The following is a 139,793-nucleotide window of genomic DNA, read 5'->3' on the forward strand; positions in this document are numbered from 1 at the left end:
CTGCTTGACATAAGTACGTTAGCAATGTAATTCTAGATGTGATATAAACATTTAGATATCCACCTTTACAGTCGATAACTCAACGTGCATAGTCACTGGGTCAATAGACTATAGATGTTTATCATTAAAGTGAAAGCTAAAGCCAGCTTTCTTGTGTTTTCATTAGAGGATGAGCCAAACACAACATATATCATATATATCAGGACGTGCTTCTATGGAGCAAGGTTTGGCTTGTAATATAGAGCTATGGGATATTGAAATAATACCATGAGGTAAGCATGAAAAATTGAGTCATTGGAACATTCTGAAAAGATAAAATAATTCCTGATTACTACTGAATAATCACAGAAAAGTTTGCAATAAGTTTGAGTATCGTCATGCGTGTGCGCACATGTGTGTTTGTATGTGTGTGTGCACGTGCACATTTGTAAGGTAAGGATTCCTGGGATATCAATGATGGTCTGTTTAGAGCAAAGCTGTGAGGAGCCTTGCTAAAAGACCTTTCAGTTGTCAAAATAAAGCCAGTGGAAGTGAACTGTAGCCTACTGCAGCCATCTGAGTAGATTTATTAAAGAGGTCTGTGCAATGATGACAGCCTTTAATATCTTTGATATTTACAACTAGAGGCACTTAGGTTTTCTAAGTTAAAGTCTAAATCAGAATTGCCCCCTTTTATAAAAATGCGTTAAAACAAAAAGGTGGCAAAGGGTGAGCTCTACTATTTCCCCCAGTTTACTATGTCTCCAATAATTACGTATCGACCGCAGCAGAGCGCAAAGGGAGCACTTCCCATGAGGGTGTGACAACGGGCACAAAAGACCCTCTATCCTCTGTACACAGGCCCGACCTCTCTAAAAATACGTCTCACTGCTTTTCACAAAACCAAAGACTACAAGCAGAGGCTTGACTCCTTGATAGCTTTGAATTTGAATTGAGAAAATGTCAAAATGTCTTAGACTTACAGAAAATCTTGTAAGGAAGCTGCCTCTCTCTAAATTTATCTAAGGCTGTTGTAGTAAAGAAATTGCAATCTTTATCTTTACAACGAGGTATAGGATTGAAGGAATTTTGTTGTCATACTAACATACCTTTCCACATGATATGGCACGGAATACGATACCGGAGGTCCCAGGTTGACCCAGAAAACTGTGAGAAAGAAAGTAGAACAACAAAATGAGATTAAATAAATAAGATGCAGCGATAGGGGGGTGTTTGTTGACACTCATAAGCAAGTTTTAAATTATCAGGATCATTGTTCTGTAGAATTTGCTTCACAACCAAACCATATTATCTATTGTGTCTATTGTGGGCCATGTCTTGTCACCGTGGGATAGGGGGGAACGAAATTTCGGTTTCTTTGTGTGTCTTTGGCATGTGGAGAAATTGACAATGAAGCTGACTTTGACTTTGACTTTGATATTACTACTAACAATGGAATGGATGCGGTTGCCAGACTGAAATGCAACAGTGTTGAACAATGTCTTTCAAAATTTCCCAGAAAACGTGTGGTAGTTCTCATCAAACAAAAAAAAAAACCTGAGAACCATTATGAGCATTTATTTAATATCCTACTAGTGACCAAATTTTTTCATGGACCAACGCTCTTTGTCCTCATTGCTAAGGCAATTCAGGTCAGCTTGCCCACTTCCACACCGAAGGACAACATAGGGTCTTCAGTGAACCTAAGATGCATGTTTTTGGAATGTGGGAGGAAACTGGAGTATCCTGAGAAAACTCATGCGAGCACGGGGAGAACATGCAAATTCCACACCCATGCCTGGAGTTGAACCCTCAGCCTCTGAACTGTCAGGCAGACGTGCAAACCAGTTGGCCTCCATGCCGTCAATTATTAACTATTAAATTAAAATCACACAAACACACAGAGCCCAACTTTTCAACTATGGATCCCACTGCCAGCTCGCTCACAACTACATTTGAAACCTACTGTGTCCTGGTGGTCTGCTTTATCACACGTCCTCCCTTTCTCCTGATGATCTCCAGCAGTTTGAGAAAATGCTTGTCCAATTGCGCCAGGAGCTTTGTCTCCAAGGGAACTGTTGCAACTTGTATGGACTTAGCATTGATCTTCCCATTGATTTTCTATTAGGCCCCTGCTAGATAGAAGAAGACAATTCTCCACTGCAACTATAAATAGTAGATTGTGCCCTATAGTTTATTCATAATGTGCACACCTACATGTGGTCATCATGCTCATATAATGATGATCTGCATCAGGAGTTTTATAACAAGCTACAGCAGGTGTGCATGGCCACCAGGGTCTTCCTGACCACTTCCTTCCTCTCCCAAGCATTTGCAAACACACAGAAGCACTCGCACCATCATCAGTGGTGGAATATTATAAACAGATGGCTTAGAAGGACACAGCCAAGTAAGGGATTCTATATAAGTATTTTTACTCTTTTTCCCTCCCCCTTGAAACAGTTAATAATACATAAACCAAATCAAAGCTGTGTTGGTGCATATGAAGTTCGCTGAGACCAAAAGCGATGAGAGAAAAACAGATGTGCAGCATAATTTGCCAGTCTTACATGTGTACTTCATTTGGTAGAATCCCACAAAATGCCAGCTGAACTAATATGTCGAATTTGGGATGGATCCACAAAATGTAGGTGCACCTGCTCTCCTTCCCTATAATCAGATACTAGAAGGTTATATAAATAAATTGTGGGTACGTACATTTTTTTTAAAGTGGCCACAGTTGCATGCATTCAACAGGAACAAACATCTCCAACAAATAGACAACTTCTCTCTCGTGAGAAAGAAAGCAGGTGACTGTAATTCCCCATTTTAGGACTGTTATCTCCATAAAATTACATTCCACAATTCTTAATCACAAAATCAATCTGTACTCGCTCTGCAGGTTACATTTAAGTTGTAATTCAATGCTCAATTTAGAAATATTGCAATACATACTTTTGCTTCATTAGTGTTGTTTATCAATAGAAAAATAACATGCTTGATGATAATATAATCTGCATCATCGTTCTGAAGTTTGGGGTTTGAATCTTTCCTCCGGCCATTCTGTGTGGAGTCAGCACGTATTCGCTGTGCTTGTGTGGGCTTCCTTCCAGATTACAAAAACACATCTGGTTATCTGAACACTCTAAATTGTCCATATGTGGGAATCTGAACGTGAACAATCGTCTCTCTACACTCCTATGATTGAGGCTTAGGACCAGTCCAAGGTGTTTCCCACCTCTTACCCAAAGTAACTAATCCCCCTACACTTTAGTCCCCCCCACTGATTTTCAAGCAATCAAGTGTAATTACATGGCGGGCAGCACTAAGGAATTTTTGTTATAGTATCTTAGCATTACGCTAGCTGACTTTTGTTTTCTTAAAATTATACAGTGTGGCTGAATATTTTTGTGTTACAATATATAATGTTTTAATCTTTTTTGTGTTTTACATGCAAGCATAATCAAATTTCAACTGTGACCGTCAAATAAGCAACTTGTAGCAAGCACACTCAGCCTCTTATTTGGAGCACTGTGGCACAAGAGAGTGACAACAGGCACCAAGAAATAATTTGAAAAGTGTTTTCTTCATATGTTACTCTGTACTCTTAAATCAGCAGTTTGTGCAGACTTAGTTAATAACATGGATGGATGTGTCATTGTCTGTAAGTGTTTTTGTCCTCACAATTGTATCACTTCATTTTGGAGGGAACGTGTTGCAGATGTTGACAGGAATTCAAATCCGTAGCGCTCCCACACTATTGTTGTGAGACCAGTGGAAGTAATTCCTGCAAAGTCCCACGGACAAAATGAGGCTTGATTGTGCTCCTGTTTTGTGCCTCGATGAGCAGGTCTCACACCATCGCATCTCTTGTGCGGTGCGGCCTCTACTGAATACAACGCTGTGACTTGCTTGGGCCGCTTTCTCTAGCACCACCCACAAGGCTTTGTCACCAGAGAGAGATGAGGGGGGAAAAAAACGTCTTTTTCAGATTGTGCTTGCCTCCCCCTCCCTCCTCAGCATCAAGTGCTTTCAACTTTCTGTGCAGCCACTTAGAGGGAGCAATGAGGAGAGAGGAGCTGTCGCCCTGCTGATGCCAGGACGTCTAGGATGAATTAATAGCCGTTTGTTCTTCTTTTTATTTAAAAAAAAAAAAAAAAAAAGGACAATCTTTGTGCATGTTTTAGGACAAAGAAACAAGATATTGCGGATTTCTCATCTCCATCAATCGGATGCAAGCAGGTAGGGCTAGTATTTGATTTTGCTTCTTGTGAAGGAACCACTCTATCATGCATGGTTTGCTATTTGGTATTAATTTGTTTCAAATCATTGTATTCTTTTATTTGAACTACTTTTATGTAATTTGAGTTGTTTTAAATGCTTTTGAATGGATAGTTGCCACAGAGATATAATACTTTTACAGCCCAAAAAAGTGTAATGCCGTTAATTTTAATACAGACTACTTTTTATGGTTTACATTACAATATAACGACTATTAGACTTTTAATCGCAGTCAAAGTATTTCCAGACATCTGGCAAAAAAAAAAACTGGCATCTCTTGCAGGTTTTCATTTGACTACGTTTTATTTTACTCATGTAAAAGTTCAACATCAACTTAATTATTTCAAGTTGAGATAAGTGGACACGTCCGTTTAAATAATCTATTGCAATAACCTTTTGACATTTTAAAATACTAGGTTGACGTGCTCTGAGGAAATTTGGGGACCATTTTGCCCTCTGTCGGTCATTAAGTGTACACAGGCTTAAGACACGGATGGAGAGGGCACACAAAGCTGCTCAGCTTACTTGGGTGGAAAATGGTTGAACTCAAATGTGAGGGCTTCGTGTGACTAAGAGCCATGGTGGCAGTATATCAGTCACTTTCCACCCTGGTGAGTTATTGCAGACTTTCCAGTGTTTTTTGTGAAGTCTGAATCTGGCTGAAGGAGTGTGAAGTTGAACAGACACCAAAGGTCATTTTAGTCTCAATTAAGGCTTTTGTGCTTTTGGGGGCTTGTTTTATTATCCTTTGTTTTTGGCAGGTTTTCTTGGCCCCTGCTTTAAAGGGATGCGTGCTTCACGTCAGCCAAGTCTTCAAGTTGAAGTCATTTTATTTTTACGTTTTTTTCAAAGTGCTTTTTTGCATTTTTTTGGACCTGGTATATGCCTCCACTGGAGTCTCAGTGATGTAAAGCAAAAATGGTGAAAGTAGTAAAGATGACTTCAGGGGGGGTTGGCATAAGCATCACAAAAAAAAACTTTAACGCTACATAGTTTGCTACGTAGTTTATTACTTTATCGTTAAGCTGTCTGTTATCTTTGCATAAATGTCAAAGGTTAGTGCAATCGTTATCAGTAAAGTCTTTATCAATGTTATGATGGTGAAGTTTAAAACCCTGGAACAGATTGATTCTATTCCCAGTATTTGTTATGGGAAAAAGAAATCCAAACAAATTGGAGGTTCTGTACTTCTGCACAATTGCCAACTCCGGAAAGAAACTGGAACTGTTTCTGGTAGCTGAGTTCATTGCATCTCATCAATGAATGATGCTGAGTTGCAGCTCATTGTAATACTGCACTTCCATATAACTGAAAAGGAATGTGTCTTTGAAAGCTGCCTGGTCCACCCCCCTCCTCAGCCCACCCTAACCCCCACCACAGCGCACACCACCGGAGGTAAATCCTCCAGCTGGAAAATGCAGATATCAGACTGTCTGCAGCAGCATCCAAACGACTTTCTCCTCATGCGTTTGGAAGTTGTTTGCGTGACTTCATGACCACAGTGAAGTTGACGACATGACATTTTCCAACTTTGTGATCAAACAGCCTTTTCTTTTCTGGGTTATCAGGAATATGGTTGTATCAGTGCCATACCAAATGCGCATGCTGCACGTGTCCTGTCATTTAATGACACGGGAGACGAGTGGCGTTGAGGAAACCAGACGTGGTCATAACTAAAAGAGAGGGTTAACCAGTGTGGCAAACATCCAAGCCACTGTCTTGAGCTCATTTTGAGAATGATGGTTCATTCTTACCTCAGTGCTAACCACAGCAGTGACTCAAACTCCATATAAATCTCTTAACCATAGAGCTGATGCAACAATTTAGCAAGTGGCCAGTCTATCCCCAGGCTATGAATACAACTGATCAATTTGTGCAGATTTGCAGAAAAGATCTGGAGAAATAAATGGTCTGTAGAACTACAGTACCGGAACTACTATGCATAAACTGGAGGGTGTGCGGAACTCTGGTACATACTGCCTCCCTATGGCCAGAGATGGAGCTGTGTTTTAGACTTCCAAATTTTAAAGAAAGCCTAGTAAAATACACCTGAGAAAATGAAGCTGAAATGCATTTTACTTTTTTAAATTAAAGAATTCCCCGTGTCCCTACTTTTTTCCTCAAAGTGCACTTAACAATATAATGAACTGGATGTTTTTATTTTTTTAATGGTTGTGTTTAGCTTTATAGGTAACAAATGCATGTCCTTAATTGGAGGTCATTTTGGGACTAACATTATCGTGAAGTCAAGGATGCTTGTCCTCCACTCGGCTGCAAACACATAGAAACTATACTCAAAACAATCAGTGTTCGACCTTCAGTTTGTTTGGGAAATCATGGTCAACAGGAGAAATACTGGAATCTAAGTAGTAGCTTGACTTATGAGTTTAGTTTATTCTGTTACCATGCCGGTAATGGGTCACTCCTTATGTGAGGTACCATTGAGGGCCTTGTATAGGGTTAGGTACAATATAGACATGCTTGGAGTTGAGGAAAAGCAGTTTCAGGGGCAATCCTAGGATCATTATTTTAGGGGCGCTGACAGAGCATATCCGATAAGCGGCCATTTGGTCTGAAGGGCGGGTGTTGGGGAGGGATGGTGCTACACTGGGACAAGGGAGAGCTTTATCTAAGAAACACTATGTAGCCCAGGAAAGCGACACAAGCATTATATTTGATTCTACACAATATAGTTCTAAACAATTTTTATAAAATATACGAAAAAGTGGTTCAGAAAATGGATGGATGGATGAATTTCGAAACTATTTTTCTCAGCCTGTCAATTGCAGTTCAAAAAAGTCAGTGGTACTGTTTGACCACCTGTAACATTTACTAGCTAGAAGAAATGTCTGCTAACTCTGACCTAGCGACATAAAAGAGAACTATGGTTCCATAATGCAGCAGATATTCTGGGTATTGATAATGGATTGATATTAATTGGTAGAAATAAAGACATTTACCATATACGTATTCATGTTTAGTTAATATTCACTCATACTGTACATTTTTGAGGGAAAAGGGGGTACTACTGTTTTTTTTTTTACTGTTTGATTTTCACTTGTTTGACCGCAAATTGTTTGAGTTCTGAGTGTTGAAGTGTACATCATATACTACTTACAGTCTAGTGGTAACAAGAAATACAAGTATAATTTCTTCCATAGTAAGGTCATAACTCAATTTACTCATATTACATCAACATTGCCCATCAATCTGTTCCACCCCCTTATGTCTTTTTATTTAAAAACATAAATGATTATCAGAGAGTAACAAACTGCTCTATTCAAACCAGGCAAACCAGCATAGAAACTCAGTCACCAAGTCGAGGTATCACTGTTTAGACATGCATGAATGCTTCAAGATTGTAACCCTCCTCCCCTTTGTTTTAATTTCAGTGCCAGGCCCAATTCATAATGGGCCCTCTACACTTGTGTGTGCTGCTCCCAATGACGGCGTTAGTCGTGGCGGCTGTCGCCACCGAGCTGTCTGCAACGGTTGACGACGAGTACACTTGGCCTCAGTGGAATTTGCCTCTGGTAAGGAAGAGGCGCACGCTGCCTCTGACTAGTCCCAACTTCTCAGCTCATCCTAAAGGAGAGGTGAGCGGAACATGTGGGATTGAGTGTCAGCGTGGCCTCCCCTCACCCTCCCTGGATGACCTGGAGCAGCTCCTATCCTACGAGACGGTTTATGAGAATGGCACACGCACGTATACCTCGGTGTCTGTACAAGGTCTCAACGAGGTGACCGAATGGTCCAGAAACGACTCCTCGAGCTCCCGTCACAAAAGAGAGGTGTATGGCACGGATACCCGCTTCACTATTTCTGATAAGCAGTACTCCACTAAGTATCCCTTCTCCACTACTGTCAAGATCTCCACGGGTTGTTCTGGAGTTCTGGTGTCACCTAAACACGTGTTGACGGCTGCCCACTGTATCCATGATGGAAAGGATTATTTGGATGGCGTTCAGAAGCTTCGCGTCGGTATTCTTAAGGAGAAATCTCGAAAAGGGAAAGGAGGCAAAGGGAAAGGAGGGCGAGGGAAAGGCAAAAAGAGAAAGGGAGATGGTGCCAAAGAAGAAATAAAGCAAGTGGAAGACAAGGGAGGGAGCCGTAAAGGAAAGGATGGAAAGGGTAGAAAGAGCCGGAGTCGCCGCAGCGCAGAGGTGGAGAAACCTTCATTTCGGTGGACCAGGGTTAAGAAAACCCAAGTGCCTAAGGGTTGGTTCAAAGGTGTGTCTGATGGACTGACTGCAGATTATGACTATGCAGTTTTGGAGCTAAAGCGAGCCCCCAAAGTGAAGCACATGGATCTGGGTGTTATCCCCTCAGTCAAGAAGCTCCCTGCAGGAAGAATCCACTTCTCTGGTTTTGATGATGACCGGCCGGGAAATCTGGTATACAGGTTTTGCTCTGTGTCCGAGGAATCTACTGATTTATTGTACCAGTACTGCGACGCCAAGCCCGGTTCCAGCGGCTCTGGGGTTTACATCCGTCTCAAAGAGCCAGGCAAGAAGAAGTGGAAGAGAAAGATCATCGGGGTCTTCTCTGGTCATCAGTGGGTGGATGTTAATGGAAATGGGCTGCAGCAGGATTACAACGTGGCAGTGAGGATAACTCCTCTCAAATATGCCCAAATCTGCTACTGGGTCCACGGGGACTCAAGTGAATGCCAGGTATCCTAACAACACAGAGTCCCTGAGGACACCACCCAGATCCACTTCCTTTAAACCAAAGGACACCCAATCTCCTTGACTCCCCACCTCCTGTCACCAACACGGTGCCTGTCTCGCTTCCCGCCTGTGCCTCCCACCACACTCATCCAAAAACACATGACACAGCCAGACAGATTCAGTGTTGACAACAGGAACTCCGAAACGCATAAAGAGAACTGTTGCTTTTCTAATTTATTTGAAAAAACATGGAGAAAAACATGTATTTTAATTATTTGGTTTTATTTTTTGTTTAGATTTGTGGCAATTTTTCACTACGTTGGATACATTTTTAAAATATGCATCAACTTCTCGTCACTGAGATGATGGCTTGAGAGCAATGACAGAAATTTATGTAAACTATATTCCACAAACAGACTACATTATAGCTATAATGAATAAATGAATGAACTTTTAACAAGCTGGTGTTTTGCAATATGTATGTCTAAATTGTTTTGTATGTCTATAGCCTTCTTTCTGTTCCCGTTGAGCTGGTTCCAATGGACCTGAAATTGAAATTAACATGCCAGCTTTCCTTTGTAGCAGTGAAATGTTTTTTTTCCTCATCGATGTGCACATAATTGGTGCTTATCCAGAACACATGGTGCTAATTTATCAAACTAAGTTTTTTTTTTTTTCCAGGGAAAGGGGAGCCTACTACTGTAACTATGATTTTGAGGCTGCTAAAATTGGACTGAGCCTTTAAATAATTTACATGACAATTTAATTGATTTATTATGCAAAGGGTTTGATTTGACCAAAGACATTATTAAATCATTGTTTGATAACAACACATTGTAATATGAAATGCAATGTTTTTTTTTAATGTTGCTTATTTTCCCATTTTTTGTAAATTCTAATAAATACCAAATTCCTGATACTATGATGATTAATCTTGATTAATATGTGTATTTCTGTTCATAACTATAACAACATATTTTTATTAAGAACATTTATGGGTAAATGCACATTGACGGAACTACTAACATGATTGGTATAAATTTGTGTTTGGCCCTCGGATTACCCGGATTTCTTTCGGAGGGCCAAATACAAATAAATGTATGAGCACCTCATATTATATACAGTATAAGATACAAAACAAACTGACAAATAACTCGTTTTCAAATCAGACTAGTAAAAACTTGTCAAATATTAAAAAAAAAGATATTTTTAAAAGTGAAGACAATTTGCAATTCTAGTAATGACACATGAATCTGATGCACAATTTGTCTTCGCAGGCTATATAAAATGATGTGCCGTGCCGTATCTGCCCCCCGGGCCTTGAGTTTGACATCAGTGTCATAAAACATGACAGCGTTTAATGAGACTGAAAACTGGCCTGTTTTAATTTAACAATTAAACAAGATAACAGAAAAATTACATTAAATATTCGACACATGCAACCAATTATGTGTAGAATCATGTTCACCCGTCCCGTACCTGGAAAATTGGATGAGTAGTTCGCCGTGATAACGATCTTTGCAGATTCGTAGTGTTGCTCTTCTATTTTAGCTTGGCAAAACACTTCTTGCATATTGCATATTCTTTATCCAGTGGGTCCACACTTTTGAGTGGAAATTTGCGGGTGGGTTTTTGATTTGCTTTTTGCTGTTGCATTTTTGCAGCTTCGTGAACCGACTTCTTCATTGGCCGCTGTTTACGCCTACTTAAATCTCATTCATTGGATTAGCGCTCCCACAAACAGGACAGGAGAGATCAAGTACCGAAGGTGACAATGTTGTATTAAAAAAAAAAAAAGTCGATATTTGCCCTCAGGGTATCAATTATTTATTGCAATAGGGAGAACAAACATTTATTGCAATATCGATTTTGACCAGTGACATGTACTTATTGGAGATTTAATTAATATTCAAAATAAAAATGTTGTGGTCATTTTGAAAGAAAACAAGAAGAACAGGAATTTGTATCCATCTAGTCCCTATATGGATTGTCTTCATAAGAGTTGGAGTGATCAGAAACCAATCCCATCTGATTTTGGATCAAAACTGGTTGGATTCACCCTGGATTAGTCCCCAGGAATTTGCAGGGCACAGAAACAAAGAAAGAGTAACAAAATGTGAGTGAGTGAAAAGTGTGTTATTGTTGCCGCAACAATCTTTGCATCAATTGAAAGACTCATAGTTGCATTTGCACTACTGTAAGGGTCGTGGAATCACATTTAGATTGCGTATCATTGTACAAGCACTGTACTGAAACTTATAGCTTCTGACAGTAAAACTCAAACGCCCCCAAATCAACCTCCATAAAGCAACTCTCTTTTCAAAATCAATTGAGATAAATAAGACTATATGTTTGTGTGTCAGAAATGAGAAGGAAAATGAGTTCAATCAGTCATTTATTGCATCTCAAAGGGCTTACATGCAATGGGTAGGGACATCATACACAAAATAAATTAGACAAAAAAAAAAATGCTTATAACCCATCCATGAAAATGTTGTATCTGAATCAGCACTCTTTTGTACAACCTTGCGTTTTAAACAGTCAACTCAAATGAGGAGGTACATCATTGTATTTCTAACGCAACGCAGCACGTAGTCCAAATCCACACATAAAAATAACAAGAAAGATAACGTTGGGCAAAACGTTAACGACTGGGTTCCTGTGCTGCATACATGATCAATTAGATGTCTTACATTGGAACTACAAATTCTTGATGCCCAAGAAAAGCATTCAACAAATTGCAGTGCACTGTTAAAAATACCTCACAGATTTGGTAATTAGGCTGTAAAACACAAAGGCAGATCACTTGTTTAAATAGAAAATGTTCCATGGTACTTACCGAAACAAAACAAACAGTTGTGGAAGATTTTATTTGACTCCAATTGAATGTATTGGTCTCTACAAATAAGGATTTTTTAATAAAAAAACAAAACAAACTAAACATTACTGTGCACACATAAAAAGTGGAATTGTTTCAATGAGGGGCACTTTAAAACATTTTTTCCATGATGTATAACTTTTTCACTAAACATTGGATTTGAAAGTAAGACTTGCCTTACTCAGGCCAGGCATTAAAAGACAATTGACAAAATAGTAACAAAAAATAAGCCACAAATAAAAAGACACACAAAGCGTCAGTTGATGTTCCAAAGTCTCAAAAGCCCATACAATTTGTTTCATAATATACAATATATTTATCACATTTTTTTTCTCCAAATGATGACTGAATGACACTCACATGACTCCTCACAATTTCATGTCAGATTCACATTGATATTTCTCTTCAGCACACGTACAGTACATAATAGAGATGTAATTGTCAAATTCACCAGTGGAGTCTATGTTTATAAATTAGGACCTTTCTGTACACAGGACACAACATAGTTCTCCATTAACCACAAGGACTTAATTAAACTCTCATCCAATCAGAGCAGAAGAAGAAGGGCTCCGCCCCTTTAAGGAGACAAGACTGGGTGGAGCTTAGGACACCAAAGTACGACCATCATTCAACACAAGCAATAAATCTAATCACATACTCCTTCACTTTCACTCAAGAACATTTTCAGGATTTTTTTGTGAGATTTTGCTTGAGACAAAAAAATTGAGAACATCTAAATGAGCACGCACTTGGAATTCTTTTCTCATATATATTCGTATACTGGTTATACTCCGCTAGGTTTCACTTTCACAGTTGGTGCTACAACATCACACAGGAGGAGGAAACAGAAAGAAGATGGAGAAGAGGAGAGAGGCTCTTATTATGTCGAGAAGCAGACAAAAGAGACAGACTGGCAGGGCCACTGGCTTCCTGGGATCTTGACAGACGCCGGGTAAACGAGGGGAGCATCCGACTCTGTAGAGGAAAATATTTGCCTGCAGGACACGACAGTCTGCCCTCATTATCTCATTTTACGAAATATTATAGTACAGTTAATATATTGTAAAACTTATTATGTATTATTCTATAAAATGTAGTATATGCAGTGCTTCTACAAACCTTTCAAGACATGAATGCATGTTGTATTGGCACCAAATTGTGTTGAACTTGTTTAACATCTTCCAAAGTCTGAGAGGCAAGAATCTTAAGGATTCTTTAAGTCCACTTTATAATGTATGAAGTAATATGTAGCTATCAAAACAAAATGAAGACTGCAACATACCCGTCTTTCATTTGTGTTATAAGAAGTCCTTAAGGTCGAGCTCTGCCAGAGGATCTTTAGGCTTTTTGGGACTCTGGCTTGCAGGTCCAGGAGAAAGCTGTGAAAAGACAAGACATGTCGAGTGTTTTTGATATTATTCTGTATACTTGGCACTGATTTAAAGAATTTTACCGGGGCTCCTGATGCTGCAAGTCCTCCAGGTGCAGCTCCAACCACGCCAGCAAAAGGAGGTCTCATCATGGACTGACCCATCATTGGCTGACCCATCATGGGCTGCATCATGGGAGCTCCTGGCCCTCCAGCGGCAGGCTGAAAACAGTTGATGAGCTTTGTACAAAAGGCTAACACAAAGAAAATCAGCCTGATTTTTCAAGGAGTCCATGAAACCTTATTACAGACCTTAGATCTTGCTGAATGCAGACCATATTTATTTACTTGAAATACAGTATGGCTTCTAAACATGTCACTTAGATATAAAAATACTAGTGGCAGGACGGAACAAAGTAAAAATACTTAGCTGGTACATTTAAGTATAGATTATACTACATTCGCGTATTCAGAGAAGCTAAATGTTTGCCATCCATGGCCTTATTTCAGAAAATGGTTTGTTTTCAACTACATTTGTGGGGCACTATAGGCACAAGTTGGAAAAAAAAGTGTATTTTTATCATTAGTTAAGCTTTTTTTTTTTTTTTTTAGCAAAGCTATTGGAACACATTGGTTTGGCTGCATAAAACTGCTTAAGTGGAGGATTTGAATTAGTACTTCTACCCCCTGTCATTTATACAGAAGTACCTACTATACTTATATTTAGGTATAGAGTGTATTGAGGACTTTTACTCACCATACCAAATCCAGGCTGTGCACTCATTGGTGGTACCATTGCTCCACTAGGAGCCGCTGCTCCAGGTCCGCCAGGAGTCACTCCAGCCTGGTTGTAAATTCACAGTTTGTCAAAGCATACATGTTGTTTACTACCTAACCCCTACTTGTGCAGGTGGCATGAGGTTTGACCGCAGATTAAAGTTGAAGTTGTTCTCACCATGGGGACACCCGGCGTGGTCCAGCTTGTGGGGGCCACATGAGGGGTCCAGTTGGCTCCTCCAGTCAACTTCCTCTCACTCTGTGGATCTCTACGGGAAGGATATTAGTTAGCACTATGAATTATTTATACTGTCAACCACCGAACATGCCTTAACATCTAGGGGGAGGATGCATCACTACAATAAACTACAATTCAAAATATATTTGTATACATTTTAAAGTGGAACAATTGGGTTTGGTTCGATTAGATGCAGTCACATCATTTGAATCAAAACTATCAATTTTCAACATCCATTATCCTGTTCCAGGGCCGATTTTCCAATTGAAATAACCCCAAATAACATCAACAACACTGAAGAATTATTATGAAACATAAAATCATAGCTGTTGCATGCATATTTGGGGTTTTGGAATAAAAATTGAGAAAACAAGTATAATTGTCTTGATGTTTTTGTTTTGTGAATTTGTTTTTGTTTCATTTTAAAAAAGGAATGAACAGATGATTCACCATGGACGTATCATGGACAGTGTCTAATGTAAGAAAGCAGAAACAAAGAGTATACTTACTTTTTCTTCATTCCCAGGTCTAAAGGGAGGATAAAAAAAAGAAATGGATTTGAGTTTTTAGGGAAATCAATGATGTGTCCCATCATACAATACATGTACCTCCAACCAGGTTGGCCAGTGAAGAGTCAAGATCCCCTGCAATGGCTTTTGTTGGGGGTGGGGTGGCAGGTGGAGCAGCTGCAATGTTTTCAACTGTGACGGGAGGTCCCATGCTCCCTGCTGCACTTCCTGTTGTGCTTCCCCCGGTGCTCTGTGGCGTAACGGCGGGCATCAGCAAGTCACCTAATGCATCAAACACTTGAAAGGAAGGTGGGAAAGGTGCAACGTTAAAAAGTCACTCCAGATTACATGGTTGTTCATTTCCAATTCTAGCTAGAATGCAGGCACTGGGCAGACGTGAACGTGAAGGGGAGGGAAACAATCCAGCTGCAATAGCAACAGGACGTAGTTAAATGTGTAGGCACAAATAGTTGCCCTTAGCTTGTCACTTATAATAATAATAATATTAATATAATATAATAATATTATTATTATTATTAATTATTATTATTATTATTATTATACCGCAGATTATGAACCGCAAGACGAACTATTCGGAATGGCTAATTGTAATGACTGCAATACATGGCTCCCAATTCATTGCAATGCTATGATGCAACATTACTGGCATTTGGACAAAAATCAACACAAGAAAGGACTGGGGGAAAATAATTCCACAAACCAGTGTATTTTGTCTCATGCAGGAGACACTTACATTTTAAGCATGCACCTTAAACAAAAGCCAGACTTTAAAAAGTGCACATGCTGCAATGCACTGTGGAGTTCAACTCACCAATTACACATTAGAAGAAGCAAGCAAGAGGTAGTAGCCAGCAGAGAGGAAGGGGTGAAGATGAAGGAGGTGGGGAAGAGTGAGTGAAGCAAAAGAGAGCATGTGTGAAACTGAAGAAAGCGCAGCATGTGTGAATGGTCCACATTGAAACAAGATAAGAAAGAAATCTGATCAATCATTGAAACAGAGTCAAGGTGAGAAGTTAAGCAGTCGACAACAGTGGTAGAAGCGTGTCATCCATGCAACAGACAGCAATAATTACAGCAGCCTGGGGCTGATGCCCAAATCACTATGTTTCAGTGGACCATACACTTTTGCACATCTACTCGCAGCTAAGCAAGAATGTTTAAGAGATATGTTGAAACAGTTTGACTTTTTTTCAAGTTTCCCTGACATAAAACTTTACATGACATTAAATGCCATTTACCTGAAGCATCAAAACCACCAGAGGGCGCTGGTGTGGCTTTTGCAGGTTCTGCAGTGGCAGGTACCATTGGTACAGCTGGCACAGGTGGTGTCGGAGAGGGAAGTGAACCCAGAGTTTCGAATCCCGATTCAAGAAGATAATTCTGTGCTGGAGCTGGAGCCATGGCTGGGGCTAAGGCCGGGGCGACGGTGGGTGCCAAGGTGGGGGACATGAGGTCTGATGAAGAGACAGATCGGGTTGTGACTACCATTTGCAATATTATCCATCCATCCAGTTTTTGGAATGCTGGTCCTCATTAGGTTTGCAGGTGAGCTGCAGCCCATCCTTGCTGACTTTTGGCGAGGTACAGATCGTGTATATAAGCAATCAGTTTGTCTGCTAATGCAATTGGGAAACTCAGATTTGGAAACTGCATATTTGTAAGACTTTTTAAGGTTAAAAATAAAATCAATATATTTTTTGAGTACAATTATGATAGTAATTCACACATTTTCACGATTCGTGGACTGGCCCGGTCCTTTTCCTGCTCAAATACCAGGAGTCCACTGTTTGTATAAATATGGTGTAACCCTAAACAACTGTACCTCCTAGCAGGTCTCCTCCAGGTCCCCCAGGAGCAGAGCTCTGCGTCTCCTTCACAGACCCACCAAAGGAGTCTGGGGGGGCAATTATCCATCGTGATAGTCAACACAAATACACAATAGCACAACAGAATTTGAGTAATTTTCAACATATTGTTCAAGTAAATATTTAATTTTTTTCACTGTAACTAATGTGCTAAATACTGAAGAAAATATCAGCAGGTGATCACTATCTAATAATACAGGCCATTCCTGGCCATTGATGCCTTTTCTGTGCCATGAAAGGTTTTAAAAACAATATTTTATCATAGAATATGGTGTTGCGTCAAACATGAATAATAATAATAAAAGAAAAAAAATCCATATGAATCCATGTTCTGGATGTGACACACTTTTTGGGAGGGAGCTTATACGTATGTAGAAGCAAGTTGAGGTGGATGTTAAATTTTGGATGACAAGATAATGAACTAAATTGTGCTGATTCACAGAGCAAATACTAGTTTGAATGGGAAAAAAGAAGAAATCTACAATATCTATCAAAAAGGTATTTTTTCTTTATTTGGTGACATAATAGTGTTTTTTAATTGGTTGAATGGTTACAGTTTGCAATATCTCTATGTCCCTAACAGGACCGATTGCTCTTATTGCTCTCATGAACCAAATCCGAACAATCCAGCTCGGATTTATAATTTTATGTGTTTGAGCTTGGCACGTTGCTGAAAGTTATACATGTCATCTATCTGATAGAGTACTATACAATATCCAAGAAGGACTAGAGAACAATAGACAAAAAAAAAAAAAAAAAGAATTATTAAAAAGTGTGATAGTACATACCCAGCAGGTCAATAACTGGGGTTGGCTCTGCTTTGGTTGGAGAGGAGGCCTCAGTGGCAGGAGCAACAACAGGAGCTGGAGTTGGAGTCTGAGCTGAAGCAGGCGCAGGAGCAGGGGCAGGATGAGGGGCAGTCTCAGGACTAGGGTCTGAAGATGAGAATGATTTCAAACAGGAAAACAGACAACAAGAAAGCAGACAGATTAAGGCTCAATAATATACCTAATATTTTTCTGCAACTTTATCAGCACGGCAAGGCTAACATTCTCTAGCAAAGGAAGCAAAGCAGGAAAGCGGGCCTTCATGCATCTTTACCACCGCTTTTGAACAGGGTTGATCATGATGAGTGGAGGCTTGCTGCACCCTTCATAATTCACATAAGGAAAACAGAAGGGATGCCATTAAAGTAAAGCACCTTAACTCACCAGTGACAATGTCTCCAGTCGGAGCCGGCTCAGGCAAAGGAGAAGGCCCGCGTGAAACAGCAGGGAGGTCTAATTGACCAATGCAAGCAAGAGGCAGAGTGCGAGAAAGAAGAAAATGGTGGTGGTCGAGGAGCAAAGAAAAGTATTAGCAGAGCAGGTAGAAACAGCTCTGGTAAAAAAAAGCAGCCTTGGGGAGAACACGATGCTTGTGGATGTCATGCACAGCTCTCAGATCACTATGAGGGGAAAACAAAATTGTGTAGTAGGGAAGGACTATGTATTCGACAGGAGTGGAGGTGTGCTAAGTAGAAGAGATGAAGAGGTTTCACACACAGACATGTGAATCAGCTCCTGTACCTGCACCAAAAAGGTCTACGCTAGGTGTGGTAGCAGCTTTGGATTCTGTGGTAGAACCTTGCTCAGGCATAGAATCAAGCATATCTAGGACACACAATCATAAAATGGACATTCAGATTTGAAATCCAGCACAAACACAATGAATAGACGTGTGGGAAAGCAGAAAGATGTCAGAGGACATTGAATGCAATGTAAACACAATATCAGATTAGAAATCTAGGGAAATATTGCGAGCTTCACATTTATTAATATATATTCTGATTATATTTGTGAATTCATAAAAATTCCCAGATTAATTATACTAGTTAACGACGGAATCTAAAGCAACGTTAGAGAATTTTAAAACTACGCAATATTTCACTTAAACTTAAGAGTACAAATTATACATTTCTCAGCAGACATTATTGGAAACTTTTCACATGCAGGAGATGACTCGTTTAAATGTTGGCGGTGAATATTAGTATTTGGTGAGGAATAACAGCAAGTAGAGCCATTTTTGCTGATAAAGAGATAGGACAACAAAAAATCTGAGGTAAACTATGACTTTACCTCACCAAAAACAAATTTCAGTTTTTTTGTGCTCTAGCTTGCCATGGGCGGTCAAGATGCTTGCTTGAATGGCCAAAGCAAACAAATGAAGTGTTCACCACCATCTATGGGCAGCGCACAGCAAAAATCTGTGAGCAAGAGATATTGCAATAGGGCAGCATATCACTATTTTTGTCTAAAATAAGCTCCTCAATTCACTTCAGCATAGTTCTTTGGAGTCAAAATGCCCCAAGATGGTGGCAGAACATTACTTTTATCTAAATGAAGCTCCCCATCTCCCTTCAACATAGCTCATTGGCACCAAGAGATGTCATAAAATGTCACAGTAGGAGTATTTTAATTTCTATGCCCTGAGCACATAAACTGGAACATTTCAAACCGGGAAAATGCAGCGGTGTAGAAATTTGAGATACAGTGACTGATGTTCCAATTTCATTATTAAGGACCTCTAGCGCAAGGGCAATCAAGATCAAAATATCATCATCATATAATGCAGAGTGACTGGGAGAGCAGAATGAAAGCAAAAGGACATTACCACCAAAGAAATCTAGAGTCGGAGCGGCTGCAGACTCTGTGGTGGTGGTGTCTGTGGTGCTAGTGGTGGTGGTGACAGAAGGAGTGGGGGCTGCGGCGGGTGTGGCGACAGGGACAGCGATGGCCGGCGCCTCACTAGAGGTGGGAGGTGTGATGGCAGTGGCTCCCGTGTCAGTGGGTCGCATAGCAAACAGGTCCAGCCCTGGAGTAATGTCCGCACTCCCCTCGGTCGTAGCAAAAGGGTCTTCAGCAGGAGAAGCAGCAGGGGTTGGAATGGAAGGGTTAGACGTGATTTGATGAGAAAAGAAGGGAAGGGGGTGGAGGATTAAAACGTGACTATATCTGTGAGCCAAGGTGGATGTCTTAACAAGACTTGGAAACCATGAAAGAAAGGCAATTGAGCACACATCACTGGAGGACTGAAAAAAAGAAGCCCTTTTAAAGGCTGTATTATTATTATAAGTATGTATTAATGTTTTTGTATAAAATTCACCCACCAGATTCACCAAATGCATCAGTAGCAGGACCCGCAGCCACAGCGACAGGACCATCTCCTGGGGAAGGTGCAAATGCATCTAGTGTATCACAGCAACACAACCAAACAACACATGGAGAAACAGATGGAATGAACAAAAACAAACAAACAAACAAACAAACAAAAACATGAGAGGTCAGTATCAGGGAAAGGCAAAGAATACAAGAAGTACGCAGCCCAAGTCATTTCTTTGACTGTACCATCAGTTCTTGGAAGAAAATTTTAAGGGGCTGCATAAAGTTGTATTCAGTGAGATGAGGTCAATTGTCACAAGTTGTTTGTACTCTGTGACAAGTGGGGGTATGTTAAGTTCAGGGATGTACTAGGATAATTCTTTCTTTGATAGAGATGCTACATTTGGTCTTCAGATTTGGCAGCAGTGAATGTGAAATAAACACAACATAGCCAATATCAACTCAGAAAAATAGATGATAAATAGAGTTGACAGAGAGAAGAGAGAGAAGAGATTACTGTATTTTGTCTCAGTTTTGTGTCTTAATACAATTTTAGATTTTTGACTCAACCCTTATGTATTGCGACCAATTCATCTTCTTTACGCATTATCAGAACTTTAAAAAAATAGAAAATTAATCATGATGATCATGTTGATTTAGGGATTTAAAAACAGGCTGCATGTATTGAGAAAATCTTTGAGTGTGCTTGCAAATGGAACAAAAGCAGCATATATATCTTGACATTGGGAGAGATTTATGAAAATAAAATGTTGCAGATGTTTCCTAATTATTGTAAGACATTAAATAACCAATGTCTTCAAAAAAATAATACAATAAATTATTAAGAATTTATTGAAGGTAATTTGAGCAAATATGTCATATATATATATATATATATATATATATATATATATATATATATATATATATATATATATATATATATATATATATATATGAATACATATATATACACACATATTTCACTCGCTATGTATATATATATAGACATATACATAGCGACTGAAAAATTGTAGCGACAGAGTGTACACACTGTCTCTGCAATTTTTCACTCGCAATCAACAGCTTTTACAATGGATTACTCCAATATTAAAACCTTGTGCAGATGAGCCACCCAGCTGTCTACATTTTCAACTGACCAACCTCCAAAAAAGTCGATATCTCTAACTGAAGCAGCAGTGGGAGCAGTGACAGGCAGGGAGATGGGCACTGGCATGGCTGCAGCAGTGGAAGCGGCAGCTGTAGATGCAGCCACTGCAGTGGCAGCTGCAGCATCAGGGGCAAGCTCTTTTTTTGCTTGTTTAGCTTCAGAAGCATTGTTAGTTGCAGCAGGAGTGGCTATAAGACACCATCCACAGAGTATAAAAAAAATTTGAAGAGGGCAGCAGAGAACTTTTTTCTTGTAATGACTATATCAAAGACAACTCATGGTAAATCTAAAATGTAATTATTAAGATCCATAATACGATTGTAGAAAGAGATGATTAGATTACTCACCGTCAGCCAAAAGATCTGCACAACAAAAGGCAAAACGTTGACCATTAATGAATGGCATTGTTAAAAGATAACAAGGACACGCTTAAGCAAGTATTAATGAATGTAAAACCAAAATGTTGCTAATTTGTTTTTGCAATGTGAAAAGATGGGATTGAACAATTGGGCAGCATGCCTTGCATGTGAAGTGCAAGCTCTTTGATTTGTTCCGAGTGATGCGCATGATAGACCGCGATATAGCGAGGGTCACACTCTATATGATTTTCAAATAATGCTCAGGAATTTTTCTCACCTCCCCATGCGGTTGTTGTGGAAGGCGGTGCAGTCCCACCAGCTGAGGACGAAGACATGGGATCTAGATCCAACAAGAAGCCATCATCAAGGGCACTACACAGAAAAAAAGAGAAGCAAGCAAATATTATTTCATCTTATAAATATCACATATAATAAATAAATACAAAAAATGAAAATGGAATAACGTAGACAAATTAAATATCCTTTTACTATTTTTCAACCACTGCCTATTTTGTGATGTTACACCGCACAAACATCCAAACCATAATGACAATTTTAACGTTAAATAAATGTAACTTAAGTTGTTTCACTGGCACTTACCTGCTGGCGGTAGTGGTGGGAGTGACAGCTGTGGGTGTGATAGAGGGAGGTGGAGGTTTAGCAGGGGGCCCCGGTCGAGCAGGGGGGCCCCCAGTGCCAGCAGGCGGTGCAGGCTTGGGTGGTGCAGAAGATGGGGTGGTAGTTGCTGAGCTGTTATTGGCCACTGTGTCCTATTAACAGACAACATGGTTAAATAAAGTGGCATATTTGAATGCTAACGAAGATGATGTGGATTTCCAATCCATCCCTCTGTTGAGGTCTTATTTAGTGTATGTAAGTACTTAATGTTATTGGTTGTGTCTTACCTTGGTGGGTGACCTACAAAAACAAGAATGGCAAACAGGTTAGGAAAGAGTAAGACTGACATCATACGTTCAGTATAAAGTGTCTTAAATATTCGGTGAATTTATACAGGCAGAATTTAAAACATGATACTAAATCATTGCATCTTAGACTCATTTCCACTTCAACGCAGGGAACTTGAAGAATGTGACAATTGTCCAGCCTGTACTCCTTTGTAAAAGTGGAGCCTGAGAGTAAGTAACAATGATTTAATGACAAATATACACTGACCGTAAACCTGCACAATCATTACTATAGACATATTATAATTCAACCACTGCAAGAATAATAATAGCTCAAGTATAAAAAACAAACACCTTGTTGTCATTGTAAATTCAGTATTGTCTTTGATTTCATTGGATTGTACAAATTTACCAGCAGCTTTGTATTAGTGTATGATTAACAATATTTACAAATGTGGGTTCTATTAAAATAAATAAATAAATAAATAAATGAACGAATACATAAATAAATACATGAATGAATACATTTAAAAAAATGTACTATTGAAGAACAAGGTGAACGCAGCTTTGGTTTAATATTGTTATATTGATGGTATGATTTTAAATGGATATGGTCACTTCTATTCAGTAAAAAAATCTCTGTAAAGGAAAGAAAAACTGGTGGGAAATAAAATGTAAATATAAAAAAAGCAGGTAATGGTATAAATTCAGCATTTCGAGTGACAGAGAATACTTACTTATCCTCTCTGTATTGTATTGGACAAAGATCAGAAGAACATTAGGTTAAATGTTTGACCGTCATAACATGAACAAAGTGGATAAATACAAAGTTTAATTAAAGCAGCCTCAAAAAACTATTTTGTTATCAATTCAACATGTCGTTGAGTTCATGCAAACCAACCTTAAGCCTACAAGTGATCACCATCGCGCTAATGTTAAATGATTTCTTTTTTTACCATTAAAACAAACAACACACAAACTTACGGCTTCTTTCCTTCCAAAGTGTTGAGGTGAGTTTCAAGTGATTCTAAAAGACTTTCTGGGGCCTGTGGGGAAAATAGTATGGCAAAAAATTAAGCTCTATCTCCGTTCTTTGGAAATTATGTCATATGTATATGCAGAATGTATTAAGTATACAAAATTCCATCATTGTGCATTGTTCACCATTGGTTAAATGCTTAAAAAACATGTTCATGCAACCCATAATTTCAAGAAGCAACAGATTGAACAGAGAGGAAAATTAGGTTGAAATGCCACATTGAACTTGCCAACGCTGCTATTCATTTTGTGCTTTGTATTTTGTTTCAGATTTTTAGTTCATATAATGCATCATACTATTTGGGGCCTATGTTGTCGCTTAATATAATATGTTATAAGTATAATAATTATGATTAGATTCTACGGTCTTGTTTATTTTCACAATCAGTTCCTTGTCTTACTCTGAATCTAACCCCATCTGTCTCATTTTGGTGATTATGGTAGTCTAGCACAATTTGGTTTTAGTTGTTTTTCTTGCCGGGCATGTTATCCTAGATGTCATGTTTGGTCATTCCTTATATATTTTTGGTGGTGCCATGTTCAGATATAAAAAAAAATTCAAGACTGAATAATGGTCATGTTACACTGTCTTGTTTGTACTGATGTGGCTCTCCTTCAAAAAGATGACGATAATCAATGGGGCAAGGATCTGGGAGACTGACACGTATTAATACCGACATTTAATCCATTAGTCATGTAGCACGTCTGATCGTGTTAGATGGTACTTAACAATGTTTGCAAGGCTGTTAGGATTAATTATTCTGCTCATTTACAGAACATTGCGGTTTATGCACCACTTATGCTATAATGCGCCTTTGAGGGTCAAAACGGAATCTATTGGCAATGCAAGCCGGATCCAAAAAAATGGGAGAACTGACAAATATTCACACTACTATCATTAAATGTGTGTAATTCTTTAAAATCTTACTGCTTAAGTCATCTCCTTGATAAAACCTACCAAAGCTATACAAGTCTCTCAAAAGGTTTGTACTGACTGTTTCTTTGAGTGAGAACAAAATATAATAAGAGAAAATATAGTGTATACAACTTTCAATATCTACTTTGTCTTTTGAAAAATACACTTTAGATGTAGAGCTGAAGAAAGTGTGACTAATAAGTTTTGCATGTCAGTGTACACCTATGCAAAACATCTGAGTAGACAAAGCTGTAACAAACTTACTTGAGTCAGTTCAGGTATGTCATTCTTGTCTATTCCCACTTGCTGGAAACACAAAACAAAGACATTTCAGCCAGTATGGAATGAGTGCTAGAGCAATGGGCACATCCGCATATTACCTCTGCAAGTTTGAAGAATTCAGATACCCGAGTCATGCGAGTCAGAAATCTCTTGTAGATCTCGAGTCCATCTTTACACTGGCTTCTCTTCATCTGGAAAAATTTCTCTAAAAGACATAGTCGCGACGATGTTAAAATGGACTTACTGTGTATATTAGGTAGTAGTAGCTTTCCTTTTTTTGCCAGTAATGAATTTATGTTTCTAAAACACAAAGTTAGTAACCTTCCGTAATGTGTTGACCCAGAAACATGTAGGAACAAATTGTCTACATAAATATAAGGAAGATGTCAAACTCAATCGGTGGTCTTCACCACTAGATGATATTTAATTAACATGCATTTGCCAGGAAAGAAAATGAAGGTGAACGGAAAAACTGTACCTAGTAGATTGATGATGCCATCATTGTAGCAAGCATATAACTTTATCAGGTCTTTGAACAGTAGAAGAAAGCAGGCATTTATTACTCCATTGTTTAATTCCGGTTGGTGTACCTTTGGACATAATTATAACTGATGAGATGAAAGAAATATGCATTAAAGTGATGTAACCGGTGAAGATTGCTTCAAGTAACTCACATCAAAATCCAGCAGAGCATCAATCTGACCCTGCAGGATAGGCATTCCTTTCAGCAACTTCTCAACTGTCATGGTCCTCATTGCTCCATCAGCGCTGTGATGGAAAGAGATAATAAGACATTCTGTTTCAATATATTGAGACATTTTAAGCTGAAGATCTGAAAAACGTCAGGGCGGCTTAGTCCAAGCATGCAGCAGCTTGCAATTAGTAGATTTACAAAAACAATCTGTGATGATGATAAGCATTGAGTAAAACTGTTCTGAATCCAAAATACAGATCATATGTCATCCTACATGTGTGATTTAATGTGCTTTTTTCATCAAAAGTAATATTTGATGGGTAAAGGAACAGAAATGAGAAACTGTACCCTTTCTTGACTCTGACAAAATCGAAAGACATCTGTCTGTAGGCAAAGGACTTCTCATTGAGATAACGGCTGTAGCGTCTGATAAAGGTGGACATGTCATAGCCTGAGAAAGACATACACGCACACACATTGATGTATGCCCAAAAATACTGGAGGAGCGCGATGTCAGCATTGTAATTTACAATATTAAAAATAATTAAATACTGTAAATCACAACATTTTGTTTATTGATTGCACCCGTCAGTAAAAAAAATACGCAAACATATAACTTGTACCACTTGCTACCCACCATGGGAGCCTGTTTTGTCCAGAAAATTGGCAAGGTTGAACAAAGAATTCCTCGATGAAAGGAATTGCAGGAATTTCTGAAAGAGCACGCATACAGCAATGTATAAATCCACAATACAGAGTTATACAGTTGATTTGGACATGATTGGAGGAGTATTATGTATTACCAAACCTAAGGTGAGTTACACTGATTTGGCATATTGAAATTTTTGCGTGTTCTGGGAGGAGTTTATGCAAATAGATCAATTGCACGTGCAATGTATTTATCAAATTAAAGGTTGATTTGGTATGTTGAAGTACCGCCTCGGAAAGAATTAAACAAAACAAGGCTTTTATGTAATTGTTGGCTCTTTGTTGGCTTTTTTCTCAAAGTCTGTAAAATGTTTGTCTGCCTTGTCCACTCACACTTCCAATCGCATTACTTCAAACTTCAATTTGCTTTTACAGTGTTCTCACAACTGTTTTATGTTAATACCTACGGAAAGCACACATATCTCTTTTAAAAATGTTGGTCTCCAAAACTTTTACAACTGTACTTAGAGTGAGTGGCAAAGCAATTTAGTCTCTCCTATAAAGAGTCTTACTAAATCAGGTCCTTTGTTTCTCAGCCTGGACGGTCTATGTGTGTATTGTTACCTCATTGCCGTGCACCATGAGATGGTGTGTAGTAATCAGGGCCTTGAAAACCACCACCCAACTGGCATTGCCCGCCCTCTCTATCAGTGTATCGGCCATCTGAGGGACGCTCACACTGGAATCCTGAGAGGCCTGGATCAGGTCTGGGAATTAAAGAAGAGAGAACTTTAGGAGACAGATGCAGGAGCAACCCCTTTGTTGAAATCAAGACAACAGGAAAAAAATGCAGTGATTCAGATGAGATGACATTCAAGAAGGTGGAGGTATAAATTAACAGCTGCTTAAATGGGATATTCAATTTCATACGCACCATTAAACATGTAATTGAAGACCTTTACTCCACTGCCCACATTTCATTTGCCAAATAACACAGCTATTGGAGGAATATCTTGGTTAGCATGTTTTCGCCGAGCATGATTGGGTTTTGTCTGGGTACTCTGGTTTCCTTCTTATGTTATATTGCAAAAGTGTTTGTCATAATCCTACTTAAATTTTATTTTTTTAAATTGCTGAAGTTTTTTGTTGTGTGTAACTCTATAGTTACCTTTGACCCCAATGAGGACAGAAAGATTGAATTGATAGGTGAGTGTCATTTTTAATACTTTTTTTTTAAATCTATAATAACTTGTGTGTTGCTTATACCTTGTATTGCTGTAACGCTTGATTCTAATCTAGATTGATTATAATGATCCTATTTTTTCTTAATAGCACCCATGCCAGTACATTGTTATTGCGATTGCGGCGACACATTATTAGTAGGGTAAAACTAACCTGTCTCGCGACGGCCCAGTGAAAAGCCCTGTTAATGTGAATTCATCCCTCTTACTTCATCACAAACTATCTCTGACACTATCTATGTTAGTGACTCAAGCCAGAGTGCTGCACTATTAACAAAATTATTATGTATCTGGACGAGTGCTGCGCAACCACTGCCTGATTGGAATTTATCTGGCTGTTACTCCGTTCATTTGTGAAACTTGTCATTACTACCCACAGAGGAACAATGGGACATTCCACTGCAGAAAGCATCAGAATCTGCATTACCACAGTCTCGACTATTAAAAGAAGCATTTTCACTGAATACTCAGGAGAAATAGACATCTACCACAGAGCCTCATGCCGCAGTATGAGGCTGTAAATCACTGGTTTGACCATCTGCAGTATTTTGTCAAGAAAAACAATCATTTGATGTACTGCACACAGGGAATCATTCAGTACCATGCATGCAATAGTTGGTTTGTTTTTTTGTTCACAAGCACCAAATAATCCCTGGTGTGTGAATACAAATTGTTATTAGTTAATCCGCTGATTATCAATGCACACGTAATTTAATTTCTTGCAAGCATCCTGGATAGGGTAAGCAGGGAAGGCAGCACTCTGGAATGTGGTTGTTGCAAATGAAATATCTTCAAGGTCACTTGTATTCAAGCCTACAACCATCGACGATGTAACATTCAGGATGCAGCAATGATGGCTGTACACGCTGTCGTCTGTAGTGAAGCTGCAAATACACACCCATACTACACACAAAATAAGCCTGCCAGGCCTGATGAGTCATCATCCCACACTTCTCCTGTGTGTGTCTCGTTCTTTACGTCCCACTGAGGCTGGCAGACTGTGGCACTGATTATTCCAACTGCTGCATAAACCTGTGCCATACCATACTGAAAATCATGCAACTGCACATAAGACGTGGCTCTAACCTGGCATTGTGATTGGTTAGCTCTGTTAAACTTAAGAAGGCATTAACAACTTGCCTATGTATTATTAATGGCAGGGCTTTTGTTTAGGCTCCAAAGACCGCATCAGATGTCTTGACTGACCCAAAAGGATATCATGCAGTGTTTTGTAAAAAAAAAAAAATACACGGGGGAAAAAAGGCAGTTATCAATTAGGAAACATGAACAATCAATACAACAAAAAAGACACATGAATCAGAATATACAGAACTATTTATATAATGATCAAGAAATTAATTCTGATGATATAGTGAGGTATCTGTGAAATGTTTCAAATATATTTTTTCTTGACAAGATTTATGAACTGGACATCATCAAAAGAATGGCAGACTAAAGGGCTTAGCTTGATGGAGGACATGTTTCACAGACTTCAGCAAAGTGCTTTGGCAGACATCACTGACTGTATTGATTTACCAAACAAAAAGTCTGCGCAACCACTTTGGCTCTTTCGCTAATAAACGTGAAGCAATATAACCCATCCGTCAGCCCCCTGATATTTTGAGGTGCACACCACTGGGTAAGATTTTTCAGTCTTTTTTGTTAGGACTTCTTCCTTCAGAAAGTCACCTTTCTTGTCTATTATTTTAGTTTATGGTTCTGGCAAAGCTGATTTACAGTGTTACAAACAAAAACAGAATGTAGATATGATTTTTAAGAGGTGAGGGGGTCGTGGCTAGGAATCGGAATTTCGCTGTCTACGTCACTGTTATTCAATTAGCGGCCCGTGGGCTACATGCCGCCCAGATCTAACACCCGTGTGGCTGAGCCTGTAGCCAGCTTATTTGAATTGATTTGCGCCAAATGTTTATGGCCCCTCTACATTTCTTGATTTGAAAATTTGACCCGACTGAATTGGTCACTGGACAACCCGTTCTACTCACTTCAAAGATGCCCTACTAGAATTTATTTAGGACTGATACGGTTAACAACTTGACATAATCATAAGATGTCAACGTCAGTTAACAACTGACGTTGACATCTTATGATTATTTCTGAAGTGCTGACTGGAATCATTATTTCTACTAATACTTGCTCAAACTTTGAGTTGTCCAACATGTTCGCCCCTTGGGGTGGAAACTGTTACACTCTTTTCTTATGTCGTGCAAACTTTTTCAGCTTGTTGTCCAAACATGCTCCATCAGTATCTGCTTGCAAAATGTTGTAAGGATGAAGAAATAAGACCCAATGCAGCTGGGCGGAACCTGGGTGGAACCAGTTTGCAGAAGCCACCCCAAACCTGTTTACACTCAACCCCACCCTGAAAAGGCTGCTGCAGAGAGAAGTAGCAGTTGCTTTCAAGCATTTATGTGTTACACAACGTGATGCTGGCTCTTCCCGTTAGCAAACCTTAAATAGCCAAAGTGTTTCTTGTGGTTCTTGGGAAAGATAGAATGACTGCGGAAATCCCCATTAAATACTCTACAGAATTTAGGGGGTATTCGAGGGGAATTTTGTCTATTAATTCAGAAGAATACCTGCGAGGTCATAGGCTAATGATGTTGGACAATGCCTCACAATATCTGGGGTACTATAGTTCAACTCAAAGATTTTCAAAGTCCTTTCACACTTACACTCATCCAATTGTACTTTGTTGGGAGCATTAAATTACAGAAAATGTCGGTCTGACTCTGTGATGAATGTCCGTCTACTATTTGCTGAATGCCAGCTTCATCACTTAACAAGACCACTTTCCTTTGTTAGTAACAGCAGCAACATTACTCTCTATGGTAGCAGATGTGTTCTGAATGGACCAATGATTGTGCAGTAGGTTGGGAAATGAGATCATTTGAGAAATGCAACATAGTTGTGTATTCCGTCACAGATGCAAGATCCTGGTGCTATTTGCATTTTCATTAACCAGAACTTAACAACAAAGACAGACTGTAAAGCGCATCACAGCTGAATTACAGTGACCACATGACCATAGAGTAACAGTATTTCAACAAGTGCAATGTATAAGCAATGTTGTACTCACATGTTGACATTAAGTTAGTAATTGCGGTGGCAACAAATACTGTATGCAACAAACCGACAAGGATAATATGGATAAAGCAACTACGAGTCATATAGAAACATACAGAGATTAAGATGCAAACATTAGCGGTGCTTACTGTATTTGGGTACTGTATAATGTTTTAGGTGTATACAAATCAGAACACAACATTGATGTAGAAAGGGTTCTGGATGTGCGAGAGCATGGAGGGTGATACAAGTCATGCTGCATAAGTGATGCTTTGGTGAGTTACACATGAATGGACCATGAAAGTACGCTGTTTATTTATAGCTCCTCTCACCCGCAAGCATCACAGAGGGAGAAAAAAGAAAACACCCAGAATGCACTGTGCCCCATTGCCAATGTGGTGTGCCAGCTAAACAACAGTGGAGGTTGAAAATTGCATCTTAGGAAAAGCTCGAATCTCGTGGATGTAGATATCTACAGTCATAGTCATCAAAGACCTAAAAAAATGGAGATCCTACGCGACCTCTTTTTGGGCAGTGGACCCATGATTCCACCATGAGCTAGTTCCGTTGCTGGGTGTTATTTCAGCTTTTTGTGAACGTTTGCCCAGCAGAGTTGATGGTGGGTCGCTCATTGTTGCTCTTCCTGTCTTGTCCATGTATTTGAGGATTATGCAAATTAAGCAACTTTAATGATGAAATCATGTGCATCATTGGATTCTAAAAGGAAATCCATACACAACACAAACTAGAGATTTAAAATGGAAAATAATTCTCAAGTAAAGTCAACAATGCCACCTGTTTTGCAACAACAGAAGTTACTGTGTGTACTTTCTGGGTGAGAGTCACGTCAACAAATTGCTAGGGCAAACTTTTAGTAAGTCAAACTTGCTATGCTTTACTCAATTCTATTCATCATTCTGATGCATTTTCTTAGTTTGACACATTGATTAAGAGAGATTTTTCTCTATTGATTCAAGTTTCACAGCTTCAGTTTCCTGACATTTCCCAGACTAATTGTCTCAAAATGTGAAGAGAGAATTCACTTCGATGCGCTCTTGATAGCCTTGTGTGGCTAGATTCAGTGCTTCTGCCTCACAGTCAAGCAATTCTAGCTGTTCTCTAACTCCAATTTCCTTCCAAATGGCCAAAACAATAACGGAATACCGTGCACCGATAGAAGTTTATGTGGGTGTAAACGGTTGTTAGGAGTGTGTGCAGTAGATCAATAGCTGTAGCATGTCTCAAAACCTGCACGTCTCAATTTTCAACAGAATCCAACAAATTTAGTTCCAAGAATAGGATGTGCGCCATTGAACAAGGCAAGCAGTGACAGCAATTTAAGGCGACGCCTCTGTCCGTGGTAGTAAAATCGCTTAGTTATAACCTTTTCAATTATGTATTCACCTGCAACAAAGCAGCATGGGGCATCACGCCTTCAGCATGATTGACAATGCGTTGTATGGCGTTATCAAGACCTCAGTTTATTGGGATACTTATTTCCAATTATGGTGTAAGACGGTGCTAGCGTCCATTGCTGTAGAATAAATCCATGTGATGACACACAGCTGACTGCATGGGGGAGGCAACCACCATGACTTTGGTGCATGGCCTACATGCACAAGATACATACATGGATAGATGGATAGATGAGTAGACAGACAGACAGACAAACATGGGCACACACAGAGAGTAGCCTACTCACATTCCAGGTGTTTTTTCTTTGGGGCTGTTTGCTCATGTGTGGTGGATTTACACACAGCTCGAGACACCTCCGACCCAGTCAAGCTGTATTGGGCCGCGGCGATGCGGTCCGTTAGTGTCTGACCCGACATCTTCTTCTCTCGGTGGAGTCCACCCTCAACGATCGAGTGGTCCTACCCCCCCACCTCCACTTAAATATGAAGAGGAGACTCAGTACTCCCAGCTGCTGAACTCCAAGTCAAACAATTCTATTACATAACATTGGTAGAAGTGATTGATCAGTCCAAGCATGCGTCTTGGGGGAAAATAAAGTATATATATATTTATTTTTACAGGACGCTGACACCTCGATAGTGTAGTCTGAATATTCAAATGAAAAGATCACCGTCAATCTTTGGACCCTTGTTATTTTTCCGCCTGTGAGACAAAATGCTCGTTTTTGGATGATGCTCGTTTTTGGATGATGCTCTTGAAGCTTCCCCCTCCTCTCAGTCTTACAGCATCCGGCCTCCTGCTTAATCCTCGCAGCCTCTCCGACAGTCCTTGTTTGAGCAGAGGAGCATCAGGCCCGGGTTGGGAGCATCCCCATCCAGAGCAACGCTTTTCCTCTTCTTTCTTTGGCACCTCCTCCCCTGGACGCTTCCTCTGTGCTGCAGCCCCCTCCCCACCAACGAAACCGGGTGAAGCACGCTTAAAACCCCGAATATTCTTGCGTCTTTTTTGGGGGGGTTGTATTCGTGTCCTCTTCGGTCTTGTTATTTATTTATTTTTGCATTTGTCGCCGCGCCCCGCCCTTTCGCCATGTCACGTGACAGTGCCGTGCCAATGCCAAAACTGCCGCTGCCTCTTTCTACCATCGCGAGAACTGCGGCGGACGAAAACAGAAAGGACGCGAAGGGTTAATGAATGAAGCTCGTTGACATTCAGGGCTTGAAGGTGATTAGGGACATCCCGCGACCCTTGACACACCCCTTGCAGTCACCATCATGTTTTATCGCTGTCCGTGGTGCTGATCTTGTGCATGCAACCCTGCTTGTCCACTGTGGCTGGTGGTTTTGCAGCCACTGGATATTTAGATTCAGGCTGCGTATGTATCTTATTTGATCAGAAATAGAAATTTACCTTAAGCTGTTGGCTTCACTCACGCTCTTCAACAATGACTGCCACGAAATCTTAAAATGCTTTTTGTTGATGTTATTTAATCGATTTAGTTTTTCTGACTTTCATCTTGTCCCATCAGGGGTTGCCACAGTGGGTTACTTGCATGACCTGTTTTTTTTTTTTTTCTTACACAGAAAGATATTTATCTCGGCATCACCCTAGCTGGGAAAACCATGTCTGCATTAATGGCAATAGTTTGTATCACAACACTACCAGTGCTCTTATCCTGTATTATTTATTCGTCTTGAGTGCAAAGAGTGATTATTTTTACTGCATTGCTACTACTACTACTATTATTATTATTCCGTGCTATACTCGATACTGTGGTTGTACAAACTGTGTAATGGGTAAGTATTCAGGAGGGTTAATAAACCACACCTGCATTTTACATTGTTTTAAGGGCCGTTTCACTCTATACATATAATTGATCGCATCATCTGTAAAACTAAAGCATCTGGTAAATAATAAAATCAGTGTGTTTTCATTTACAGCAAAGAATAATGAGCGAGTGATACGCTTCCACGGTGAAGCATAGATACTAATGTGCAGTTTTACAGTAAAGTCAGTAGTGTTGTCACTGGTGTAGAACTAATATGTTTATAGATGTTTCTAAACTTTGCACTTTTCTTGTATACAGTCATTGAAATCAAGCTAATTTACTTAGTATTTTTGTGATTGCATCCATTCCTGTATTAGATTTAATGTGGTGGGCGTGGCTAAAACAGGAGAGCTCTGACCGAGTCATGTGTCTTTTGGCTAATTCTGGTGCATCTACAGAAATCTTGACTGACGTACACTGTCCCTGTCAAATAAACAATAAAATAAGATTTAAAAAAATGTGAGTGGCTTTGCCATAATTGTTACGTATCGTGTATTTGGGTTTAAAACTGCTTACTGCTGATTTTAGTAGCATTTCATTGCTAGTAAAAGGCTAGCGCTCGGCCAAGGATCAGAAAACGTCAATTCAAAGGACAGCAACATCGGAAGTGTGCCGCTCTTGTTAGAAACTTTTATTAAGTCACATTGATATGGAATGGCACGGCATCTTTTCTTGGTCCCACAGGACTAACTTGAATTATTAAAAGTCAGCCATCAAGGCCTTTCTCTCTGTACAAATAATTAAAATCAATGAGCTTTTGAAATGTAAAATAATTATAAATACCAAAAAATTTACAAAGTATTTTCCCACAATTGTATCAGCTTGTTGCAGTAATACAAGTTGAGGTTTTTCACTAGTGCTGATCAGAATGTACAAATCTCCTGTGTTTTCACGTTTTAATTAGACCTTCCAGAAAGTCCTTTTCGACCATTTCCTCAATGTTTTGTCTGGCTCGACTCCAGAACACTTTCTGGCTCTCCAGTTTGTGGCCCTCCTTTGGAGTAGGGAAGGAGCCAGCTGCACGGTTCTGAGCGTAAGCGGGACCTGAGCGGCTGCTGGCTTTGCTGTTAAACACCTGGCTAAGCAGGTTGAAGAAAGGAAGCAGCTGCTCCATGCTACGGATTACATAGAGAGTTAGCATCAAGTGGCCTGGCTCCCAGGAAAGCGTTCGCGTGAAGCAGTCATCATCTGGATTTTTCTGTGGAGAAGACATCAACAAGGGCATGGAGTTCAGTGTGGAACTCTGGCAAGGTCAATCTGTTTACAGAGAGTGGCGGAATGTTCACGCTTGTCAACAAATGTTTTTTTCCTCTAATCAATACACTTGTCATTTTATTTAAAAAAATCCAAATGAAATGTGCCTGTCATATTGCTCCACAAAAAATGTCAAAATCGTTTTTGAGTTATGCTGGGAAACAAATAATTGTAATTAACAATATGAAAATGTGTTACTGTGGTGGTGGACTGTGGACAATTGCTTAAAAAAAAAAAAAAAAAAAAAGTTTTGCATCACACTAATTAAATAAATTTGTGAGGATGCTGTACCTTAGCTCGTTTCCTGAGCAGCTTGGCGAGTCGGACTACGTAGGGTTTAAACTCCCGCTGGTGAGTCCCTTGCCGTCTCACCTCCATTCCAGAATCGTCTGAGGCTTCAGGAATGAAGGCCCATCGGTACCTGGGATCAATAAAGATGGCAGCACACAAAAACCTAATTCTCAAAGCTGACTGGTGCCTTAAGTGACCAGTAATACTGTTGCTGTTATGTGGTTTCAATAAATTCTTCCATTTCAAACAGTCATATGTATTTACCCCCAAGAACCAGCTCATAATTGAATTATTATTCACTTCTTCCATTTGCTATTTTAAAGGACATCTGACCAATCCCAATAGTGAATGCCAGTTGGGATTTTCCCCACTTAAAGTCTGTAAAACTTATTATAGAATAGGCTTGCAAAGTACTGACATTTGGAACTGAGGCAGGCTTTCGGGCGGCAGGGCCAAGGCCAAGTCCAGCAGCTTGCAAGCTGACAGATAGAGGTTGAGCCAGCGTTGGCTGTTGTAGGACGTTGAGAAGCCATTGCCTCCGGAATAGGTGGTTTCCAAGCCGGCCACAGATGGCCCAGATGTCCTTGGGACACAGGATTCGTCATCGGGGTTAACAGAGATACGTATGTCATTACAGTGGAACCTTACTTCACAAACAAATCAGTTCACAAACAAGATTTCAGTACCCATATTCATTTGATTAGGTCTACTGCCCAATGGCAAAAGCAACTTGGTTCTAGGGATGAACAAATTAACTCTATTACTGTCAATTTCAAAAAGATGGCTTTGGTTCATGAACAGAGCCTCAAAACAAATTAAGTTCATAGCTGAGGTAGCATTATATTCATTCTTGACAACGATAAATGCCAAAAAATATACCTTGATATATCCTCATCTGATATCAGCTCTTGTTCCATCAACAAAAACACCTGAACCTAAAAAGAACAGACGTGGAGATTATGAAATGGACAATAGACAAAGGTGAACATCAATGTACCGGTGAATGAAAAATGTAATCCCACGAGACAGCATTGACAGCTCACCAGTTCCGTGATCATAGTAGGCCATAATGAGGTGAGGTGTTGAGGTGACATGCGCAGCAACAGCACCCTGAAGAAGAGAAACACCTGAGCATGCAGGATGGGTACCTGAGGAAGACGCAGGCTCTCCACTAGGCGCTCTGAGAGAACACAGAGTGAAATATGCAGATTAGAATTGTACAAAAGTGAAAATCGGAAACAAGCAATAGTTGCTTTACTAGAGATCGTCATTACCTTGTATATCAGGGAGGTACTTTTGGTACTGGTCCACTTCACTACTGTAGATTGTGAAGGCCAGGCGCTTGAGCAACATGGCCCTCTGTTCCAGCTCTGCATCTCTGTTTGTGAACAGACTCAGGGAACTGCTCTGTGCTACAGCCACGCGAGCTGAGGGACAACGCAGAGACAGACATATGTGAAATTATTCAGTTCTAAATCAGAGCCTCAATTCTATAACAAAGCGCTTTCCAGAACATAAAATAGTTTTAGACTGATGCAGGATTTGTTTGTGATTTTAAATGCCAGTTGGGCAAAAACAGTCTCAAATTATCAGTAAAAGATGCAGGTCTCAAAAAAAATATCACCAACAGATGAAGGTTCTATAAAGATCATTACAATTTAGAAAATAAAGCATAAAGCATACTCATAAGATCTCTGAATGTGGTCTTGTCATGAGTCATTAGATGGTCAATGATCGCCCTCCAGCTGAAAAAAAATATATACATGTTAGACAGTGACTAACAAAAATGCGTCTCCCTTTATCATGGATTAATTTCTGTCATATTTTACTTTCCTTAAATCTATCCTCTGTTCTTCTTGATATTTAAATATCGAACGTGTGCGGGTAAAACAACACCATAGAGCCATTAACATAAAGTCAAAATTATCTCCTGTAATAAGTGAGAAAAAATAAATTAAGTGAATGAGAATTACAACAGTATACTGTATAAACACTGTAAATTCTCTTCAAACACATTCCTTCATTTTTTTGTTTGTTTGTGATGCACACCAGTCTCAATCTGAAGCAGAAACCCGAATTTAAAAGAAATCCTGGTCCACATTGACCGACTCTTTTACTCACTGGCTGACACAGGATGAGTCCATCTGGAAGAAGGTGTGGTCCATAAAGAGGTCAAAGGCCTCCTTCTTCCAGGCCCGACGTGTGTACTGGTACCCACTTAGACTGCTCAGCAGCTGAATACAGGCCCGGTAGCTGGGAGCATTGTGAGCGCTGACGAAGAGATGAAGACAATGCATGACATCGGTTCAAAGTTGAAGGCACTCAACAGACAATTCTGAGTCATATCTTAGCATCACCCGCAAACCGTCACTTACCTGTGGTTGCGTAAGTAGGGAACGACATAGTGCATGATATTGACCAGCAGCGGTATAACCCGCTCCTTCTCATCACTGTAGAACACCATGTCCAACAAGTGAGCCAGCACCTGCCAATGAATTCCAGTCAGTCTGTGTAAATGCTGAGAACGCCACAGCTCTGAGGGATAATCTTTCTAAATATGATTTGATCTACCTACATTCAGCTGATTTAAATCTGCACCTAGACTATCAACATTACTGTGGCAGCTAACAGAATTACAAATGGCACTGCAGCATTATGGTGACACATTGACATGCAGAGAATAAATTATCTCGTATAAACACAAGTGGAAAACACTGCGACAAGAAAGCCGAACCTGCTCCATTGACTCTCCTGTATAGTTTGAATGATGAGGTTAGTGATTTGTCAGGCTCACTTCAGAGCACCAAAGAAATTTGATTTATAGACCTTTAATAATTATTTATGTGTCCCACCTCGCCAGTGTCAGCTGGCTTCTTTACTGTTTATAAATAGTCCTAAATGAAAATGGGGTGGGAGGCTTTTTATCAGCTTTGAGGATATCAGTTGTATAGGCCAACTAAATTGAACTCTTGTTTGTCTACCCGTAAGTGCAAACCTGGTAATAGAAGCTTGGTGCTTAACCAACAAAGAGCTCTGTCTTCTTATGTAAGGATATCGATGGACTTACTATTAACGTTGTAAATAACCTCTACTGAGCAGTATACACCCGGGACTAAAAAGGCTCCTGTAGACAGGTACGATGGTGTTCTAGAATGCAGTCAAGGACACTAATTCTTAAGGGTTTTTTTCCCCATGTTTCACTTTTGTCTTGTTCATTCATTGGATATTCTCTCAGGAGCTTTGTGTCTTGTCACCATGCAGTTTGGCAAACTCCAGTGTGGCTTTTTTCAATTATTTATTTTAGGGATGTCCGAGTACTGATACCAGCCTTATTTCAAGGTAAGTATCAGGTCTCACAACGGTGGCAAATACTGGTAATCCAATCTCCTGAGACATCTCTCTCCTTTGGTTCCTCTGGTCTGTGATTCACACCATGACCCCAAAAAGCATAGTGACTACTTGTTCCTCTTTAAATAGGCCAGAGGACTGAAAGTCTTAGGACACCTAAGCTGCTAATATTTTTTTAATTTAACCTTTATATGAAATACATTTAAATTGAATCACAGTTTAAATATACAATGGAACTTCAGGTTCCAAATATAATTTGTATTGTGAAATTGCTCTGAGACGGAAAAATTAAAAAAAACAAAAAAAAGTTAAACGGTTCCACTGAATTGAGCACAATTGCATTTAATCCATTCCAGTTAAAGAACAACATTAAATTTGCCTTATTTTGATTGTTGATTGGTTACAAATTTAATTCTGAGCAATAAAGAAATATATGAAAACACAATTTAATACGCTAAAATAACGTGATGTCACATAACTTTGCTGTGTCTTACACTTTTTTGGTGCAGTAGTGTTTATGTGCAGTGTGGAATACTGCCCAATGTAATTATTAGTTTTAAATAACAGTTTATAAACCAAAATGTTAGTAAACCTGGGCATTCGAAAAACCAAGGTTCCTGTGTATTTTTTTATTTCTAATTTTTCTATGTGTAAGCACCGTGTTATCATGGATAATGTTAAGAGGGGCTTACAACAATCTTAAATATACTTTTAAGGATGCTCTGTTGCATTTGATGAAAACTTTGTTCTAGTCAAAGATTGATGATGAAATCCTGCCCAAGAGGAGGAGTTCAAGTATCTTGTGGTCTTGTTCACAAAGTGAGTGCAGGATGGAGGGTCAGATCGACCGGTGGATTGGTGCAGTGCAGTGTTTTTTACCTCAGCCAGCAGCGTGAGGGCATGAACGCTGTAAACGGATGGGGTGAAGCTAGAGGCCTCCATAACTGTAAGCATTAAATCTAAAAAAAAAAAAAAAAAAAAAAAAAAAAAAAAAAAAAAAAAAAAACACACACACACGCAAAACATTATCAGGGGCAAAGGAGCACATGTTCATGAAAAAATTATAATACATTCTAAGCTTCACGTGAGTAAATCAGTATTTTTGGATAAACTTCTGGGTCATTTGTTCAGATGATCTTAAACTTATTTTAGCTGGATTGCACATTATAGGACTGAATGATTGTGCAGTGTCCTTCATAAGTATAAGAAAACTAACCTTCAACATCTGCTTCAAGGTTAGTTCCATCCACAACTATCTGAGGAGAGGCCTTCACTTCCAGGTTTCTCCTCAGCCATGTGGTCTGCTCCAGAGAGGAGCCTGCAATTGTCCCAATGGCCTCCACCACTTTATGTGTCACATCCTGAACACCATCAAAATCATAAACAAGCAAACAAATATAGCACATGAAAATCTGTTAGCGATGTTAGAATTAAATTAAAAGACAATGGAAAATGTAGGCAACCAAAGTTATAACCTGAAGCTCTCGCTGGTCCTTCTTACTTTCCAGATTAGGGTTCTTCAAAATGAATTCATTCAGAACACTGGAGAACAGAAACAAATATAAAGACCATGTAAAAATGTCAGAGTGAAACAAGGTTTAATCTCAATAGCTTAATTTGTTCCAAAAAACACTGAAATACATACCCAAGTATTAAAAACTGTCCTGGGGCAGGCAAACCTAACTGCACGGAGTCCTTCAACAGAGCCAGCAGAGAAGGCCAGCTATCAACTAACGTGGATACAGGGATTCTATGACAATAAGAAAACATGCTATTAGGGTGTGCAAATCATCAGCTTTGCAACTGATGTACAGTATTTTAGAAATACACTGTACGGTATACTGATGTTCATATGCAACTCACCTCTGGACATATGCATAGAAGAACTGCAGCATGCAGACCTCCAAAGAAATGTGTTTCTAAAATGTTCCAAGCAATGAAATGAGTGACCATGTACATATAAAAAGGGGAAAATCATTGTTGAGAAAAATAACACCATATATTTAATTAAAATTTGCTCTGAATTAACTGACTACCTGAAAGTACATTATATTACATACTAGGTGGTGTGGAAAAAATATATAGCTACTGGAACTTTGTGTAAGTCCAAATGTCTATTTGGTAATGGCAGCAAAGACTAAAAGGACCAACCTTATCCTTTGCAATAGCTGGTGGCTGCTTCAGAACCTCCTTGACTGTGTGCATGACAGTTTCAGTGCGCATGGCACTCACTGAGCGAACCAGCTCAACCAGCAGCAGCTGTTCATCACTAGCTACGGGAATCACCTGAAAGCCATACAGAACCAAAGCAGAGTTCTTATAACTATGACAAAGTACAGAGACATTTTGAGCATTTTATAGTTATCTTTTAGTGGAGTATATGCATGCTGCATACAGCAACTGAATCATAAAACCTCGAAAAATGCTTTAGACTACAACCCAATGTAAGGGTTTTGTTATAGCAGTATTCCGCAGTACTGGACAATTAATATTGCTTAACAAGTCTGTACTTTTTTAATTTATGTCTTGAATGCATATTTTTTATGGTGGCCTTTTTGTTGCACTGTATAAAGTGGCTTCAACTACAATACCACAGCACCACCCCCAGCTATGCCGGGGTCAAAGTGGGAGATTTAAATTGAATAACAAAGATGTTAATTATAACAATGAATTGTTCAATGAATTGATTGTTAATTAATTGAGATGGTTTGGTGCACGCTGTTGTCATATTTATAACAACAACCACACATCTGCAGAAATCAGAATCTGCCTGCATCTCAATCAAATTCACCAAAATCACATTAAATTCAGTTCTTGTACCTAGTTTGGAGAACAGAAAAGGATTGACAGGATTTTCTGACTGGAAATTCTGACTTTTCTGCAAAAAAAAAAAAAGCGAGCTGCCTCAAACTGGGGAAATTAGTAAAACATATGAAATACGTAAATTGGTCTCTGCATGATGTGGCCTAATAAATGTATTAAGGTATTATAAGGAGACCCACTTTATTTCTGACGGGTGTCTTGAGCTGTTTCCTTTCATTCCAAACATAGGCAATGGCTGCCATAAAGTGAGCACCATGGTTCATGGAAATGGGGCCGAGCAGCTCAAGGACTTGCTGACGAATTTTCTGTAGATGAGAAACAAGAAATGTATGCTGTTATGTCCTATCTGGGAACCCATTAGCGTTTGAGATCATACACACCTTCAACTACTTCACTTAAAATCTATGATTGCTGTATTGCACAACTAAAATGTAAAATCCTTCGAATTGTAGTGACTACAATTTGAAGACACCCGAGTGACACCTCTAAACTTACTAAACTGCTGGAATCCTGTAAACATTGTCCTAAGTTATCTGCCATTAGGTTAAAATACCTTAGTGGAGCCCAAATTGATGTTGGAAGTGGAAGCAGCAGATGCAGCAGCTGGTTTCTCAGAGCTGTCAGCATGATGGAGGACACTCCAGAGTAGCGTGACAGACGACATGATGGTGTGGAGAATGGACAGGATGCCTGAGCGAGCCTCAGCCAGGTACTTCTGGTCAACACTCACGTGTAACTGACAGGTCATCAATACGAGAGTCAGCAATGTAAATACAATGCAAATACTAAGCAAAAATGCTAATTGTCAACCATATACTGATATTAATCATACTGCGTGACAAGTAAGACAATAATATTGTATTCAGCAATGATTTGGCACAAAAAAAAAGGTCATTGTGTTTATAGTACATGAATTATGTGATCACCTGGTGGTACTGGGTAGTGGGATCAAGCAGGCAGTAGTGGATGATTGCAGTGATCCCCTCCAGTACTGTCAGTAACAGGTCAGGAGGAATGCAGAGTGCCATCCATTGGGGTCTACAAAAAGAAAGTTTATATAGTATATAAGAAACCCGAAATAGTTCCTGAACATGGATTTACCAAGTCTACTTTACATGCCTATTAATACAACTGCATATTAAATTGTTTTAATTTACTCTTTTCACTGTCTGCGTGGTTGTATCATTATTTTATCTTATATGTAAAGCACATTTCATATTCTCCAAAATTAAAGTTGTACTGTAGTGCATTTTCGTTTTTGGGCCTACAGTGCCATCTGGTGTTAAAAAATCGACTTGCATGTCAAAATGCAGCTTGTAGTCTGGGATAGCAAAATTAAATATTTTTCTTCAATTCGCAGTGTATCATGTAATAATTGTAATGTGTCTTAAATTTGATATAATATGGATCATTTTCACGTTTTATGTTTTTTTCTTTGCAGCAAAGTGCTTTGCAATTTAAATAATGCATACGTTAGCAATATCCATGCTATAATTCTCAATACCTGGAGTCAGTAATCCCAGTCTCATATCGGTACTGGTGAAGAAGATTGTCCAAGTTCCTGCAAAGCTGTAGAGTGACTGATGCAACCACCCTTCTTAGAATCCTCCGCATGTATGGGAGTGTGGCGGTGATGAGTCCAATCCACTGAGGGTGCATTTTACATGCATGGTGTTGATGCAGTGCCCTTATCACGGCGCACAAAAACATGCCCTGTGCTGTGATCGGCTGTCCGTGAAGATATTGTAGTGATGTCATTGGCTGCTGAGGGTTCACATGCTCCACATCTCCACCCAACATCTCAAATCCAGTTCCTGTGCTGCTGCCTGCTGCTACAGCTCCTGCAGCTCCCGCCGCAGGTTCTCCACCTTCTTCGACTGGTACAAGAACCTTGTGCTCAAGTACAACTAGGCTCTGGAGTAGTCTCAGTAATTGAGACTGGACTGCACTACAACTGTCCATCTGGTCTTCTGACAAGTTGATAATACTATCCTCTGACAGACCTTCCTCCACTGTGGACATGTTTACACCAGCCGCCCGTTGATCATGCCATTTCTGAGCACTGAATATGGAGGAGAGCAGGCAATGAAGAACCACCTTCTGAACTTTACATTTGGACAAGACATCATAGATGAAACTAGCAAATCCTTTTGCTGAGCCACCTGTGACTTTGGCCAGCTCACTGAAAAGAAGAGTTAAGACCTCTATACTGGTCAGCTGCATGGCCCGGTTCCCCGCCAAGTCCTGAGGGCCCGCTGTCACATGGGCTGAATAGAAGCTTCTTAGGAAGTATAGACAAAGTGATATGATGATTTCCAGATACATGGCACTGCGGAATGAGTGGGAGTGGGAGTCTTGTGGGATGGGGCAGTAGAAGTCTTTCCCCATGACAGAGACCCTGTGACGAGCCAGCAGGTTTTGGAGCAAAGATAGCTGGGGGGTGTAGGTGTTGTTGATGCTGGTAGTGGAAATAGCGCTTACAAATCCTGAGGGAGCAGACCTTAGCATTGCTGCAACTGCAGAAAGTGCATGTAGGGCTCTGGAAGAGTCATATAACTGGAGATATAGAAGAACATGCTGGTAGAGAGGATGGATATTGAAGTGAGAAGGGTCGGAAGACAATCTACGTCCTGCGACACTAACACCTCCAACGTTCCCACCTGAACAGCCACTGGGTGAGCCTGTGTCACTTTCAATTTCTGATACCTCCCCCTCCCCACAGCTATACCAGTTCTCCAGATCTAGGCTATCCCCAAAGAATATACTGGGTGTTTGTGTTTTATCAGCTTGGGTTGCTGCTTTTCTCTGCCTCTCCTCCTCTTTCCTTTTGGACTTTTTTGTCTTGGGCTTAGCCCCTGTGGATTTGTCAGCCAGTTTCTCCATTATTTTGCCTTTAAGGCTGAGCTGCGTGCTGCTATGGCTACGTTTGCGTGCTTGAGAGTTGTCCACTTGCAGATTGTGGTCTGAAACGGCTGGGTCTGCGTTGTCAGGTAATGTGACAATGGAAGGTGAGGAACTGTGACGAATGATGCCCTCTCTGTGCTGCTGCTCTTCTGCAGCTACATCAGTTGAAGGGACGCCAAGGAACTCCAGTGTTCCTTCAGCCAGCATCTCTGGCAGCGTCTGGTGGTTGCAGCTTTGAGTAGGTCCAGAGTCAAGATGGGCACCAGTGGATATATCTGAGGAAGTACTCTCCGAGTCTGACTGAGGCCAGTCTTCAGACTGAATCGGCATATCATGAGACTCCTCAGCTACTAAACTCAGAACATTATCTATCAGATCGTTTACAACAGAGAAAACAGTCTCCTCTAATGAGTCTTCAGACAAAGAATCTGAGGAAGCAGGCTGTTGATCTGAACTATTGGATATGCTGTTTGCAACCTCCGGCTCGTCAAAACTTTGATTTTCCACTGGAGAGGAATGAGAACCAGTCGATTCAGAGGAATGGGGCTCCTCCTGCTGATGAGCAGGCTGATATCCAGCAGTTAGTTGTAAATTCTCACTGCTCAGACTCAGTATGGATAGGCTGTCACTCAGAGGGTTAACAGTAAGACAAAATGGCTCCATGTCACCGACTTCAAGACCTGGGAAATCTCTCTGTGCCATCCTGTCCACTTGCATACGGCTGAAGTCTAATGACAGAAATAAAAAAACAGGGTAAAATGTTATTGTAACGAGGCAATGGAGAGGCAAGAAATGACTTAGAATGAGTCACACCTACTGATGTTTCATTTCCGATATATAACATCTACAAAATTAAAAGAAGGCAACTCACTTTCAGAGAAGCCCGAGTCTCTGGTGTCTACAGGTTCCGATGGTTCATGTTCGGGCAGGCCAGGAAAGACATGGGCCCAGTGGCGCTGGGCTTGTACTTTTTGAATGGAAACTCTATGGGTCTTTGGGTGCAGTAGAAGAAGAAGGAGTGGTTCCAGTACCCGAGCAATGTCATGTCGCTGAAGGACCTGATTAAGCCAGGCCCGGCCAACTGAACTTGTACAAGGATCCCAATAACTCAGGCTGTCTAGCATGATAAAAAGAGATCTGTCGGGTCAAATAAAAGATGAAAAAATAACAGATTTAGAGGAATACCAAGCACGCTGCAAAGACAAATGCATGTGAACCAACCTGTCAAATGTGCGATTAAAAGGAGAAGATTTGGTCATGTTTAAATCTCGTGTCAAATGCCACAGCACAGAAAACTTTACATGGGCTTGTAGGCGAATTCTCTGTAAGAAAATATTAAAGAGCAAGGATTTGTTTGCGACCCGGTGCTTTACTCACACTGACTGGATTTTCCCGGGACTGACCTTGTCACGGTGCATGAGCTGCTGGCTGATCACATCCTCACAGATGCTGGAAGAAGGTACAAGGTTGTGGAGCTGATAGAAGAGCTCCACACTTCGTTGATGGTGCTGAGGTGTTCCTTCACTCAACTGATCCCACAGGATAAGAGCCACATTCTATGCACAAGCAGATAAAATGGTTAGGGGAAAAATAGGAGGAAAAACAAATGGTTGTTCCATATGATTACTACCTTAAAGAAGTCGGTCTTGTTCGCGATGTACATAAGAATTCCCTGAGTGAGTGGGGGCCTGATGACAACAGCCACTCGCCCTTGGCTGGGACTCATTGGCTGGGCAGACTCAGAGTTGCCACTCGATGCCACACTCTCAGCTGTTACCATGGCCACAGACTGTGTGAGTCCCACAAGGTCCATTAGCAGAGAAATGGCCACACCCTGCAGACTGAAGTTGCTAGCCAAGCAGGTGGCATCCATCAGTGCCTGCAGCCACACTGGCAGACATCCCTGTTCACTGTCTGTATATATAGGGGCAGAAAAACACTTGAATAGACTACATATATCGACTGCGTTGCTTTCACAAGTTTTAATATCTTTCATAAACAGATGTTCATTTAGCTAAAGCCACTAATCACTCCACATGAACTGTGAATTATAGATATTCTGTTTAACCAATAGCTTTAGTGTGTTCAAAGTAATCATTTCCACATTTGTTCTAAAGGTGATAATGACGTTAAATAAACAAAAGTGGTTTCCTAGTCTCACGTGATGCTACATTACTGATAATGACTATACTATCTCTGAAGTGGTATGACATTTAAAACCCTTAGGCAAAGACGAATATCAAGTGTGAACGTTCATGTACTTGTACAAAGCAAGCCTGAGAACACTAGTGATGTTTTAATGAAGCCCCGCTTACGTCTTTTGATTACATGGGTGCAAAGACTCTTTAGGACACTTACCACATTCTTGTTCTTGTGTGGGTGAGGCCTTCAGGTTTCCCTCTGCAATGTACACTGGAAAACTGGAACACTCCAAGAATAGCTGGCAGGCTGCAGTAAAAGCAGCAATGCACTCTTTCTGCACCATCACAGTGTCCAAGCTTGACTTAGTAAGATCTACATGCCCACAATGTGAGGTACTCTCCAATACAAGGCTTGTTGACTGTACCGCCAGGCCTCTGTCCTTCTCATCTTTGTTCGCTTCTTCAGAAGATATATACAAGGTAATAAGCCGGGATATAAATTGCTGGAAGTGTTCCAAGCAGCACTGCATGACTGGTTTGTCCACAGGTTTAGGTTGTGATGGGCCCGAGGAACGAATGCCCGTTTTATGTGTTGGGTGCATGTGAGGATGTGTATCAGGGCCACCCTCATGGTACTGGATAAAGTCTGTGAAGGAAGTTTCAGATGAGATGGGATGATTTTCTACACCTTTGAACACCTCCCCACTTCCATGTGGATCGACAGTCACAGGAAGGGTCTGCGGGAAGATGAAAAAGAGAGAAAATAACACTTTAATAATTCCTTCAATCCCTCACAATTTTACATCGTACATAGCACAGACACAAATGAATGAGTGAAACAAATGAACAAAGAACAAGTGCTACAACTTTTGACATCTGCCCACAGCTGTTGTTCTGAAAAAAGGATGTTGACATGTAAACAGCAAACAGTGCAACAAGTTGATTTTTTTTTTTTTTTTCAGTCACTGGGCGCAGCTAAGTATCCTGGGATTCACCTTGATTAAGGCAGCAGGCACATTTTGGGGCCTGGACTCAGGTGGCATGTAGGGTAGCACATATCATCCATATGCTCCTCAGGGTGGGGGCAGAGGTCTGTTAAAAGTGTTTGTTGGATATATGTGGCATGTTTTCCACTCTGTTGGAGATAGCTACAGGCTATTTCATTCTTCTGTACTTCCAAAGAGAGTACAGGCGAGCTGGGCTCAGCTGTTGGTTAACTATCATCTTTTTCTTTGCTCCTTACGGGCACAGCTCAGTCCGTGTAGGCTGCTCCATCTCTGAACATGGGACAGATTGACTGAATGCCACAGTGAGCTTGCACTCACTTAACGAAGCAGAATTCAGTTATTGAGACCAGGAGGACCGGGACAGCGAACGAGTAGTCTCAAGGGACCACGAGATGGCTAGGCCATAGCTGGGACTACCTAGTCAAAAGCAGATCATCAAAGCTGGAAATGAGCTGCTTGACCTAATCTGAACTGACTACATTTGTCTCTTTCTTTGTTTAGGATGCAGGGAAAGAGGGAGGGGGGTAATTTAGGCAAAATGGGTCAAGACACTTGAACTACAATTAGCAGGAACAAAACATGGTCATGGGACATTGCATATATGTAACAGCACAAACTTGTGTGTTAAGACAAGGACAATATTAAACATCGATAAAATTTAAAAATCTTAAGACACATCAAATAATTGAGGAGTTGGACTAAACCCCTTAATTTCCCCATGAGGTTTTACGGCTGTTTTCTGTTGCAGCATTACCTTGCCCAAAAATACAAAACAAAAGGTTTTCTACAAAATTTAAGACAGCTGTAAATCGTGTGGAATATGTCACTACTTTTACTATACTCACTGTAGTATCATTTTTTTTATCCTTTGCGGAGTCGGAAGAATTTCCACAGGAGCTGGAAAGGCCCTGCACCTGGGCGCTTGGGGGCAGAGCCAAAGGGGACACTAATGGTGGTTGCACTTTGCTCAGGATCTTGGAGCAGAGACGCAGGCAGTGAGTGAGCTCTCCAAGCCCCAAGGTCTGCAGGTGACAGGTTAGTGCAGCCACCATGCGCAGTAATAGCTGAGGAAGATGCTCTGTCTGGATCTCGATGTACGTCTCCTACAATAGGTGACAATAGATGTAACAAAGTTGTCTATATTACATTCACACCATGTCTCTGTTCAAAATGTACAACAGCAGCCTTGTCCCTTCTCATTATATAATCAGAGACTATAATATTAATAAAAATATCAATGAAAATAATAATAAATTAGATTATGTAGTGCTTTTCTGGACACTCCAAGATGCATTGGATGCATTATTTATGCACTCACACATTCACATTCTGGTGGTGATAAACTATGTAAGAGCTACGGCTCCCTTTAACCACCACAAAACCTTTGCACCGAGATCAGGAGTGTCGTTAGTCATGATGGTGAGTTAAAACAATTGAAGGACATATACAGTACATATAATTTTTCCAGTTATGCATTGTCATGACCACTGGCCACTTGCGTTTATAATTTTTAGTTAAAGTGAAGTAATTTTGTTGTAACTTCTATAAAGTTTTTTTTTTCAAGATGCTAACTTGCAATATGCATTTGCTTTTTTATTACTTGCCATTTGTGTAGAGATTAAAATTTACAGTACAGTAACTACAGTCTACAGTGCTGCATATTAATATATATATGACGTTTAACAAGGAAAATTTTACTAAATTTGCAAAAAGGGACAAATGAACCATGAAATAAATATTGGAATATACATAAACAGAGTTGGCATTCATATTTCATTAAAAATATGTGAGCAAGACAAAGTCATAAAATTGCATGCAATTAAGAAAGCCCAGACACACTGGGCGAAGATTTCATTGTCACAACATCCTCACCAAACATTAGGAATGAGATTTTATTACACGAGATTATTTTCAGAGCTTCTTTCCCATATGAATTTCGAAGTTAAGAGCACAATTCATAATTAAGAAATGATCACGCAAAGCTGGGTAGAACTAGAGGCCAAATGAAAGTTGGTGGGATGTTGCAGGAATGCTATCATAGCCTCAGTGAAGCAGGATGAGGTGAAAAAGCAGGAAAGAGCAGTACTTTACCTGGCAGATTACCCTCATGCTTCTAGTAGGCTTCAGGGAGAAAGAGCAAATAGTTTGAACAGACAGGAGCAAGCGGAGCACAGGCCACAGCACACTAATCACATTCCTCTCTTGCCAGTGTCCAAAACACACACAGACACACACCCACGCACTCTTGAAACAGGGAAATAAACAAGAATTTCCAAACTGAATTGGAAATACAGTACAGACAAGCAGATTTCTAAACCGTACTTCAGTTTACAAATCTGCTATGTATTTTTGGGCAGGGAAATAGACACACAAGTATGTTTGTGCTTGTGTGGGGCGTTGCACACCTAAGAAACAAGAGTGGAGGCATAGACGTTATAAATAGCAGAAAAATCCCAGGACCAAGAAATGTCTGTTCAGGGTAGGGAACTGAGCAAAAAACAGTAAAGGATTTGAATGATCTAAATCGGGGGCGGGAGAGGATGGCGAGAAATATATTAAGAGCCCAAGCAGAGACAGGAAAGAAGGGAATCTCAATGCATGGAAAGAAGCAGGACCAGAAAGACCCAGAATAATATGAAAACAAAGAAAGAAACAAAATCTGTACAATAAATGAAACTTGAGTTAACAATACAGAAACAATAATTACAAACAATGTGGAAAATTGAACTAAAATCATGATTCAAATAAGACAAATTAAATTCAGGACTTAAAAAAAATGAAAGATGATTTTTTTTAACGTACCATAACTGTACATAAAGGCAAATACCTACATCAAAACTAAAGTGAAGACAAGAGAATGATGGCTGATGGTTTAGGAAAGACAACAACAACATAAAAGAAAAAAAAAACACAAGTAAACTTACCAAAGAAACGATGTCCAGCAGGAAATCAACTAGCTGACAAAACTCCATTAAGGAGAGCTCTGAGGTATCTAAACTCCCGGCATGCTTTGGAATACTCGTTTGCACATTCAGTGTCGTCCTACAAAAGAAGCCATATGATGAATCTGTTGATTGGTGAGGAAACAAACTGGATGTGCAGTGAAAAATCTTGATGTTCTTTATACGGATTAGCAAATTTGCAATTTTGATGCAAATTCATCCAATGCGTAAAAAATAAGAAATGTTATCTTATCACTCTTTCGCACAAACTTTCCCACATTATTAATAACTTACACTTAGGCTTTTCTTTTTCAAAGACCCATTAATATACCCCAAATGTTTCAAATCGATCTATTGAATGGGTTGCTGCAAAAGGCCCATTTCATGTTTGATTAGATTTAAAAAACGAATCTCCTGACTAAAAAGAAATAACTGCACTGCCTTCCTCTAAAGTGAGAACAATAAATGAATGACAATTGGCATGAGTCATGGATAAAACAATGAGTAACTTTTTGATACCAGTGAACCCTAACCCAAGAAATAAAATGATGTATATTAAAAACGTATTTCCAAATAGAAACCTGCAGCACTCCTCAAACCAGCGAGCAATATAGTCCCACATGTAGAATGGCTCAAAAGAGTTGAACAGGAGATTGGCTGTTTTAATCAGTTCCGCTGTCTTCTTGTTCTCTCGAAGTTTGCTAAAAAGCAATTCAAAGGTCGACATTTGCATTATACTATGAATTCAAAATATGTGAAAAGAGAAGGTGGTTGAGTGGACTAACCTGCTAAGGTGTGTGTGGTCCTTGCTGAAGGAACTCTGGTTTTGGAGACCCAACTCAGTTTTACACTTTGTGTGCAACGTACGAAACACTTCAATAAGAACATCCTCTAAGATAGCTGGACCTGAAGAGAGAGGCACACAAGACACGAGCTGGACACTGGAGAGCGGCATAGGAATTTACAGCGCGAACCTTTCATACTATACGACATATTACCAAGCTCTGGTTTGTCAAGCAGACTGATAAGGATGCGAAATGGCTTGAGGTCATGCATGAGAATGCTTTCCTCTTCTCCGCCTCGCACTTTACCCTGCAGTATCCCCACCATTGCCTAAAAACACACAATTAAACAAAGAAATACATTTGACAAACCGAAATACTACTTGACATCTTTGTTTTCAAATTTGGCAAAGCAAATTTTACTATTAACATCTTCCAGCCCCTTCTCTCATTTTTTTCATGTGTTCACGCTCCGTCTGCCACATAATGAACTGAAGCCTGCGAAGTCCCTGTTGTGCCAACCCGCTCCCAATGGAGAGAGTTGCAATAACTACATTGGAACAGATGGCACAGGAGCAAATGACAAAAACAAAAATACTTTCTAAAAACTAGATTTGCCTTCTGGTTTCTCTGTGCTATGTTCTAACCCCTGAGTGACACAGGAGAGCACATGGCGGGACTGAGTTAAAAGACATCAAAGAATTAGCTGCCAGAAAAGGTGCAAAAAAAACAAACCAAGAGGATTTGGAATGCTGGAAGATAAATCAAAAAAGAGATGATTGAATTGGGCAAAAATAACCATCCCCTATATCACACACAAAACTCTTAAGCATGGCGAAATTCTCTGCAACGTGACTTGTTTTGGTCTATTGTGTTCAAAAGCAAAATTACCTACCTGGACAAGCATGTCTTTTGAGAAAGTGTTGAAATAGTGGCTTGCATGCTCTTCTGGTTTGCTCTGTCGAGTGGCACGGGGGCCTGTTTTCATCCCATTGTTGTCAAAACCTACATAATATAAATCACAATAATTACATTCTAAAATGTAGTTTTTAAATGGTGCATTTATTCTTTAAGGGGAGGAATATTCAAAGGCAAAAAGCTTGCCCTTACTATGGCTAATCACATTTTTGGGAGAGCTGAGTTCATTTTCATTGACCCACCCAAGCCTGATTAATTTCAGACCTGCTAAATCGAGAAATCTCCTAACTAGAACTTGTTGGACAAAATAAAATCAGCCAGAAGATCTGAAAAAGCTGCAACACCATGCCACAGTATTCAAAGAAAGTCAAGATTAGATTGAAATAAAGTATTTGACGTCCAGCAGTCAGAAAACCGTTACAAAGCCATTTCTAAGTGTTTAGGACTCCAGTGAACCACGATGAGAACCATTATCCACAAAAGGAGAAAACATGGAGTAGTAGTGAAACTTCCTAGAGGTGACCGGCCTACAAAAATTAAGGAAGTCACAGCGAACCAGAGTAAAACATCTGTAGAACCGCTGGCCTTCCTCACCTCAATTATGATCAGAGTTCATAGGGTAGTAAAACCAAACTATGTTAATATGTTTGTCATTTCAGATGAAGAAAAGTTGAAATCCTATTGCCACAAGCATACTGTAGAAGATGCTTTCAAGAAAACTTAAATAAAACTTGATACATCCATTGCGATGACACTTACCAGCATGTGTATCCGAGTTCAGTTGCAAACAAAAGAAAACAAAGTAATGTTACAGAATTGAAAAGGGTAGCATAGAGCACATTGTGTGGATGTTAGAAATCGGCACTTCTATAATCATTCAAAATGCCTCGTGGTTTGAGTCAGCGTTGTTTTGTGTAAAAAATTTGTTGGGTCATGTTAACGTTCTGAGAAGGTAAATAATGTGTTCCTCCAGTATACAAGTTGAAATTAAGCATATAAGGGTCTACCTTTGACATTTAAGAATAATGAGTGTGAACCTCATATACGGGCTCAGATGTTTGTGTGTGTTTCGCACCAAGTAGCCATGCGTAGAGTCGGCGGTTCAAGGACATGTCTCTTCTCAAAACCACATGCAAAGCAGCTGACAGGATCCGTATCATGTCAGGGCGAGTAGCCTGAGCACAGCAGAACAAAGGATTTACACACATACACACAGACACCGCAATCGAGAACTCCATAAGTGTTTGTAAATACCCCAAATTAAAACACTGCTATCAAAAAATAGCACTGTCATTTCTCATATTACATACAAACATGCACCCTTTTTATGTATAATGAGCAAATTGGCTCATTATATTTGTTTATATGATTACGCTGAATAAAACAATGGTATTTTCACCTGGCACTCAAATTGATATTCAGATCTAATTGTAAAATACAGCGTATGCCGGGAGGTTTCCTCCAGATGGCATCAACAGCTGTTCTCACCTGGCTCATGTGGAATGGGAAGCAGAAAAGGATCAAATCTAAAGTGCTTCTCTGCACCAGCACACTTGAGTCCTGGACTGATGTGCTGACAGCCTCCACCTGATCAGAAAATACAGAGATGTTTGGAAACATGAGACATGGGGATGATTTGACCAATTATTGAATAATTGATTTCTACAAATGTTGATCAATGCTATTCATTTCACTTGTTTGAGGTTATGTAGCACAGTACTACTATATAGCGGCCAAAGAATAGATTTATAGTATTTGAAAATCATTGTACTATGATTAGTATTATCTCCACAGAATGTGGAGTTAAGTTTTTTTTCTGTGGGAAAAGAATGCTACCTAAACTATTAGCAACTTTATTCAGACATGGCACTCACCCTCTCCCTCTCTGACGCCCATTTAAATTTAGATTTTCAGGTACAGAGATACAGAGAGCCAGAGCCTATTCAATTTGACTTTAAGCAAAAAGTGGATTCCACCTTCAAATGGTCACCAGTGCCAATACTGACCAATATTCACGTTAATATTCACAGTCATTGAGTCAGAACCAATCCCATGCTGGCTTGGCCATGTGGCTTAAAATACCCATTCATCAGACACAAAAGTAAAAAAATGCATGGGATCGAATGCATTCTTTATTAAAGACGGCTCTCACTAACCGAACCCCTACCATGAGTTCGATGTCACTGCCCATGACGTAAAGCTGGTCCTCCATGGAGAGCTTGCGGTTCAGGTGCAGTAGAACAAAGGAGACCCCCGGGAGTCGCACAGCGGGACTGGTAAGGATACTGCCCCATAAGGCACTGTAGAATGCCGATTGCTCCACTGCTGCTGCCACCTTCTCCAAAAGGGTGTTGGTTCTGTAGCAAAGATCCAGTGCTTAGATATAATATATTGGTTATATAATACACCCTACCAAAAGTCAAAGCTGGACGTTTTACAGGTTTGATGAGGTGCAATTTGGACATAGCACCATGACCTGTGACCTTATGTGAGCGGAATTTCATTAAAATAAATGTTAAATCGCAGAACCAATTTTGATTGAAAGAAAAAAAAAATGGCAATCTGAAAAGTCCTTTAGCCCTAATTTCAACCATTCTCACCTATCATAAAACTCTGATCCTTCCTCAAGGCCAGGCAGTACTCCAGTCAGGAGTCCCTGTAGACCCGGCTTCAGCGTCTTGCCCAGAGGCAGGTAGTACGTCTCATAGAGGCCCAGCAACACAGGCTTTACAGACATGGCAGCATTGGTGAGTAAAGGGAATAGCCCCGAGCTGCATTGTAAAAGATGATGTGAAATTAGTTATTTTGTCTCCACTGTAATTTCACTTACACATGCAAAAGCAACAATTACCTATAAAGAAAGAGATCTTTGGCCAGCCTTTTGGGTCCAATAATTTTAAAGATGATCTCATAGGTCTCCAAAGCCTTACGGTGGACTCCGCTGGGTAAGGCTGGATGGAGACATTGGGCCAATCGCTTGCCTATTGTCAGCTTCTTGGGAACCACTTGGTATTTTGCATTGTTCTGCAATACCTGAGAGGACAATAAAACACAACTCTCTCATTGATCCCAGTTTCCCTTTTTTGAATAAGTGCTGAGAATGTTTAGGAGGTAGCAACCTTTGCTATGCAAGAGTGGTTCTCGTGCATATTCTTGATTGATCTATTCTAGTGAATGTTTTTGTTTTGAATTCTCTACTTGTGCGCTTAAGTGCATTAAAAATGATCAACTTGGATCATTACCTTGTTGAGTTTGCCCAGAGCAGATATGAGATCTGCCCATTCACTTGAGTACTCAAAGTTTTTAAGGGCTTTATCCACCGCTGCCACATAGTTCCTGTACTTGGAGTCACCGAGCAGCTCCACTTCCTCTGCATTCATTCTCCTGGGTGGCTATTGTGCTCAAGTTGAACACCAGGCATGCATGTGTGTATCACACCTGATCCAAAAAAAGCACACAAGGAGACAACAAAAACACAGATTTGTTATTGGAAGTTACTGTTTGGTGACTATGCCTGGCAGGCATGACCATACCGCATGACCATGTGTATGACTAGACAGATGGTTGGTCTAAGAAAGAGAAAGGGACTAAGCTCATTTTTCTAGAATCTTCACAATGTCACAGTTGAAACAAAGTAGTTGAGACAACAAAGAGCCACTAGGGTCATTGCAATACTTTTAACAGGGGACTAACATTCTACTGATGTTGTCCAAGTTGGCTAACGTGAGTTAATTACAAAAATAAGCCAAGGGCGTACTCTGCTGGAGAACGTGAAATACCACAGACTCGAAATTTACAACAGTAATCATTTACTATGGATAGAATCACAAAAATAGGCATTATAACGTCAGCTGTAGATAGGTAGAAATATCAGTATTCACCTCTTATAATTAAACAGCACTTAATCGGCGATTATAATGTGCCATTTGGATATTTCAGAAGCTATCTAATGGAATTTTTAAAAAGCAGGTTTCAGTCAGCTACTTACCTTAAACACACCGTCATCACACGTTTTTTTTTTCTTCTAAATATATAAAAATCCTTGAAACTATATACAGTAGAACTGACTGATTGTTCACATATTGCAGTCCCTAATGTACAGAGGTTTCTGTAAACAGCAGTGGATGCTTGGGCTAACAGCTAAATGTCTTAGAACTGGTTTTGACAGTCAACACAAATCATGAATTAACATTGTATTAAATAGCTTACCGTCATAGCTTAGTGGACGAGAAGTGTCATTCAACAATGTACCAAGTTCGGTGGATTAAATGAGCTATCACGTCAGTAACAGCGCTAGCAAGGACGCTAACGTTCGCTAACAGGTTGCTAAAGAGGATGGAGAGGTAGGGCCCCTACACTTATTATTTCACAACGTTTATGTCTCTTGGCAAGCAGACAATGGCTGCAAATAGTCTACATATTTCCCCGGTGCTTCCTCCTGCTGTGTGCGAATCATCAACCAGGAGATCATCATCACATTGGCGGTGGAATGGAATGACAGGTCTCAGACTACACTACAGATTCGCAGCACATCCGACCGTAACATTCAACCTGCTTTTCCGCATGGACGTCTTCCGTCTTTTGGAAGTGTAAAATGATCACTGTTACGCTAAAATTTTACGGAAACTAAAATTTCAGTTATCAAAATAAAATAAAAAAATACATTTTAAAAAAACATTTTACGCTCACTTTCGGTTTGATAGAATTATCATAAATGTATTTGTGGAAAGTCAGTTAGATACACTATATAGAAAACTGAAAATCTATGTATTTTACGCTTTATATAAAAAATAACACATTACTATGAAAATGTTAAGCGGATGGTCTTGTTCATCATATGGCAAATCATGATTGTGTAGTCACGCCGCAGACGATCCTTAATGCTATCACGTTGACACTTTACCAGAGATATCTCAAGTACACATGTCTTCAAGTAGTTTGTTGTTTAAAAAAAAAAAACATATTAGCAAATTATAGCCTGTAATTAATATTTGTATGTAGTCTGCAGTCTATGGCTAAATACGATTTGGAGATGCCAGTCAAGACACGCGGAGTTGGAGTGTTTCTCGAATTAAGGAAACGGCTTCAGAGTGGACTTCTAATAATCGGGTAAATGTTTGTGTTGGATTTGTTGCAATCAATTCGCGTGTTTTTACGATGCATTGCATTGCACACCAGCTATGCTAACCCATGTCAGCATGGTGAGCGTTGACCCGAGCCGTATAATAATTTGGTATCTATCAAGACCATGCTTACGTATTGTGTGAAAAGTATAGCGTTGCAGTCTAATTGGACATCGTTTTTTTACAATAAATAAATTAGCATTAAATAAATTAGCACTAAATTAGCACTTACGATTTTTGATTATTGCAACGATCGTATATCGTGTATATTCCGATCATATCATCGCTATGCTGTCTCCATCCTTCACGTTGCAATAATGTCTCAGATAATTTGTTCACCCCGTTGAGGTCATATAGCAATCGAATTATTTCCTCATCTTTATTCAGTATAATGGACGTACCATATTGTCTCAAGTTTGACTTCCTGTTATTAATAGAAGATCTTTGGTCGGAGTGATGGGTACAGTACACAAATAGGACACTAGATGGGGCGAATTGAATTTAATATCTTAGGATCAATTAGGAATTTGATATCTTAGATCAATTATCACCATTCTCACAACATATTTTACAGCTGCAGATATGGAATCCATTGATCTCGTGCAGCTGTTAATCAATTGCAGTCTGAGTATATTGTTATCTTTGTATTTCCACTTTCAATATTTGTGAAGCAGAGTTTATTTTATACTGTCACAATGCTTTTCAGTACTTGACTAATGTCAAATAAAAACAGTCTGATTATCATCTTTATCTAATTGTAGACAGTTTAGAATTAGGGCTGCACAATATTGGAAAAATAGCATTGAAGCTGCTCGGTCCATAATCGTAATCTCATTTTGAAGTCTCTTTTGCTTTTACAGATGTATCATGATCTTTCCTCTCTGTTGTCTAGGAAAGATGTTGCTGGAAACCCCGCTGATGTGTTTGTGACCGGTGGAGATTCCTCTCTTAACATTCGGACCCCCACAGGCAAGGTGACCTTAATATTGCCCCCAGGAGTCTCTTATTTGGATGAATCCTGCATTCTGACACCTGGGGGAGAATCCTGTGAAGAAGAGCTTCATTTCAGGCTGCGAATAAGTGTTTCACACAACACAATTGAAGGTACTGCTGGATATCAGAAACACAACCCATAGCTGCATTTGTTTATCACAGGACTGACGTCGGGATGAAACCTTGTAGTACTTCCAAAAGAGCCACTTTTCAGAAGACCCCGAAAATATAATTTTTGTTCAACCATGAACATGCATCGTCAAAAAGAGCAAGCCATTTTCAAGACTTTGGCCAATAATTTGTTAAAAAATTAACACCCACACGTGTACAGATTTTTGAGAAATTGTACAATTTTCTGATTATGATTTATGTGGTCTGGCCTGATGCCAGCAATATGAAATAATTGATTAAGACAATGAAGGGTTCTGGTCATAAACACATAATGTAGAAACCATTAAAGTTGACTTTAAAAGAAAACTACCCATGAGTGGCTGATTACATCATCTTGTGACTCACAAGAGTTCCATATCTTGCCAAATTCTCATAACAGATTTTCTCAAAACACGCTCACAGCTAACTTCCGTCATTCTGTCGAAATAAAATTGGTTTTGTGCTGTTTGCTTATTAACGGTTTTCTGCTCTTTTCAGAAAGTAACAGTCATTTCGCTTGTTTTAATTGTTTCCCTTTAGAGTCCTCGGACATAGTCAGAACACTGCGGACTCAGCAGACTTATTGCTTCTACTGTCAGAGCTGTACGACCAGGCTGCTCGAGGATAGGTGAGGAAAAGACAATCAAGAAGGAGCCGGTTTGGAAATGTGTTCTTATCACTACTGCTCCTCGTCAGGAAGAAGAGGAAGGGTTTCTTGATGGTGTGACCTAGCTGTCCACAGGAATAATAGATATATGGAGCTGGAGCTAAAATTGTCAGTTGATGTAGAGTCACTATAACATAAAGGTTTACATTACCTATTTAAAAAAACGATTGCACTTCCCGCCCTGAGGTGTTGTTCTTATTGCCTTCACCTCATAGATTTCTGTGGTCAGCAGTGTGATATGCTGAAAATTACAGTGCCAGCATTATGGAGACTTTTAGCCTCTGGTTATGTTTTTCAGCAGTGACCTACTAAAAGTAGTCAAACCCCCCCCCCCCCCCCCACTATATGTCGAGTCGTGTGTAGAAAACCGAAGGCGGTTGCAATTAAAACAACACCATGTGTCAATTCGATATGCAGTTAATTTAATGCTCTGCCATAATAAGTTTGCTGCAGACTGTCTCTCTAATAGCGATTAATGGAGATTAATCGCTCAGTGCTTTATTTGCTGACGTTGTAATACGTAGTTACTCAATTGCTATTAGACAGGGAGTCATTTGTATTTTTTGGGGAGTCCAACTCTGAGATTTCTATCCCGCTTGCAGTATCTGAGATTTTTCTTTATTGTGTGACATAAAAATTGGACTTAACTAATTGCCTCAACTATACTGTGTACATACTCTGATTTTCACAGGTTGTATTTTAATTTCTCATTACTTTTGTTTGTTTCAAGTTATTTCAGTGACTGTTGTGGCTTTTTCTTTAATCAAGGAGATACAACAATTATTACCATGTGTGTACATATGTGATAATAAATTATGGACTCTGTAGATGTGACCAGTTTTGTTTGGAAACACTATTTGCAAAATTAAGCCATGTCCAAAAACATGGCTGACCTCATTTGATCAATATCTCATGTCTTCCAAAAATGTCCTAATTCATTTTTTGTAACAATTCTTTACTTTCAGATTGTTTAAGCGCGTGCTTCCTCTCCCTAATGGCAACTGGAACGCCATTGTGGACGATTGGTGCTGCCACCCAGATCCTTTTGCCAACAAAAAGATGCTGCCCCAAGCTGAGGATTGTTTAGTGGGCGACACCTTCTTTCTCCTCACCAGGGATGGCAGCTGTGACCAGACCCTTCTTCAGGAAGTGAGCCCTGCTGACTCGCAAGATAGTCAAGAGCCAAAAGTGAGTGACATGCAGCACAAAAAAAGGATAGCTGAGTTAAGCAAGGATCCAGCTAGACCAGCAGTATTCTAAGATGCAGTGTCAGAATGTACTCTAAGTGTGCAATGCTCAGTTTTTGTAACACAATTCCTGATTTAGGATTGCTAGAGATAGTAAAGTAGTAAAAGAGATCACTTTGTAAGTAGTATATCTACACAATTTAAGACGCCTTAACAGTGGCTCTGAGGCTTGTGTGTGTGTGCGTGCGTGTGTGTGTGTAGATTTTGGAGATGAGCATGAAAAATGTTTTAATTACAGGATTAATGGACCTTTTCCAAACCCTGTTGTATACGTACAAGCACCAGTACATTTCTCTGAGTATGAGTAAAATGAAATTCCTGCACTCCCTGGAGAAAGATTAATATGTATCTGTTCGGCAAAATATTCTTTTCCTTTAGCCGAGTTCTAATGAACTAAAGATTGCTTGGTTTCTTTTAAGGCTGTGCTTGCAAAAACTATGTATAAAGTGTTCAAATGTTTCTTTTGTGTACTTCATGAACAGAAAACCTGCCGCAGACTGGCACTTGTGTCCTGCATGAGCTGTTCCTCAGTTCTGGGAGAGGCACTGACACCAGGTATGTTTCCTGTGAGTAATTGGTCATCAATAAACCTCTATCCCCAGGTTTTTACGAGGTGTCCTTACTGTAACTTGCAGAGACGCTGAGATTGTACATCACGCAGGTGGTGGTGGAGTCCAGCGTAAGGGACACAAAGCCAGAGTTGTCATTAACCAGGTATGTCCAATAGTTAGCCCTTTTCAGTAAATGAAAGGAAATCAGGAGTAAATAAAAAGGGCCACTCAGTCCTGAGGGATTGTTGGGTTTTGAGTGTCGCATTTATTGTGTAAGTTCTTACGTACAAAGTAAATTCAAGGCCTTTTTGTAATTTTCACACTTTCCAGTGCTTTCAAAAACATTTGTTGAAATCTAAAATTAACAACTATTCATTCATTTTTCATTTGTTATGGATAGATCACGCTTCCTGGAGAAGACTGTAGCAGCAAGGCTTGCAGAACTGTCTAACTCAATGAGCTCCTTCCACTTTTCTGTCCAAACAGAGACTGGAAAAACCTTCCTGCTGGTAAGAACAGGATTGAGATATAATGAGATAGTTAATCAAATAAAAGTACAATTATTTATTTATGCATATTATTAGAATAACTCTACTATATTGGGCTTAAGTAAAGTTAGGATGTTTTTTTTCCAATTCAACAAAGTCTTGCTGTGTGACAAAGAATGGGTCAAATGTGACTTAGTCCTTTGCACAATCTAAATGCAAAGTGACATGTCTGCTACTTTTGCAGCTCTGGCTGCTGAACAGCGATTCCATCATAGCATCGGTCCCAGAGTGGTCTGCTAGCACCCACACTCATCACAGTCCATCGCCAAAGGTTGCAAGAGCCCTTAAACTCCTCTACATAGCCTGCTCTCAGATGGGGGCTCAGCAGCAAGAGTAAGTAAATACATCGTGCACATTTCTCCTACCGTTTTCACTCTTTCTTGCCTTCATCTTTCATCTTTGCATGTGCATCTGCTTCATCGCCACCTGCCATAACTCAAAGCAAAGGATGAAAGACTTTTTTTTTTTATAGAGTTTGTTTACATCGTTTATTCACAAAAAAATATGAACAGGATTTTCTTCCCAGGTGCTACAAAGGCAAGAAGATGCAAGATGCACCCTATATGCAAAAAAAAAAAAGCATGAGGAAAAAAAACGTGCTGCGCTGATACGCAAATAAATGTGCATAATTATTGTTCAGGAATGGTCACAATGTACATCTATCAATGTTCAGCCACTGTGACAACTGTTCAGGAACTCTGAGAGTCAGCTGTAGCCAATCTGATATGACCAACATTTGCCTCACACAGAGTGCCACACCATTCCAAGACAATGTTCCATATTTTTCAAATGACATCGCCATCAAATGTCTTCAGTTGTCTCTTAGAATGCACTTCTTCCATTTGTTTTGACCACTATGACTCTCTGTGTACCTTGCTGTGATGCATTAGAAGGGTGTCAGTGGATGCTCTGCATGTGGTTCTTCATGCTCTGTATATCACCACCCCACTGGAAGAGTCTTCAACCCTCATTATTTTCAACTGACTCAGCACTGGTCGTTTTTTATCCACTCTGCTGTTCCCTGCAGCCGAGGGCAGTCAAGTCAGAATGGGGAAGTTAAGCTATTTCCAATGTTTTGACAAAGTTGCTGTCAAAAAAGTAATAAAGCTCACATAACCCCGTCTTTGCTAGAAAGTTACTATATAATGGATGTCTAAAATAGAGATTCATAAAAAGATGAACTTTTTTAGGATTATTTTTACACTAGTTATGTGAAAAGGCTTAAGAAAATGTGTCTTGAGATGGCTGGCCACAGTGGCTTTTGATGTACACATTCACTGCCAGCCTAGTAAAATACGTCAATAGCCGTCTTGAATGAGTTAACCAGCAAACTAGTTACAACTACTGTAAATCAACGATGCTTTCTGATTGTTCCTCCCAAGTAATGCACTCAATTAGGCCGCCTTTCAGCTCTTCAAGCAAATCTTGCTCAGTGTTTACCAACCTTAAATTTGCCTAGGCTCTCATTTTATGTCAGAAATCTTGCCACCAGACAAATTTCACAAAAAGTATCATTAAAAAGGTAATGATGATGCCCTTATTTCAAATGACTCCTAAATGTCCTTAGTAAATTATCTGGGTTATTTAATTGATCGAAAAGTGGATATATCTGCTTTTTCTGTAAAAGTGGTGAGAGCACAGTTTTATTATACAGTGTCCTCCATACTAATTAGCAACATGGATTAAGATTTTGAATGACTGGTCTTGTTCATACAACAAAATTCTGAGGGCAAAAATCTATTTCAAACAACATAATTTACTTGTCCTTCCTCACACATAATTAGTCTGAAATTATAAAAAAAAGATAGATGAATAAATTCATTGTTGTCCTTTGAGTAGCTTTAAGTGAACTGCATTTATTGAAAACTGTGGGAAATGCATAGATGGGTGATCATGCGCTAGATCAAGACAAACCACATGTGCCAACATGTCTGCAGTTGCATGATGACGCATCAATCTTTTCACATTCACTCACTCTATGCACTATTGCAATGACATGTACCGATACAAAGCACAAGCTGGTTATCTATCTGCTTTAATGTCTTGTAATTCTGCACAGTTAGTAGTTAAAAATGGCTCTATTAAAACTGCAGTGAAAATTTTTCATCATGAGCTTTATTGCTGCTATTTCAGGCTTCCCAGTTGTACTGAACACGGCTCTGGCAGTGACCATAAATCATTTGCTCTTTCTACGTTTTAGCGTTGCCACCAGCTGGGAGGTCAATGCCACAGGACACTCTGTGGTGCTTCCTCTGAAGGTATGTGAGGAACTTCTGCAAGTGATTGAAGACAGCAATGCAACAATTCCTGCATCAATGCGTCACATGAGAGCCTATAAGGTGAGACATAACCCTAGAATTACAGTTAAGACTTGCATGCTGGGTCCTTTGCATCACTAAATCAAAATTATATCAGTCTGGGTACCATCAGCAGATGTAATTTAAAGAATCGTCACGTTCTCTATGAGCGTAACACAACAATAACTATCTCGGCCAAAACCGATCACCCCTGGCCCCCACTTACATTATAGTTGTGACCTTTTGCCCATTAAGTTGAAGTTGGCAGTGTTTTTATATGTTATAATTGATTTTCCAATTCACTGGTTTGCAACTCTTGCTTTGAGGTTTTTATTAATGGGTAAAACGCAATATGTCTCAGGCCTAACCTGATCTTAAGCCACCTTTTAGCTATAATTAGAACAATATCTATATTTAGCCTGAGTTGCCTTGAGAAAGTATTCGACCAGCAAGTAAATGGGTATAAATTAGCTGACAACTGTAGTCTTAGCTTTTTTTAAACACAATGACAGTGGTAATTAGTACACTTAGTACATATTCTTCAGTTCCTCCTTCGAAAATTGAAGTAGTCCAATTACTTTTAAGTCTAAAAATAAAATAACATATTCAAATCAAGAACTGTTTCTCAGAATTAAATTTTCATATTATTGTCTAAAACCTCAAGCCAAGAGAGTAACAAAATGTATTGCTAGGGCAGGTTCTTTTTTTTTTTTTCACCCTTACATACTAGAGTAGGTTGTCTACTGGAGTAGGATGTGTGTGTGTGACGATCATTGGGACTTTAACTTAACTTAATCTTTAGCAACGTCGCTGTCTGCAGTTGCATAATGACTGATGTGAGTGAGACTGTTGTGAAACTGAGAAGGCTCTAAACACAAGGCAGACACGGGACATAGTATCTGTCGGCTTGCTGGAAATGGTTACAGTGGTAGTAAGGACTGTGATGAAATGATACACTCAAACGTTTCCTGATTGTGGAGGCCTGTTGGGAAGTCGTTGGCAGAGGACGGGAAGGTAATTTGATCACACAACCATCTAGAGTTACAAGAATTAGTTTGAGGGTAACTGAGATCTTCTTTGAAATCGTGAGGAAAACACAATGGTACCCAGAGCGTCGCAGAGACTAGCCAGAGGGCTTTATGGGGGCGTTGGAAATATCTAGAGAGAACATGATACAACAAATGCAGAAAGTAGACAGTGGTCTGTAGTTTGGGGTTTGCTTTTTGTCCACAAATGGTGGTGCGACAGTGTATTTTACAGCATACATTATTATCGACTACTATATGGGACTGATATGCAATAAATATTCTCATTAAAAGTCAGTTTTTGATTACCTTTATTCATGGGGCACTTCTAAAACATCCAGAGCTGCAAAAATCAGATCTCTGAAAATACACAATTATGACGTACAAACAGTGAACGCAAGAAAACAATAGAAGAATGCTGAAAAAGCCAAAGGTTAAAAATGTTATTGTGCCCTAACTTGGAAATGTCACCGTGTATAACTATTATTTTTAGTATTGTCGAAAATGCATATATCAGTAGATGTGAAAATTTTCTTGTGCTATCTTAATGGAGTTGTTTTTTACTTGTTTTTACTTGTTTTGTACTTTTGTTAGTTTTACTTTTAAGGTTCCATATATAGAGAAATAAAAGGTAGATAATGATGACCAGGATAACCATTTCCCAGTGAACTGTTCACTGTTTTCAGTAGGTTACTAAACTAACAATATTGCTAAACCAATCAATTCGACATCAGACCTGCCCAAGCATGTCGGAGAAAAGTAATTACAACTTTTTATTTTATAATACACTTTTACTAGAGTACATAAACTGTCTCATCAAAATCAATCAAGAGTATCGGTGCCACAATTCATTGTACATACTAGAAATGAGAAGTCACAAGCAAACTGTACGTTCCACTCACTTGAATTTCTATGTTGCTTCGTTTGTCGTTTGACTCCAAATGTTTGACCGTTTTTAATTTCTGTGAATGGATTCAAGACCGCACCATAGCCAACCCAGTATGCATTCTTGACAGTCTATTGTTTTCTGTGCTCCGCACCTTCTATTCCTGGACCCACCAGTGTAATGGGGTGTAAAGTATTTTGGCTTGGTGTCACTTTGCCCCCGGCTCATTAATCTGCTACTTCTACACCCCCAAGGCAATGCCAAGTCGCTTAGTCACAAAAGGTATCAGTTGCTTTGTGAATGCATGCTTAGGCCCACAAATAGTTGAACAATGAAAGCTTACACCATTACAATCATGCAGTGATGGAAGTGTATGGCTATTACTATTCAAGCAGAGTACATACCTGTAAGTCTATTTATTGGCCATCAATACTGTTTATGTACTGCGTGCAGTCCATTTTCTTGTTTCGTCAAGACAAATGAGGCAAATAAATTCCCGTTCAACAGTTTGGGGTCATCCAGACAATTTAGTGTTTTCCATAAAGTCTAACATAATTGCACACAGGTTTTCAAGTGTTTTCTAATCATCTATTAGCCTTCTAACAAAATTAGCAAACACAATAGACCATTTGAATACTGGAGGGATGGTTGTTGGACATGGGCCTAAATAAAATGTTATCCTCGTTGAAAAAAAAAAATAGTGATTTTATTTTACAAACAAGGCCATTTCTAAGTGACCCCAAACCTTTGAACGGTAGTGTAAATCTGATATCAGGCAATGAGTTGGGATTAGGCAGTTATTTCCACCTCAAATTGTTAAATGCAGTTGAACTCAGCATCAATACCAACATTTGCAAACTGGCCTGGTCAATGCTACCATTATTTGATGTTAGACTAGATAGACATTTGTGCTGTGAAGGACATATATAGTATATTGATTTATGGGATATATCGAAAGATGAGACTCACTCCCATTCATTCTATTTAAAATAGACCCGGCAGACGTGCCTACTGCTTGCTTGATGTTCTCTTGCTGTCTTAAACCAGTAAATGAATTATTTGTCTGTGTGAAAGCTTCTGTGCATTTGATGGGCTGCAACTTGCAATGTCGTCACGTCACGCAATCGTCACAAATCCACTGTCCAAACTCGTGTGAATTCTAGAAGACCCTCAGCTACTGCAAGTCTGTAGTGGAGGCTGCACAACGATCATCGATCGATCCTTTTCCATTTGATTGTCTACAATGGAGAAGCAGCATAGGCCAGGTCAGGGCGGTGCAGGGCCGAACCATTCTGGAAAGCAGCTTCTGGCACCGTGTTGTCTTTCTTCACTTCTTATCTGACTGATAGAAAAGTTCGTCCTTTTGGTAATAGTGAAGTCGGCCACTCACCCTGTCACCTGAGGTGCTCCTCAGGCATCAGACCTACCCATTTCACACTGTCCTCCTTGCTCATGTCAAAAGCCAACATAGAATATTATTGCAACATTGAATCATCTGAGTCATCAGTCATCCACCATCATTGTCATCACCTCCAGGCATGACATTAGCCACTCCTCAATCACTAACCTATGTGTTAAACTGGAATTAAGAGATCATCTGACCTTTGAGGTTTACAGCCAACACTTATGCAAGACCTCCTTTTTTCACCTCAGGAACACTGCAAAACTTCACCCCACGCTCACTCTCTCAGATTTCAAAGAACTTCTTTGTTTCCTCCAGGCTGGACTTTTGTAACACGCTGGTTGGTCTTTGTGATACTGCAATACATACAGATGCCGCAATACATCCAAAATGGTGCTGCGAGGATACTTATGAGATTAAAAACGTTTGACCACACCAAACCTGTTCTTGAATTCCTTCACTGGCTCTCATCTCACTCAGGATCAAATAGAAAATTTTACTGCAGTCTCACCGGTACCTTCATGGAGATGCAAAGTGGGTTTTTTCTTTTGGTTATTTTTTTCATTTTAGGCCTATTTTTTCAAATCTCATAGTTTTTGTTTATGTTTAAACTGTAGCGTTTTAAAGTTCACCGTCAGTGCATTTATGAATTTAAAATCAATAATCATTTTTATTACTATTATAATTTTGAGCCCGCGTCTCCATATTTTCTTACTCCAGTTTACTATCTCATTTGGTCCTCCCCTTTGGACTGCCATTTTACATTAGTGGCAGCTCACCTCCATTTGCTGTTTGTTATCATTTCGATGAATTATCGTTGATCCGCCTGAGTGGCAAGCAAGAATTGGCATGGGAACACAGAAGACAGGGCCTTGAGTGAGGCAAATGCCCTCATCCATCATCCCAGTGTGGAGCCCTCGGTGGAACACAACTATTGTCTACAGCAGGCAAACAGCCAGGAATAGCAGATGGAGGAAGTGAGATAGGATCAGGCTTCGTTGATGTGCTTTCTGTGCTTGGTTTAGCTAACTGTGTGGTTTTGAACTTGTGAAATCCCTGCCACCTGTGGGGGGTTCATTTGAAGACCCCAATTACTGATAAAGTGTTGCTGTGCTGATTAGCGGCCCATAGCACACCAGTGCATCCGTGCTTTTGGGAATGAAAGTTCAGAGAAGTTTTCCAAAATGCTAAAAATACATGTTTGTCTGTGTTCAGAACTTAACCAATTCTCTTCCTGTTGTCCTCAGGTGGCTTACCTACAATTGTGAATGCTCAGAAGAGTTGCCGGGATTCTGAGAGCCTATTTTGTTCCTCAGTGGTCAACTATTGAAGCAGATGAGTGTCATTCCCTTCATTCAAAAATATGTAATTTCGGTGTACTTAAAAGACGCCTTTCCCATTTCACTCATTAAAACTACATAAGGATTCCTATTGGTGCTATTGATAGAAAGTGGCACTAGAATCACAATACTTAGTTGTATCCTATTTTAATAGTGTCATAGGTGTTTTGTATATTTATCCTGTTCAGAGTTGAGTTTTGTATTTTTCTTACACATTTTCACTAAAAGAAATTAAAGTGTAGATTTTTTTTCAAAACTCTTTCTTTCTGTTCATCTATTTGTGAGATCTGCTGCTTGGTGAAGCTTATTTTAGAGACAATGCGCAGCAGCAGATCAACCACTTAAGGGTAATTACATATTGTGAGATAAGTATAATTTTGTATACCATTTGTTCAATTTTCATGCATATTGTAATGGTACTTTTTGTTAAAAAAATAATAATCAGAAATATTGAACATGTTTATTTTAAAAGTCTTAATACATCTATCTGTAATAATAATAATAATGTTATTTGTTTGGTTGGTTTTGTTCACCCTGATATGGTGTACACCCGAGGTGGTTTTGCTAGACTATAAAAAGCAAATCGCAACAGTCAGAATGAGCAGTTTGGCCAGTTTTCACAAAACCATACCACCCGTAGTTAGTATGTCACTTAGCTGTACTTAGATGGTCACATGTATTTTTTATTGGACCAAAACCACTAGCTAAACTGTAATATGAGCTTACCTGTCTGTGGGTTTTGTTAGTTAGATGACATTCTTGTCTTCATTCCATGAGGTGAAAACCATGCGTTTTTCCATCCTGTTGTTGTCAACGTCATCAACAAGATAATCCATTAATTCAAATTAATGATCTTCGGAGTTGCTCTCATGCTGTTGGTGTTTACGCAGAGGAATGTCCTTGAAGGGATTTGTGGACGAATTTGGCGAAAAAAAAAGATCAAAACTTAATACCAGCAATAAAACTTAAAAATAAAAGAAATTACATTGTGTGCCAGGCCTCCAAATTTAAGCAGACACCTTTGTGATGACATGAAGCAACAGTAACACAAAAGTAACCAGTAATATGAAAACGAGAATAAGCATTACATATCGTTTAGTTGTTCTGAACCAACCTGGCGTTAAGGGGCATGAATATTGGTTATCTCAGCGATAGACCAACGGCCAATTGTTTTTCTTATCCATGTAATGTTCTATGCACCTCTATTTTTCTGTATTTGGATTATATTTGGTTGTCTGTTCCTTAATTTTGGTTTTAGTATGTGGATGTGTAACACACCAATTTGCATAATTTTATGATAGATCACACGGTCAGGCCATTTCCAGTCTATCTGTTTATGGTACATTAGCTGATTGATTTTGTAGCAGATAATTATCCTTGAACAATAATTGAACAAACTACTATCCTTGACTTCTGATTTCAAAACTATTAATCCATTTTGTTGAGTATATACTATATTAATATGATTAAACAATTAAACATTTATTTTAGTTTCACCACCATAAGGGCCCCCTGAGAGAAGCCAAAACTCCAAAGTAGCCCACAAAAAAAGTAGTTTGATACACCTGTTCTAAATAGATAGTGAATTTCTGGAGCAACCAGCTCAAAGATTTTCCTTTTACCTGAAACATTTTTACCGTACACAACCTGCATACCAGTTGAGTAAAGCAGAGGATCCATTAATAGAACCTACTGGAGCTTATATGCCCACGCATCCACTCGATGTATGAAAATAACTTACCGTACTTTCCGAACTATAAGTTGCTCCGGAGTACAAGTCGCACCAACCATAAAATGCATAATAAAGAAGAAAAAGACATATATAAGTCGCAATGAAGTATATCTTGCATTTTCGGGGTAAATTTATTTGATAAAATCCAACACCAAGAACAGACATGTCCTCTTGAAAGCCAATTTAAAATAAAAATAGAATAGGCAACAACAGGCTGAATAATTGTACGGTATATCAACGTTACACGACGCATAAACAACGAACTGAGAACGTGCCTGATGTAACATATTAAGAGTTATTTAGTTAACTATAGCATAACTAACATGCTAACAAGTTTACCAAACCATCCATGTCACAAATCACTAAATCCAACGAAATCTTCATCCTCTGTGTCACTTTTAAACAACTCCACTAACTCCGGAGGTAGACGATGTCACTCATCGTCAGTTGTAGTTCCAATTATTTCACAGGCCTAGAGCGCCTTCTTGCGGTTTAGTGGGAAAATAACATGTGGAATGATATAATAATGTGTTTATAATTTCATACATACATGTCAAACATAAGCCGCTCTTGAGTATAAATCGCACCCCCGGCCAAACTGTGAAAAAAACTGCGACTTATAGTCCAAAAAATATGGTAATTTCATCTACATATGTTCCATCTGACCAGAAAGCATATTTGCCTGCCTTCCCGCATCTATTTTTAACTCCTGTTCGCAGGAAGAAGGGGTTATTGTTCTTGCCTCCATTTGCAGAGATCTGCTGAATGCTGATGCGGCAGGTGACAATTACTCTAAAAACACAGAACTACAATATTGTGCCTGCTGAGATGGCAAAGCAGAGCATAAATGGGCTAATTAAATACATCCACCGAACTGTCAAGAGCTTCTCATTTCCTTTCTGCCCTTTCTCCACGAGTGCAAATGAAGCGGGCTTTAAATAACCAATTTGTTTCAAGCATGATGAGCAGAGGAAACTATACACAGCAATAACCACAATCAGATGCCTTGAGGAATACCAGGTATACTTTCTATTTGTCCCATTGATGATTAGAAAGTGTCACATTAAAAGTTTTTGCATAGCACATTGTTGCCTGTTGACAGCATGCAGCTCATTAGCCTTTTCAGACAGTTAGCTTGTGAAAACATCAGCATAAATAGTTTCTTCTCTTTTTTTCTCTCCAGAATTTGTAATTAAGGTCACTGGAAGGGTTCTTGTTTACTTGACTACATCTGCACTTAAAATGTAGGCAATTATGAGGAGCAGCTACTAGGAGTGATAAAAGCTTGAGGATTATAATGACTCCATGCAAAATCTAATGAGAGCCATTTCAAGAACTGTTTGGTTTTGATTGGCAATGTGAACTACTGTACAACCGCATTAATATTAAAACTAAATTTTACTTCCCCTAAGCTCTATAGCATGGTGGCATAATGAAACATTCTGAGAGCTCCTTGCTCATTTACGTTTGGAAGGCTTTTGATGTTCAGCTATAGTTCTTGGAAGTATATTGGAATTCAGTCTCTTCACGGTTGGTTTTAAAATTCCAATTTCCAGCCTAAGCAGTTACATTAAGGCTAAAATTCCTAAAATAAAAGTAAAGAAAATTTTCACTACAGGAACCACCAGGTGAGTGAAGTCATCTTATCATCTTTCAAGAACTGGAAAATGTTTTTGTCATTACCATTTGCCATTGGCTACGTTTATCCGACCTGGCCATTCAGACTATGATCACATTGCAAAGCTTTGGATCCCATCTAGGATCATATACGAGAGCGGCCCGGGTCAGATTTGAAAAAAATCCTAATTAAGCCGTTCAGACTGTCTTTAAAAAAAAAAAAATGATACAGGTCTCTGGGCAAAAAAAAAAATGGAATTGAGCTGCAGGATTCACCGGGGGTTACCTCCTATTTCTAGTTTTGTAAAAGAGCCTGACAAGAAAAGAAACAACTCTAATCTGACAAGACTGTCATACACAATAGACTGCTGAGCCTTTATCCGCAGCACTATAATAGGTACTGTGTAAAGTGGAAGTGACAGCTTGGACATTCCACAGAATGACTACTACTGTTCCAAAGATAGAATCAGTACTGGCCGGCAGCCCATATGAACATTGGCTGCTTTACTTACTGGAAAGTATTTTAATGTTGAAGTTTAAGATTAGTGAGGCAAATAACCACCAATGGAAACTGCACGAACGTGTGATCTTAAAAAAAAGAAATTATTGAAATTAGCTAAATGATTTGTCGGGAAAGGTCAGAGATAAAAAAGATACAGAACATTCTACATGATGCTTACCCATACACTTTACGGTGTACTTAGTGATGCCTCTGCAGTTTGGCTGAAAATTAGTTATTACAGACATAATCACAAGAACAACAATGCCATATTTCAAGAAAACAAGATTGCAGTTTTAACTTGACAAGCTTTTTAACTGTCTACATCTTAACACAGGTATACAATTTGTTGTAATTAGTTAATTTGTAATTTTGTGCCTATTAGCACTAAACAGTGTATAGAGATTGGGTGCATTTTATTTATGTGGTATCGTATGACAAGACACTGAAGCCTCTAAATACAATTTTAGATTGTTTATTTATATCCTGCAATACTCTTTCAGTACAGCCTAATGCATCTTTTTATGCAAAACCCTCGGCAGTCCTTACGATTTAGATTACGTATAAAAAAAAAAAAAAAAACGCCTATTAAAGCTTCATATGACATCAAAAATATGGAGTGATCAACTCACTGAGAGCACAGTATGAGTTTTAAATTGGATTTTCCAGGTCTATGCGCCTGCTAATGCATTTTGTTGTTTTTATTTATCCATTTTCTTTTTACAGAGACAATGATGTGTGAGATTACAATACTGTAGAATAAGATCTGTTGTGAGAGAGGTCAAGCCATAAAGCTTGTTTCATCTCTTGGGGGGAAATGAGGCATTAGATTGAGTTCCTCTTTTAGTCACCCAATCCTAATGGTTCATCTATCCTTAGCATCCTCGGTCATTCAATGAAAGAAGGATCATAGAATCGTTGTACTTCTCCAGAGTCACTCTGGCGCTGAAATGAAATGATGACACTGTTATTAAGTTATTTATGTCACTACACGAGTTTGCACAGGATGTTGCATCCTCAATCTGGATTTCAGCACATTGCACTATGGACCGTACTGTTATGAGTATCTGTTCTGAACATTCAGAAGGACATCTTTAGACTATTGTACTGCAATGGGCATCTATAAAGTAAAATTGAAAACTTGCTTCACTTTCTCGCACAGTCAAATGTTCCTTCATTGATCAGTAAATGTAAAATCTGAATATGCTGTTAATCGTTTTTTTTAAAATAAAATCACAAAAAACCTTGGTATTGTGTCAAGTGAACCACAATCAGGTTATCTCTTTGCAGCAAGGCATTGGTTTTTGTTCTGTCCATGCTCTTGCTCTGTCTGCAAGGAATATTGGTTTTTGTAGTACCGGAAGTAATTTGAAGATGACACAATGTGTATACAGATACACATATACGTACATGTGCATAAGTCCAAACATCTGGCACACAATTCACCAGAAATATACAAGCAGAGATAAACGATCATGGCAAAACTCAGACGTAGCACACTTTTTAGGCAAGGAGGAAACCCGTTGTATAACAAGTATAACAAATACGTAGAAATTTTGCATCATGACATCTGTGTGTTGCCATTAAAATGAAGTAATTTAGATACTTTGTAATATTGTCTACATGTCAACAGAGTAATTGAATGTATTCTCATATTACTGCATGACAGAACTTTGCATATTGTTAAAATTCCTACAGTAGCATTTAGCTCAAAGCACTCCAATGTTCTGGATACTTCTTAATTACAATATCTTGTCCTCCAGTCTTCGCAATTGCCTCATTGTTAACAACCATCCCCAGCCCCCACTTCTCAAGTCCCTCTGTAATGGTCTTCATCTCTACTTTCCAACAAGGCCACAAAGCATATCATTGGAGCGTTGCGGAGCTCATTAGTTTCTGCATTGATATCAAAAAGCCTCAGCAGCACATGTCAAGCCTTCAAGCAGGCCCTGGCCAAGAAGTCAACTTGCTCTTGGGGGAAGACTGATGCAGAGGCCTCAGCAAAATGATGCAATGACAACTGAGGACTTCGAGGAAGCATTTCTGCAATACAGTATGTAACAATGCTGACAGTGCAACGACACAGAAAAAAATTGCTTACAGTTGTTCCTGGCTGGTCGTATACAGGATGTCGAATATGCTCGACATGTTTGTATTGCAGGTTCCAATGCAATTACCGTGTTATATATAACTCCTGGTTTGTTAAATAACTAATCACATTTCCTGGAATATTTTGCTTGTCCCTCAATTTAAAGGCTTCGTTTGAAGAACAATTATGCCATAATGCCACGAGAAGGTTGTCTCATATAAGAAGAGACGTGGCTTTTCCCTGCCAGGTGGTGCCACAGTGAATCACTCACTTGCTTTGTTTGTCACAGTTTTTATGCCGGATGCAATCCACCCAACTACATAAATGTTTTTTTCTGCCTATTTCTGAACATTTCTGTAAGCGAGTCATTCTGCTTTCCGCTCTTCTGTTATGTAAAAATGGGGTTATTTGAATATTTACCAGCTTCACATCTAATTGATCCGCTCATTATGACCAGCTATTAAAAGGTCTGACTTGCACATAGTTGCAGAGACAAACATTTCCAATAACATGCACAACTCATTGAGCACCAATCGATGACACGAAAAAATCTATAAAGGGAAGTACGACTCTTGTCTGTACACATAGACTCACAAACCCTAGCAAAAAAAAAAAAAAAAACTGGACACCAATTGTTTGTCTAATGAAACCAATGCAATGCTGCATAAGTGGCTCAAAACTGTGACTCTTTTAGGACTTACAGCATCTCACTTTGATCTGTAACTGTGGAAAGAAAGTGTGATGGTTCTCTCTCAGCAAGACAAAGACTGAGTAGAAGGCTTTCGTTTGACAGACTGGAGACGTTTTGAGCTGACAGCCGACACACAAGATGGAAGACTCGTTCGGAAATAGGAAGGAAGGCTGCTGTGCTTGATCTACAAGAGCTGTTGCTTGATAGTCGCTCTCCAGCCTTGGACGATGAATCAGCTTCTGCCATGGAATCTCAAGATTTTCCCTTGCTGTTTAGGAGGCAAAGCAGTTACAATTGTCATGTATTAGACAAAAGTATGCAATGAGTTTTAACAAGGTTATTACGGGCTTTTAAAGTACTGTATTTGACATTGTTATGTCAATCGACTGAAATGGAACGGGAGCAATGCATACTGCTGACTTGCTATATGAGTTAAGATCTGAATGAAGGGTCGATCAAATCAGGAACAGCAAGTGATGGAATGAGGGTGACAAAGACAAGCCAGTCTGTCGCCATTCAACAGCTAAGACAAATGTTCCAATCTGCACAGATCCATGTCCTTGCTGCATCATTTTTGATGGTTTTCACTGCACTTTCACTTCAGTTCAGCCATGACTGAATTTATACAGGAAGGATTTTGACAAGTATTGGCCAGGGTGTTTATTTACCCCCCACAAAATATATAAGTGTAAATATAAGACCTGGGCTTCAGGCACAAGGGGACAATTTTTAGTCCATTCATATATACTGGAAGTCAGTGCCGGAGGCAGACTGATTTATCAGAGAAGTCTCTTTTTTGCATCTTGTGATTGACGACCCATTCCCTCAAATCATATCTAAAACAAATTCTAGATATGACTTTTTACCTCTGTTTTTTCCTGCTTGTATTTTGATTATTGTTTGCGGTATATTTTGGGGAAACCTTGACTGTGAATGGTCTCCCAAAAAATGCCATCTCAACCACAATATGTGGCAACTATGTTGGGAAAGTACCCACTTTAATTACCCCAAGACATTTTTTATAATACATATTCCATTTTAATACTTGACCATATTTGATGAGTAAGAAAGTTTGTTCATGGTGATTGTTTCAATGAATTAAGGAAGGGGCAGCTCACTCTTAAGGTCTAATTTTTGTGTGTTTGATTGGTCCTGATGTTGTAACACATTAGAGATACAAATATTTTTCAGAGGTCTTTTCACTGCACAAATGCTTGTGTAAAGGTGCTGTTAGACCTGCTGATGTCAATTGATTGAACCGCTGCAATTTGTTACTTCCCTGATGAGAGTTCAATGTTTAACTGCTCCAAAATAGCTTCTATTTGTGCCGACTTTCATGTTTCCTCTCAGTGGTCCAGTTCATTTGAAGGTGTAAAGAATTGTTCCCTACTTATTTTCATTTTTTACTTTTATTGTGAATGCAAAGCACTCAACTTATTTTTCTTTTTTTTTTCCCGCTTATCATTTTTAACATTTGCCTTCGCCTTCACACGCAATTTCTCCAGAAATTGCAATTCTAGTTGTGTGAAGGCGAAGGCCTTCACACATTGTTATTCTACTTTATTATTATTATTATTGTTATTATTATATAGATATAGAGCGTTATCAGAGACTCTGAACAGCACATCCAGAGTAGGCAAGCCAGTACGCTTTGGTGAAATTAAGTCTAATAAGATTTGTACACGCTGCATGGCAATAAAACCTTGCTTAATTGTGTTTCATTTTTTTAGTAATTAGTTTTTAAATCAAGTTCTCAGGGGTTGGTTTGACTGAAACATTAATAACTTAATTTCCTCTTCTTCTTTTTTTACTATTGGCTGTGTGTGCTACTCGGACATGCTTCAGAATGGAGGAAAGCCAATCTGTTGACTTGCAATGAAAGAACATTCAAAAATATAGTTTTTCCTTTTTCTTTCTTTTTTTTTATTTTGTTGAGTTCGCTATTCTAAACATACTGCAATCATGGAACTCTAATTAGGGTACTTTTATGCTGATCTGTCACTGGTGGTAAAAAGGTTAACCGATTGAGGGCGTAGTGCAGGCAGGAGTCATTATGCCACCAGGTAGCCCGCAAGGATCACATGAGTAGCCCGAAGCCCACTCTAAAAATATCTAACCAGTGATCGTAAATTCTGATTTCCCATGAATGTTGTACAAGCGACCATTTGAAAATATAAACACTGTTGAATATCAACAGTAATGTGTTTACTAATCATTGTGATAAATCAATTAACATGATCAGCATCTTCACATAAATGAAAACCATGTATTATTAACAAGGTAATATTATTAAAGATAGTCAGAGCAGATATTTATCTCAAAAGTATGCATCTAACAGCTCTTCGCATTAATTATCACCTCAAGAGTAGCTCTCAGCCTTAAAAAAATAGTTATCAAAATAATTTCAATAAATGTTATATTAGGACCAACATAGTTTTGTGAGCTGTCAATGAAAAGAACTTGGATTTTGAGGCAATTGTTTTTGTTACAAACATAAAAACAGCTTTTTGGTAGAGACCAAAGAATAAAACTGCTCAGCACTTTTATGTTTAGAACTCTCCCTCTTTCTTCTGGAGCTTCAGGTGATTGTAGCAGTGGAGTATTTCTGTATGTGTACCTGACCTCAAGCACCCTGTGGCAATGCATTCCTTGCAAGTGCAGTGAATAAAATGAAAGAGACTTGAACCCCACGGGCGATGTAGAACTTTTTGCTGCCTGCATTTGGGCCAGTTGCCATGTTACCCATAGTTTTTTTTTTTTTTTACCAAAGGGAGGCCTTTTGTCGTTTCCGTTATATTCCTGGGAACCTATCTTAAGGGATTTGTCGTGACTAGTAAAAATCAAGTTCTCTTAATGGTTCCAGTTCTCTGCACATTATGAGTCTCTAAGGCATTCATGTTTTCAGGTGGGAGAATCTCATTTTCCAGAGCTGCTCCTAAATTATAGCTCTCAGTGCACCAAGGTCTCATAGGCAGCTCACTCTGAGAGATGGAAGCTTTTATTCTAGCATGAAGGTTCTGAGAACAAAGACTTCTATTGTCCCACAGAGATGACAGGTGCAGAGGAGGACAATTTCACTAGTTAAGAATATCATCTCATCAAATTTGTCAGAGCTCAACTTTTATTATTATGACGACTGGAACGGAGCTAGGTAATCATCCGAATGAGTGGCTAATCTGTGCCAATTTAATAATTTACTAATTTAGTAAAAAATTAAGTGACTTTGTGGTGTTATCAGAGACTCTGGACACCCAAACCCGACTGGGTCTAGATTGCAAATGAATGGCATCTGCACAAAGCCACCAATAATTGAGCCTTAATCTATTACAGTGGAACTTCGGTTCACGGACCACCTGGTTTACGAACAGTTTGGTTCGTGAGCAGTTAAAGAAAATAATAAATGTCCTCCATATACACACAATTTTTGGTTTGTGCTTTTTCATGCGCCGCACAAGCATAATTGAATCCGTGGTTCAGTTATCTTTGTATTTTGTCTAAAATGGTCACCACATTTGCTCATCAGTAAGTGTGCTTGTTACAGTACAGTACTTTCAGGTCAGCCTGTCTTCTGTCATTCTCATCTACAGAAAAGTTGCCCTTTCTGTTTTTGTTTCAACTTGTCTTGGGGATAAAATTGTTAGTCACGTTCAATATAGCAAATGTCTTCTGCTTTGTTTGGGTCAGAACACGGAGTCTGTAATCAAATCAGAATTTAGGCTTTAATTTCTCAAGTGGCTCAGTTGTCATTTGACAAAAAATGAGAGAGAGAGAGAGTGTGGTTTGTTGTTTTTTAATTGGTGCTGTTATTACCTTCTTAAGAACGCAGATGATGTCTTTTGACGAGACACTGTGGTAACCCCATGCCCACCTTCAAATTAGCTAGAATGCTCCATGGAAAACTAAATGAGTGTTTCATAGTCAGAGTCAAAAATAATTTGTTGAGCAGAGCTGTCTCTTATCTTGAGCTTCATCACCACACATTTTAAAATCCCTTGAAGCATTTTATCAGTAGAAAATCCACCGCTTGTCAGAAACATTCAGTGTATCTAAATTGCTAAACAATCACAAAAGAGCAGTGCAGGATTTTCGTGACTGAGAGGTTTTGGGTAATTTGTATCTTTGGCATTTATTTCAAGTGTGTGAACAATATCTTTTGACGTAGCTCACATCAAGCATAATTTGTAGCTTTTGTCTCCCCACCTAAGAACTCTGATGTTTTAGTGATGTCTTTGAGGCTGTCAGAGTCTCAAACTCAGGATTGTACCGCAGTAGCCGCTTCCCTTTCATTTTCCTCTGCCGCTGCTTGTTATCGGCTATCACTTTTATCATTTGGGAAGCACCATTATCACAGAACCGTGCTGCTGGAGAGTGGAGCATGGAGAAAGCGAAGCTCGCACTCATGTTATTTATCACAATGGGCACCTATAGGAGGCACGTAAATATTATCAACCCTCAACTCCAAGTAGAGCACTGACGCTTTGGCCACCAGCAGCACTGATGTGTTTGTTTTGTTGCAGATGCACAGTTGATATGTTGTTCACATTTCATATCGCTCTTTGTAACATCAGGGCTCCAACGCATTATTGTTGCCTGTGGCTTAAGAGCTTGTAACCATGCCAGCATTGGTCAGATCACATCTGGTCAAGAAATGTGAGACTCCCTCACAAATTTATAGCCAAGTTTATTTCCTTGCAAATTTTGCCAAAACCTGCATATTTTTTCCTTTATTAAAACAGCCTTTTCATTTGTACTTAACTCAGTGTAATTGCGACACCCTCTTTCTTCATGTGATTCGCTCAGAATGTCAGGGACTCACCCACGGCGTCAAGATTTATCTTCTGGGAGCCGTAAAAGTATCGAAATATCTTTTCAGGCCTAAATTTAAACTGAAATGATGAATTGCCCTTGGCTTATTTTAACTCGGGAAAAACTCGACAGAGACGTCATCGCATTTCTGATGTGTCAGTGATTTGGGGTTGTAGAATAATTGACACGTAATGCCACACATTTGGGCTTTCTACTCTGAGAGGCTTTACAAAACATGTCCTCTCAGGTTTTCCGCCTATTTTAGTCCCAACAATGTTGAAAGAATTTCAGAGGGAGTCATTAATCCTTCCCGACCTGCTCATTTTCTTCACCTCGATGAATTGTAGGAATTTTTTTCTCACAAATCTAAAATCTTGGGAAAGGACAATAAGAATAATGAATGAGAAAAAACTGGTGTTTGATGCTTCATTATGTATGTTTGTAATTAGCTTAAAGAGTCGGATTGGCTCATGCAAAGTGTGACAATGTGAGTGATTTTAACTTTGATTATGGATTGAAGTAGACATATCCTCAAGCATTATCTCTGTATCTACACAAAGATGCTCATGTTCCACGACTCCAGGATGTTACATTTAATCTGTATGTGCCAAGGATTGTCCATGTTTCTTTGGTTTGTGGCTCACTTTCTGTCTTTTTCTGGTTGTCGTAATTTCAGTTGAGTCTGTTCCCCATGTTCTTTATAATTCTTAGTGTCTTTTTGTTTTGCAGTTTTTATAGTTTTTAATAATAGCGTTTTCAGTGTTTTTATTTATTCACTCATGCAAAATGAAAGTGGTGATGAGTGCAGTAGGAAGGAAGATAAAGGTCACCTTGGATACACTTTGTGTTGTATTCCAATTTTTTAATTATTATTATTTATTATTTATATATTGTTCGCCAGGCTAGAATTTCACATTTTGTATCCAATGAAGAGGCTGTTTAACATTAGAAAGTATTGATTTGAATGAGTCTGGGACATGTTGGCCATGTATTGAACCACTAACAATGATGACTTGCCTTAGATAAAATGGTATTACTTTTAAGTACACATATTGATTCAACTCATATATTTAAGTTAAAAACAATACAGCCTCTGAAATACACAAGTACAACTGAAAATTATAAACAATGCATTTAATTTGAAGAAAACTAAATATCACATTATTTCATATCATACTTTTTAAACAGATACGTTATCTTTTTTTTTTCAAAAGCAGAAAATAGCTATGTTTTATGCTGTCAAAACATCATGTTCCCATTACTTTGCTACACTGTGAGCTAAAAAACAAAAGTCACCACAAATCATTCTTGTAACCAACATCAAACAATTTAAAAGGCCAAGAATGAGGGATATCTTACTTTTCTTAATAGGTTGCTATCATCGTTAAGGCTCCCTGGTTTGTATTGCCCCATTTTGCTGCTATCCCTGTTTTTTCCAACTTATAAAAATCCAATATCTCGGTCCAGCTCTGGCCTTCATCAGTCAAGCAGGTGACTTGACCTCTACTGAGGTTGTAAAAATTCAAAAGCCTGTTGTGGCAGGTTAAGGAGGAAGTAAGGCAATATTTGTTTTCAATTCCTGTTTTTTGCATGGTAAAAATGTATCAGAAAAATAAGCAGTTAAGTTACCTGAAAAAAAAAAAAATCACCTTAAGTTCAAGGTGTGACAGAAAGGTTCAAGAACTGGTGTCACAAAAAATATTAAAGACCTTTTGCATAATGTTTCATATAGAAATTACAAACTACGTCCATATTTTTCCCCTTTGAGGTAATGCCCCTGCAGTCTGTCCTTTTCCCAGCCTTTTCTGTCATGCCTTTATGCATCAAAGGATTCTCCTCGGCTCAAAACGGGTCTCCTTGATGACCCCCTCAAGCGTGGCATTGATGGAAAAAAAAATCACACAGAGCAAGGTTGAAGGAGTAGAGAGCTTTCTCCAGCACAGTTATCTTCTTGCCAGGAACTGTCTGATGCTCATGGCGTTGTTAGCAAGCCCGTTAACATGGAGCACTAAATTGTTCTGCTACAAATTTTGGTGCAAAATTCGGCAAATCTTTTTCTCCACTCCCACCAACACTCTCCATTGACAAATATACCCTGCACAAATTTTGGTCATTTAATGTCATTTCATTTCATCTACTATGAAAGTGTGCAGTGTTTTTGCTAAAATGGAGAATATATGCATAGAGCAGGTTATAAAATCTATCGGGATTATATAAAGAGCAGCAAAGATGGACGCTAAAAAAAAGAACAGATTCCTGTTTCCACTGTGCGTACACTACTGCAAAAAGAAGAGCTGAACACCTAACAGATTAATGGCAGGAAGAGAACTGTCATACTCGCTTTAGATGCTGTGAGACGGTTTCTTCAAGGCCTGCTGAGCATTCTAATTTAAAGAGAGAAAAAAAAAGAAGAGTACACACTTGCAAAGGAGGGTGTTTTACCATATGACCTTGTAGAAGTCTCACAGGGTGGTGGAGTCAAGCTTCTTCAAGCTGTCTCTGATCCCGCTGCTTTGCTGCTGTGTCACTGAGGTTGTTAATCACTGTGACAACCTGCAATGCTCTAAAATGTTTTACCAAGCATTTTATAGTATTGCCTGAGGACCATGTGGCATCACATGCTCCAAATACATCATTAAGTTTGTGACAGTGCTTCCCACAGTGTAACCACTGTATAATCACTCTACAGTTGCACATACAAGTATATTTGTTGGGGTTTTTTTGACACATTTTTGCTTTCACGTGGTGTAAAGTATTTGAAGAGGGGTAATTGTGACTTATTGTGTATTATGAAAGGTTTCTCTTCAAAAGGAAAGTTTGCGCACACCTATTGCTTTTTAATTTTTAATGACATATATGTGTGCGAGAGTCCAATACAAAATTTTCATCAAATGATATGCTATTACACTGTTGGGCACTGTCAGTTATTAATTAATAAAATGTTTTTTTTCGGTCTGCTGAACTTCACTTTGTCATAAAATGGTATTTCCAATATGGTATTTTGGTTATAATTTACACAACCATATCAAAAGCAAAAATATTCCCTCCTCACACGCCGTGCTGCTTGTTTTTTTTCCCCAGACCACCAAACTATGAATGAACTTACAGTACATCTGGGCAAAGTTGGGCCCACGGGCCACATCCAGCCCATTTCATTAAGTCTCTGAAGCTTTTGGAAAGTCAAAATAAATTGTCAATTATGCATTGCTTTTATTTCGATGTGCACGCATTTCAATAATGCAAGCAAACAAAAGCAGTGAATTGTCTTTATTGTTCCCAACTCCAAAATGTTGTCACTATATTCAGTGAGGCGGCATGATGATGCACTGGTTAGCATGTCTGCCTGACAGTTCAGAGGGTGCGGGTTCGATTTCCACCTCCGGCCCTCCCTTTGTGGAGTTTGCATGTTCTCCCCGTACCTGCGTGGGTTTTCTCTGGGCACTCCAGTTTCCTCCCACAAAACATGCTTGGTAGGCTGATTGAGCACTCAAATTTTCCCGTAGGTGTGAGTGCGAGTGTGGATGGTTGTTCGTCACTGTGTGCCCTGCGATTGGCTGGCAATCGGTTCAGGGTGTCCCCCTGTCTACTGCCCGATGACTGCTGGGATAGGCACCAGCACGCCTGTGACTCTCGTGGGGACAAGCGGTAGAGAAAATGGATGGATATATTCAGTGACTCTCATACCCTTCACAATTCAAACAGAAAAAAAAGAAAGAAAAAGAAAATTTATTGTAAAGAAAATCCGTCCTTGACTTCCCCTGAGCGGCTCATTTCAAATTTCAAAAATTTCAAAAAGGGTTCTGGCATACATTAGTCATGATCAGATCAAAGCATTTTCAGGCATTCAGAGGATATCACAGGGTGCAGAAAATGTTTCCATGAGCTCAGGATAGAAAGTGTTATCTCGTCCTGATCAGGTTTCCAACAACTGAAAACAAACAGACAGCAGCCGTTAATCTAATAACTACAGCTTGCCTAGTCGCTTCCATGCCAACCGGACAATGTCACCTTCTAATTATTCTCATGCAATCTTCCAGTATTTGGCTTGTTTGTTGTCAAAGTGTGGTTGTTTTTATGTGCCCGATATGTTTGTTTATATCAAGTATATTTTTACAAAACTATAATCATCAGATCCCTACCTTAACATGCTCTTGCATTCTGCTGCACGTGAAGTAATGTGACTGTTCAGATATTAAACCTGGGGAGAGAGGAAAAACCTTTTCCCGTGTATGAAACCCCACAAGCTGATGGCCAGCAATCTTCTGAGCAGGCATGTCAAAGTATTAGTTCATTAAATTGACAAATATGTATAAAAACATTGGATGGCAATGAAATTAGCATGCCCACGCAATTAATCAGTTTAGCAGTTTTAAGATGCTTAGAGCATATCCTTCATGGTACAGTAAAATAAGCACAGTGGGTTCTGCATTTATCGCCAATGCATAGAAACTGCATTAGAGATGGCACATTGATTAGATATCCTAGTCAGCTCTGGGAAATTGACCCCAAAAATTTGTCCGTGCATGTCCAAAAGATTATTGGCGGAGATGCTTCAATAATTATGTAGAAATCCATCCAGTATCCATTATTTGAACCGCTTTTCCTCAAGAGGGTTGCGGGTGGGCTGGAGCCTTTCCAAGCAGTCTTTGGGTAGTAGGGGGGGACACCTTGAACTGGTCGCGAGCCAATCGTAGGGCACACAGAGATGAACAACCATCCACACTCACACCTACAGGCAATTTGGAGTGCTCAATCAGCCTACCATGCATGTTTTTGAAACGCTGGAGGAAACCGAAGTAACCAAAAGAAACCTACCCCTGCACGGGGAGAACATGCAAATTCCACACAGGAAGGTCAGAGCCGGAATTGAACCTCTGCACTGTGAGACGGACGTGTAAACCAGTCGAGCACCGTGCCGCCCTGCATCGGAAACTCACTCTGAAAACTTCAAACAGTTGTTGCGCAAATGGAAAAGATATTAGCAATTTCCTACAGTTATACATAGATGTTGAGAAGAATAGTTGTTCATCAATTGTATCACTAATTTAAAATTGTTGTATTTGGTATTATTAAATATATTTAAAAATGAATCTATAAAACATAAAACACATCATAGAGAAATTATTTAGTCTTTACTGTCAACATAAAAATGTAAAATGTCAGCCACAAAAGGTCAGTTTATTATTATGATTCTAGATCCTCAGTTAGATATATTCAGCATTTGGAAGAAACAAAAAGCCTCATTCATTCCTGAAACACTTGCTCTCAAAAATGTATTGTTTGACTCTTAGTAGTATCACATTTAGTCTGTCTCACAATGCTTTGTTGCGTTTCCTCGAATGCGTCCCTCAAGTGCATGTGGCGAACGAAACGGCTGAGCTATAGCCTCAGAGAGGCTGCGGCGCTGTCAGCTCAGATCCGTCTTCATTAAGTCGAGTATGGCTCAATGGGAGAGTTGCTTCCAAAGCACCTAATGTACAGCATCATAAATCCACATTAGAGAAAACGAGGCACCTCACGTAGAGGTGGGATGCTGAGGGGGTGATGATAAGTTGTGGAGGTCAGCAATGCCCTACAAAATCCAGACAAAGTATATGGCCTCAGAGGCATTAATGGCATATCAGGCTGATTCAGGGAACTGGCACTGAAAATCTTCGCATTGTAAATCCTCGTCCTTCCTTTGTGTCCTAAGACAGTCTTAGATCGCCTTTTTCGGACAGAAAGGTCATTCACCGGGGCAACTTAACTGGTGTTTGCGGAGCAGCAGACCAGTGTTGTGTTGTGAAAGTAATTATGCTTCTTTGGCAGTCTTATGCCCTGCCAGTCTGTCTCTCAACACAAGAAAATAGGACCGGCATATTAAATGTGGCTAAACAAACATGGTTGTCAGAAGGGTACAGTATTGTTGGTTAAGGGTTTTTTTATGGGTGCCAGCTCATCATGGTTTTGAATGTCAGGTTAGGCGCCTACTTATTCTGCACCATAAAATTTGATGAGTTGCATTCCAAGCAGTTTAATGTAGTATGAAAAGCTATACGGTTATGCATAAACAAAGTTTTCTAGTATCCTTGTGTCCGAATTTTTCACCATCTACTTTTTGGCTTTCAGGTGTGTGCCAGTGTCATAACAGATTGAAGATGATATTATCCGAAAAATAAATCATAAATCGGCTAAAAGAACAAATCATACATTTCAGTATATGTGAAATTTTAGCTCAAAGGTGGTGGATCATGGAATCAATGTGGGCTACACTTCATCCTGGAACACCTTGACATCACAGGGACCTATATTAGGATCTTGGACTTCAGCTCTGCATTCAACACTATCCACCCTGAACTCCTTTCCTCCAAGCTCCTCCAGCTCAGCATGACTCCTACCATCTGCCAGTGGAGCTAAATCTTCCTGATGGGCAGGACACAGCAGGTGAGGTTTAGGGGGACAACATCATCCACATGCACCATCATCACTGGGGCCCCCCTTAGGATGTTGCTGCTCTTCTCTCTCTACACCTGGTATGGGCTGGATAAATGTTGGAGCAGGTCACAATTTTCAGTCAATCAGTGCTACTGGGAGCCGACATAGGACCACCTTTGTAAGCAGTGTATGACAAAAATGCCATTTTCAATATGGACAAAATATATTGTGTACATATGTGCAAATGTGCTCTTAATATATTTCATTTTTCATAATACATATCTCAATGCATGTATAATTGATCCACTGGCCTAACCCAACAACGAGTATTCTACATAAAAATTATCATTCAAGGATGGCACAAAATTGCTGAACATTTTGTGCATTTTTTTCACAAGATTCAACTTTTTAATTTTAATATTGTTGTTATGTTTTTCCTGTATATTATTCCAAATCCACCCTGGAAAAATAGGCTTACTGGTGTTGTAACTAAGCCATGTCTGCTATTTACTGGTGAACGGTGATATTACAACTTAAAATTTCAGTCGTTCAGACAATTTTCAACTGTCTACAAACCCCCAAAGTCTGAAGACACTACCACAATCATCGGCCTCATGAACGACGATGATGAGTCTGCATATTGACTGGTGCTCTGTTACATCCAACACCACTTGAGCTGAACACGCTCAACACTATAAAAACGATCGTGAACTTCAAGAAACATTGTTCGTTACGCTGTCCTATTGTTCTGTGTCGAACGTCCATCAAGACCTTCAAATTCCCATGAATTAATCTCTTCAGTGAGAGAAGATCATCAATTCCATCTGTAAAAAGGCCCAGCAGGAGATGTAATTCCTCTAACTGCTGAGGAAGCACGGCTTGCCACAGGAGCTGTTGAGGCAGTCATTGAATCAGTCCTGTGTTCATCCATCACAGTCTGGTTAAGTGCTGCCACAAAGAACGGCTAACTCCGGCTGCAACAAACATTCAGGACTGCCAAGACCGGCGCTTCCCTCTTACCCACTCTTGAGGACTTGCACGCTGAAAACTAATAGTCAAACTTCTCTTGAATCCTCCACATCCTGGTGACCACCTCGTGCAGGTCCTTCCTTCAGGCAGGCGCTATGGAACTAAAACCAACACATTATTCCAACAAATATTATATATGACATGAAAAGGCAAACGTCACAAAAACGTTTATTGGCAATTCGATGCATCTACCTTAATTATTGTAAAGTACGTATTGGTGTCAATATCAGCAATACTCGGCCTGTATTTACTCAATTTCGGATTGATACCAAAATAGTATCACACACCACTAATCTTAACTCTCTGCATCCTTCATGTTGTTTTTGTTACAGTTGCTTGTAATAGTGAAACTCAAACGGCCAGAGAAAATGTTCAAGTTTGTTCTTACATATGTGGCCAATAGGATTCTGATCCTGAAATCAAATGTGCATTATTAGTGAGCAGACCAAAACAGTTCCAAAGACAATCTTGACTGAATTGGGCTACTGCTATCGGCAAAGTCTATGTTTGCTGGCAATAACAGCCATCAGTTCTCCTCTTGTCTGCAAATGAGCTCCAGGCAGCAACCCTGACAGCTCAGAGTCCAGGGAGATGCTGCCCACTACAAGCGCTGACATCATAAGTCAATGGCTGGCCATTTAGATGTTGACGGTGTTTGGAGACGATTGCTAACAAGCACAAAAGGGCCACTGAGTGGACCGGCGAAGGTGTCAACTGGGATTATACAGCAGAAAGTGCTCATTTGTTTTATTCACCCACCTCCCAAGACCATTCGATCCTTGTTTCCACTGTGATTACAATGTGCTGCCAAGCATTGCTTGAGGCGTGGCGGGGCAAAAATCTCATGGATGTGTGTGTGGAGGACTCCTGGCTGTTGGTCTCTGTGGAAACATTGTAATCACCTGTACGTTCTGTATGTACCCCCTGGGACACAGTGCTAGGGAGGCCTCACTTTGGGGAATTGACTACGACGGGAGGCCATCCATTTTCACAATGTACCAGCAGAGATTGCGAGACTGCGAAAACAAGTGCTCATGAATAACAATCTTTAACTTTGGGATAGATGAAATGAACCTTTCAAGTCACAGCCGTTCAAGCAGAGTGCCAGAGACAAATGAGGAACGCACTTTCATGCCGGTGCAAATCCTTTCAAAAATCATTTTCCTTTGCTGTTTTTGTACAAATGCCACCCAAGAATTTTACAAGATTGAAGTGTTAAACTTAAAGTGCAATAACAAAGTTACAATGTACAGAGCTGGTAGGCTGCAGGGGTGATATATGACAGACAGAAAAAGCGTGAGGGGGAATCTTTGCCTGAGCCATGCGGTTGCATATTTTCTACAAGCACACAAGACGACTTGCTTGATGAACGAAATATCTGTGGGTAGTCCTTAACAAGCCTAGACGAGTTCTTTTTTCAGTTTGACTGCTATGAGAACAAAGAGTATCTCGGTAGAATTCTCAATTCAAATCACACCTGGCAGTAGTAGTAAAAATATTAAGGGATGGATAACACATTCAGTTAGTGTTGGTTTCCTTAAGGCATAATGCTGCTTGAGCTCATTTCCATAATACCTCTCTGCACCCCATTACAATTTTGGGAGCCGTTTGCCTTCATTTGCATGTGCCATGAAATGGTTCAGATCTTTTCTGGTATTTGCGACCACTGGAGTATAATGAAATTCATACAAATGAATATGAGACTTTGTTGGTAAGAGCTTCTGTTTGAAACCTGTCCACTGGCTGCGGCTCAAATAATTCTGAGGAGGGGATGGGAGGGGTACAGTGAAGTCTTGGATTTTTATCAGATTCACAGCAGGGAGCAAATTGGACAGGAGATAACAGTCAGCCACACTTCTCTTCTGTAGACCCACAAATAGATAATTTTTGCCGCAGTCCTCGAGCTACTTTTTTTAAAACCTTTTATTCTGTCCTTCCTTCATATACAGTATGTGAACTAATTGCCAAACTCACTTTGACTGAAACTCATTTCATTTGTTTAACAATTGACAAGTGAAATGTGGCAGGAGTGGAACCTTTTTGGACAACTAGCAACTTTAAATAAAACTTTAGGGGTGATTGTAGGTTATGCGCCATAGCATACAGTTCTGAAATATGTTTAGTGAAATTTGGTCATCAGCATATAATGTTTCCGAGGTAGATTTATAGTGGGATACGTTTCTGGCATATTTAACCATCATCCGATCAACCTGATGCATTACGGGATCTGTAATATAAAAAACATAATTCTAAAGTTTCATCAATCTTCATAATACACCCGTTTCAGTCTCGATCATTTAATTAATTAAATTTGAGTCAAACACCCACCACATAGTCAACATTACACATATTTTATTTACCGCAGGCTCTGCTGACCTTGTGATACTGCAGAAATACAAATCCCAATTCTTAAGACTTTGACTTAATGAATTTGGAGCTTATAAAATTCTCTTGATTGTTAAAGGCTACCTTATCAATCGAGGCAAATACTGAGAGGGAAAATATTTTGCAGGACTAAATCCATGAGAGCACAACAAAGATACAGAGTAAAGTATGTTTTGAATTTTAACGCTGCGTCACATACTTGTATCATGATAGAAAGTATGATTCAGTAGTTCAGATGAAAGATGCTTTTGGCAGAGGAGCAGTTATCATGCATGCTGTATATGATAAATGACTAGGTCAAATCAATATCAAAATAAAAAGAGAAATAGCACACTGCATTAGAAATACTGCTATTATGAGTGGTATTTTTAGTCACGTAAGATGGAATTTATGGGTGCTTGATGTGCAGCTGGCACACGAGCAAATAACTACAAACTCCTCTGTCTGCCAATTTCTGCTCCTATGATTAAAAGGCCCTCAGTCAATATGGATACAAGCAATTCAGAGGCATTTTATTTAAGTGGACATCTTTACAAGGAAAAATGAGACTACTCCATCTAATAAATAAAAAAATGCATCGTGCACTATAATCATACAAATAAGTCCAACATTCATCACAAGTTTACATATTAAACAGAGGGGGAAAAAACACAGACAAGCTTTATATAATTTCTTTTCCGCAGACATCGGAGAAGGATGTGACGATCAAGAGAATATGGATTATTCCATCATTTTGTTCATAAAAGTCAGTGCATTTGTTTGTCCTTCAGGTCGAGTAAACATGAGCATTTCAGTCTTTTCAGCCCGTCATTATAATTAATGCATGCAAGGATCACATACGTGAGGAAAATGAACACAAGTCTATATCAGAGCAGAGCTGCAAAGTACCGAACATGCAGCAGTAGTTGAACAAATGAGGTGGTAAAAGGGTTTGTTGGGAGCCACAAAAGAGGGGGCGGGAAGACTCATGCAACTTGAACAGTAGTCATATTTAATATGTCCCGGACAACAGCTCACTCTTTTGCTTACACATCTGAATTGATGCTCAGATTGGCCAAACGTGGGTCCGAGTTGATTTCATACCTGTAATGATATCCCTCCATGTGGTCCCTACAAGCATCCCGGATGTTGTACATCCAGCGCTTGATGCCTCTGCGGTTCAGATAGAGCACCAACAGAAATATGACGCCAATCAGTGCCAGCACCAAACCAAGGAAAACATACGAAGTCTCGAGCACACCTTCCATGTTGCCCGAACACTTCAGCTGGGTCTGCTCCACAAGTAATAGTGGCCGGCGCCTCAGACGCTCAGGCTCTGCACAGGTCAGGTCCTTCATGTCCGTGACCTGAGAGGAGTTTTTCAGCCACACCAACAAATCCTCAATAGAACAGTCACAACGCCAGGGATTCCCATCCAGGCGAATATGAAGGTCTGGCTTCAAGTTGAACTCCATCAGGGTGGTGTAAGGAATATTCCTGAGACTGTTGTGGCTCAGGTCAAGGTCTTGCAGTCGTGGCACCTTTAGTATCCCCTTAGGGACGGAGATGATGGAGGTGTTCTGCAAGCTGAGGTTGACCAGGTTGGATAAATTCGTGAATGAATCATCTGGCAGAAGCACAAGGTCATTGTCGGACAGGTCCAAGACTGTCAGCTGGAGGAGTTTGTCATTCTCTAGGACATTCAGGAGCCCGCTCACAGAGGAATGATTGTAAAAAGACCTGCTGAGGTTCAACACCTGCAATTTGTTGTCATCTGGAAAAGCCTTTTTGCTGAAAGTCTGGATTTTATTGTTGCTCAGGTCTAGACACTCCATGTTTGGCAAGTTATGAAACACCATTTCCTCCACAGCCTCCATCTCATTGTCACTGAGATCAAGATCTGTTAATAAATCTAGGCGGCTGGGAAAAGAGTCATTTTTTATGCTTGAAATGTTGTTTCCCGTGATCACAAGGAACTTGGAATTGGCCGGTATTAAATGTGGAATTGCGTTCAAGTCCTGGTTTTGGCATTTTACTGTTTCCCCGGAACATGCGCATTTTTCCGGACAGCCTTGACAGGAAAGTATGACAGCTAGGAGAAGAAGTAGCTGCATCAAACCGGACTTGAATGCGTTCATTCGGATTCCTTCGCTTTGACACCAGCACGATGTGCTCAACAGGCGCATCTTGTCTTTTACCATCTGTGCGCAATGTCAGTCTGGAACAGTCAGCTCCGAGTGAAGTTTTTCTCACCTTGATCCGTTCTAATTCAAACTCGAACGCCATTAATCTACCCCCAAACCATCTTCACTGAGGTCTTCATTTCTGGTGGCGATGTAGACAAACTTCTTCGCTGCGTTTATTCTCCAAACCTCACGTGCAGGCTATAAGTGAAAATACATTGCAAAAAAACGTGTGCTATTCAAAAGTCACACTCAGTTCAAATAATTTGAATCGTACCGAAAACGATAATGCACCTTGTCTCCGGGAAGTGCTATTTAACAGTTCCGTGCTTTCAGACTGTAAATTGGACTCTGCCGCTCAGTAACCTGCTGGGAAACCAAGGAGAGAGAGTCTAAACACAGCAGCACCACTCCGAGCAGTGACAGGTTGGACCATACCATTATTCGCCTCTGAAAGGGGTGGTTGTGTCATGGATTTGTGATACTAATTTGCGGTTGTACATTTAAAATTTTAAATAGTTTTAATTATATTTAAAGTGTCATTTAGTGACTGAATGGTGGCCTATGATTTTTTAAACTTCAGCTACATCAAATTTAGTGACAATGTTATGATGCATTTAAATATTATAGTGACCTAACTGTGGACATCTTTTGGTTGGGAGTTGCTAATAGGTAGGTAGAAAATGTGCATAATTAGTACATGCTGAGTTTCTCTGAAGTGTTTGTTCATTTTCATTCATATTAGAGTTCAAAATACTTTTGGAAACATATTTTACCATTCCTATTGTTATCATTATACACATGAGTGCTAAAGTTTATGTTGGTCAGGTAAGGGTGCACTCATCAATATGTCATAATTGGGAGTTGCAGTGGATCCCTGTGTAACACTAGCTTCACCCTCCCGTGACCCTCGTATTTTGAGCCTGGCTCAATGAGACATTTATCTGAGTATTTCCATGAAGCATGGGTTGGGGCTGAAAGCAATACACTACCACATATGGACCAATTTTAAGATTAAAAAGTGAAAACGACATTAGCAGTATTACAGACACAGATTGTACTTTTGTACTTTGACCATTTGTACTTTTATTTTGCCTTGTTTTGCTGTGCTGTCTGCAATCAAGCCGACATAGCAAAGAACTGTTCTCAGTTGCCTTAACCGGTTAACTAAAGGTTAAATTGAAGTATTTAGTTACTACCGTTATACTTAATGTTTGATTTTATTTGTATTATTATTATTATAGTACATTAAAAAAGGATCAGTAACTGCATTTTCAATTACCCCACATAGATTGAACAGGTTCTTAAATAACGTCGGTCAGGAGGGATCCTGTGTTCTGACCGACACCCGAAAAGAGCATAACCATCCGAGCCAACCCCCTATACAGTCCTCAGGCTCCCCAACAATAGTGGTAGCAGTTTGCATTATTTTATTGCAATGTTTTACCTTATTCAGATTTGTTTCAAGACTACAGTTACAGTTAGACTTCACTTTGACGGTTAATGCAGTTATTGCATATTTTGTTGTTTTGCCACAGTAGATTGGTTTATTTACATTTCAAAAACCAGAAGCCATTCAATTACAAATGTGATTACACTTTAGTCTGCATATTTAAATATTCAGATATTAAGATGTGATAGGCAGTTTTTGCATGATTTAAATGAGGCAAAATAGCATGCTTTTTCTCTCGAATATATTGTTATAATCATTTGTTTCATATGTAATCATTTTCTGTATAAAAATAAAATTTGGTGTTCAAAAAGTCTTTTTTCAAACTTGAGTCTCGAAAAAGAGGGGGTTGTCTTATAATCAGGGTCGTCTTATATTCGGGTCAATACGGTACATCACATAGCGCGTCGGGTTCGCCCAAAAAGTCATCCAATAGGAGACTCGAATGCAGAATTATTCACCAATCAAAAGTCTCGTTGTTCATCGAGCGTTGTCTAACCCGGATAGGCAAAGACCCAGATACATTTACGCTACAGCACCGTGAAAGATATTTATAGCTATGGAACAGTGGATATACATGTTTGATATTAACGATTATATCATCTCCTCTTTTTACTTTATCTAGCGGAAGGTAATGAGATTGATTTTCATACAACTTCGTATTACGTATCGGCTATGCTAGTTTGTGATGATGTGTCAGTCAACCTACCTAGCTACTGCTCTGGCTAATATCCTTATTGAAATGTAACATGACTTTTAGGTTAGTTTAATCTGGAAAAGTGATTTTGTTTTTACGTCATTAAAAATAATAACTCCATTATTATTCTTTAGACTTTATAAATTATCAAGTCGTTATCTTGCTTCGCAGCTAAGTCACCAAGCTTGCTAATGTTGGTGACCTAAACCGAGGCGTTACTTTTGCTGGAAGTTGCATTAAATGACGAAATTGACGAAGTCACAATGATGCGGCCTGCACTTGAAACTAACCACCAGACTGCGCTTGTTGCATCATAGCCAAGTCATCATTATCAATACGACAAACATGTTACTCATACATTTGGTCATCTTAGATGCAGGTACATTGCATTCTGCGTTTACAACTTTAAGAAGATAAAGCAGCCTAACATTGGTCAAAGTTTTCCAGACACAAACCACATGTGAACCAACTTGTAAATTGTGCTGTACTTTCATCTAATAGAATAATTTGTACACTTTTTCTTTTACAGGTTTCTCCTTCAATTATGGAGTTTTAAAAAGCACAGCGTGAATTTTGAGGGGAAAGGTCGGCTTTCCCCTCAAGTTGATGGTTGGACTGCAGGGTGTCAACGTTGAAGGAATTCTTGAATGTTTTGCCTTTTGTAAATTATTTAAAGAATATGAGAGAACAAATTATTTTTTTATGATATTGTATGATTTTGTACAGAAGATAAAACACCGGTTGATGTTGTTTATTTAGTGATCATTATGAGGCAAAAACCTTGGCTTGTGATCTGTATTTTCTTGAGATGGTAGACTGAGCAAGTCACACAGTCTCTGGGGTTGCTAGGGTGCAGTGGAACCTCAACACAAGCACAATTCTAGCACTCCACAGCACGGCCAGCTCAACCTTTTGTTTTGTGTTAATCTTTTCTCCCTTATTAAGAGAAGTCTTGTTTCATTACAAATTGTCACTGAAACGTGCATGAGTATTTGCTCCTGCATGTTGGTTTGTTTTTGTTTCAGTTTGTAATTTAGGGTAGTGTCAAAAGACAGCAGGCCTTGTTTGGAAGATTTTGGATAGCCCAGAATGAATCTGGAATTGTCAGAATGTACTCCAAAATGCCGCTCATTGCAGCATGCAAATGAGGTGATAGCAGCAATAACGAGTGGCTCGGAAGGACAGTTGCGAGCTTTCTTAACATCTCACTGCCACAATGCAGCAACTTTGCGGGATGAATTTGGCCGTACAGCATTGCACCTGGCTGCCTCACTGGGAAAGAAGGCCTTACTGGAGTGGCTGCTGGAAAATAAGAAGGCTGACTTGACAGTGAAGGACAAAGAATCAGGCTGGACTGCTCTGCACCGCAGTGTCTTCTATGGACAGATCCACTGTCTTCTTTCCCTTGTCAAGGTACATGTTTAAGTTGAGATTTACTACATCAAGGTGGTCATCGATCAACAGGCTGCTGTAAAAGCTATTTAATGTGAGCTCTTAAAATTAACCCCCAGTAAGTTTAATGAGTGTTTTTATGCTTTATATGTCTAGCACGGTGGAGTCCTCTCCACTCAGGATAAGGACGGTCTTTCAACTCTGGACCTGGTGATGAAGGACCGACCACCTCATGTTGTGTTAACAAATGCTGGTAAATTTACTGTTTCACTCTTACCACAGCATGATTTGGTGGTCAAATAAATACTCCACTTTCACATTAATGAAAGCACGGAACCATACTTGAAAATGTATGTACTAATTATTGGTTGCTTCTGTATATATATGTTTTTTTTTTTTACGCATTACAGACCCGACTGAAGTTTATACATGGGGAAATAATACTAATTTCAGCCTCGGGCATGGTAATCAAGAGAGTCGACAGCACCCCGAACTTGTGGATGTGTTTCCCAGGACTGGAGTTTATATTAAGCAGGTAGGCTTTGTGTTTTTAGCAACTTGGTTGCTCTTACCAAACAGTCCATATTTTTAGCCCATGTTTTAAAAATGTCTTGCGTGAGTCAAAGTGTCCTGTTTCAAATCCAAACTCACTACAGGACAGTTTGTGTTGCATAAAAATATGACATCATCAGTTCGGCCAATGAGGACACCACCTGGGTACCCCAGCAAAACAGTCTCCTGAGTTGTATGTTATGCAACTATGTCTCTGGAGGAGAGAGGAAATGAATGAGCTCATACAAGAATGTCTGTTTCAATGGCGTAACGACCACATAAAACATTATTTCATTTATAAAAGAAGTACATAATGATGGCACAGCCATGTCAGCAGAGGGTATTGTAAATGTTAATTTTAGACTTTGATTTGTGTCACTTAAGCCTGACTGTGTTTATATAGTTAACTCCCAGGTTGTGCCAACTTGGCTGCAATTTCCTACATAATTTGTCACATGGAGGCTCTTATGTGTAATTGGAGAGAGATGACTTTCTGGCCTACTGTTTGGCACAGGGTGCCTTTGCTTGTGTTGAATATTTTTCCTGAAGTGCTGTCATCACTTGTCATCCTGGGTCTTTTCATGAATCCCATTGCGGTGCAGGTGGATCTAATTTCATGGTCGCGCAATGACTTTGTGGCTCCACATATTATCCCCCTTGTCTTCTTATTCCAATGCAACTGGTGCCAGAAGTTAAATATTAATTCCACATTGACATGTTTTAATTAAATGAACAACCATGATGTGTGTGAATGTCCACATCAATGTCATACTTGGCAAAACATCCTTGTGCTCTATTGAATGTTTGAGGAGAGCCATGTATTAGTAATGATGTTTGCTTTTCCACTTGTCCGCCAGCCTTTTTATTGGCCAAGTATTTTACTATCACTCCAAGTGGCCTTGGCTGATGGACGTGGAAAGAGATGGCGACGTCTATGATGGGGTCAAATTGGAACAAGTCTTTGTGTAAACAGCAATTTGAGGGATGAGTTGTATTTGTCCCTCCCCTGTAACGCATTTATAAATGTCCTGTCTATGCTGTAAAAGTGACGTTTATTTTATTCATTTTATTTTGAGCCTTCAAACATGGTTAATTCAACTAGTTAATGGTTTTCTTTATCACACTTTTAGGTGGTGCTTTGCAAGTTCCATTCAGTGTTTCTGTCTCAAAAAGGTCAGGTCTTCACTTGTGGACATGGTCAAGGAGGACGGCTTGGACATGGAGATGAACAGACTTACCTGGTGAGACTTATTTCATCAATGCCTATCCTAGCTATGTATAAAATATCCAAGCAGCATTTGCTCTAGTTTGCACACGCTCTGCTTCACCATGTTCTTCAGGTTCCCCGAATGGTGAAGGGCCTGATGTCCCAACACTGTTCTCAGGTGGCAGCAGCTAAAGACCACACAGTGGTGCTGACCGAAGAAGGCAATGTTTACACTTTTGGACTCAACACTTACCACCAGCTCGGCTTGACTCCTCCACCTGCTTCGGCACATGTTCCTAAACAGGTGAATATTACATCTTAGATAGCTGTTTAAATTGTCATCTATTTTATTTTGTAATTATGAACGCCATAAGTCCACTAATGTCTTTGTCTTATTGTCTAATTTTTTGTATTTAGGTGGTTTCCAAGACACTAAAAGGGAAGACTATAATTGGAGTCGCAGCTGGCAGGTTTCACACAGTTCTTTGGACTAGGGAGGCAGTTTATACAATGGGACTCAATGGAGGGCAACTTGGTAAGACCTGAAAAACAACTGGTGTGGCTAGGTGACACAAATTATAGCGGTTAAATATAATCTATCCGCTTTCTATGTTAAAATGGAAGGTAAAACATTGCAGATTTTTTTCCATTGTGGAGTTTATTATTGTCTGCGGTAAATGTTCTAAACTTATTAGGATTGTGCCTACTGTATATCCTTCAAAGGCCCTTTCTATTTACATTATATAAAAAAAAACCACCAATTTGCTTGGTTTTCAGGTTGCCTGTTGGACCCCAATGGGGAGAAATGTGTAACAGTCCCACGGCAAGTATCTGCTCTCTACCACAAGGATGTCAACATAGCAATGGCTGCCGCATGTAGTGGTGCTACTGTGATAGTGACGGAGAAAGGAGATGTCTACCTGTTGACTGACTACCAGTGCAAAAAAATGGCATCAAGGTCAATAAAACGCCCATCACAGCAAAAGCGAATATTTTACATACATTTTCCTCATTCTTTCATCACTAGTCATTATTTTTGCCTCTGATAGAGCATAATAATTAAAAAAGTACATACGCACTCTGTGGGAGATTATAAAATCCCCCTTTAAATAAGAAATTAACTATGTTGCACTCACTGATTTGATGGCATACTATTAAAACATCTGCTTATAACAAGGTGATACTTGTTTCTGGTTGCTTTTGAGTAATGATGATTGTCTGGTCTTGCACCCATTCAGGCAGCTCAACATCAAAAAAGTCTTGGTCAGTGGTGGAAATCTTGACCATCGTGTGAACCCCAAGATTCTGAGTGAGTGTGGGGGGGAAAAGTTGTCCATTCTGGCTTTGGATGAAGCTGGTCGGGTAAGTGCAGACAAAAGTAAAACAGGAAATTACTTTTTTTCTTTGAACTAAAATGACCATGACAGCATTCATTTTTATGTATGATTCTCAAAAATCAGATTAGCATTTGATTTTCAGTTTTGTAATTAAAAAAACAAAACAAAAACAAAAAAACACATTTGGATGCCTCTTCAATTGACATTGTACAGTGCTACCTAGTAATTGTCTTATGGACTGCAGAATGAAACTATACGCTCCTCTTGAGTACTTTTGATATGACGGACATGGTTGGCTATTATTAAGACTAATACTGTTTTGTATTTTACTGTAGCGTTGTTGTTTCTGCTGTTATCTAACTCATCGTATTGGTGCATAGTGGACAGATATACAAACCCAACCAGTCTTGTCTCGATGGAGGCCTATAGATGGAAATGATGACTAAGCTTTTTGAGTAACTTCTGTATTTTTCCATCCCTGTCAGGTGTTCTGTTGGCGCTCCTCAGGTAGCTCGATGAGACATTGCCGGTGGGCGTATGGGCGCCAGGTTTTCATGTCCGACATTGCTCTCAGCAAAAATGGCATGATGTTTGTGACTCAGGACGGGGAGGGATTCAGTGGCGTGTGGGCTGGTGAATATAAAAAGTTTGGTGAGAAAAAAGGTAAATTCAGTGAAATAGTAATAATAACTTTGGGTTAAGCACATAAAGTTGTTAAATGTATTATTCTATCAAGAAACCTATTGATTACTTTCTACCCCTTTGACACATTGTGAATTAAAGTATTGTGCTTAAGTATCCTAATAGTTCTTATGTATGTGTGTTCTTGTATCAGAGATGAATGTAGAGGTTTGTGGACATTCAAACTTTGGCTCAGTGTTTGAGCGAATTCGTCTGGAAAAGCTTCCCTACGTTCACAGAGCTGTCAGTATCACCATGGACTCCAACGGTCGAAATTTTGGAGTGCTTCAAGTTGACCCCAAAACTAGGTATATAATCATTGTATTGCTTAAAAGGCCAGGGGTCTGCAACCTTTATTAACATAAGAGCCATTTCGCCCCCTCTTCTACCCAGAAAAATCATCAGCAGCTGCAAAAGATTAGCATATTCATGTGTTTTTTAATATTTTCAGATTTTATATTTTTCCCTTTTTTTGGTCCATCACCGTAATTGATTTAAATTGTCTTCTATTTCTGCAGTGCGCAGATTTGGTGAGGGAGCATAATAGGAGAAAAACACTAGACTCAGTTAGGATTTGAAAGACTGTACACAAAGAGCCTTATAATTATTTGCAAAGGCCGCAAATTTGCATCATGTAGAACCCACTGCTGAGAAAGGGGTTTAAGGTTGCGGATTACTGCGTTCAGTATTGTAATCCTCACTACCACTTTGTGCTCAAAACTACTGAACTGACTAAACCCAAAACAATGCAAAAGGAAAAAGATGGCTCATAAAACTATAATTTAAAAATAAATGCATTTTAAAACTTTTTTTTCCCCCTTTGTTCCAGTTTATATGAAATTCCCAGCATCTCTTCACCCTCCTTTGTCACACACTTCAAGAAACTTCTGGAGGAAGCAGATGAAATGGACAGTATCCATGATGTAACACTTCAAGCTGGAAATCGCACCTTCCCAGCTCACAAATATATCCTGTCGATGAGGTCTGAGTTCTTCCGTAAACAGTTTATGGCTGAACGTTGTGGCATTAATGAGGATATTGATAAAGAAGTGAAGAAGAGTGAAGACGCTGTGGGCTGCGACTTGTTAGTTTTGGAGAACATTGCACCGGAAATGCTGGAGTACGCCCTGCACTTCATCTACACAGATAAGTGTGAGCTCTTGGTGCACGGGGCGCAACCTAGACACCATGGATCCCTGATGGAACAAAGCCAGGTATGAAAAATAATTAATATCATTGTTATTTTTGGACTATGTTCCATCAGGTCAGAGTTTCATCTTCTGTTTGTGTCTTGTAAGCGCTCTCATTTTCTCCTGGGTAGGATTCAGAGGAGGAGAGGCTTATCAGCAGCCTGCAGACCTTAGGTCTTAGAGGTCGATCAGCACTCGAAATATACCGCTCCCTTCCCCTTGCAGCCAAAGGTGATTGTAACAAGGCCACAAGCAAAGGCTCCAAACCCAGCAAAAAGGGGAAAGGGAAAAGTGACAAAGGTACCCATGAAAGAGGGGACAACCCAGTAAAAACTTTACAGGCGGTAGCAAAGAAGCTCGGCCTGGGCATCCTGTCTGCACGGTGAGATAAATGTTCTGAACACTACCTGCCATCTTATTTATTTCACTCTTATCACAATATCTTATTTTTCCTCAACAGACTGGATGGTGTCAAATATGAGGGCGGAAAGATCCATGTTATAGACAAGAAAACTGGCAACAAATTTAAGTTCAATCAAAATAAATGGTTGGTCCTCTGAAAATGCACTACAATGTTCCTGCACATTTTACAAGTGATTTGTATAAGTGAAGTGACTCAAAGTAGACGTTGGCTTTTTTATTTTTTATTCTGGGGGGATTTAAACTTGCTATATTTACCCATTATACCCCCCCACACACATACATACACACAGTTCCCACCTGTCTAAACGCTTGTAGGATACAAATGTAGGATAAATAGCAAACTGCTGATTGTAAGTGACAAGCTGTCTAATTTTCATGGTCTCAGTTTTTGTAAAACAAATTTCCCCTTGGAGAAAAAATATAGATATATTTTTTTTACTGACTTAGAAGCAAGAAAACGTACCAAAATGCATTAAGTTAGTCCATGAGTGAATGTGCAGAAATTTAACCATTAATAAGAGAACCTTCCATGATGATATCCAGAGTGTTTTTTCCTTGAATTGGTGAGAAAAAGTAACATCCTCCTTTCTGCTTGTGGCTTGCAGTACTTACCTATGTGATGTTACTCTGAAATCAGAAGATGGCAAAGAGTTCCCCTGCCATAAAAGTGTCCTCTGTGCGAGACAAGGTATGAAGAAAATTGCACCCCAAAAATGTTTTTGTGTATTTTGTATAGACTTGATAAGAATCATAGAATAGAATCATAGCATCTACAGTTGGGTTCTGGGTGGTGGTTTTCTCTCATGCTTTTTACCCACTAACCCACACTCTGTTCCACGAGGCCAACCAACATACTTTAACATGGCAGCTGGGACAGAGCTATGGTGTGATTCGATTCATTACATAAAGTTATTGACCAACCCAATATAAAAAACAAAACATCAATATATGAAAGCAACAGAGGTTTTTTTTTGTGTGTGAGTGTGTGTGTTGTGCTCAAGGGAGTAGGTAGATGTGGCTGCATGCTCCCAAGCAGCCCAGAGTCTGAAGACAAGGAAGGACATTTTTACTCAATATGAGTATCATGCTGCTGATTGGCTATGTGCGAACACTGCAGCTCTGCTTTACATTTTGACTTCAACACAATAGTCTTAAGCTAAGAAACTTTTTATGAGGATGGTGATTATGTAAATTGGAAAATGGCCAACTCAAAGAAGCATTTTTGAAGAATTACTTCTTTAGTTGATATCTCATTTAATGGGTAGCTTTGGCACAAGATGCTGCAAGCAATTAGAAAGTCAATTTTCATTTCCCCTATGTCTGTATCAATTTCTGCAGAATACTTCCATAGTATGCTGAGCAGTTCATGGATTGAGGTTTGTTGTGCTTATTTCTGTTTTTCGTAACCATCTTGCTAAACAATTGCTTATATCCTGTCCTGCCATATCTCATTAGTTCAAGGGCTGATGCTTTGTTGCCTCCCTCAGGCTACAGCTTGTACTGCACTTCAGATGCCCACCTCATCAGACGTTCTGCTTGTCATTCTCGAGTATATTTACACAGACGATTGTCCCACCATTAAAGGTAAATGCTCACATTATATGCTTGAAAGACAGATTTGTAATTCTAGATAGTTTTATTTCCCTGGGAAATGAATACATATGAAACTCATAAATATGCTTTTCTTTGGCTCACTCCAGAGTCTACAAATGTGGTTTTTGTCTGCAACGTACTTGCTGTAGCAGATCAGCTGCTGATCACACGATTAAAGGAAATGTGCGAGGTTGTCATCACAGAAAATTGTAAGTCATGTTTGTATTTTTAAAATTTATCTTCCTAAAGTAAACTTTAACCCTGGTTCTCTGCCGTATCCTTTACATAATGATCAACATAGGTAATATAACTATTACAATTATAAATACTTTTTGATATTGCTCCTCAATATACAACCTGTTTATTTTTGCTACATATTGGTGGAGAATAAGCCAAAGTTATTAAGCAAAATATTATGTCTACCTGTGAGTTAGTGACAAAAATAATTGGCATTAATTTATTGTATGAGCCATGGCAATTTTTATATTCTAGTTAAAAAGTGAGGCTTCCATCCTTTTTCATCAATCTCAGAGCGCTGCAATTTTGATTCTGCACCAAACGCAGCTTTTGACTGAAATTGCCGTCAAAGGGCCCTTGCGCTCATGCTTTGTTACCACTCTGTTTTAACTTAACTTGAAAAATGATTAGAAACTGATAGACTTGCACCTGATTGTAACCTTTCTAATGTGCTCTTTCCAGTAACCCTGAAAAATGCAGCAGAGCTGCTGGAATTTGCCTCCATGTACAACGCAGAGCAACTTAAACTCTCCTGCTTCCAGTTCATTGTGCTGAACATGGCTGTGCTACTAGAGTCAAAGTGAGAACCAGAATAACTATGCAGTGGCATCAATTGTCTTCCTAAACCATCAGTTCTTCGGAAGTATTGCAGGCGTCGGGCCGAAACTTCTCAATTTGATAGATTGAACATTTTCTCACAAATCCATACTATTAGTGTCAGTTTGCACTCCACACGTGTGTGTATGGCTTTTTATATTGAATGTTGAAAATGACTTGGTCTCTTTGATGATACAATGTTATTAATGTTAACAATAAGCGTACTGTTCTTTTGGTTTCTTGAAGTGATGGTTATAGAAATATGAAGAGTCTGCCCAACGCCAGCGATACGATATATACTGTTGGTATTGGATAAATAGTGAACTATATTTATTACTTGTGTCTCTACTCTATATGATATATTATTTTCTGTGATATCTTTAGAGCACTGGATTGTCTTAGTGATGAAGTGCTTCTGGAGCTTTCTACAGCCTACAAGGGGATGGTCAGTCACCTAACATCTGTCCTATAAATTTTGCCACTGCTGCCTCCTGCTGTTTTTATATACATAGTATAGATAAAGATGTACTGTGAGAAAATGTTATTCTTAGTAACTTAATTCGGAGGTATTTTCTATCAGAGCTTATGTAGCAATTTTTATTTTTTTTTAAGTATATTGGCTTAATCGCTGCCATTGGTGTTTTGGTGTTTTTTCATTAACTTCAAGTTCTGACACTCAAGGAGGATGTGTGAATAATGAACAGGGCTAGCAGAGCAACAACATTGGAAAATGGTAAAAACAGTCTGTGTTAAAGCAACCTTAGAAAACTTTAGCCCTGAAAATGACACCTTCTAAATCATTTTTCAAATCATGCCTTGAATAGTTTCTCTTACCATGCTGAGCAATTATTCACCTTTGTAGGGCGTTTCCAATCATAAGTTATAGGTGTCATTTTGTCCACAGCCACTGTCATGGGTGGGTGGTGTCAGGAAGAGCATCAAGCGTAAAAACGGTGCCAAACTTGTCATTCACTATAGTGACTTCCAATTAATAGGGGATAAGCCAAACAACATCAGGAGTCATTTGTAATTTCAGGGAATTCGTTTTTTTGGGGGAAGGGGGGCTGACAGTACATTATATGCAATATGAATTGTAATTTTTTTACATTTGATTTCAGATCCCAGCAATGCGTAGGAGAATTGTCACTCCATATCCTGATGCTCCAGATCTGAGGACATACGAAGATGAGGATTTCGACTTTGCCTTCAGCTCGAAACTAGAATCTGAACTGGACCAATCCAGCAGGTACACAGGACTAAAGGGCCCCAGTAATAGCCTCAATAGTTAAACTCCTTTTGCCTTAGCTTTCCCAAGCATTGACTGCAATCACGATATACTGTCATAAAATAACTAAATCAACTCATGTAACTAAGAACACATGGACAATAACAAGCAAGACAGGGTTTTTATTATTTTCATGCCTTCATTATAGTGTCATTTTGGTATCAGTATTGAGGTACTATATGCATTTATATCAGTAGCATGACAACATTACAAACAATATTTAAAAACATGTATTCCTCTTAAGAAAAAATGTAAACGTTTGCTTTTGAATAATTAAAAACCCTGATCCACAGGGAAGTACTATTAAAGAAAGCCAAGCTGAAGGCCAAAAAGAAACCAAGGCGACGCTCTGACAGCTCAGGAGGTTACACTCTGTCTGATATTATTCAAAGCCCCCCTGCTACAGGTGTGGTTGCACAGACACTCACACGCAAGCTTGAAATGTAAACGTTTAGTGACATGCACTTATTGCTCTCAGCAGTTTCCCCATGCCTGGTGAAGGCACGGAAAGGCACCTCCACAGAGTCACTGCAGGAGCTGCTCACGTCAGACTCAGAGGGGAGCTGCATGGGCCTGGGTAGCCCCAGAGATGTGCAGTCACCAGTATTTCATGACAGAGCTGTGGTTAGTGTTGGATTGCTATAAGTGTAATGGGTAAACGTTATTAAAAAAAAAAAAAAAACTGGAAAACAATTTTGTTTTCTTTTCCACAGGAAGAGAGGGTCTTGTGTCCGAGGATGAAGACTCCACCCGGTACATTAACAAGGGATGGCCACCCACCTCCCCCTAGCTCTGGTCCAAAAGATATTCCAAAGACCCTTTATGGGTAAGATGGACACTACTGAATTTTGTTGGTTCATCCCATTAAGCAGACTTTGCCAGACCTTTTAAGCCACACATATCTGCAGTTGTGCCCGCCTCGCACACACAGATTTGGGCTTGTAGATGGTGGGATCAACATGCGGGTTGCCAAGTTCTGTGATTTAAGGAAAAATGTCTTGCACTTGTATGTGTCTGCACAGTTTAATAGATATTTTGTTCAGCCTTTGTGTGTACATAGTTTTCTAGTTAGAATCTTATGCACTCTTTGATAAGTGAGACCCCAGCTATTTTTCTCCTGCATTATTTTTAAGGGGTGGTTAGGACAACGTTTCCTGCCATAGTTAACAAATTTTATTCTACTGTAGTCCTGTGGTCTGACTGTGTTACTTCAATTTGTAGACCTTCCCATCCACCGCCAGTCTTAGATCTTAGAACCATCATGGACATGGAAGCTAACTCTGTGAAGACCCTTAAAGCAGCTCCTAAAAGCCTCGCAAGGTAAAATATTATAAGATGTATTTACACAGCTACTGTTTACAGTTTATTTACAGTGCACATAATATTTTTGGTATGCCCACCCACTGCTTGCCTTCAGTGTCACTACCCTCTGCAAATATTCTCCTGGTTCTACAAAATTGTCCCAAAAGCAAAGGAAGATGTTGTCCTTGGCCAATAAAGAGACCACTGTGGAGTTCACGGCATCTAAACCAACCATCACGCCTTGCAAGAACAGTAGTGGGAAGACCTGGTGAGCGTTCTCTGGGATTCATCCATCCATTTTCAATATAGCTTGTCCTGTTGAGTTTTTGTGCTCATAAAACTTTGCCACCCTCTTGACATTTTGATCTCAAGGAACTACTTAAAGTGCATTGAGGAGTTTCACTTAAACAACAATTGTACTTTGCCACCATATTGTGACATAGTATATGAAATTAACAACTTTTTAGGCTTGTTGTCATTACTTGTCATCAGAGCTTGGTCCTGAGCTTCTAGGAAGAGAGGTGGTTCATTTCATTATTGCCATACAGGCTTTATGTTGTGCCTTATTCATGTGTGTTATGTCTTATCATTCAACTTCAGCAAAGATCCACCATTTCAGTGTCTTTTATTTTTCTCCTCCATCCTTTTCCATAATCAGGGCAACATCCCTCCAATCCCAACCCTCACCTTGCTCATTTCGGGCACTGCTCGAGGAGGAGGAGAACATACTCATCAGAGCGGGGCAGCCTGGAACTCACAGGGGTCAAAGTACTCAAGCGTTCCCTGTCAGTGTCACACCTGTTAGTAGGAGAGTGGCGTTCAAATCCACTGACAGCAGTGAGGTGGAGAAACCTGGGTAAGTTAACGACTTGTAGTGTGTTCTGCTATCACTGGGAGGCACTGTTATCACAAAACAGTACTTTACGCAACGCTGTGCAGAAACCAGTGATTCCCAACTACTGGGCCAAACACAAGGGGTCATTTGGTGTACCATAGGAAATGATCCAATTTCACTTAATTGGTACCGCCCTATGCGTCTTCCTACAATATCTCTGAATTCAATTTGTTAAATTGTTACGAAAGTGACAGATCAACATTGAAAAGTCAACATTATTAGAGCAAAAATATGTGGCACTTTAGGGGGCAAGTTTTTTTTTTTTCATTTAGAAAAATACGTGCTTTGGTTCAATGAAAGTTCGGAAACACTGGTCTAAATCACAGGTTCCCCAATAAAATTATATGCAAAAATAAATATTGAAAATATTCAACTCACTACTTGTGTGGATCAAATGATCAATGTAAATCAAATTTACTAACATGACTGAAATATGCTAGCCCTTAACTATAAAAAAAAAAAAAAACATTTAAGTATGTCAAAATACTGCTTCGGTGTTCTGTCTATTTTGCTGAGTAGGGGAGTATAAGTCTGAAGAAAATGGAACTCTAGTGGAAGTAGGTTGACCCAACTCAGTGATGGTCAGTATGGTTGACCTGACCTTAGACAAAGAGTCAACCTGACTTAAAAACAAACAAACAAAAACCACTTGTGTAGAAAAATGCCTCCCCTATGTACCCGCACACAACTATTAAGATGGGTTTCATATTTAATATTTTCAAAAGCCTGTGACCCTTTGAGGCGGAAAGCTTATCATTTTTTCCTTAGTTCCTGCTCGTCCAGAAAGTTGCATCTCTGCTATCATACTTGTGCTGTATGTTTACCCTGCAGCAGATTTTCAAGGAGTACTCCAGATGTTAAACAGCTGTGTGAGTCTCGAGTGAAGCTCGTGATTGTAATAAGAATTGATAAGGGCACCCTTCATGTCACATTATATCATACAGAAGAGGGAGCAGGTATCTGGTTTCTTTTCCTTGAAGACTCAAGAAACAGGAGCACCAATCACACCAGCCCCGTCTTGTGGAACACTCGTTTGTTGAGATGCATTTCTGGTCTCAGGATCTTAATCTCGTCTGTTTTTCGAATTACTTTCTGCGTTCACTACATAGATTTTACGTATGAAACTATAGCAAGAATAAAAAAAATAGTAAAATGTACTTCAGTTCAGGTCAACATTGCACCATATGTGTCGTCGTTTGTGTTTCTTTAACTGATCCATTGTTATTCACAGAAAAATGTGCTTAGTTTCTGTTTTCGTGTTTAGGCCAAAGCAATAACAGCATTCCTTTGGTGCTATCATCTGACATACTGGTGTAAAGAAAGTGTGTTGAAGAGAGTAGATTTTTTTTTTCTTTTTTACTTGCAGATTTTTGGTCTTTGCAGCAGGACTCAGTCCCTTCTCCCTGTGCATAGGAGTTACTGTATTTTCTCATGTCAGAATTTTTATTAGACTTGAAAAGCCAAACAAATGCAGACAACTTAACTGTCACGTCAAATAAACAGTCTGGTCTATGAAACAGTTTTTGGATGCAGTGTTTAAAGTGTAGTGTGGGAAAATGACCCGCCGTCTTTTCTTATCCAAGTTTGAGATAATAATTTATACCTCAACAATCTTGTCTTAATAGTGTTGGAAATGAAATACACACCATGCAAATGGAGATCCAGGCTGGGTTACACAGTGATGCCCTATGAATGGGCAGTTTTTTTCCACACACAAGCTCATCAGTATATGTTCACATAACCCTTTGTCCTCCCACTGAGACAGTACAGCACTCCATACACCATCTCTTTCCTCATACCTCACCCGTCTCTCCTTTCAGGCCTTGGGTGAAGGCAGCAGTCGGTAGCCCACCCCTCCCCTCCTTGGTGACCTTTGCCTCCATCGTAGAGGAGGAGCAGCAGCAGGAAGCGGCGCTAATCCGCAGCCGAGAGAAACCACTGGCACTCATCCAGGTAGCACGGCTTGCCTGCGTGTGGTAGTGCTGTCTTTGAATGACACACACGTACACATGCCATGACACACCACAGCCAATGTCTCCCTTTCTGGAAGACTATATTCCAAACACGGTTGGAAAAAATCATTCCAGCCAGCATTCTTTCAGCACTTTCTGAAGCCTTTTTTTCCCCCAATGACTATGGTTCACATCATGCTTTCATCGCTGGGCTTACTTTCCAGGCCCACCTGAGATAGTTGAAAGTTTACAATATAGAGACTTTTTTTTTTTAAGCTACTTCTACTTCTCCATGCTCTTGCTTAAATTAAATCAAAGAAAAGGCAGTATATTTATTAATCCCAGTTGAAGATTACTGTAATACAGACCCAAAACATTAAACAAACAGAAAAAATAATTGTAATTTAAAATTTATAGTATTTTAACGCCAAAGTGTTCAACCAAACCATATTTTATCTGATCAAATTCTACTATCTTAATGCTAATGAACAATACAAAACAACACAGCGAACTGCTTTTAGCATATGTGTTATGATCATTTTAAACCTTCAAACATCTCATTTTAAGCATTGATTGGTGTGTAGGAACAATGAATATTCACAAGGCAGAACATGCTTACTATACGTGAAGGAACGCCCTCTTTTGCTTGTTGTTAGTTGTGCCTCATCTCTTGAGTGGACCTCAGCGCTGCCCAGCATTTTCCAGTATGATGTTAATTCAGATCTGCTTGTAGACCAGAGATCACCTATATTGAGAATTATATTTGTCAGAATTTTCCAGAAGAGTCACCTAGGCGGCTGGACCCTCAAATAAAACTTAAATAAAAATAAAGTTTTAGCACAACATTATTATTTGATGTTTATTGTTCATATATTTTATTTTTCCATTTCATTAGATAACTGAAAGCATTTTTAACCTTTATAACCTCAGTTGTTTCCCTTTCCAGTTGCTTTAGTGCGGACCATATGATATTTTCTTTGATCCTCATAATTAAGGAATCCAGTCGCAGGTAGGGTTAGGTGGTTCGGTGGGCCAGATTTTGCAAGTGGGTCGCTATTTGATGATCCCGCAGTAGACTGTAAAAACTCCAAAAGAAATTTCGGCAATTTCGTGGGAGCGGGAACAATGAGATGTGATGTAATTGCCTCCCTTTCCCTCTATGGCAGACAATTTTCTGACCGCATTTGGTTGAAAAAGAGGTTGGCTAAGTTCTATTATTGCCAGCCTTCTTTCATCACCTTCCTAAGACCCCTATGACTTTCTGTTTGTCATTATCAAAAACATGAATTCTCATCCATCTTTTAGTGTCAGCACTTTTTCTTTTCACCCTCAGAGGGAGTGTGGTTCTCCTGCCCACAATTTTCTCAAATACGTCTCCTTGCCCTGACTTTCTGTTCTTCTCTCCATGTAGATTGAAGAGCGGGCTATTCAAGACCTTCTGTTTCATTACAAGGCTTATGACAACCCTGATGAGCAGATATTGGTGGAGAGGGCCTCCCCGTGCCCCATGGCAGCACCAATATGGAACAAACACTGATTACATGCCACAACAAGGCAGTAAAATGAGAGGATTGTTGGCAGTGTGCTAATGTCATGCGCTCATAGATTAGAAATCAATTCTGCTTTCTGCAACGTTACATAAAGTTGTCATCGTTCGCTGCATTGTGCCGTTAATGCGTGTCACAGGGTGAATGTTGTCAAAAATATGAAAATGTAATCCTTCTGAGACGTTGGAGGATGGACCGTTTTTAGGAATTGCTCACATGGCTTAAGTTAACGTTTCTCAAATTGTTTTTGTGATGTGATGTTGCCAAAGAAACCAAATTGAGATGGAGTCGCACACACGGGGTGCACAGTACAGAAAGGTTTTGATTTGTTGGAAGCTCTCCGTAATCCAGAGGAAGTTTGGAGTGCCAACTAGAACTAGAAAATGGCAACATTGACTGCTTTTTTTTTTTTTATCTGATTTGCAGAGATGTTATGATGTCATTAGCATCAGTTGATACAAAAGTGGAGTGAATCAAAACTCGGCCACTCTTCCAAACCATGGTTTGGTGTGTTCAAGTGACATAATACATATTTTGCAGGGTGGATTTTGTGGAGATGCCTTTGGTTGCAAGAAGGTGCTGTGATGTTATTAACCTAAATAAGATATAACAGAGAATCACGTTACATTTATCCTTATGTCCTCATTTACATATTTTACTTTTTGCTTCAACCAGTATAGGCAATGTAGGTACCTCAGTTAGACCATGTGATATATTTGTGTGATTGCATTGTGTTTGTATTAAAGAGCCTGAAAGATGAGAAATGGCATGCAATAAAGTATCTCACCTGTGCAATGACCCAGTGGAAACGTGAATCTAATGATATAACAGCAGGCTGAGGGGTAACTGTGATGTCTTTAATGTCCTTAATTATTTCCCAGCCTTTTTCCTTTTGAGGTGCAGAATCTCTATATCTTAACTACAAAAAATCGTAGCCTCCTGACACATTGGCTGCCCTGCATGAGCCACTAACAATTTGGACATCTCAGCCTCTAATTGACTGTGATGACCCTGATCTGAACACAGCTTGCGGTAATTTACCGCTGATATTAGGTGTAATTACAAGTAAAACATCACATCAGAAGTCAGGAAGAGAGTGCTTGTGAGGGAAATATTAATTCCTCATTAGTGTGTATTTAGCTGGAGTAGTTTTTCATCACAAGACTATAGCAGATTATGTAGAATCAAAGTAGTAGTATACAGTGGGATGACATCGATCTAATGTGGAAGAAATAGGTTTGAAAAATAATAAACTACCCAGTCCCCGTTATTTATTGCATATCCTTATTTTGTTCCAAAAAAGGTGAATGATGATAAATAGGTATTTCAGCTGTTAGTTCCAGTAAGAAATCCCATCGCACTCCACCCTGGAAATTCTTATTTCTAGACTGGAAGAGAGAAGGTGTCCTGCCATCAAAGGTAACTAGCCTTTTATTGTTTCAGGGTGTGCCGATCTATTTAAGATGGTTGATTTGAGGACAGTGCATGCAATCTGTCACTTGGGAGTTGGGGGAGGACAAACTGACCATCTTTCCAGTCAGCCAGATGGAAAAGTTGTGAGGACGTCCTCCAAACTGTTAGAATAATTTCTCCCTTATTTATGGACAGAGGGGGATGTTGAAGATATTCAATGCAATAACTTCCTACCTTCTATATAGTGCCAAGTGCATGCCCTAATGCGTGAACTCAGAATTCACATTCATCCTGTTCGACTCTGGATTTATCAAAGTTAAATCATATTTACGCAGATGTGACACAATCGAGGATGCAGTCGAAATGAGTAAGTGGAAATTTCTGTTCAACTCAATAAAAGCATGCATCTTGCTGCCAGGATTTTACAGAAGCAACAGGGCTGAATTTGGCCCACTTCCCTATGCATGGGCCAAAAAAGGAAGCCATTACATCTAGGGAAATAAAAGAAATGTGTATGAGAAGAGAATTAAAAATTAACCACTTCTTATTTTGGATTTTGCACATCATTTATGATGCAAATGTCTGTCTACAGGTCCAACTTACAAGTTCATTTCAAATGTGTATGAGAAGACAATTGAAAATTACTCATCAATCACTCATCTGGTTCTTATTCTGTATCTTGCACATCATTTATGATGCAAATGTCTGTCTGCAGGTCCAAGTTACATGTTCATTTTAAATGACTCATATCCAGTGTGGCTGTGTTTCCATTCACCTATAACATGAAACAACCGTCACAGACTTGCATGTTAATAACTCCCCATACATCAACACGAAAACATGGATGCAAACGACAATAATATACATACATCCCATTTTGTGGCCTGGGCATCCTCCATGCCCCCCCACTCCTTCTGATTTAAGGTGATTTGGGGAAATTGCAGTACATGTATACTAATATATTGGTCAAAGGAGGGCCTGCTGAGCCTTCAGGTGTAAATACAAACACCCAAACACAAACAGTAAAAAAAAATTAAAAAAAAAAAATCCTGCCTATTTCTGATTAAATAAATTAGCCATTTTGCCATTTTGTCTACTTTACAGCATAACCACATGACATAATCAACTCATCTGGGCAACATCCACCTTTACAGCCAAGGAATGGCTACAGTATCTGAAACAAACAAAAATACGGTAAGCAGAACTGCATTGCTTTTATTTTGAGGCATACAAGTAGTGTTAGTATCAGTTAACAATGTCAATATGAAATAATAAGTTATACTGTAGCTTGTTGCTGAATAGTTATTTACTCTCAATTTAAACGCCGACTTGCAGCTCAATAGGCTTTTGGCCACTTACTTCCTTTTCCTCATCTCAGTCAAGAGGTTACAAATCAGCCAGGCTTTTAATTGTATTTAGTGAGCACTGAGCCGGTTAGTTTTGGATTACCTGACCCCTCCATGGCCATCATTCTATTGGCAACAAGTCAGACACAATTAAGGGTTTAGGAAACCATTTACTCCAGGCCTGGCAGAACATGAATGCTGCAGGTTGGTGACGTATCCTCTTAGAAACACGTGCCAGTGAACAGCTGTGACGTCTCCAAGTCTGGTGACGCACACATACACACACGCACACAAACACGTGTGTGTATCTATCTATCTATCTATCTATCTATCTATCTATCTATCTATCTATCTATCTATCTATCTATCTATCTATCTATCTATCTATCTATCTATCTATCTATCTATCTATCTATCTATCTATCTATCTATCTATCTATCTATCTATCTATCTATCTATCTATCTATCTATCTATCTATCTATCTATCTATCTATCTTTTCACAATCGTTCCCATCTGGTAGGCATTCAATGATGGCCCTATCCTCTGAGAACTTCTGCAGGTAACAGTGGTTTGAGTTGTACCTGAAGTGTGATGTATCGAGACTAAACAGGAAAGGTGAAAGAACAGTGCCCAGAGGCACCCCTGTACTGCAGACTACCACATCAGACACACAATAATGAGACTTTACATGCTGTTTGTGAGGTAGTTGATGGTCCATGCAGTAAGCTGCTTGTCCACTCCAACTCCCCTCCAGTTTTCCACTCAGCAGTGCAGGCTGGATGGTGTTGAACGCACTGGAGAAATTAAAGAACCCTCACAGTGTTCCCCGTCTGCTCCAGATAAGAGAGGGATCTGTATAGCAAGTGACTGTCAGCGTCTTCCACCCCGATGCCGGGCGAACTGCAGGAGGTCCAGCGTTGAGCTCACCAGTGAGCGGAGGTGTAGCAGGATGAGCCTCTCCATGGTCTACATCAGATGATTGGTCAGGGTCACAGGGCTGGAGTGATTGGGCTCCCTGTGATCTTTGGCACTGGAACCACACAGGAAATCTTCCACAATTCAAGTCTAGATTAAGGCTCAGGTTGAAGATATGTAGAACAACATGACAGAGCAGGTCTGCACAGTCCCTGAGCAGTTTGGCACTGATCTTGCAGATTATTTTAAATCTTTGTTAAGTGTACACTGAGAGGATAGCCATCTAAAGACTGTGAATTCAAGGTGTGACTTAAATATAAATATCTGCTTCAAGCACAGTTACTTCCAGGTATCTGAATTCAGTGTGTTCAGACAGATGATTCCAAACTGAAGTACCGAATTTACAGCATGTCTGTGAAATTTAGTGGTCCCTAAAGGGCCTCAGCAGAATGTGACTTCTTTGCTGCCAACAGACTTGCAGGTTAGGACAGGGGCCTTACAAAGACCCTGTAATAAGTCAGATTAAGTGAGATGGTTCTCCCTATCTCACTTGTGAAACATGATCCACTTTGTTACCTTTAGCTTTAATCTACAAGATGAACATGAAACCAAACACACCACATGCTTGCTGTCCGTCTGGGTTCAAACACAACTGAAGTAAGGAATCCTCTTTGTTGAACTGATTACTGCTGCTTCTTCCCTCCAGAGACGCTCAACAACAAGAACGATTCTGCAGATTTTTTTAACGACTATGTCTGAAGCATTTTGATTGAAAAGTAGGAAGGAAATGACATTATTGTCATTCATGCGTCTGGTACACAATGCCAACTAAATCAGAAGCACATGGAAAGCTAAGGCAAAACTATCTCCTGGAATCCCAGTTATCTCTGTGAAGGGAGATTGAAGAGGCACAGAAGCCGACATAAATGAATGGATCTTTGTTTTCTAGTCATGCAGTCAATCATATTTTATCATAAAGTTGTCACCTTTAGTGGGGCCCTGGTCCATTTCTGTATGTTTTTGATCAAATATGACATGCAGTTAGTTCGTAGATATTGTTCACGAATCACCACTGAGAAATCTGAGTAAAATTATGATTTTGCTTACTCATTAACAAATATTCACACAGCAGAGCAAGGAGGTACTCTATCATAAATAGCGTCATAAACAAGAGGAAAGGATGGCTTTTGTTGAGGTCAGATGATTATGTACAAGGACACTGGAAGACTTTTAAAGGGTAATTTTAGAACAATTGTGTAAATCAACATAACACCATCTTGAATGTTTTGTTAGATTTCTCAATACAAAAAAAATGCTTTTGCTTAACTTTTTAAAAAAAATAATGCTGTTTTATTTCACAATGGCATGGAACTTCATTACACCATACTGACAATTGTTTGTAAATTTGATCATCTGAATCCATTCATTTATTCTCTGTACTGCTTGTCCTATTTGGTGTTGGAGGTGAGCACATCGGTCCATTTTTTACCCTATTTGGGTCATTTTTAACCCAGCAATTTTTAGGTTGTTGGCGACAGCATGCTTTTGCATGGCAGAAAAATAAGTAACAACTGCTGACCTGAATTTGTCGCTGTTTATTTGTTGAACTACAACACATCACCTCGAAGAGTTATTTGTTTAAATTCCTGCAAAATAAATAAATAAAATAATCAGCATATTTGTAGGTGAATAGAATAAACCAAATGAATGCCTTAAATAGTTGTACAGAAACGATAACGACTGGACATAGTAGCCATTTCTAAAGGGATAAACTAGGATCGAAACCTCAAGCATCAGGTGTGTAGAAACCATTTTTTTACAGGTCAATGTTTGTTTGTGTTGTCTGAGTAATTTAGGAAACATAACAGCTAGCGTGTGAGCTCACATCAGCTCTGCAGTGCACTACCACCATCAAAATAGAAGACCTATTAGATAAAGCCGACCATCAGAATAGTCCATTAGCCTTAGAAACTCAACCTGTAGTAATGTAGATTTTGAATCGAATTGCTGTGTCATGTGTTTTCCGAGCCATTTCCCTTCTTGGCTCAATCACTCTGCCTAGTTCAAAATGACATGTAACAGTTGATTAATGGTGCCATCGATGAAAACATTAACTTTTGCCCCCTGGAAGAACATGTGACATCATGGTTAAATGTACTATAAAGTGTAGTAGGTAGTGGGCCTGCTAACCCTACTAAGGGCGAATCCTACAAAGTTCAGACCTAAAATTGAACCACATACCTTATTTCAGCATTAACAAAGACCTTAACAGGATGATGTGAGTGTTCTCCTAGTGAGGGGTAACACGGTAGCTTCTGTATGGCACCAAAGTTAAGTAAATGGGATAATCAGGCTTTAGAGATCTCAGTGGCTGTTAGTGACGCAGAGCTTTATGCTGCCAAATCGAGCTGCCCAGCACTGACAGAGCTGGTTCACGACCCTTTATATCAACAATCTATCCGTCCCTCCATCCATCCCTTTCTCTTTCGCTATCCATCCATCTATCCATCCATCCCATCCGTCCATCCGGATCATTCAATTGGATCACAGTCCCTTCGACTGCATTCATGTACAGTTTTGTGTTAGGACACAACACAGCCTATAGGAGGCGACATGGCAACATTTGTGGGTTCAGTGTTTCCTTCAACCCCATTGTGATTGATGTACAGCTACTATATATATTTGATGTTATTTTCTTCCCCTCACCCACGTTTGCCCACATTTTGGTTGAAACAAATGCAATGGTGGGAAAGGCTGTAATCTCAGGGGGATGGAGTGATCATTTTGAAAAGAAAGGCATGCATTGTTAGCCCTGAATGATTCTTTATGTGTGTCATTGTTTGTGATGTGCTGCAGACTTACTGTGGGGGGGTGGGGCCTCCTGGATCTCCGTCAGGGAGCCAGGCATGTAAAGTGGGCAGGTAACAGTTAACTTCCCCACCAGCGGAATAATATATGGCATTAAATAGACCCGAGGAAAGCAAGTTGGACTTCATACACGCACGTGGAGCTTTTTAAGAGGAACATTTCTTGGAAATGGGAGAAGAAATTAAAAAGTGTAAAGGCGCCCAAAAGCTTCTTCTTGCGAGAGGTTGATTGTCAGAGGGAGGACTGTGCCAAAGTGTGAATCGAGGATCCGCTTATTCATGCAAATTTATCAAATCATAGGCGTGCCTTTGAGCGATGGAGCCGGAAAAGCAACCACCTCCTGGATCATGCAGCACCTTCAGAGACTGATGTGCACGTCTCGGACACTTTCACAGCAGTACTGGAGTGAACGTTTGTGAAGCACAAAGTTAGATGCTTCACTTTCCACACGTTTGTCTTCTTGACAAGCTGAGCGCTTTCTCCTCTGAGCAATCAACAAGTCTGCAGCAGTGCCTCTGGGATTTTGAAACCCACTTGTTGCGTAAAGTAGCCATTATCTACCCTTTTTGTTGCCTTTTATTTTTGTCTTTCGCTTCAAATTGATTTTTTTTTTTTTGACATGCTGAGATTCGTTTTTCATGACGTTGAAGTTAGTACCCGAAACTAAATCGGTGCGTAATTACACATTTGCTTCAGTTTTGACACTTGGTTTTAAATCAAATAATTCGAGACTTTCCCAGCATCAACATGTCCGAGAGCGATAGTAGCTCTATCGAAAGCCGTCTTTCTGAAACAGAAAGCGACAGCGTCAGTGTTCTGAGTTGGGAGCAAGTGCAGCGTCTGGACGCGATTCTGACGGAGACCATCCCGATCCACGGACGGGGCAACTTCCCCACGCTGGAGATGCAGCCCCGACAGATTGTCAAAGTGGTGCGCAGCCGGATGGAGGAAAAGCAAATCCACGTCCGGGACGTTAGGTTAAATGGCTCTGCGGCCAGCCACATACTGCACGAAGACAGCGGACTGGGTTTCAAGGACCTCGATCTCATATTTTGCGCAGATATGAAAGGTGAACGGGACTTCCAGATTGTGAAGGACATTGTTCTGGACTGTCTCCTGGACTTTTTACCCGACTGTGTGAATAAAGAGAGGATTACCCCTTTGACGTTAAAGGTAGGCCGACACAAACAATCCATTTGAAATTACTGTACATTTGGTGTGGTGACATTTAATTGCATTTGTGTCAAATTGGTTTCACGATCATTGTGCTCACACTTAATGTGCAATTAGATTAGTTTGGTGATAGTAAAGGGTGTCTAAGAGGATTGTGTTAAACCACTTGGGAAGGTAATTTGAGCTCAGCCTGCAGCTACAGTAGATTTCATATCCAAGCACAATCTTTGTTTGTAATATTCAAGTTTAGGACAGGATCTTGAATGACAACAAACATTCATGGATAACTGGCTCAATATTTGACAATGGATTCTTCCAGGCTTTGTTTGTTAAAATATCTTTGCTATGTATTATCACTTGTAGGAAGCCTACGTGCAGAAGATGGTGAAGGTGTGTAACGACTCGGACCGCTGGAGCCTCATCTCCCTCTCCAATAATCGGGGCAAGAATGTGGAGCTGAAGTTCGTGGACTCTCTTCGGCGACAGTTTGAGTTCAGTGTGGACTCCTTCCAGATCAAGCTGGACTCACTGCTGCTCTTCTACGAGTGCTCAGAGAACGCTATGACCGCAACCTTCCACCCTACCATTATGGGGGAGAGTGTGTATGGTGACTTTGGCGAGGCCCTGGATCATCTACGTCACAAGGTCATCTGCACCCGGAACCCGGAGGAGATCCGAGGTGGCGGCCTGCTCAAGTACTGTCACCTGCTGGTGAGGGGTTTCCTGGCGGCATCAGAGTCTGAGATGAAGTCCCTACAGCGTTACATGTGCTCTCGCTTCTTCATTGACTTCCCTGACATCGGCGAGCAGCGACGCAAGCTCGAGTCCTACCTTCAAAACCACTTTGTGGGCCTGGAGGACCGCAAGTACGACTACCTGATGACGCTCCACGGGGTGGTGAATGAGAGCACGGTGTGCCTCATGGGACACGAGAGGAGACAGACCTTAGGGCTCATAGCCATGCTGGCAGTGCGTGTTCTGGCTGAGCAGAACGTCATTCCCAATGTGGCCAACGTCACCTGTTACTACCAACCTGCTCCTTATGTGGCAGACGGTAACTTCAGTAACTACTACATAGCACAGGTACAGCCCGTGTTTGCCTGCCAGCAGCCTGCCTACTCCACCTGGCTGCCCTGTAACTGAGCCAGTCCAGAGTGTAGAAGAAGAAGGAGGAGGAGGTAGCTTTGTTTGAACAGGAGCACAGTTTCCACCACAAACTTAACCCGGTGTTTGATGGCTGTTAGCAAAGGGAGTCTTTTTTTTTTTTTTCTTCTATGTTTTGCATCAAAGCTCGTTTTTTTTTGTTCATACATTGAGTATGAATGATAGATAACAAAAGAGTCAATTTTCAGTCGATGTGATTAGCTCACGTTTCTTGAAATACCAACCCCGCCTTCATAATATATTAAAAGTGAGACTTTGGCAAATGCAATTGGCAGATCTGTCAATCAGTCAAGAAGTGAGCAGCAAAATCTGAAAATTTTAGTTGAAAGTAACTGTAGCCGAGCTCAAGGGGGGAGTACACCTCACCCCACCACCTCTGCTCTCAGTGTGTGTGGGGAGGGGGTGTCAAAAGAATCTCCAGGGCACTCAAATAGAGCACACGATATTCTGCTCTATTCTCAGCTGGAAAGCTGCTATTTGAATTACTTTTATTATTCAACTAGCATCTCTTTTGCATTTGGTATAGATATGGTTGTTGCAGACCAAAGATTTTAGATTGTTTTTGACATCAAAACCCTATTTTTTAAATGGGGAATTAAGTAAAAGATCTGTCTTTTTGTATATGTGAACGTGTTTAAGTGCCTTTCAGTGGGCAGAAAAAAGAAAGAGCAGCCCATTTATTGTTTGAATTTGCTTTTTTTAGTGCAGCAAATGAGACAACGGTACTAGGAAGGATTGAGAATGTGTGACAATGTGCGAGTATATTCTTAAACCGCATCATCATTTTTCACACATCACACTTGAATGCTGTTATTGTTGTCAGTGAGAGCACTTGCAAGAGTAGCAGTAATATCATCGGAAAACCTCAACTGAAGGTTATCTGTGTGTTTTGGAAGTAAAGGGCTGATCTTTGCTCACCTGGGGAAAAACTACATGTGCAGAGTTCACACAGGTCAGAGGTCAATCGCCACTTTAATAGCATATACCGCCATATGCCATTCTATTCCATCAGGGAGTGCAGTAATTCTGTTAGTCTTTAACATTATTTTCCTTGTAATCAATAGAAAGTGGACAATCATTGCTCATCTGTATATATAATGGAAAACATTGTGTCATGGCTCCAGGTTCCATATGACCAATGAAATAGCGTTTTGTGTAGTTCTCAACCTAAAACAGCAATGACAACAGACTCTTTGGCGGTGCTACGTCGGAAAGAGAGCAAAGGCTGCGTTCCGAGAGTCAGACAGAGCTACTGCTTGAAGAATATTTACCGTGACACCTCAGATGATGAGACACTATTTGCTGTAGCACCCTGACAGGGAATTCCTCAGCTGCTGCTCAAGGTCTCCAGCTCAGTCTGCTGCTGCAGACACTCTTTTGAAGGCTCCAAAAAAAAAAAAAAGCGCTGCCCAATAACTTGCTGATCAACTGTGGTAACATGTACATTGATTAAAGGCATTGGTTTGGGTAGAGAAAATGAATGTGTAGCTACAGATAATGTGTGGTTTCAGAAGGCAGCAAAAAAGGAAGAAAGAAAAACTTGAGGGAGAAGGAAATGTGGCAGGAGAGAATCAGTCTGGAGAAATGGGTGCAGCTGGTGATGGGGTTTATCTCTAGGGCTAGCATGCTTCACTGTGCAAACTGAATCACAACTTAATGACAGTGCTGCCCCTCCTTTTTTTATTCAGGAGACCAAAAGCATTGTGCTATTTTTACCTTCAGATTTTTTTTTTTTTTTGGTTAAAAAACAGGAAATGATAACAGATGTTTGGGTTGAAAGGTGTTACAAGTGTCTCTGCTTATTCAGTGTCGCTAATTCTTCATTCTGCCGCATTATAAAACAACTTTGTACATATATGAATACGTGCTTCAGGGTTGCCAATTCACTCATGCTGCAGCCTTTTTTTGGTATGACTAAAAAAGTCAGTTGTGACTTTTGAATTGCAGTCAAGCCATAAATCAAGCGATTCAGTCATCCTGTCATTTTTTTACATTTCTTTCTTGTCAGTGATTGTCTTTAATGATAAATCTTTGGATTGTGCAGGCATTGTATTACCTTTTTTTACTCAGTGATGTGTTGCCAACTGACTAGCTTGCTAGCTCCAGTCTGCCTGTCCAGTAATGAGTGTGCCTATCAGTTAAAGATTGTGGATTACTGCATTGTCCCGTATGCATCAGTTCAAACATATTCATTATGAACGAAGATAACCATCCTTGTCTTGTATGTGTATTTTTTTTACGAGTGGTTTTCTGTATATAGAAATGTATCAAAGACTGCGTATGTTTAAATCTGTGATTGGATTTGTATGGATATATATTCTCAATTGCTTTTTGCGATGTTATATTGTGTGTCCAACGGGTCCAAATTTAACAATGTTTTCATCAATAAAATACTATATGAAAATCAGACTGATGTCTCATGTTCTGACTTTGCCCCTTTCAAGCCATCATTAATTTAATCATGTCATTTTCACTGAACAAAGTCAAACGTATCAGCTTCAATTTCTACAACAACACGAAGACTGCATATATCGATCATATTGTCAAGCAAGAATTTGAAAACTGCAATTGCACTGAGTTGTTGCTGAAAGCGAAGCCTCATTGAGATGATATACTTTTTTTCTGAAGTGCCTCAAAAGGATCCATGTAGCAGCCACCACAATCCATCTTGTGCCACTCACTGGCTGACCCTATTGCATAGATGTGGAATTTCTTTAGGAATTCACCAAACAAATCTATGGGATATTGTACCATCAATCTTAAACAGCTCGACAGGCCTGAACACTAGAGGCTCTATTCTGGAGCATCTCATAGCGTTCCATGTAATGCAGATGTATTATTTCTGCCGTTTGATAAATCTTTTTATTCCCGTCATGTTGAATACATGTCCATTTGAATCAGAATTTCAGATTGAACAAATGGTACCAAAGGCTTTATTACGTTAATAAAAGTTTTATATCTGTAGCCGCTTTCACTTAAGCTGTCACGAAAAAAAATATTATTGGAAGAACTGATGTTTAAGATATAAAATAGAGTGAAAATAAAACAATAGAAAGCATTCACATTAGCCAATGCCCTAAATTGATAGCGGATTTAGTTTACTAATCTCAAAAGTTTAAAAAAAACAACAACAACGTATGATTCAAAATGATCCGACTCAGGCTGAAGTCCGAACTGTGTGAGATCAATTGTCTTTCTTACATGGAAAATTTTGTTGTTTTTGTGAACCAACACAAAACCATTAATTTGTGAGGAGATGTATAAAACACAAAAATACATTTTAATAAGGTCATAATGATGTATGTTTTTCTTTCACTGTGATAAAGCTGTACTTGCCTGCATGATCAATCCTTCTACTGACCTTTGAAGAGCTTTTTTTGGTCACATGTGAGGGGAGAGATAGGCCACTTGCCAGTGGAGCCAAAGATATATTTATGTTTTTCTCTGGTTAAAAGATAGCTGTGGAATGGAATTCAGACAGAAACCAACTCGAAATGCATCCAAGCTTTGTTCACCAAAAACAGGGAGTAAGAGTGTCTCTTTTCACTGACTCTGCCATTCAGCAGCTTTTTAGATTGGTTCCCTACTGCGAGTGCCTGTTGGGCCCAGCAGGCCCAAACAGAAACTCATCCAGAAGTAGCCGCTATTGCCAGACAGTGCTGAAGCTGAAAATGAGGGGATTTGCATTCGTAGAAAAAAAGACTTTCATGCTCACAATGATTATCTCTGTGTGTTCATCAAATTCTCTTTTAATAGCAACCCCGTCATGGACCAACAACAGTGCATTAACATTCTGGTCGGAGGCCCATATGGACGAGTCCAATTGCCTTATGGTTGTCAGATTGAAATAAACTCTTTACAATAGAGCTCACAGTTCCACGTCACATGCTGCATGTGCTAGATGAAGGGGGGTAGAAAAGAATATACAGTAGACATGATTAGATCATTATCAATGTCACTGAAGCACATTCAAGCTATTTCCTTAAGCCATAACAGTCACAGCAGACAGGCTTAGGTTGATCAGTAATTTTCATACACAAACCAATCATACAAGGCTTTTATATATTGTGATAGTAGCAATTCAGCAATGTTGACGGTTTATTTATAACGCGTGGCGATGGCGTGTCATCTTTAGTGACGAGATGCGATCGAAAAGATGATTTGATTGGCCAGGATTGGAGTCTGGTGTGACCATTCCCACAGCGGGGCATTCCCCCCCCTCCACAATTACCAACATTGAGTCTAACCTCTGTGCAGTCAGTTGTCAGTCCAAAAAATAGAGCCCTTAGGGTTAACAAATAATAAGTGTGGAATGTGAAGGTGATTTACATTACAATGTGACTCACACATCTAAATTTTAGCATTCTTAACTTGTTGCACAAAACTAAACAGGAACACTTTAAACCTTGATAAAGCTCCACAGCTTGAAAATCTATAACTCTGATGAAGGTGTTAATGTCTGAGTCTTAAATTGTCCTTTAATGTCACAAAAAGCTCCATAAGTCCAAAGGAAAAGAAAAATACTATCCATGCCAAGAGTTTATCTTTTGATAGCCACTGTCTTGAGCTCTCACAAGGGAAATTGAAGGCCACATTCTATTGGCTCATATACACTATAACAGTTTTCCAGTATAGGAAATATGCAACTTTCAAATTGCAAAGAAAAGGCCACATTGTCTTCCAGCACTTATTTTAGTTTTGCTTTACGTGTAAAGGCCTGACTTCTCTAACAACCTTAAAAGGCATGTGTTTATGTATAACATTGTCTGAGAAAAAAAACATCCTTGGTGTTAGTCCAACAACATCATGCGTGACATATAATAATAACTCGCACATTTTCGCACAATAACTCGTCTGTCTTTTTTCCTTAAATATAGGATTTACACCTATACCTACCTATGTAAAATGGGTGACGGCTTTGAAAGCCAAAATGGGAATTTCCCTTGAAATTTTAAATGGGACTAGTAACTGTATTTAAAAAAGATGGTCGTATTAAACAGTACATTACAGAGAGGGTTTTTTATTTGTACCTAAAGGTTTTGTCTTTCAATCCTGCTTTCAAGCATAAAATTACTTCATTTTTCTTACATTAGGAGCCCTGCGGTAAATTCTTAAGTCAGCTTTATGTAGGAAGAGCAGCTCCAAAGGGCCTGAATCCAAACTTCTTAATTTGAGAGTGAGCATCAAACAATAAAACCCTTCTAATTTGAGGAAGCTGTGATTTTAACTTTCCAGTTGTCTGAGTTGTGAAAGACCACACTGACGTGCATCTAAGACCTAGCAGGAGGAGCTTGAGAGCTAAAACAGACCACAGAGTTCATCCCTGTATAATTATCTGTTATACCTTTGCGTAAACAGGATAGCTGCATAGCTTAGATAGTTTTCATTTATCCTCCAGTTTGTCCTTCCTGATTGTCTGAGAGTTGGGTTATTCTCTGATGTCTTTTCCACTGCAGGGGTTGGAGAGTGACCTTGGGATTTCTCTGCGTTTTTCCTCCCAACTGGAGTGAAAAATATTTTCCAGATGAAAGTTTTTATGGACACGCAAGAGTTTTGAGGGTGGCTTTACCATACTGATGCTGGGTTTGGACCGGCATAGTTCCACTTGCCGGTGTTTTTTTTTTTTTTAAATATAGTGTCTGTCTCAGTAATTAGGATTTTAATACTTTCATACTTTTTGTTTCTTGCTGAAGGAGGGTGATAAGAAAGTTCAGACAGGGTGATAGAAAATGTAAACAAATTCCAGTGGGATGACATTTACAAACTGTTAGCAGCTACTGAAGAGATATTAAGTTAGAATGAATGTCAGTGGCAAATAATTGCAAATGCAAATAATTCATTCCAGGTCCCAAATTATATTTAAATGTTATGATATTCTATGTAGATTTTGTAGGTTTAATCAGTGTGAGGTTAAAAATAAATTTAGGTTAAAAGTTTAGGTTAAAAATAAAACAAGTGTAAATACATCATTATGACAACATAACACTAAACATACCGCTAAGTGAGAAGGAGAGAAGGACAGCAGCTCTTCCGTTGAAAAAGAATCTCCTTTTAAAGTAACAATCTTATTCAGATTATTTTTTTTGTGTCTAGTTTGTAATTGGTATTTTTTTGCTTTAAATTAAGATTAAATTACAGTACAAGGAATTATCTGTTTATTTTTTTTTTCATTTTAAAGAGATGCTTCAATATAATAAATTCTGTACATATCAGACATACTGTTGATTTTTTTGCAACTTCAGTCAGAATTCTAGGGGGTCACTGTTGGAATTCTGATTGGAAGAAGCGTGTGTCTCAGGGTAACTTCTGATTGCACACACAACAGCTTTCTATCTGCTGCCACGAAGCAGACATTAAGTTTTATTATGGTTTTGGGGGGCGTTTACTGCCAACGGTAACCGTTCAGAGCTCTAATTAAGTGGAGAGGAAAACAGCACAACCACACTTACTTATAGTGCAATGGGTTATGCACAGAAGCTATGATGGTTAAATAGCGCACAATGCACAACACACATCCATCTGCTAGTCCATGCCAAGACGGTTTGTATGACGAAACACGTATAGGTAACTAGAGGCAGCGTTTCTACCAATATTTTATTCTCAACGTCAAAATGATAGTGAAAAGGGTCTTTCATAAAGCGAAGTTCATGATGTACAGCTTGAGATCATCATTCTACAGTAATGGAAAATTGCAATGTGATTCTATTCTGGTAAGGCTATTACTGAACACTGTCCGCAATATGAAATGCTATATGTACTAGGAAGATCTCCACAGACTTTCAACTTTTGGGGGCTTATTTTGATGCCCAGTACAAGTCTAGCTGTACAAATTGGCGGAGTTTTACTTTTGGCATTTTCCTAGACTCTCACAGGTGGAAGAGGGTGTTTGCGCCGTTGTGAGATGGAATACAACTGACTTCCGGCCAATTGAAATAACTCCATTCACTCACCTTAAGATAAGAGTAGTCGAGGCTCGCAAAGTACTTGACATTGCAGAAACAGAAATTGACTCACTGGGTTCGTGCATGTGCAAAGTGTGTTCATACAGGTAATGAAGATGTTCTTGTTTTTATGCCATATGATTGCGGGAAGAAGAAGAACTTTTTATTTTTTGGAACAATGAACTTGGTTCATCAATGTTCAATTTTGAACTATGAACTGAACTAGTTCATTTGAAAAGTTGTGAACTGAACTTTGAACTTGTTCGCGTAGAAAAATGAACTTTCCAAACACTGCAGGTAATATGAGTTGAACTAAACGTTGACCTGCACGTCAACACAAAAGAGGACACGGAAACAAAGCGGCTGACAGCAGGTGACAGTGTGGCAAGAGAGAACGAGGATGAGGTCAGGTCTTTCTTGCTCTTGTCTCGTGATTTATGGAGTCTGAAAACAGCACAACCTCTGTGATTGTATCAATGGTGGTAAAAAAAAAACAAGGTGCTATAAGAGTTGGAAGGTGATCTCGTTTCAGAGATTAGGGTCAATGAGGTTAGAGGCTTTATTTTATGTAAGTCGTACAACTTGTACTACTATAGAAGTAGGGCATTGGGGAAACTACACTTACAGATCACATTAAAACAATCTAATTAGTTTTAGAATTAACCGCCGGGGCTTTGGCACCTTAGGGTGTTGCCGAAAGAGCGCAAAAATCCAAACGAGTGCGTTTATCAGTCAAAAACTGAGGATCGGTCCAAAAAAAATACATCTAGGTGAATCGTGAATAATGAACTAAGAAGAGATGGCGGTTCACTGATGTGTTTACAGGATCTTCATTAAAGCTTCCAGGGTGTACGCCTTATGGTTATTAAATGTAACTTAGGCATTTGTAATACTCAGTACCGGTCAACTGACAGTCTAAAGAAATATTAAATATATCACCAAACTCATTTGTATGTGTGAAAATAAATAACACTCTTCTGTTTGTGATGTTTGCATGTTCTCCTACTGCCTGCCAGGATGTTCCCTAGGTACTCTCTGGCTTCCTCCCACATTACAAAAGTATGCATGGTTGGTGAATTGAAGAGTCTATAAATTGTCCCTTGGTGTGAATGTGAGTGTGGCCATTTAATCATTTAATTGCAAGGAGTGTTGCTTGTGTTGGAGTGTGTGTGTGTGGTTGTTTGTGTGTGTGGTTGTGTGTGTGTGGGGGCGGATGTAATGTTGCACAATAGCCATAGCTAAAGTTATTTGAGGGCTGATTTGGGAAACATTTGTCACAAATTGACATCCAGTACCTCACACAGATGCTTTATTTTTTCAATCTGCTCTGCCATGTAGTATGTGTGTTAGATGGATGTTTATTGGGAATGCTGTTGTACAGAACGTTCGAGAGGGGACCAACGGCAAGTAAAGAGACAACGAAGCAAAAGCTACGGTACAATAACAGAGGAAGGTACACAATGTGTAGCAAATTGGACAGGACAGTTAGTGAAGCAGGCAGTGCTACAAATGTTTCACTTGACAGCAAGTTTGAATGTAGAGATATCAATGTGATTGGCAGACCTAAAGAGCCTGCTAAACATTACAAAATTTATTTAAAAAGCATCAATAATATTGCATGCAAAAATACTCTCGTGAAAGGTTCAAAATAAACCTTGTGGTTCATATGATGTGTGGTGTTAATGCTCTGTTATTCCAAAAATATAGTGATTTGGGCACCTCTCTGTGTGATTCTCAATGCAGTCAGTTAACAGCATGTGGAGATTTATAGTGTTTACTACATTGGTTGTAAATGTGCCATAAAATACTGCAATTTCAAATTAATGGCAGTCCATTCAAATAATGCTGGGTCTGAAAATCATTTGAGACAATGGAGAGTCACCATGTTCTTTCGCAACTCAGTTTTGTTTTGTTTTGTTTTGTTTTGTTTTTTGGGGAAGGCGAGTTGGGGGGATTTAGCCATGAGAATGCCTCTGTGAGAATCTTGGTTCACACCCACAGTTGTGTTGCCTTGCCACCAAAACTCTAAAACTGCTCCCGGGTGTGCGTGCTTGCCATATGTGTGCTCATAAATGTGAGGAATTCTAGTTGACAAATGTGACTGTTAATATTTTTATCAACATATTGAATGCACCCACCAGTGAGTCTTGAAAAGTATCTTGTGTTTATCTAAAGGATGGAAAACCTTTAGCTCCTCTCAAATCTCTGTTTAAGGAGTGTAGACACTCCATCCAGCATTATTTGGTGATGAGCTCACGCACAGATCGACTCTGTAATAGAGGAAGATACTACTTGGGTCTCTGCTAGAAACATTTTATTATTCACGACGGGGTAAAAGACCAGGTGTCTTTTTCAGCAGGGTCATGAAAAAAAAAAAGTTTGGTGAAAAGCAACGCAACAATGTCTCAATATACAATATATACATATATCAAAAAAAGAAATGGGAACTGCCCTTTAAGTGATCCTGCTGACTAAAATTAACCAACAAATGGCATTGAAAATAATAATAAAAATTTCCTTATGATTATTCTTGCTGGACTGTAAAGTATCTAAATGTGGCTGATATGGATGCTTATATTAGACAAATATTTTAGATACATAGAAGCCTCCGGCGCAGGTTCCTGAAAGAGCCTTTTCTATGCTGACAGGCTTGTGAGCTTCAGTGGCTCACAGGCGTGTGTGAGAGGCTGCATTGAGATCTCCAGGCTCCGGGATCAGTGTGTGGAGCCGCCGGCTCGGTTCACAGGGGTCAGTCTGAGGATGTGCACTGTTTGTACTGCAAAGCCACGCTTCTGCCAAAGTGAGCTGCGTGTGCAGACCTTCTCGAACCCTTGCCAGAAAAAGAAAAGCATTTTTGGAAAATCTTTATAATGTTTATATACATTGTGAAGTCTGTTAAGCTTAGTTTGGACTGCGCTGCTCAACAATGTCACTTAATAGAGATTTCACAATGGGTCAGGCAAGGTAAGGAATGTGGGTTAACTTTTAATGCACTTTTATCAGCTGTGTAGGAGACTGTACAAGTGCGTATATATGTGCATGTGACAGAGTGTGTGTCCATGTGTGTGATTCTTTACACACTTCCAGCTTCCTCATCCAATCCTCAGAGAAGCACTTGTCTGGTCACAGAACAGTAATTCATTGTCTGACAGCTGTTTTCTTTTCTGTGCGCCTGCCCTGCTTGGATCCCGGGGTGTAATTCCATACACACAGCCAGTTGGAGCTTTTCCTAAATGGAAAAAAAAAAGCCATGAGGCTAGAGCTGTTAGAAAATAGCATCATAAAACAAACTCCAGTGGACTAATTGAGTAATTGAATTTGGCTTTTAATTCAATTATATTCAATTATGGGTCAGTGGCATTTGTTTATTTTCATAGTTGTCATTTTTTTCCACAAACATCTGCTTCATTGCTACTGCCTGACAGAGAGCGTACTAATAAAAACATACTGTACATATGAAATTGCTTTCTGCCAACTAGAGTAATGTACGTGGTCATACACATATGCTGTCATTTGACAACTATTTTCCCTCCCAAATTTTAGTCAAATAATTAATTAAACAGGATCTTCCACAGTACAATAGTGTTGGGATTTGAAGGTTCATGAAATCCAGTGGATTTTCATCGTCATTGTTGAGTTTATCTCAACTTGATTATTAAATTCAAAATTGTTAATTTTTATATTTACATTTCTTCAGAGTGAGACATATTGCAGAACTGCACATTTTTACAGTGAAGAAGACATTTATGTATAAAGTAATTTAGTGTTACATCCTCTGATGACTTTAATGCATAAGGCTTCTAAAGTCATGAGGCGGAAATTGTGTCACATTTTTTTCTATAAATATTTTTCAAGTGTAAATAACACGAAAAGGAACATGTGCGATCAAGATTTTAGACATCTGTCAAAACCTTGTTACTTTTCTTGGCCCTGGAACGAACCACGGCTTTAAATAGGTCGGACATTATGCCACACTACTATTAGTGCTCATGTGAAAATATTTTGTGTTTTTATAAGTAGAAGTATGATGCAACAGAAATCAGAATCCCATCTCAAAATTTTTGTGGGTCAATTTGGGTTTCATAGAATGATGCAATTTGTTCATGCTACTGTTCCAGTGGAACCTCTAATGTTGCAAATTAGCCCATGTACACCCACCAATAGTCTTATGTTAACCCAGTGCTTCTCAATAATTTTCTGTGATGCCCCCCCTAGGGAGAAGAAAACATTCCCCCCCCCGACCCCCATGTTATTAACATTAAAGAAAAAAAATATAAATTAAAAAAAGATCATCTTACAATAAAGAATAACTATTAATAACTTTGTTTTTTAGTCTGTAACAAATCAGATTCAATGTGCATCACTTTGCCTGAAATTAAAAATAAATTGTAATTATTTCAACTATAAACATTCTTGACCAACTGCCATTTTATACTGGAAAAAATACAATAAAATAATAATAAACATACATAATATTAAATTAACAGCAATAAATAATATTAAATTCAAAGTAATCAGCAACATTAACTCAGGAGCACAATATATAAAACATTTTAACCTACAAAACAAAAATGAATAAAACAATTTGTGCTCAAAATGAGGCAGCATGACCATATCCACGGCTGCAGGTAGTATCAGCTCTTCTGTTTTTTTTTTCTTGCACTAACCAATTGGGTACGCTGCCTTATATGATGCTTACAGTGCTTGCTGATTGACTGAAGTAGCATTCACAAAGTGGGATGATTGTTGGCAATATTCAGCCCGTTTTCGCTGAAAAACCTCAAGCATCTTATCAGGGTGATTGGGGTGCAATGACTTTATAAGTGCCGCTTTAATTTATTTGGCTTTACTGTCCGCTACCAACATTGTAAGGCACTTTTTATCGCTTGCTCTGTGCTGTGTGTGCTTATGTTCCGTGCGCTCGACACGGTAGAGCAGTGTTTCCCAACCTTTTTTTCATTCACGGCACACCTTTACATTGGAAAAAATCTCGAGGCACACCACCAACAAAAATCTGTTAAGTGTTACACCAGCTTCTGTATTAAAATCAGTTATATTACAACAAAAGATGTAAAGTTCTATTCCTATATATGTATGGAGAGTCGAATAATTGAATACAAATAAATACTAAATATTCTTCGAATTGTATTTCTTTTGTAAATGAAAGTGACAGTTTTTGAAAAAAGGTTTTAGACAGTGTAAGGAATAAACTATTGAAAGTGATTGTGATCAAAATCCAAAAGAATCAATATGGCTTTGTTTACTGTTTTAGACTAGCTCTATAAAATTTTGCGACATTAAGAACAAAGTCACTTTTAAAGACGTCATAGTGTCACTGTTAGTAAAAGCACACAGCAACTAGTGATGTGCATTCCAGTTATTTTAAGTGAACTGAATCTTTAGAATCAGTTTATTCAAAAGATTCGTTTAAACGAATCATTCAACGAATCGTCCCCCCCCCCCCCCCCCCCACACACACAGGCTCAAAAGAATCGTTCACCGAATCGTTCACTACACTTTCTTATTTATTCATTCTTTTTTCTTTTTTTACATCATGTAGTGCAGTGTTTCCCAACCAGTGTGCCGCGGCACACCGGTGTCACGTGAGAGATGTTCCGTGGGAAATTGTCCAACATTAAATACCGAGCGAATTGTAACAGAATTACCAAACCACAGGTCAGTTTCCGCAAGGCTAATCGTGCAAGCGTGGCAAATCGGAGAATTTTGAGATTACATGTTGTGGCATCGGCACATACTCAATTTATGTGTGAGAGTTCCATAGTGTAGTGGTTAGTGCTTTGGACTCTCACCCAAGTGACCCTGGTTCAAATCCCAGTGAGACCTAGAAAATTTTATCAAAGAAAAATTTGCAACACAGTATCTCGTCTGCTGCCCAATATAATTACTATTATATTATATATTATAACTATTTGCTTGTGAGCTGATCCATAAAACCATATACAGTCCCTGTATTGTAAGTGAGGGTTCCATAGTGTAGTGGTTAGTGCTCTGGACTCTCACCCCACTGACCTGGGTTCAAGTCCCATTGGGACCCAGAATATTTTATCAAAGAAAAATTTGCAACACAGTATCTCGTGTGCTGCCCCATATAACCATTATAACTATTTGCTTGTGAGCTGATCCATAAAACCATATACAGTCCCTGTGTTGTAAGTGAGGGTTCCATAGTGTAGTGGTTAGTGCTCTGGGCTCTCACCCCACTGACCTGGGTTCAAGTCGCATTGGGACCTAGAATATTTTATCGAAGAAAAATTTGCAACACTGTCTCGTGTGCTGCCCCATATAACCATTATAACTATTTGCTTGTGAGCTGCTCCATAAAACCATATATATTCCATGTATTGTAAGTGAGGGTTGCATAGTGTAGTGGTTAGTGCTTTGGACTCTCACCCAAGTTACCCTGGTTCAAATCCCAGTGAGACCTAGAAGATTTTATCAAAGAAAAATTTGCAACACAGTATCTCGTCTGCTCCCCAATATAATTACTATTATATTATATATTATAACTATTTTATTGTGAGCTGATCCATAAAACCATATACAGTCCCTGTATTGTAAGTGAGGGTTCCATAGTGTAGTGGTTAGTGCTCTGGACTTTCACCCCACTGACCTGGGTTCAAGTCCCATTGGGACCCAGAATATTTTATCAAAGAAAAATTTGCAACACAGTATCTCGTGTGCTGCCCCATATAACTAACTATTTGCTTGTGAGCTGCTCCATAAAACCATATATATTCCATGTATTGTAAGTGAGGGTTGCATAGTGTAGTGGTTAGTGCTCTGGACTCTCACCCCACCGCCCCGCGTTCAAATCCCATTGGGACCTAGAATATTTTATCAAAGAAAAATTTGCAACACAGTATCTCGTGTGCTGCCCCATATAACCATTATAACTATTTGCTTGTGAGCTGATCCATAAAACCATATATATTCTATGTAATGCAAGTGAGGGTTGCATAGTGTAGTGGTTAGTGCTCTGGGCTCTCACTACAGCGACCCGGGTTCAAATCCCATTGGAATTTATAACATTTTATCATAGAAAATTTGCAACACAGTTGCGCGTGTGCTACCCCATATAGCCATACACCACCCTAAAGCTTAGCGTTAGGGCTAGGGCTGGACTTAGGCGTAGGGTTTGAGCTAAAACTTTTCACGCAGGTGCACTTAACGAGGGAATCACGCGGACACTCCATTAGGTACACCGCCAATTTCAAGTGTACCTAATAACAGGCCACTTTATTAGGGAAATATCATGGTCAAAGGTCACAGGTGTCAAGCTCTAGTGCTCGGGCCGCGTTCCAATATGTTTTCCAAGTGACCCTCGTTAAGCGCAGGTGCGTGAAAACTTTTAGCCACTTTCATGTTCAAAAAGAGCTAAAAGTTTTCACGCACCTGCTCTTAACGAGGGAATCACACGGACACTCCATTAGGTACACCGCCAATTTCAAGTGTACCTAATAACAGGCCACTTTATTAGGGAAATATCATGGTCAAAGGTCACAGGTGTCAAGCTCTAGTGCTCGGGCCGCGTTCCAATATGTTTTCCAAGTGACCCTCGTTAAGCGCAGGTGCGTGAAAACTTTTAGCCACTTTCACGTTCAAAAAGAGCTAAAAGTTTTCACGCACCTGCTCTTAACGAGGGAATCACACGGACACTCCATTAGGTACACCGCCAATTTCAAGTGTACCTAATAACAGGCCACTTTATTAGGGAAATATCATGGTCAAAGGTCACAGGTGTCAAGCTCTAGTGCTCGGGCCGCGTTCCAATATGTTTTCCAAGTGACCCTCGTTAAGCGCAGGTGCGTGAAAACTTTTAGCCACTTTCACGTTCAAAAAGAGCTAAAAGTTTTCACGCACCTGCTCTTAACGAGGGAATCACACGGACACTCCATTAGGTACACCGCCAATTTCAAGTGTACCTAATAACAGGCCACTTTATTAGGGAAATATCATGGTCAAAGGTCACAGGTGTCAAGCTCTAGTCCTTGGGGCCGCGTTCCAACATGTTTTCCAAGTGATCCTCGTTAAGCGCACCTGCGTGAAAACTTTTAGCTCCTTTCACGTTCTGCAGTAGCTAAAACTTTTCACGCAGGTGCACTTAACGAGGGAATCTTGGAAAACATGTTGGAATGCGGCCCCGAGGACTAGAGCTTGACACCTGTGACCTTTGACCATGGGGGTGAGGGCGGGTGTGGCACTTTTCACTTTCACTTAAGCTTTTTCCCTAATGAAGTGGCCTGTGATTAGGTACACTTCATGGACACTTCAATAGGTACACTACATGAGGTAAAAAAAATAAATTAATAAATTAAGGGTTAATTGCACAATAAAAGCTCATTTAGGAATATTCACATACCTGGGTTCGAACCAAGTACTTACCGAGCAAGAGCCCGTGTTACTAACAAGTTGACTATTTTGACTTGTCAGCCCATGCTTGTCTGCACTTTTTGTACTAGTGATGTGCATTCCAGTTCTTAAGCGAACTGAATCTTTAGAATCTATTCACTCGAAATACTTGTTCAAAAGAATCGTTCACTATACTTTATTCTTTTTTTTATATTACATAACGTAAAACGCACCGCTTTATCGTCATATAAAGCAATTAACCAAATGTCAGATTTTTGTTTTCATGCCCCAAAAAAATAAAAACAAGGAATAAAACACCAGACAAGTTTTAACAGGTTTTAATGATTATTGAAATAATAATAATAATAAAAGTACATTTCAAACCAATGTGAAATAATGTCTAATGTGAAATTGCAGTAGATATATTAGATAACAATATTTAGGCGGATATATGCATACACGTTGTTGAAAAACTTCTATAAGTGTTGTAAAATCAAGATTACCCAAAGAGAAGCATAATCTCCCCGTTGTTGCATAACGGTGCATCCCTTCATGCAATAAAGTTAGCTGTTAGCTTGGAGAAAACGTGCATAAAAGAAGTGGTGTTTCAGTGAGTGGTTCTTTCTTTCCTTGGCAAATCGTAAATCTACATTCTGGTTTACATAGTTCACGCCAGGAGACGCAACACATTCACTGACTGATCCGTTGATGCACGGGAAGGCAGTTCACCCATTAACTCGTTCGCGAACGGGAAAGTCAGGATTCGCTCCCTCACTGATCCGTTCTCGCGATGAACTGGAAATGCAAAGCATCACTCACGAACTCGTTAACTCGCAGGTCCGTTCAGTTGGAGAACGGGAAATGCAATTCACTACTCGTTCGTGAATGGGAAGTTACGTCATTTTCTTCTTCGTTTTGTTTTACGGCGAGGTGGCACCAGCTTCAATGCGCATTACCGACACCTACTGGTTGAAGTCATATGAACTGAAAAAAGAACAAATCACTTTAGGAAGTTCACTCTCGTTCGCTGAAAGAAATCGTTCTTTTGAACGTTCACTTACGAGCCAACCAAGGCAACCAAGTGGATTGCTGACGTTGAGTCACGTTAATCATGGTGCAACCCAACCCGTGACGACTCAGCGATGATCATCAACGTGCTCCACAGGTTTTCTGTAAAAAAGCCAAACACATTGTAAAAAAACCGTGTCAGACCTGGACCTGAAGTGACAAACGTAAGGGATCTCACTAAAACATGAACCTCTGGGTCTTGTCAGCCATTTACTCCTACATCACTTTCACAGATAACGAACAAGCCATGCAAAAGACTTAAATCTGGAGAAGAAAAAAAAGAGACCAAAATGGTCCTCAAGGTTCTGTGCAACTGTGGCATTGACATTGTGTTAATGTCGCTTTCGAGCAGCAAGTCGATGAGTCATGCACATCATCTCCTTTGCCACAGTTTTCCTTTAATTTCCTGTCTGGGTGACCCAAAACACTCTGCAGGGTGGCTTATAACATGGCCCAAGCAAGGTTTAGACACCATCCCTGTCCTTCATTTGTAGACAGGATGTTTAACTAAATTGTTTGGACAGGTCAACGGGGGGGATCACTGAGCAATTTGGCCCAGATGGTGTTATTAAAGCACATGTGGCCCAGAGCTGACAGTGAACTTTTCAGACATTGTTCCTTGCCAGTGTAGTTCTTATTGTCATACCTGCGTAAACCGGAAACATTAAAGCTGCTTTTTTGACAAGCTAGCATTGTGGCAATACTGCACTGTTCTATGAATTTTCATCAAATAGTCATACAGAGCATTAATACTGGAAAGTTGATTATTTTGGATGAATACTGACTTTTGCATTTAATCAATCTACATGAGCCCTTTCCTTTATTCTTAATACCAAGTTTCCTTTTCAGGAGGTCAGAAGTTCCTAACAGAGCGTAGTAAAATGCTTTATACTGTTTTTGTCTAGTATTACAGTTTATTTCCCTGAGAACTCACAGCTACAATTTGACACCTTCTCAGCATTTCGGAGAGATTTGGCAAAATATATGGAAGTGCTTGACTAAGCAATGTTATGAACAGGGGTTACTTCAGTTTTCTACATTAATTCACACAAAAGTGAACAGAAATGGTGAGAAAAAAAAGTAACCCTAATCATTTTAACAACCAGTGAAATTTATAACGTTACGAAGTGGGCATTGAACCAAGGCTAGTTGAAGACGAGGGACCCACGACTTCAACGAGTGAGAAAAGTTCTGAAATTCTGGTCCAGGAAAGAGAGTGTCGCAAAATCCGCTCTTGACACTGAAAATGATCTTGCAGCTCTAATAACAGCACAAATACGCAGAGCAGGAATGCAGCACATAGGACTTTTATGTTTTCCTCCTTTTCCAGGTCTGTGCTCTGCATGCTGCACTATAATTATTTCTGTCCAATGGAAGAACCAATTGTCACATGCGTGAATGCGTTTACAGAATATAGTTCACTTACAACATGTTAAGTGAATGTGAACAGCACCAAATGAAAAATAAATGTCTTATGTCTGTAACAGCACATACAATATAACATGATATTCAATTTCTGTGAATTACAGAGGAATAACAAACAAACAAAAATCAGCTGATATTCATTTCATTCAATGAGTTACTGTGTTGCTACATTTGAGTTGATGTAGACCTGTTGGATGGTGCACCTCATCCAGGAAGTGGCAGAATCTGGTCCTATTCCAACAGTGCCTCTACTTTAAATCTGTTTCCACTTAATGTAATGTGTTTTTCTTGAGGACAGGCCATCTCTCCTGTGCTTTATGAGGTCATTGTATCTAAGTTACCGTCCCACTCTGGGTCAGGGAGCCGGTCCAGCTCATGCTGAGTCCCTCATGTGACTGTTGCTGTTGTTCTGGGCTCCAGCAGTGCCGGTCCTTGGCTGCACAAATTTGATCGAATCTAGAAAATCTGTGCGGCAAACCATTGGTAGTTGGGAGGCAGACGGGGAGAACGATTTCACCGGGTGATGCTATATGCGGGTGAGCAGAGACACAAGAGCTAAATAAAGATGAATAATCACAGCTGTTTTGTCCTGTTGTGCCTGTGTTGAAACGAAATACTATGAATCACTTGTTCAACTCTACCTTGTCTAGCTTCACACGTGTATATGTATTTCTTTTTGCTCAATAACAGACTGGACCAATTAATGTCTATTGCTCTTATTTCAGTGAAATGGCGTCAATATGGAAAGCACCAGCAATCTTAGAAACGATTGAATCCATACAATAGACCATCATGGATACTAAAGCAGCTTTCAAAGCTTCACATTTTTTTTTGTAATTTGAGAGCATAGTAGAGCAACAGAACAACTTGCCATTTTCCAAGCAGTTTATATATCAGCACTTTGCCAGATAGCTTTGAGAAACAACCCATCTGGCGCATTGGCTCAGTCAACTTCCACCTTTTGTCAAGAGATGACCAAATACCATCGATCACATTTTGTGTTTCCCTGGACTGGGCTTTCTTCATTTTGGCTACTAAATACTGTCTATACAAGTCTCAACAACTCTCCTTGTGTGTTTATTAAAATCGTTGCTAGACACGACTCATCTGGTTGAGTCTTTTTGGAGTGACGAAGGCCTCAGAGGTACCTGCTACTACTTCACAGGCATAAATCTAAACGCAGAGACGCAACACGATATTCAACTTTCTTGATATGCCGAGTTGGTCATCACGTTTTTATGACATGATAACGCAGTAACTGATACTTAGTCTACAGGTGGAGCTTCAGTCTGTTGGGCTGTGGTCGTTTCTCACCAGAAGCAACAAACCTTCTGTCAATATTTGGACTTTTTTACCCATCCCTTCCTCTGATGCCCTACCCTCTTTGTTGTATGATTTCCCTGTGTTTGGCTTCCAGGCGTGAGGAAATTTATTCTGCTTCTCATTAGCTATAATCGCAGTGACCCTGAGTTGTGACCATGCCAGAATGTCTCTTCCTATAACAGGAAACGCCATCACCGACAATTAGCCAACCAATACAGAACTTTTGGAACTGGTTGCAAACATTCAGATTAAATTGCATTAAACATGGAGTTGGCCCGCGGAGAAAAAAAAACACATAATATGGGAAATATCTCAGTTTGCAGGTCGTAGCACGGCGTCCCACCAGACAGATGGCTTTTTACAAGCAAGACCAGGACACTTATTGTTCACAATCAGACAATCAAGACAGTTTCTTGGGTTCCTTGACAAGAACCTTAAAGCATTTGTAATAAAAGTCATGGAACCAAAACAGAAGCTTTGTGAGGCAGATTGACGTTTGGTTTTTCTAGCATTGCAGGGAGTTTTGGATTTATGGTGTAGTCAACCACAGCATCTTAGATACCATAACACATACAGGACAAAAAGGTAAATCATAAAATACGTGATGTAAGCACCACCTTCAGGGGTGTGGATGTGGATTATTGGAGAGCAACTGAACGTGTCTGTTTTTCAGCCGTTTTTTGCATTTATTGAACTTAGAATTAGTACTCAAATACAGACCTGATACAAGAAGGTGCCTGTTTGGATTGGCTGGGCTAACAGTGATGCTCATCTCGTGTATCTGATGATTTATACAGTGGTTTAAAAAACAAAAACAGAGATAATGAGATATAAATGGTAAAATAGATACCCATACACATGATATAACATCTCAAGCTTAACTTTAACACAGTTTGAAACTGCAATAATGCAAGTTCAGCGGCGCAGTGGTTGCATGAAGACTGTTCTCCCTTTCACCATATTTTTATTGTGGTTAACCTCTGCTGAAATAAAAGAGTGAGGGAAGAAACCCATAAGCATGCATGACAGCTGTTTGTGCACACCAGCAGAAGCTAGTGAATGAAGGATAAATGACAAGTGATCCCCACCAGGCGCGACTGGGGCCAACATAATGCAGATGTTCAAGTGGTTGCAGCCAGAAAACAAGATTGATGGTACGCAGGTTAAGGGCCAAAGTTATTTGATTCACTTGACTGAGAGACAAACTGTTAATGCACAATACATTTAGCCTAATTTAGCCATCCCCTAAGACACAAGACTTGTTTGTTATCCAGCTCTGAGAAAATAAATCTTCATACAAAAGGAGAGTCTGACATTTTCATCTGCCGCTTGCCTCAACCTGCTCTGAAGACCTCCTGAAGTCCCACTGCGATACCTGAACTCACAACCGTTTGTGTTATGTATGCCATAGGCTGTGCCTGTCATGATAAAGAGATAAGTTGTTTAAGGTGCACTTAGACTTGAACTCAAACCCTGAGGTGCTGAAGTGCAGTTGTCTGCATGTTAGGAGGAAATTGTGCAGCAAAAGGGAATGACTTTCCACTTAAATATGCAAGCTAAGCTATGTGGCATGTAGAGGCAAGGCAGAGCATGTAGAAGAATAGATGAATCCATGCGGTTAAACAGCAACATTGATTATGCTCAGGTGAGGTTGGACATCGTTTGAATTTGAACGATTCACGTTCCAATTCTGCTTCCCAATTTTGATTCAAGGTCTGATTCATCGTCTGATCTAAGTTTATTTTTTTGCCCATATGTGACAATTTTGGGGATTTTTTAATGACGGTCTGAGTCTAGGTTTTAATGCCCAAATTTAGTTTTTTTGGGTGAAATCCAATTTTTATTGTGTGTAAGTGTTCACATTACATGCAACGACAGTCTGTCTAGTGTGTGAACCAAATGCGTCCCTGAAGAGACAGAGTCTAAATTTGTGGTCCTGAAAATAGTATTTTTCTGTCTTGCGGTTTACTCTTGAGCTTATGACTTGGACTCGCTAAAGGTAGACATGACTACAGCCCAGCTACAAAAGGGCAGACAATATCTTGTCAACAACGCAGCTAAATTTTCACCTTTCAAAG

The 139,793-nt window shown here is 39.6% G+C and overlaps 7 protein-coding genes across 15 annotated transcripts; 4 read left to right on the plus strand and 3 right to left on the minus strand.

The window, feature by feature from the left end:
* Positions 1-3,997: 3,997 nt before the first annotated feature.
* Positions 3,998-9,852, plus strand: prss35 (serine protease 35). The gene is made up of 2 exons (XM_049729525.2): positions 3,998-4,221; positions 7,653-9,852. Exon 2 carries the CDS (start codon positions 7,671-7,673, stop codon positions 8,940-8,942), a length of 1,272 nt encoding a protein of 423 aa, XP_049585482.1. The 5' UTR covers positions 3,998-4,221; positions 7,653-7,670; the 3' UTR covers positions 8,943-9,852.
* Positions 9,853-11,308: 1,456 nt separating this feature from the next.
* LOC125974746 (clathrin coat assembly protein AP180) lies at positions 11,309-32,552 on the minus strand. 2 transcript variants are annotated; one of them, XM_049729524.2, is made up of 29 exons: positions 31,768-32,552; positions 26,365-26,507; positions 25,730-25,805; positions 25,441-25,543; positions 25,073-25,166; positions 24,877-24,988; positions 24,497-24,603; positions 24,381-24,422; positions 23,147-23,208; positions 22,900-22,908; positions 22,163-22,175; positions 21,858-22,027; positions 21,535-21,629; positions 21,246-21,260; positions 20,892-21,086; positions 19,736-19,813; positions 19,375-19,482; positions 18,156-18,239; positions 17,799-17,867; positions 17,376-17,522; positions 16,545-16,616; positions 15,961-16,176; positions 14,801-14,983; positions 14,702-14,720; positions 14,133-14,223; positions 13,935-14,021; positions 13,262-13,399; positions 13,091-13,187; positions 11,309-12,803 (listed from the first exon to the last, which is right to left on the minus strand). In XM_049729524.2, the coding sequence occupies exons 1-28, from the start codon at positions 31,895-31,897 to the stop codon at positions 13,107-13,109; spliced, it is 2,739 nt and encodes a 912-aa protein (XP_049585481.1). In that variant the 5' UTR covers positions 31,898-32,552; the 3' UTR covers positions 11,309-12,803; positions 13,091-13,106. The 2 variants fall into 2 exon arrangements, with proteins under 2 accessions (XP_049585481.1, XP_049585479.1); XM_049729522.2 differs by having other exon boundaries at positions 14,801-14,998; positions 19,240-19,482; positions 31,768-32,551.
* A 1,370-nt stretch (positions 32,553-33,922) lies between these two features.
* Positions 33,923-56,288, minus strand: dop1a (DOP1 leucine zipper like protein A). Of its 4 annotated transcripts, none has more exons than XM_049729519.2 (38): positions 55,926-56,288; positions 54,959-55,154; positions 54,568-54,749; positions 54,317-54,487; positions 53,884-54,073; positions 53,205-53,303; positions 52,792-52,891; positions 51,694-51,776; positions 51,015-51,129; positions 50,802-50,922; positions 50,598-50,717; positions 49,999-50,116; positions 49,166-49,195; positions 47,920-48,177; positions 46,285-46,804; positions 45,557-45,840; positions 45,330-45,482; positions 45,148-45,248; positions 44,798-45,063; positions 42,527-44,657; positions 41,949-42,060; positions 41,576-41,758; positions 41,202-41,327; positions 40,351-40,485; positions 40,063-40,118; positions 39,845-39,949; positions 39,675-39,741; positions 39,416-39,560; positions 39,079-39,158; positions 37,227-37,336; positions 36,973-37,122; positions 36,535-36,596; positions 36,126-36,278; positions 35,895-36,031; positions 35,731-35,786; positions 35,270-35,434; positions 34,852-34,981; positions 33,923-34,504 (listed from the first exon to the last, which is right to left on the minus strand). In XM_049729519.2, exons 2-38 carry the CDS (start codon positions 55,094-55,096, stop codon positions 34,196-34,198), a joined length of 7,461 nt encoding a protein of 2,486 aa, XP_049585476.1. In that variant the 5' UTR covers positions 55,097-55,154; positions 55,926-56,288; the 3' UTR covers positions 33,923-34,195. The 4 variants fall into 4 exon arrangements, with proteins under 4 accessions (XP_049585476.1, XP_049585475.1, XP_049585474.1 ...); XM_049729518.2 differs by having other exon boundaries at positions 42,527-44,654; positions 51,694-51,803; XM_049729517.2 differs by having other exon boundaries at positions 51,694-51,803.
* Positions 56,289-56,546: 258 nt separating this feature from the next.
* ube3d (ubiquitin protein ligase E3D) lies at positions 56,547-68,201 on the plus strand. 2 transcript variants are annotated; one of them, XM_049730128.1, is made up of 10 exons: positions 56,549-56,825; positions 57,732-57,943; positions 58,523-58,610; positions 59,615-59,837; positions 60,379-60,451; positions 60,532-60,610; positions 60,848-60,956; positions 61,180-61,328; positions 63,196-63,334; positions 67,853-68,201. In XM_049730128.1, the coding sequence occupies exons 1-10, from the start codon at positions 56,728-56,730 to the stop codon at positions 67,871-67,873; spliced, it is 1,191 nt and encodes a 396-aa protein (XP_049586085.1). In that variant the 5' UTR covers positions 56,549-56,727; the 3' UTR covers positions 67,874-68,201. The 2 variants fall into 2 exon arrangements, with proteins under 2 accessions (XP_049586086.1, XP_049586085.1); XM_049730129.2 differs by lacking the exons at positions 63,196-63,334; positions 67,853-68,201 and adding an exon at positions 61,522-63,140 and having other exon boundaries at positions 56,547-56,825.
* Positions 68,202-89,698: 21,497 nt separating this feature from the next.
* tpbg (trophoblast glycoprotein) lies at positions 89,699-91,814 on the minus strand. Of its 2 annotated transcripts, none has more exons than XM_049730221.2 (2): positions 91,664-91,814; positions 89,699-91,570 (listed from the first exon to the last, which is right to left on the minus strand). In XM_049730221.2, the coding sequence occupies exon 2, from the start codon at positions 91,385-91,387 to the stop codon at positions 90,233-90,235; it is 1,155 nt and encodes a 384-aa protein (XP_049586178.1). In that variant the 5' UTR covers positions 91,388-91,570; positions 91,664-91,814; the 3' UTR covers positions 89,699-90,232. The 2 variants fall into 2 exon arrangements, with proteins under 2 accessions (XP_049586178.1, XP_049586179.1); XM_049730222.2 differs by having other exon boundaries at positions 89,699-90,359; positions 90,448-91,767.
* Positions 91,815-93,290: 1,476 nt separating this feature from the next.
* Positions 93,291-110,504, plus strand: ibtk (inhibitor of Bruton agammaglobulinemia tyrosine kinase). 3 transcript variants are annotated; one of them, XM_049729905.1, is made up of 30 exons: positions 93,291-93,450; positions 94,046-94,665; positions 94,739-94,929; positions 95,065-95,161; positions 95,319-95,443; positions 96,591-96,701; positions 96,801-96,971; positions 97,085-97,202; positions 97,445-97,625; positions 97,906-98,029; positions 98,490-98,667; positions 98,840-98,993; positions 99,515-99,899; positions 100,007-100,257; positions 100,336-100,422; positions 100,904-100,986; positions 101,637-101,674; positions 101,786-101,882; positions 101,999-102,100; positions 102,591-102,708; positions 103,110-103,170; positions 103,844-103,971; positions 104,304-104,416; positions 104,489-104,634; positions 104,724-104,836; positions 105,232-105,330; positions 105,428-105,580; positions 105,971-106,168; positions 108,028-108,160; positions 109,571-110,504. In XM_049729905.1, exons 4-30 carry the CDS (start codon positions 95,122-95,124, stop codon positions 109,694-109,696), a joined length of 3,633 nt encoding a protein of 1,210 aa, XP_049585862.1. In that variant the 5' UTR covers positions 93,291-93,450; positions 94,046-94,665; positions 94,739-94,929; positions 95,065-95,121; the 3' UTR covers positions 109,697-110,504. The 3 variants fall into 3 exon arrangements, with proteins under 3 accessions (XP_049585862.1, XP_049585860.1, XP_049585861.1); XM_049729903.1 differs by having other exon boundaries at positions 94,046-94,929; XM_049729904.1 differs by having other exon boundaries at positions 94,046-94,929; positions 104,492-104,634.
* A 5,809-nt stretch (positions 110,505-116,313) lies between these two features.
* Positions 116,314-120,997, plus strand: tent5aa (terminal nucleotidyltransferase 5Aa). The gene is made up of 2 exons (XM_049730136.2): positions 116,314-117,424; positions 117,788-120,997. The coding sequence occupies exons 1-2, from the start codon at positions 116,999-117,001 to the stop codon at positions 118,565-118,567; spliced, it is 1,206 nt and encodes a 401-aa protein (XP_049586093.1). The 5' UTR covers positions 116,314-116,998; the 3' UTR covers positions 118,568-120,997.
* Positions 120,998-139,793: the final 18,796 nt, after the last annotated feature.

Source organism: Syngnathus scovelli, chromosome 9 (genome assembly GCF_024217435.2).
Source record: "Syngnathus scovelli strain Florida chromosome 9, RoL_Ssco_1.2, whole genome shotgun sequence".
Taxonomy (NCBI): Eukaryota; Metazoa; Chordata; class Actinopteri; order Syngnathiformes; family Syngnathidae; genus Syngnathus; species Syngnathus scovelli.

Excerpts from the sequence above, each read along its gene's own strand:
- prss35 (XM_049729525.2), top strand. The coding sequence starts at position 7,671 with ATGGGCCCTCTACACTTGTGTGTGCTGCTCCCAATGACGGCGTTAGTC.
- LOC125974746 (XM_049729522.2), bottom strand. The coding sequence starts at position 31,897 with ATGTCGGGTCAGACACTAACGGACCGCATCGCCGCGGCCCAATACAGC. Across the intron at positions 24,604-24,876 it reads TGGCATCATCAATCTACTAG|AGAAATTTTTCCAGATGAAG; the intron begins GTACAGTTTTTC and ends TATGTCTTTTAG. Across the intron at positions 13,400-13,934 it reads CACAGCCTGGATTTGGTATG|CCTGCCGCTGGAGGGCCAGG; the intron begins GTGAGTAAAAGT and ends AACTGTTTTCAG.
- dop1a (XM_049729517.2), bottom strand. The coding sequence starts at position 55,096 with ATGAATGCAGAGGAAGTGGAGCTGCTCGGTGACTCCAAGTACAGGAAC. Across the intron at positions 50,718-50,801 it reads GACCACACACACCTTAGCAG|CAAACTTCGAGAGAACAAGA; the intron begins GTTAGTCCACTC and ends ATTGCTTTTTAG. Across the intron at positions 46,805-47,919 it reads ATAAAAAAAATGATACTACA|ACCCTTCCTGTGACTGTCGA; the intron begins GTGAGTATAGTA and ends ATCTTCCCGCAG.
- ube3d (XM_049730128.1), top strand. The coding sequence starts at position 56,728 with ATGGCTAAATACGATTTGGAGATGCCAGTCAAGACACGCGGAGTTGGA. Across the intron at positions 58,611-59,614 it reads ACCAGGCTGCTCGAGGATAG|ATTGTTTAAGCGCGTGCTTC; the intron begins GTGAGGAAAAGA and ends CTTTACTTTCAG. Across the intron at positions 59,838-60,378 it reads AAGATAGTCAAGAGCCAAAA|AAAACCTGCCGCAGACTGGC; the intron begins GTGAGTGACATG and ends CTTCATGAACAG.
- tpbg (XM_049730221.2), bottom strand. The coding sequence starts at position 91,387 with ATGGTAAAAGACAAGATGCGCCTGTTGAGCACATCGTGCTGGTGTCAA.
- ibtk (XM_049729903.1), top strand. The coding sequence starts at position 94,606 with ATGAATCTGGAATTGTCAGAATGTACTCCAAAATGCCGCTCATTGCAG. Across the intron at positions 100,423-100,903 it reads AAGTTCAATCAAAATAAATG|TACTTACCTATGTGATGTTA; the intron begins GTTGGTCCTCTG and ends TGTGGCTTGCAG. Across the intron at positions 104,635-104,723 it reads TATTTCATGACAGAGCTGTG|GAAGAGAGGGTCTTGTGTCC; the intron begins GTTAGTGTTGGA and ends TCTTTTCCACAG.
- tent5aa (XM_049730136.2), top strand. The coding sequence starts at position 116,999 with ATGTCCGAGAGCGATAGTAGCTCTATCGAAAGCCGTCTTTCTGAAACA. Across the intron at positions 117,425-117,787 it reads TTACCCCTTTGACGTTAAAG|GAAGCCTACGTGCAGAAGAT; the intron begins GTAGGCCGACAC and ends TATCACTTGTAG.